At 42.5% G+C, this 113962-nt stretch overlaps 1 protein-coding gene across 1 annotated transcript; it reads left to right on the top strand.

Moving 5' to 3' along the window:
* The first annotated feature begins 17649 nt into the window (after window positions 1-17649).
* Window positions 17650-80561, top strand: NUP210 (nucleoporin 210). Its single transcript, XM_057380357.1, has 41 exons — window positions 17650-17886; window positions 27467-27603; window positions 28413-28544; window positions 31393-31489; window positions 34077-34227; window positions 35862-35994; window positions 36706-36864; window positions 37330-37398; window positions 37682-37788; window positions 38808-38948; window positions 40134-40271; window positions 43797-43952; window positions 46919-47117; window positions 48732-48877; window positions 49760-49768; window positions 50476-50688; window positions 51902-52075; window positions 54014-54206; window positions 54468-54574; window positions 56781-56885; window positions 57014-57115; window positions 59790-59918; window positions 60571-60698; window positions 61234-61369; window positions 61674-61736; window positions 62675-62854; window positions 64155-64235; window positions 64910-65041; window positions 65249-65407; window positions 65892-65983; window positions 67498-67672; window positions 71015-71190; window positions 72431-72648; window positions 73212-73345; window positions 74063-74186; window positions 75112-75258; window positions 76639-76889; window positions 77592-77811; window positions 78533-78628; window positions 78753-78836; window positions 79257-80561. The coding sequence occupies exons 1-41, from the start codon at window positions 17702-17704 to the stop codon at window positions 79355-79357; spliced, it is 5679 nt and encodes a 1892-aa protein (XP_057236340.1). The 5' UTR covers window positions 17650-17701; the 3' UTR covers window positions 79358-80561.
* The last annotated feature ends 33401 nt before the right edge of the window (window positions 80562-113962 follow it).

Here is a 113962-nt window from a genome sequence, read left to right as displayed (position 1 = left end):
AGCAGCCAGACTCCCTTCTCCTTTGGCAGTGCCATGCCCGGGTTAACGTTCCACTGGTCTGTCACCAAGAGGGACACTCTGGATGTCCGGACAAGGCACAGTGAGGTGAAGTGTTTGTGTGCAGTGCATGCATGTGGGACATAGAGTCCAGAGGAAAATGKGATTAGCTAGAACTGCACATTCCCTCACTATTTCCCTGTGAGCTGATGCAGGGGGCAAAGGGGACAGCGCTGTCTTCCCTGAGCACCAGGAGCAGTTTTGCTGCCAGAGGCTGCAGAACAGCAGGGAGTGTGTGTGAGCCTGCACACACAGCAGCTGCTGCTGCGGCCACACGGGCAGGGACGGTCCCTCCACTGGGACAGGGACATGGAGCCTGTCTTCTGTGCCAGGCTGTCCTCTGCATCCGGAGAATCCCTGCCTGCCAACAGCTGACCAACAGCCCTGTGCCAAGGAATCCTTCCATTAGATTAGCAAAGCTAGGTTAGTATTGGCTTCTACTCCAATCTGCTCCCTAACAGAACATCCCAAAATCAGCCTAATCTTTGTGTCCCCCTCTCCTCCCTTAAAAAACAAGGTGGAAGATGATTGAAACATTGCACACAGCATTTCAGGGAAGAGCTCTTTCTGATGAGCAGCCACAATTATGGTGTGGTGCTTCAGGGGAAGGTTTTCCTGGCATCATGTTAAAGGTGACTTTTGTACTCTGTATGAAGGATTAAAGTTTTACAGGTGTCAATCCATCCTCTTGGCTAATCCCTGCATTTACTTGCAGATAAAGGTGTTCTTACCTTCCCTATTTGGTTGTTGATTCTGGCTTTAATGAGGATGTGTCAGTCATTCATGAACATCCTCTGATGATTTCTTAGTGTGGGGCTCCCCACAAAACTTGGGGAGTTTCCCCATTCCAGCTTCCCCAGTTAGAGATAGAGTTGAAGGACAGCAAAGTCCAGTCCGAGTGTGTTTCTGTAATTCTTGCCTCTTGAGACCTCTTGTCTCGGGCAGAGGTTCTCCTTAAAGGAGATAATATAGGTAATACTCATGTAATATCYGCTGAAATTGTCTTTAGTACTGTAGGCAGAGTCAGGGTGTGCAGGTCACCTTTGGCAATTTCATAGCTGGTTCTGTTAATGTAAATAATTTTTTGTCATGCAGCTATGTGTGACACCTCTTAAGGGGTGAATTACTCTGTATTTCTGTGGAATAACCTATTTCTGACACCTGGCCTGGAAGATGGATATGTGCTCTGCTGTCTCAAGGAGTTTGTTTTGGGTCATTTTGTATATAATATATATAATAATATATAATTAATGGCATTCAAATTGTGTTCACAATGAGAACTGTACCTTGAGGATTCACCACCAGAGCTCAAGACTCAGGCTTTGTATTTGGTAGATAAGAGATTTATTAGTAATAGATTAAACATATATTGTAAATTTTAATTTTCTGATATGYGCACTGGCTTTATTTGCAACACACCTGATTGTTTGAAGCCAAGTGAAGTCACTTCACTGTTTCAGGGCAGGCAATGGGTCAGCCACTGCCCCTCTAAATGCATATCCCAAGTAAATTGTTCAGGTGCATTTTAAGGAAGCCCTTTGATKTCTGTTCAGCAGGAGTGGAAATCCTGCTGACACAACCCARCAAACCYGCAGGCYCTCCAYACAGCTGAAGGCTGCCAGCATTGAGCTGCTGGRGCAAGATGAACAGCCCCAAGGCAGGGTGAACATCGCCCTGAGGTGAAATGAGGTGAACATCAAAGTCCCTTCTAACCCAAACGTTTTTGTGATGCTCTGATGCTAAAATAGAATTCGAAACAAGATTACCTTCTGTTCCAGATTTCTGAAAATATAAGCCCTGCTGAAGCAGCATCCTTTAACCTGAAGAACAGCTCTCTCATCTTCATTCTGTTGCAGCAGAGACTTCCTTCCTCGGTTACACTCTCCAGTGTGTCTGTTCTATCCAGAACAACTGACACTATTTAAGTTATCTTTTAATAAGTCCATTTTGAAGACTCTCTATTTCCCTATTAGTTACTCATTCTGAAATGGCCAGTGATTCCAGCTCATTGAACCCAGGTGAATAAAGTGCCTTGAAGATTAAAAATAAAACCTTTAAAATCCATGGGGTGGTTGTTCGTAGAGCAAGTACCAAATGAGAAGGAATCAGAACTGACTTTTGACACGCTGGGGCTTGACTCTTCTCCCTGGTGCATCTTTGCAATATAAGCAACAACCAAACCATTTTCTTCATAAGGCACCCCATCTCTTGATCAGTCAATTTTAAGTTTAATTTTCTCTGCTTAGTGTTTGGTTTGCATGCTGAAATTGCCTAAGCAGGCTGGTTTCTCTCTCTCCAGATGCCAGTTTATGTCATGGGCATCACCAGCAGCCAGACTCCCTTCTCCTTTGGCAGTGCCATGCCCGGGTTAACGTTCCACTGGTCTGTCACCAAGAGGGACACTCTGGATGTGCGGACAAGGCACAGTGAGGTGAAGTGTTTGTGTGCGTGTGTGCAGTGTGTGTGTGTGTGTGCAGCAGGGAAAGGAAACAGCCACATCAGGGCAGTACAGAGAACATTGCTGCCTCCACTGCCTCAAAATCCAGGATCAGTGGTCAGCACCAGGTGTGGTGTTTCCTCTGTGCCACTGTCCAGGCTGTCCATGAGGCAAACTTTACTCCCTTTCTCCTATCCAAGGCTGCTTTTCACCTTCCTGCAAACTACAACTTTGCAGTGGATATGGCAGAGTTTGCTCTGTTTATGGCAGAGTAAAGGGAAGAACAGGCCTCAAAGTTGGAGTGAAGGTCCTGGACCCTGCAGCCGGCCAACAACATGGCGAGAGAACTCTCTGATGTATTGTTAAGAACTTTACGAATAGGAGATTAAATATATAGTGATAGTTCTAATTTTCTGATATGTGCCCTGGCTTTACTTGCAACACAGTTGATTGTTTAAGCATAGTGAATTTAGTCTGTTAGTTTGGGGCACACCATGGGGTCAGTGTCAGTTTTGAGTAGGCCATGCAGTCACTCCACCATTCTGGGGCAGACCATGTGGTCAGTCTCTTTACTTTTGGGCAGGCAATGGGTCACTCCACTCTTTTTGGGAAGGCCATAGGTCCGTTCACCATTCTGGCATAAGCCATGTGCTCACTTTGCCATTTTGGGGTAGRTCATGAGCTGGCTGCCACCTTTTTACTGTGGAGCAGAGTCTAAGGCTCAAGGGGTTGGGGTGTGGAGCAGTGGCCATCCCACATTTGCAGAGCTCACYCTGTTCTGCCCCACCACTTCCCACGGGATTGTTTTGGGGCAGTGTCGCAGTTTGAACTAATTTAATGGGGGCGAACACTCCCAAGTTCCAGCAAACCCTACTCCTTTCCCCACCCAGGTCCTAGAGACAAACTTTTCCACAGAGAGGAAAGTGAAAAGAAAATGTTAAAAAAACCTATTTATTTAACAAAACAACAACAACAACAACAAAATAATATGCCCACAAAGAAGAGAGGAAAAAAAAATGAAAATTATAAAATAAAAAAAAACAAAACTGTGGGACCAGCTGTTGGATCTTAAAGTCTTTCTCTTCCCTCCTGGGAATGGCTTCCCCCTCTGGGGCCCCCAGAGGGGTGGACAGAGTCGCTCTGGTGATTCACTGGAGGATCTTTCCCGCCTGTCATGCCATGGGAATCTTCTAATTCTCGGATTATGAAGAAAAAAAAATCGAGGAAAAAACAAGTCCAAAGAAAGAGGGAAAAAAGGAGCAATCCCAGAGAGTAGGCAGCTTCTTCCCTGCCGCTGAGCCCGAGACTCCTCCGGGAATGTGTGTAATTTGTACCTCTCCCTCCCACTGTCCTTGAAKGGAGGAACATCACAAAACAAACCAGAGCAGTCTCAACTAATGTATAGTTACACAAAGGTTGTTTATCTTTCCTCTAACATGAGCAGATGATAGGAATACAAATACTCAGCTACCCTAGGACAGGCCATCAATTGTTCCTCCAGTCTCCTCCACATACATCCTTGGGTTATATGGCTACTGTGAGAGAGACAAAATCTCCCTTTTGGAACTTGGCAGAGCCCCAGGAGTTTGCAACTTTACATCTATGTAAAAATCRTTCTAGCTGAATATGGTGAACCAAAATATGCAATCTTGTTTACTCTCTTTGGACTCTGCCCATTTGAGAGTACTGTTAACCTTTTCTCTGAAAATGAGCATAATTAGGACCAAARCTTTTCATCAAATTGCTCACTAATAGTGTTCTGTTTAGGGGTGCCTGAGGTTGGCACTCAGTGTATGCATGTCAGACATCCTCCAGTGTGCCCTAAACCAGGGTGCCTGGAATGAGCTGTTGTGAATTGTGCATCTCTGACACTGTTATGGTTAAACCRTCCTCTCTTTTGTACAGTCACTGTGTTTATTGTGATTTCTTCAGCATATTGTGATTCCAATTTACAATCTTAGTATTTCCTCCGCTGTTCAAGGTGGGTGGCTTGAATCGCCTTACTTTCCCTGCTGAGTTTTAAAACCAGCACAGGCTCCATTGTCCACTGGTACATTTAATAGCATTAACATCATTACTCCTAGAACTGTGACTACTACAACTTTTCTGGCTTGCAGAAATGTTGAGATCTGTTCATTAGTGGGGGGTCTTGGATGGGTGGATGTGACAGAAAAAGAAGTTAATTATTCTTCAACGACCATGCTTTGAATTACATGCAGTAGATAATGTTTCAGGGCACACTCTTGAATAATGAGGAGAAAACAAACTGTCTCTGTTTTCTAACAGCCTGTCTTCTGGCAAGCTATTACTGGTTTATTTGAATATTTGCATGACTGAACAGTGGCATTTGGTGAAAWAGAAAACAATCTATATAGGGTTTTGGTTTATTTTCTTTCTTCTGAATGGATTTATAAAGAGATAAAATCCAATATTTTCCTCTCCACAGTGCCAAATTAACCCAAATTGGAAGCCACCTTCACATGATCCCATCTGAACATTTGCAGTATCCTTCATTCTTTTAAATTGCCAAGACAACTRAGCCTTTGGGGAGGCACCTTCCTCACAGTTTCAAATGTGTTTCAGCTGAAGGCCAGAGGCACAACATCACTCATCACAGATTACTTTTATTCTGCTATAAATGTTCCATTCTTTTGGTGTGATGCCAATGTCYTCTGGAGAATTCCATAAAACCTCACTGCACACTTTGGACTCTAGGTGWGCTAACAGATAACTCAAGCTACAGATGATTAGAAACAAACTGCCTAGCAAATGCCTTGCTCCAGAAATGGAGGACTGTGAGTCACCCTGGCTGGGTTTGAAAGAAGCTGCAGGTAACATTTATAGATATTGATGCTATCTCCTGGCAGTGCAATATGCTTTGTGTTTCACTGCCTTTCCTCTCTCCCTCTTCCTGGAGTGCTTGGACAGAGCTGACTGCCTGCCAGTGATGCCTGTCAAGGATAGGGACTGTTTGGCCCTGGCAGCACTAATTTGACCTCTCCAGGGTATGTTCYTCCTTCCCGGTGCCTGAGTAGTTTACCCTCTTGGTTAATTATTAGACAATCACATTTGTCTCTTCTTTCCATAAACCAGGACACAAGCTATAAAAGGCAGAAAGGGAAGGAGGAAAAGAGGTGAAAGACAGTTCCATGTAAACACAAATCTTTGGGAACCTCCGTGTTTTTCAGTATCAGATATATAAACTGTTGGATTATTAATCAAAAAATAAAGCCTTACACACCCCAGGGTGCAGCAGGGGAATGATTCCTGTCCCTGAGCACAGGGAGAAACCACGGGGGATGAACTGACCATGGCCCCCACTCCCTGTCTCCTTGTGCTTCTGGGGGAGGAGGTGGAGCTGGGAAGGAGGGAAGCTGGGTAAGTGTCTTTTGAGGGGTTATTTTACTTCTCATTATCCTGCTCTGATTTTGTTAGCAATAAATTAATTTCATATCTCTTAATTTGATCCTGTTTTGCCTGTGACAGTATTGGGTGAGGGATCTCTCCTGGTCCTTATCTCAGACCATGAACCCTTTATTRTATTTTCTCTGCCCGGTCTGGCTGTGGATAGGAGTGAGAGAGTGGCTTTGGTGTGTGCCAGGAGTCCACACAGGGTCACTTACTACAATTACTGAGCCAAGTCTCTTACCACTTGTAATGCCATAAATGKAATTAGCATTGTTCATTCGTTATCGATGTAGGCTGCTGCTCTAGGGATCTCATCTGGTATCAGGCAAAAGCAACACAGATGAAGAGTAAATGATAAACTGCAGCAAGATAAAAATACATGATGTATGCAAGTACATGACTGGATACAATCAATAACAGATAAAAATTCAGGTCACCACCTAAACAAGTCCTGTCTAGCAGGGCAGGTAAGCTCTGTGTTGGAAATGAAATGCTGTCCCATTGTCTCCATGTGTTAAAAGACAGACTTTTAAAAACCAAAGAAACACTTTTCATTTAACTAGGAAAAAAAATTAAAAGCATCTGTTTTTTGCTTGTTGATATATTACAGTCCCCTCTGACAGAAAAGTAGACTTATCTGTTCAAAAGATACCTTGCTCAGCCTTCTAARGCATTCAAGTTTTTCTTTAACTTTGGTCTCTACTCACTGCAATCCAGTGCCAGTGCAAAGCAATGAGGAGTCTATGGCAGGATTCAGGACAGTATTTGCAAAATGCCAACACTTTACTGTTTAAAATGCAAGCTGAGGAAACTGATGTGAACTACAGGCAATGCATCCACTTCAGATATGCTCATCTTGCAAATCTGGATTAATTTACAGCAAAAGATGTAATTTAACTGTGACCATTCAGAGGGCATGCAGTGTCCAAGGATAAGGACATGTATAAATGTGCTGAGGGACAGAGCACCTGTAATCAGAAAGATGCATTTTTRAAAGGATTTAGAAAGTTAAAATTTTTAGATCGTTACAGTGGTCTTTTCACKGAAGGAGTATTTTATGCTCTACCTAATTGTTTTTTTAATTAAAATACATCCTTTACAAGAAGATGTAGGATTAAAAAAAAGCACAGTTAAGTGACTTGAGGTACTGCTTAACATTTGAATTCTAAAGCAAATATTTTTTCTTGCAAGTATTGTTCWTGCACACGTATAGTCCTGCAGTTTAACTCATCCGTTTTGTTCATTGCGTGAAGAAAATCAGGCATAAACTGGAAGGAAAAACACTTAATGGAGCTTTCAGCATTTTTTTTTAGTGGACTAGAATTRCAGACCCTAAAGCTAAGCATGTGCAACATCAGATCTGAAAGAGAACTCCAGGAAGGTCCAAGTTACAGAAAGGGTTCTGAGCTCACAAAAAAACTAGTTCAACTTATTGCAAAGCTATAGAATGGATAGTGTAGTGTGGAAGTTTTTTTCTTTGTTCATTTGTTTGTTTAATTTGGGGTTAAAATTTAAAAAACAGGGCTATTCATTATTTATGCAGAAAAATCTCATTTGTCTTCTGCTTTTCACCAAGTGCTTTCCAATTTAGAAAGGGTCATTTGATTGTWATTAAACCAAATGTTAGTGAATAATTCAGTGCCTTTTTCTTCATCCCATCCTATTCATTAGTTAGAGCCAAAAGGCTCCAACTTTCAAATAATAGCAAATCTTTAGTCAATAATTAGTAATAATTAAAGACTCAAAGCTGTTACAGCAGCTAGTTAGGAACAAAGAAGATTCTGTTTGTGAAATGAGAACTAATAAGGAAAAAGTTAATTTCTCATCAACTTAAATATTTCTAAAAATGTAAGCTTTCATACAGTGTACTCCTGGGAATCTCTTTGTAATTTCATTTGATAAACACAGGGCTAAAATTGGCATCCTTGTAATTAATTTACACTATTACATAAAAATATAGGGAGAATAATTCACAGAGGGAAACTGCATGCTGCAGAGTTGTTTTAAAGCTTTTCTCCTTTCTATGAATTATGTCAGATACCTAGTCACGTAAATCAGAATGGCACTTTGGGGGCTCTTACACTCTGAAGTGCTTAAAGGATTTACCGGTTTTAAGTAGAACTCAGTTATTACTAAATTAGCCAATACTGGGCTACATGGAGATTCTTCTCTTTTTATTCTTGTGTTTCACACATTYCTTCACAAACCTCTAACATCAAAAAAGTGAGAAAAAATTAACATTCAAAAGTAAAATGAGCAAAAAAAAAAATTACAAATTGCATGAAAACCTGTTGACAAACACTGTTCTGTGGTTTTGGGTGTGGGTTACTACTGCCAGAACTGTAAAGGACTATTTGGCAATTCTACTGGAGGAAAAGTTAAAATTGCAATTTGCTGCTGGAGTAGAGTTTGTCTGACAAGAGTCTTTAGTCTTGTAGGATTCCTGTGCTTCCAGTGTAACTGACTCTAGCTCCTGTCACAGCGTGTGTGATGGTGAATAACTTCTGAGTGGATCCTCCTTGTCTCTTTATCCCCTCCCTGATAGTACTATGCAGAGAGCTCATCTAAGATTGCGGGAACTTACTCAAAAGGACCTAAAACCATTGAGAAAGGCCAGTGGAGGAGAAAGGARAATACAAATATGTTCCCAGGATCCCAAGAGGAAACATTTCTAAATAACATAAGAGCTGGTGTGGCTAAGCTGTTGACTAGTGARGAGAAATAAAATGGCAGCTGGATGTTGATGTGCTCAGGAAGATCACAAATGAATAAAAACAGGCTGATGACATGTTGTGGGGAGCASCTCTTCTCTGGGTGAGTGGACAGAACAGTCACCCCAATACCACTGAAWGCACTGAGTTCAAGAATGGAAAGCCAAGGGAGGCAAATGACCTTCAMAGGTTCCACACAGGTTCCAGCATGAGTTCTAACAATGGGCTTCCAGACTCCTTCCACAGCAACAAAATACAACTGACAATTGATTTAGGGATTGTTGGAGACATGGCCCTCTCCTATGACAGATCACAGGGGAAATGGAATGACCCTGGCTTACTGTGAAGCTCAAAGTAAAACAGGAACRGTTGTTTTCCCTTTATACTTTGGGTCTTTCCTAGGCTATTTCTTTCTATATTCCACCACCTTATTTGGCTTTTGAGAGCTGCTGGGCATTGAGAAGAGTYTATAATTGTGCTGGGTGTTCTTTTTCCCTTAGCAGTTAGTGAGAAGTTAGAACAGGGCCCTGAGTACAAGCAGTTCAGATTTGTCATTCTCCTGTGCTCTCCCCTGCATTTGTCAATGTCTGAGTTTCATCAACCATTATGCTGCCAGTTTGTCTAGTTCTGTTCCCATGAAGTTCATCACAGCCTTTTCTTAGGAAGACAAATAATTTTGTCTGCAAATCCTGCTGACCTCATTTTTCTGTTCTACACCTCATTTCTGCCTTTCTGGATAATTAATGAGTGTATTAAATGCTAACTACAGTCCAGATCCTTGGGACATACTAATATTAACCTCCTACTGAATTGAAAACTGACAACCTAATGAATTAAACTCTTTGCATGAGAACAACAGTGTTGACTGTGAAAATCAGGATGACTTGTGATTTACTCCTGAACTGGAGAAAAAAAAAAACAAAACCCCACCCAAAACTTTGCAAGTACAAGTACCTGCAATTTCCACTGAATTTTATWATGGGTCTTGTGAAAAAACAGGCTGTATGAGAAAAAACCAAATCCAATTAAAAAAAAAGGGAAACACCACCTCTGTATTCCTGTTACCTTTGCTCTTTATGGAACTGTTGAACTCTCAGACAGTACCTGAAGCGTTTCCCCCCTTATGAAATTGCTAAAAGTACCTTGSCTAGAATATCTTTGGAGCATCAAAGCTTGTTTAGGTTTTTGATCCAGAGGGGACAAGAATTTATAGCTAATCAGGCTTGAAGTAAAAGATGAACAAAATGAGCCAAACTGATGACTACTATAGCTATAATCACCTTGGCAGGACATGCCGCTGTGTCAAAGTCTTTAGATTTTTCTAGATATCAGAAAAATTCCTAMATTTCTCTGACACTTTGGTCTAGTATCTGTAGTGGACATTTCTGAAAGCAAAAAATATATTCGGAACAAACATTACCAAGCCATATAAAAAAGGGCAGTTCTTAGTGTCCTGCCAATGTTATAAAAACTAATACATTAAAACCTAGATGTATTGTAAACATCAGGAGAATGTCTAGAGTTATTCCTGGAACTACTGTACATCAGCATCTAAAAAGTGTGTAATTTATACAGCAGCTGTAAAATACTCTAATAAGTGTATTCCAAGTACAAATCTTGTTTGAACTTTGTACCAAAGAAGAGGTAGACAACTACAAAAAATGCCAATGAATATTCACATGCTCTTGAAATGAACCTCCTTCATGCATGAACATTTTAAGAGATCAAATTTTCTTAGCACAAATCTTCACAGAAACTGAACAGGTGTAATAATGCATTGAATTAATACTTTCTGAAACTGAACCTGTATTACTGAGCTAATAGACTTTTCCACAGGAAGCCATAAATATCTTTATGGAAATATGCCTTGTTTTACTAAAGTTTTCAATYGGTTCTATTAAAGCAGATTCTGCTATGCAGGTTAGAAGAGTTTACAAAATGCCTGAAAGCAGATAGAGATTTCTAATGAGCAAATTCTGATAAAGTTTTTTGACAAATGGAGCATTCTGCCTTTTAAGTCCCATTGGATGCTGTCTGCAACATTGGTTACACACATTTAATCATCTGGATCACCAGCTTTAGAAACTAAGATGAATCAGGGKTCTAAAGCTAAGTGAGGGTCATTTTAACAGAACTGGTCTGTGCTTGCCGCGTTTTTCTTTCAGTGGAACAAAGATGTTCTCTGTGCTCACACCTGTACAGGACATTTCAGCACTTGTAGGACATTCATGGGCCAGCCAGAGCTGATGGCACTGTCCCGTGTGAGAACAGACCTGGGCAGCCTCTGTGTGTCCCAAAATCACATTTCCAGACAGGACACAAGGCACCTGGGAAAGCAAACACATGGGAGACTGGCAAGGTGCTKGTTATGTTACACAGGGATATTACATGCTAAGAATGGAATTTCTAGCATAATCTCAGGGTTTTTTTCATGGGTTTTGGTTGCATGTCTGCAAAATGGGAATAATGGGCAGTGGTACAAACACAGCAATGAAATCCTCCCCGAGGACACAGTACCTGCGATGAAGCAGCAGTGGAAGGTGCAGGGCAAAAAGGACAAAAGGAAATACAGGGTGTTCATCACAGAAAAAACCACCAAACCACGAAAGGAGATGTGTGCATGCAGAGATGGCCACAGGCAGCAACATCCACACCTTGGTTTCCCAGACCATGGAGTTTAGCTTGCTGTGCCAGACTTTGCTACCTTGGGCACAATTTTACTCAGACAAACTGTGTCTGTGTTTCTGGGACCCTGATTTGCCAAGATTCCAAAGTTATTTATTAAAAACAAGTGACTTTTAAAATCTCTGTCCTCCCTAGCAGCAATGAATTTGTCTTGGTGATTTTGTATTTGACCTTTTTATTTGTTACAAATCTGCAGTTGCAAATTCACGTCAAAGACAACTTTTCTGCTTCATAAATTAATATAATCTTGCGATGTTGAATATTCCATTCCCCATGGTAACTTGATTGGTAGGTAGCCTATGTAGAAAAGTGACCCTAAAAAGTGACCCTAAAAGGAATTTAGGAGACAAAACAGAAATCAGRTCACTTGAGTGCAATGTGAACATGATCTGTTATATTTTGTGGTGTACTGCAGCACCTCCTGCTTTTCCACTAACATTCTACTGCCAGGGAGTGATGCCTCCATTGAAGGACTCACTGTGCACATAACATAATTTATGTTGGGTTTCTTCATGGTTGGCAGGAGGGGTTGAATATTTTGTACTTATATATTAGAATGAAAAAAAATAGAATTTATTTCAAATGATGATGGAATTTACAGTTGAAAGGCCCACTTCAGATGGAGAAGTGTAGATGGAGAAGTATGAGAACCTTGTTGTGTAGGTAGAGAACCCTCTGKATCACTGCCAGTGCTGACATAAATAAAATTAGAAGACTTCTACGTGAGGAGAATGGAAAAAATAGAAAAGATGATGGGATTTTATCCTTTGTCCCATGTTGATGTTTAATGCATAAAAATAGGAAACCAATTCAGAAAACTGTTAATATTTAAAACAGACTCAGAATTATTGTGCTTGACTGCCCACTTAAGATTTGTGAGGTGTACATAGCATAATTTGCAACCAAGTAACCTTGAAAAGACCAAATTCACTTTTGTCAGTACTATTAACTAAGTCATTAAACATATTCACATGCCTACTCACAATTGTATTCATTATTTTCAAGATTTAAGRCTACTGTGTTCTCCTAAATTTCCCTGATGAATTTAAAGCAGAAACAAAGGTTGGGATTTTTGTTTGTTACTTGTCTCATCTTGTRAATTCTCCTCACTCCTGCATTCATTGAGTTGTTGGGTGAATAGCTCATTAATGTGATTTCTATCTGTGTCTAAAGGCACAGGGCAGAAGCACTGTTATGTAACAGCTTGAAAAGGYGCCTATAAATAACCTCCTTTAATAACCATAAATTTACATAAGAAAGGTAGATAAACTCTGAAGTGAAAACCGYTTATTTTTATCTGATGCATCTATTTCATAATCTCAGTGTTATCAGAYGCATCCTGAATAATTGGTCTTGGGGTTTTATACCATCTGGGAAAGTCTTGCATATCGAATGGATTTATCTGATAGGAACAGGGATCTAAAGAGCTGCGTTTCTCTTTGGTGACTCAATCGTACCTGCAAACTCCCAGCAGCATCACTGGCAGATGACGTTAGGCAAAGAATAGCAGGTTTGGCTCTTATTTTACCCATTTTCTAAACACAAGTGCTCTTGTTTTAGTAATCTGATGGAAGTCAACCTTCATCAATTTAAAATATTCCTTCTTTGATATCATTAACTGCCTGCCTTAATTTTGGAGATTTTCTGAATTTATCCCTTTCTTTGGCCTCATACCTTGGAAGGAAAATCGTGGCAGGCATAACCAAAATGTTCAGTTTTATAGTTGCTGTCCAATCATTACAATCTGTAGAAAGCTAAGAGCATGTTCTCATAAAAGCTTCAAAAGGTGTATGAAGATACAGAAAGTCCAATACAGTAAATTGAACATTATTACTGTTAGACAAAGTGATAAAGAAATCACTGAAAAAGGACTGTTGATGTACTCTGTTAAGTCTCCAATACCAATTGTGAAGTAAGGCAGTGTAATGCCTCCTCTTACGGTTCTATTTCTGTAGGCAGCAGGAGCAGCTGATCCAGAGGCAGAACCTCCCCCATGTGCTCCTGGTGGCCTGATCAAGGCCAACTTGGAAGATTCCAGGTTTGGAACAATCTGGGATASTGGGAGGTGTCCCTGCCCATGGCATGGGRTGGGATGAGATGGGCTTTAAGGTCCCTCCCAACCCAAATCATTCTGGGATTCTCTGAGCCTTTTGCTAGCACTAAGGGACACCAGTTGTAATGTTGTTCCTCTGATGTTTTGTAAGTACCTTTTCATATATTGGATATTTTAACTGCTTCTTTGACTGAAGTTCCTTTAGTGGGGATACTGTACAAGCCTCTGCAGCTATGGGGGTGGAGCCAGAAAACAAATTAAGCAGGAAATAAAGTCCAGCAGTGAAAGCCATTGAGCTGCTCAGTCAAGGAATACATGTAGTTTGAGCTCAGCGATGGGTGAGACAGACACAAGGGGAGCAGCAGCCTGATAGGAGAAAGGAAGCTGACTGTCTGTCCCAGTGATTTTCGCAGGACACTGTTCTGCACTGCAGCATAAACGCAGACAGCATCAATCAAAAAGGAGGCCCTGATATTCTCCTCTAAAGTTACTATTCTGTTATTCTCCTCACTATTATTCTCTAAAGTTACTATTCCCAGACCACCCTCTTTGTCAAGTGTATTGRCCTGCCCTTTTCATCTCCTCCTCAGCCTGGTGTAGGCAAGTCCCCATTCTCTTCCTAACCAGGTGTTTCTTGGTCAGATGGTCTTTCATCACTGTGCCGTTCAAATTCTTCCTTTTCTTGAACAAGGACTTAAAAGTATTTCACTGCCAACAGATCACATAATATATTGATTCAGGTTTTTTCTAGCTTATAAAAATATATATTTCCCCCAGAAAATGATAACCTTTAAAGATTTAATCCAAGTATATGTCTCTTTGTTCATTGGCAGTGTTTTCAGATCATCAGACCAACTGAGTTTGTAAAACCTCTCAGTAATTCTCCCCCTTTTATTTTCATATTTCAGCAGAAACATCAGCACCTGGTGTTTGTTATTTACTGCATGTATTTTGTTTGCCTCTTAAATGTTCTGAAATTCTTCCACAGAAGGCTCAGCTTCTTAGGGAACAACCACTTATTGTTTGCCTATCTCCCTCTTTAAGCAGCTCATTAAAGCACTCACTCTATCGTTCTGTAATCACATTCTTTGTGATCAACACATTTACATTTGTGTCCTTTATCAGAATTGCTCGGGTGTACATTTATATGTAAAATTACCTCATATTCCTGGTGTGTCTGTCCTGTTCCAATTCTCCACCACACCAGGTAACTGTGAGTGGAGGTGTTTGCACKGTCCTGTAGTGTGAGGAGGGATGTGCTGATTCCATGTGAATCTCATCACAGCAGTGTGGAAAAGCAGAGCAGAGCAGCAATGACATTAAGTCAGCCCCGATGTCTGTTAGTGACTCTTACCCCTGATGTTAGGGAGTCCTCACAGAGCACATGCTGCACTGTCTGCCTCCCAGCTCAGCCTCCTCTGACCAAAATAAATGCTAACGTGCTGTGATGCATGACTTCCAATTTAAATGAGCAGAAAATTCACTTTGTAATTTTACCAAATAATGAAAAATGCATATTTGCTCATCAATGTCTCCTGCCTTATTCTGCTCTTAAAATTGCTCAGTATGCTCTGAAAGATGTGTTGGATGTTTACTTGCAGTACTTCACTGTAACRTTTCATCAATAATCTTTAAGGTCCCAACTGCACCTGGCTGGTCCTTATGACAATAACACAAGTCTAGGAAGTATTTTTTACTGGAAAATTATTGTTGTTCTCACATTGAATGCTCATCACCACACACTGTTGATGGGAGAAAGGAAATAAGTTCTGAGATTGCTCACCCTATTTTTAAAGCTAGGAAGTACTGGGATAGACATTTCCTCACCTCATTCACAACACAGGATGCAAAGTACTCACTATCTACCTCCTATCTACTCAGTTGTGCTCACTGTAAACACATTGTGATGTTTAGTCCTGGCCTATTTTATCACATTCCTCCCTAATATCCCAGTCTTTACTGAACTTAACTTCCTGACATGCCTATGAGGAAAGGTTCCAGCTTGACTGAGAAAAAAATAAAGAAAATAAACAACCCTTAGTATTTTGGGGAGCAATTTAACGTGCAAGGGCTTGATTTGCCAGCACTTTTAACACCACACATCTTTCTAGGCTCAACTCCCACTAACTTAAATTGCAACTGCAAAGTTCAGCTCTTCTCTGAATCAGACCACACAATTTCAGGATGTGCAATCAGAAAATGAGTAATACRCAGACGGAAGCTGCAGGGAGAAGTGAACTGTCCAGCAGCACACATTCCTCTGGGATAGAATTGCTGAGGTACTGATAAATAAGACACTAGCTGARTAAATAGTGCAAAAAGTGCTCCTAGGTAAAGAAAAAGTCCTGTGTAAGTTTACTTGCTTAGAATAGACTAGTTAACTTCTGTAATACCACTAAGTTATATCTGGATGAACTCTTAGGTGGTRTCCCTGGACCACAGCTGATCTTCTGGCCAGATTTAAGTATCTTTACTCCAAGATGCTAGTCCCTTCCTGAAAGTTGGAATGTATGTATTACCATCCCTCTGTCATAGGTAAAGRCAGGCAGAGCCTCCACACAGTAACTTCATTCACTAAATAACTTCTATATTAATTCCAGGTGTGTGCACTTCACCGGAATGGTGAAAAGACCCTACCATTAAAATATCTGTTGACATGATAGAACAAGAACAAATTAATGTTGCCCTACCAGCCTGACTTTAGACTTACAAATTGTAAGTCTTTTGAGAATAGTTTCAGGTATGTTCAAAGTTTCTAAAAAACAAATTGTAAAATGCACAGAAAAGTCATCCTACATAGAGTCATGTTCATTCCTACATAAATCAACAGTTTTAAGTCTTTAGCAACAACATCTGTAACAAACTGACCTKTACAGTACATCTGTTCTGTACTGTACAGAACCATACACTACAAATTACAATCAACTACTAGAAAGTAAAATACACATTTTGCAACCAGATTTCAAAAACCAAGCTTAAAAATGAAGAGTTGTGATTCACAAAATTCCATTACAGGCTCTGAACACAGTTAAACATATGGATTTATCAGGGATGGTTAAAAACTTCCCTCCTTTTTTAACTTCTTCCTAATTGTCCTACTTCCCTTCTTCTACCACACTTTTGAGCAACACACAGGAAAAGGTCAAGTCCACATTAGTCTCATGAAATGTGGCTCCTTACTGTGCTACTTGGAGAAGCTCCAAGTGCCTCAGACCAAGATTGCTTGTGGTATCCACCTGGTTTGCAGAGTTCATGTACCACTAAAATTCTCATCTCAACATCTTCACCTTTTTCGGAACTTCGGTCTGACTACTAATTTTTTTTTTTCTCTAGGACAGAAATAGTACAAGAAAATAAGCCTTACTTGAAAGGTATAAGGATATAGAAAATTGGCATTTTTATAACCAAGAACCAAGGGCCACAAAGATGGTCAGAGGGCTGGAGCACCTCTCACACAAGGAAAGGCTGGGACAATTGGGATTACTCAGCCTGGAGAGGAGAAGCTTTGGGATGACCTAATTGTGGCCTAGTAYCTTAAGGGGCTGACAGAAAAGATGGGGAGAGACTATTTACAAGGGCCTGTGGGTGACAGGACAAGGGGGAATGACTCTAAACTGAGAGGTATTTGAGATTAGAAATTAAGAAGAAATTGTTCCCTGTGAGASTGGTGTGGCCCTGGCATAGGGCGCCCAGAGCAGCTGTGGCTGTGCCATCCCATGCAGTGTCCAAGGCCAGCTTGCACACTGGGGCTTGGAGCAACCTGGGATGCTCCAGTGGAAGRTGTCCCTGCCCATGGCAGAGGTGGGAGTGGGTGATTTAAGGTCCATTCCAATTGAAGCCATTCTGAGATGCTATGGTAACAAATGAACTGTTGCTTAGCTGTTAGCACCGGTGTGCCCAGGGAACACGGGCCCAGGTGAGCCCAGGTGAGCCCAGGGGTGCCCAGGTGGCCAGGAAGGCCCAATGGCACCTGGCTTGTTCCAGCACTGGGGTGGCAGAAGGACCAGGGCAGTGACTGTCCCCTGTGCTGGGCTCTGGTGAAGCCACACTTCGAATCCTGAGTTCAGTAATGGTTCACTCACGACAAGGCAGACATTTAGGAGCTGGAGCCTGCCGGGTAAGCGTCTGGAGCACCAGCCCTGTGAGGGGCTGGGGTGATGGCGCGGAGAAGGGAGGTTTTTCTGAAATGCAGCACCTCGCCGCTGGCGCCAGCGGAGCTCCCCTGAGGGAAGGCGGTGCGGCCCCGGGGGGCGGGGGGAGGCCCTGGGCCGCCCTCCCGGCCCCGTGACCCTCTCGGCGCGCAGATCCCGCCGCACTCCCGCGCCCCGCACGGTCCCGTTCGCGCGCGGAATGGCAATGGCTCCCCCCGCCCGCACCATGGCTTCCCCCGCTCCCCGGGCGCTGCCTCTCCTCCTCCTCCTCCTCCTGCACCTCGCCGCCTCCTCCAAGCTCAACACGCCCAAGGTGCTGCTCCCCTTCACCCGCGGCACCCGCGTCAACTTCACGCTAGAGGCCAGCGAGGGTTGCTACCGATGGTGAGTGCAGGTGCCGCCGCCCTTTGTCCGCTTGTGCTCTTCCCGCCGGCACCTGCGGCGGCTCCTCGGCCCGCGGCGGGGCCTGAGGGCTCCTCAGGCTGCTGGGCCCTCCCTCACCCCTTTCACCTCGCTAGGGGTGGGTTTGGGCGGCCCAGCAGTACGGGAGSAGACAGGATGATAATCCCTGAGGGGAAAGGTTGTTTGTTTTGTGCAGCGGGGGTTAAACCCGCTGRAGAGGGGCAGTGTCTGCGGGCCGGGCCCTGAGGGGAAGGTCCCTGCTTGTGAAAGAAGCTTCCCGCCATGGCGCCGTGCCCGACATGTGCCTCACATCCCGTGTGCACCCACCTACACACCCCACACATGTCCACTTGCTTCTCCCTGTACTGCACACACTCCCACCTGCTTCTGTTTGTTCCCCACACATACATCCACCTGCTCCTCCACCTGCTACCAGACCCACTGTGCCTCCACACAAACCTCATGTGGCCACCGTGCTGCCCCGGACAGCCACAGTGCCACCCCACACACACATCGCCGCAGTCCCACATGTGTGGGGATAGCACCCTGAACTTGTGCTGCTGGTGGGGAAATGCCCCTTCTTTTGCTGTAGTCGGTAATGAAATTCTTCACAACATTGAGCTCAGTGTATGGACATAAAGGAATCCTATCTAAGTTGGGAGCATCTCACTGCTGCTGTTAGTGTAGGTAACAGCACTCTTAATACATAATCTGGGGACAGTGAAGTCGAGTTTAAAAAGTGAAAGCTTTCCCGGTTTTCTCAGTGTTGAGCACGTGGGATGTACTCCAGGAACTTCTGGCYGGGAGCTCCCTTCTGCCTCACACAGGGGGATGACTGGGCAGTGCTGAGCACAGGGGCTGAAGGCAAATCCCACAGCGTATGTAAATTTAGAAAGCTCACAGTAGTCTTCATTTAAACAAATGTTGCCAACTCCTTATTTCTATAGCACTCCAGAATGGTAACTTAATCAGTAACGAGCAGGAGGTACCCACCTGAAAAATGGAGATATGTTTAGAATGAAAATTCCATGTGTGCCAGATGGGTGCGTGCAGCAGTTTTTTTTGTGTCTGGCAGTTATTGAAATACATTTTAAAGGGCTGTTTTCATTCTCTGTCAGTTTGCTTGGKGATTATATGTTTCTCATCTCTGGGCTGGGTACAAACCTTTGGTCTGTGACAGTTTACATGTTTGMGGGTGCTTATGGGGAAGAGCAGTAATTCTTTTTATTCAGAAGTCGACTAAAAACAAAAGTGACCAGATGAGCTGCTTGTGGTCATGTAATTAAATTTTTAATGGACCATTTTAGTGAAAATCTYACAAGCGTGCATTTTTTCTTCTTTYTTACTCWGATCTTCGAAGGCTATTGAGTCTTTGAAAGGATTTGGTTTGTGAGGTAAAGGATATTGCATAAAGCTAAAACCCAAAACTCATCAAAGCACTATTAAAATTTGGAAGTAGACTGTTTCCTGTTTTGCCAGAGAGCTGTTCAGTGATGCTGGGCTGGCTGCAGCTATTCCTGTATGTGCCAGGTGCTATCTAGCTGTCAGAAGCATGGAGACCTTTGCTAATCGCACTGAAATCTACAGATGAAACAATGTAAGATTGTGTTCCAGAGAAATGCCAGATATGATTTGTGTCTTTAATGGAGGTGATTTTTGTGCACTTCAGAGCATGTTCTTTTGGAGCTCTTTACCAGCAGTGACTCATCTCCYTCATGCAGACAGGCTTTAACATCCTTTTCCATCCTCTTGCTTTGGCCTTCGGAGATGAATTTTGGTTGAGAATTAAGGAAACTATACCTAATTCACCTTCCATGTGCTGTTATTTTTTGTGACAGGGTTGTTAACAATGGATATTTATTCACTTCTGCTTTGCAAGGCCTGGCAGGATGTGGGTGGTAAAAYTCACCGTGTACTTAGCAAACCCTCCGGAGGAAGCAGGAGCTGTGTGTGTGACTGAGCAGAAGCAGCAATTGCATCTGGGGCTCTCTCCTACATCYTCTCAGTCCTTGAACTGTGGGGGATTAGAAAGAAGTGTACCTGGAGGAGCAGCTCCACAGCTATTTGCTGACAGATGTCCTGTACTTTGCCATTTGAGCTGTCAAAAGGAGCTATTACTGGAGAGGGGTTGTTGAACTGAACAAGTTAAGAAATACCAAGTGCTTGASAAGGAGTGACTTCTCCTCATATTTGTGAAATGATGGATATGTTTGCATGCATGAAAACAGAGTTTTGAATGCAGGTGTGATTCAGGCCCTCTGTCTGCAGAGGGGACTGAGGGTGAGTAATATGGGAGATTGTGAAGTTAGGGGTAACCTATGAGAGCTGTGGTTGTACAGCAGTGTCTGATACCAAATGACATCTTTTGAAGGCCTGCATTCTCATACTCATCTCAAACATTCAGAATTCATACACAGGTGTCCAATTTCCTGAAAAAACAGTCTATAGCATGTTGTGACCTTATTTTTTTCCCAGTTTCCCTTTGAGCCTTCAAGTTTACTTCTGAAAGTAGGAGATTTTCAAAGTGATTGTAGCCATGTCTGAGAATTCCAGTGATTCAGAGGGAAAAGATCAAGTTCTATCATCATCCCAGCAGATCGGGAGCAATGGTAAAGTTATAATCATGGTTCTAAAATATTTYCTGATTTTCAAGATGCCCATGCCCTCTGGAGTTTGGGTTGCTTTTATGTTAGAATTATTTTTTGTGAAAACCTTCGTTTGCAAAGCATACGGTGTTTTCTTCTGTAAATATTGTACAGTATCTTCAGGGATAAAACACTGCCTGTGCAGATATATTTAGCATTTATATTACATCTGYATTTATCTTTTAATTACTTTAATGCAGAAATTACACTTGAAAGAATGAAAGCATTCAAGAAGTAGAATTCTCTCCTTGAAACCTGCCRTACCATAATAACATTTCAAAGGGGAGGAGGAGAACACACAAGCACCCCAAGGTACACAGTATGTCTGGGTATTTATAGCAGAAATTATCTGCAGTGTACAAATATGTTTACATATTTCATTTTTCCATACAGTATAGAATTGAGATGTATGGTAAGAGCTGGTGGAAATGGAGTTTATTGCCACCTTAAATAGAAAGTTTGTGTGTGCTAATGAAGCCCTCACTGAGGAGGTTATATCAAGCTAATTTCCATGGGAAAGGAGCTGGTGGTAGAGGGAGAGATCCAGTGGCCARGTGGTATTGAAGCTATGGGATGCACAGGTACTTCCAAAGAGCCCAAAGCCACCGCACAATGCTGCTGTCACAGTAATTGGCTAGAAAAGCTCATTTTTAGTTCCTTATCTTGTCATGCTTTTGTTATAAATTGATCTTTCTGCTCCATGGCATATATGTGATGGCTTATGTGTTTTTAGAAATGCATAYCAGTAGTGTTGATCATTAAGAGCTGTTGCTTTGCTGTAAGACCAACATTGTCATCTCTGGTAGTCTGGAAGTTGTGTTGTTTCCTGTTTTACCACAGGTCTAAAACGTCCTATCTGACTCTCCCTGAAAAATATTTTGTGTGAGATACCATTAACTTCCATATTATGAAGTGACAAATAATGTTTGTAGTCCCCTCTGCATTTCCCTCTTGTAWGGCACTGCAGTCAGCAGCAGGATGTCCTCCCTCTCCCTGACCTAACGTGGCTGTGCTTTCCCAGCAGGGCTTCAAGCTCTTCTCAGTGCAAGGACGAGCTTAGAACTGGGTTGAGCTATCCTTGTTGGTAAAGTGAGAGGGGCTGTGCTGCTGTGGCTCMGGTGTGTGTTACCTGAGCGTGTTGGCTCAGAACCAGAGTGGGGTGTGTGAGTCTGCAGCAAACATGTTCTTCCAGAGCCCAGGAGGCAGAGGAAATAAGTGTTTTTTCTCTTAGCTGATGTGTCAACATCAGTGCAGGTGTTGTTAAAAAAMCTTTTTCTCAATGTGAGCATCGCCAGCCTAAAAAAGGCAGACAAAAGGAATAGGAGGACTTGCTGATTTTGGGCAGCTTCCCATTGTTGAACACCCATGAAATAAATGTTTGATGACTTTTGGTCTTTTGGGGTGCAGTTCTTACCCTAGTAATTGAAGCTTTATGGGTTGTCTACAATGAGAAGTTTTAAGAGGGGTTAATTTGAAATAATGAAAAATGTGACATTTGTGTTTGACAGTAAGCTGCCATTTTTTTATTTTTTATTTTGTTACTTGCAGTCATGCTAAATTAATTTTAGAATAACTTGTGTAGGCCGAGCTTTACTTTTTGCATTCTCTTGGTTGGAAGGTGCCTCTCACCTAGTGTGCATATTGTTTTCCTTTGTGCATGTGGAAATGGGCCAAAAAGAAGCCCTTGGGATAAAATKATTTTGGGCCCTGGTTGATTTGACAAAATGTTCAAGTTACAGTTGGGCGTCTGTTGAATTTTGGGAACAATCAGCACTGGCTTAACTTGGCTTCCTTTGAAGTTACTGGGCATGCCAGCTGATCACCGATGTAAAATCTCTGGAGCAGAGGCTCTGTCCTTGGCTCACTCTGTGGTGTGTGATGTTTCCATTTGATTTTAAAGCAGAACTGGATGGAGGAATTTTTTTTGCTGCTTTTTGTTTTTCCAGTACAGTAAGAAACATCCTAGGAGAAGATTGAGTGAACAACAGAGACATTATCTGCCACTGGGTTGTTAAAAATCTTTAAGTATTGAGGGAAACTCTGCCAGGCTCCCTCTCTGCATTTTCTTTGGAATGGGTTCAGTTCCCATACTCTTGATTCCTTGGTAATCTACTATTTATCATACTGCAGTTGCCCAAATGCTGTTTTGGCTCTTGTGTCTYTTAATTTCTGTTTTAGTCCCAAGAGTGACTATATAAGGTCCYTGGTGTATTGGTCAATCCAATCTTCCCAAACTCTTGGAAACTTTAACTGTCCAGTTTCCCTCTGATCATGTATCTGCCCCAATGCCTGATAACATTCTAAAAGATCAGATCAACTGACAGTCACRGTGCAGCTCCATAAAGGTGGATTTTTGCTGATTCAGTCAATTYAGTTTGAAGAGCTGGCAGAGCAGTATAAAACACTGGAGCAGTAAGAATCAGCAGAGAATTGCTAGGGAGAGAAACAGTAATAGATTCCTGATCTTTGAATCAACTGGTACATAAGTATAATCTAATGAGGTATTGACATGTGGTATTACAGAACAGTCGATTAAAGAATGCAGGCCTCGATTTGGGTAGATCTATAGATACAATCTTGGCACATGCCTCTGTGTCTGGGGCTGTGGAGGGGGACGGAAATAATGAATGAAACAGAAATCAGCAAGAGGACTGGCAGCCTCTTGGCAAGTGCCATTCATTCCTTAGCAAGTCAGATTTTATTCTGAGGGAAGTAAGTATTGGGGACTTTTGTGAGCTTTTTTTCCCCCTTTCCTTCTCACTCTTTCTAGTGCTGCCTCCCTGCCTTGCTGTTTCTTTCAGGAGCTGGCATGAGATCTAGCGTTAGTGCCAGAAATGCTTCCCATTGCTGGCTTCTCAGGATCTAATTTTGCCCTCTGACAAACCCAGCTCTCAGTGTCACACACTGACACACTGCTGAAGAGCTGCTGCAATTGGCAGAGGATATAAACTGCAGTTTTTGTCACTTAAAGCTGAAGTTTCTTTTCCTTGCCCATCTTGTACTCAGCAGCGATCCCAGAGTAATGCCTCGGTAATTCCCAGCCTGGCTGAATAATGTCTTTGCCTCTCTGTGCTTGCCCCTGCATCTAGGTAGCTTTAAACAGAACGTGTCCTTGATACTTCTGAATGATGAAGGGGTCATCAAATACTTCATATGTTCTGCAGTAAAAAACACTAATCATGCAGGTTGTTTTTAAATACAAATCCATATGAAACYAAGCCTCAGAGAGGTCCCCTTGAGTAAAATTTATATTAAAAAGAGACATTCAGCTGATACTCTACCTCTTAAACTACTGCTAGAAACCAAATAGTGTCTAATGTCAGGTTCTCTACTGCAGTGACARCTAAGAGTTAACTGGCTTTCAGCGGTAAAAGTTTGAAAGTTCTTTTAAAATTGTGGAGTGTAGGTAAGTTTACAGTTAAAAATTAATTTTGTTGATCTTTGTTCTTCCCTTTTTCTAATCTGAAAASTGTCTGTAATTAGATTCAGTTTCACAACACTGCTATTAGTGCAAACTGCAGTGGTTTTGTATTACAAATCATAGCCAGATATTAAAGGAACAAATACAAACCACAGTGAAACCCCTGTTGTGTTGTAAACACAATCAATTCCAGACTGAAAGAATGCAAAACCCTCAATAACAAAAAAAAAATCTAATGGCAGGGAATATTAGCAGTGTAAAAACCTAAATAAAAGTCAATTTCATGCCTATACTACTTAAAAATACCTGCGTGCAGACTAAGTCAAATCCACATGCTCAGCTTCAAAAGCCAGCCAGCCAAGTACAGGAAAAGCCTCACTGGTTGTGAATGCTAATGTTGTTTAAAGAAACTTGCTAAAACTTGGAAAACTGTTTCATCGTTGCCTCAGAACAACAGAACAACAGGAAAATTACTAATGACTCACTTTTAATCTCTGTAGACTGTTAAGTGTGCTACTAATACAGAAAGTATTAATACAGAAAATAGTAGTATAGAAACAGTATAAATTCTGCTATTTAAATATGCGTATTTGTGTACATTGCTTAGGTATGTAGATTAGATAAACAGTTTTCAGGTTTAAGCTTCTAATTGGTGCTTAAATTGCCATTGTATACTGCTGTGGGCTGTTTTTTCCTTGATCAGATAAAATGCTTTGAAATTCTGGGTCAGCAGTTGGTACTGTTGTTTCAAGATCCTCTAAAACTACTCCTTATATAAGCAAAATAGTGTTGGGAGCTTAAGGTTAGAAACGGGATTTGCAATTTTATTGCAGGGGCTACAAGCAGAGGCGTGTGCTCACCTGGGCTGCAGCTGTTAACTCTTAGATAACTGAATGTGGTGTGATGTGGTTTTTTTTGAATAGATAAAATTTTAGTTAAGGAAAAATTTATTTTTTCAGTAGTGTGAATTTGTTGATTGTGCCAGTAAGAGAAGGAGGTAAAAGCTGTGTCTGGGGATTGAGGCATGTTTGGAGTTCCCATCCCACTCCTTGCTGGGTTAGAGAACTCTTCCCATTCATCACAAGTAGGCATTTTTGTATATCCTCCAGAAAAAAAGCCTAAACCAATCCAGCTTCCCCATTAAAACCCTTTGCCAGGAAGCRTCCAGGGCCCGGTTTAGATTGCATTTACCAGATAGCGCAGTGTTTTCATCAGAGCTGCTCTCCTCATGCGGAGAAGCAATTCCCAAGCAGCTTTGTCACCCATCAGTGCTTGCGTTCATTGTTTTAATCTTTCAAAGGGCCCTTGTGAGCGAGCCGTGCCCCCGGATCTCCGAGCACACAGCGGGGCTATTTCAGGCGCTGCAGTCCCGAGCGGCTCCCGGTACCGGCTCTCACCCTGCCCAGCTCCGGGCTCTGGGTGAGCACGGCTGGGGAGGAGCAGCTGTGACCCGCAGGGCTGGAGCACCTAGCAGGGGCTTCTGCAGTATTTCACTGCCTCTGCATTTAGCTATCGGATTAATATTGCTTCTATCTCATATGTAATTTCAAGAGGTTTGGGTTTTAATAATTTTTCAGCTTTTTGGTTTTGTTGTTTGATCTTGACGTTTTTGGCACACRGGAAGGGGGAGCTGGGCTCCACTCTGTAATTCCCTGGCCTGTTCTRTGGATTATGGGGAAGGTTGTTTGATTCACACTGGGTGCTGAGCGGGRGAAGCAGTAAACTTCTCAGGAGGGTCGATTTAAACTTTYACTTGTGTTAGGAAAATTAATCCACAAGCACCAGAGGTTTATTTCCAAAAAGGAGACAGAGGAGTCCCGCAACTTTATTCATGAATAAAGGGAGAGGTCATGGGCATTTCYCRTGGGGTCTCTCAAATTCMTAGAGRACGCAGCMTCCTTTTATCCCAATTTCYCGGCCGCAGTCCCCTCTCTCTTTCCCCATTGGCTGAGGTACTTGAGAGGTACAGGCTCCTTGAAACGCCTGATGAAACCCCCCCTTCTATCATACATTGCCCCCTTTCAAAATACATTTCTGTGTCTCTGCTCAGGTAGTCTATTAACATAGACTGGGGTAAGCCAATCACTAGAATTCCTATGCAAATTCTTCCTATTGATTCCTTCTATCTCCCAATATCAGCATTATCTCACCCCAGAGTCAGAGTCTGTTTGTAAAGACACTACCTCCTCATTCCTTTCACTTGCAAACGTCAGAACATTAAGGTAGAATAAGGTACTTGGCAAATTTTAAAACAACATCCAGACAAAGTAAGGCACTTCACAAACTTTTAATTCATCCAGGCACCRYAAGGCGCTTAACAAGGCATYGACTGGAATTTTTTAGTGTGGCTTACAACGTATTTYTAGAGGAAAAACTTAAGAGAAAGGTATGTAGTCACCCCGCAGCGATCCAGCGTGGCCTCAGCTCCGTGTCGGCCCCGGCCAGGGGGGCGGCTCCTCGGCACACATGTCACTGTCCTTTTCCCTGCTCGGCTCGCCTCCCCGGCCACGGCTGTTCTTTACAGTGGCCCGGGCCCACGCAGTCACATGGCGCCGTTTCGGGTTTCCCAGCCTGCCACGGGTCACTCGAACATTTCGGGTCTTGCCCACCTTGTCGGTGTGGAGCAGAGGCTGACCAAGGCTCAGGGGGTTGGGGGGTGGAGCAGTGACCGTCCCACCTGCAAAGAGGTCTCCTTGTCTGCCTCCTCCCCCTTCCCACCCGAGCCAGTCATTTTGGCGTTGTCCTGCCCACATCCATGATGAGCTTTCGATAAGCCCATTTCTGGAGAACTTGTGTGCAAAAAATTCCATGCAGGGTCAGAGCAGGAAGTAATAGACTCATCAGTTTTAGGTCAAAATTCTGTGTCGGCTTACATTGCACCAAACTTGACGATGCAACTTYGCATGTTTTACACAGTGTTACACACTACAGCTAACCAGACTAAATCTTTTTTGTTCTGAAATTTCTTGATTAAAACATGTTTCCTTTTGTTTTTCAGCACCCCTGCCATAGCAAGTGTACCTAATTGTGATGTTCTGCCAGGGGGGAAAGGTTCCAGTTTTTTTCAGAACTGTGTTTCAAACTTGTTTTGAAAATGCAATTACAAGTGGTGAATGGAACTTAAGCTAAAAGTGTTTCACCTTTATTTCAGTGTTCTGTATATGTTTTCACTCGGTTCACACCTCACAGCTAATCAATAGTCAGGCCAAAGGCTTTGCAGCTCTGTTAMGTAGCTGGGTACAGGTCTGGAGTGRCTCAATTGCCCTCAGCAGTGACCTTGCCATGGAGAGGCTGCTATGCTTGTCTGCCCTGGCTCTGGCCTGGGCTTTCCCCTTCCTGAGCCCACACTCGCCTTGGCTGGAGTCCTTGCGGAGCTGCTGCCATTCAGCTCTTAGCAAAGTCACCTGCTGACCGTGCAGCATGTCCCAAGTGCATTGTTTTGGTGGCTGTTGGAGCAGAGCTTTGATTGATGTGCTGACACAGCCCAACCCCACAGGTCATCCACGCGGCCGGAGGTGGCGAGCATCCAGCCGCTGGGGCGGGACGGCTGCCACTGCTCGCAGAGGGCTCTGGTCCAGGCGCGCTCCTCGCAGCCCATGCGCCTCACCACCGTCATCTCTGCCGAGGATACACGTAAGTTTGGGCTTGGGTGAGCCAACCTCTGCTTCTGATGGGCGTTCTGCTCTCCTCAGGAAACAAAGCAGAGACTTAGGAAGTGCACAGATAAATTTCAGTTCCTGTGTACAGTCATTTTAGGCTTTTCATGGATGGGGGTTTTAATTTCTGTTTGTCTCAGATAAGTGGTAATAATTTTAATGATGCATCCAGGAAAAAAGGTAATTCTTAAAAAAAAAAAAACCCAAAAAAACAAACAAAAAAAAAAGCCACAAATAAAGGGGGTGGCTGAAATATAAAAAAAATGTATTTAACAAAAATTACTAATGCAAATTCAGATACTTTGAATTTGAAAAAGCCAGAAGTTGCCTTTTTGTTTGTTGTGCAATATACCTGGTTATTTTTTATGGTGACAAAGGCAAAACTAGATGGACAACTAAATGCCTTGCAGTCACTAACTGRAGGAGTTTATGGGGGTTGATTGTCTGTGGGTAAAAGTCATAAATTTCTCATGAGCCAGCTCTGAGAGTGGCAATGYAGCAACTCTGCATAAGCACTCAGAGACAACGCCTRTAACAGTCAGTGTAGATGGAAATGAGAGTTTCTRCAGATCAGTTKTGGAGTTCAGTGAGGAAGGGAACTGTTTTTCTTGCTTTCTGAGGCACCATTTAACCCAAGAGTTTCTTCATTGAGGTGATGACCCAGTTTCAGTTCCTTCAATGTCAGTGTGTTGTGTCACTGGCTAAATTTGAGRTGTGTCAATGTTGCTGCTCTTGRAGAGCACATCCAGTGTTGTGATTTCTTGTGCTTTCTGATGTCTCTTCAAGTGACAGGACAAGTGCTTCGCTGTGATGCCATCGTTGATTTAATTCATGGCATTCAAGTTGTGTCCACAACAAGGGAGCTCTAYCTGGAGGATTCACCTCTGGAGCTCAAAATCCATGCTTTGGATTCAGAAGGTAAGAGATCTGCTTGTAGGAAATTAAATATATATAAATATGTCATCAGCACTAGCTGATGTATGCACTGGTTTTGTTTGTGACACAGTTGATCGTTTGAAACCAAGTGGAGAATTTTAAAGGCGTTCTCTGGATAATACATTGTGAAGTTGTCTGTTCTTTTTTTCTTTTTCTCCTTTGAGCAGAGGTAGACTAAAGAATTTTACAAAAGGACTTTTTTGTGAGACTAGTCAGGTATCACCAACAGCAAGTTCAGAAATTATGTTGGAGACCAATCACTTATCTGTTAATTACTAGAGAAACAATCACTTTTGGGAAGCACCATTTAGGCTCCTAAGAGTCACTGCCTTTGGACTGAATGCATCATTATTTAATTGGAGCAGAGAGCTTCTGTTTTTTGTGCTGTCTGTAGTAYCAGAAAAAGATTCATGATCTGGTAAGAGTCCTATGCTTTTGACAACCAAGTGAGTGCGCACATAACACACCAAGGAAGGAATTTTTTACTATAACTACTGAAAGGAGATAGTGTGTCAAGCAGCTGTAAAAGGTTAATTGTTTTGGATACTCACTGAGTCCATCCTATCTGTATTTGTAAACCATGAATGCCAGGTCTATGGTGATATGTTAATAATGAAAAGTAAATTTCTTTTTATCTTATGTGTGCTGCTGAATTCTTGGCTTGGTGTGTGTGCAAACTCAAGGGTGCTCCATCGGCACTTTGCCATGGAACCCACCCAGGCCAGAGTAGACAGGGACAGTGGTTCAAAACCCACAAGTAGTGTTTCACTGGTGTGACTGAAACAAGGTGTTAGTCAGAGGCTCTAAATTTCCTAATCTAGGTTTAGGGGCTCACGATACATTCAAAAGCTTTGAAAATCAGTTCCTTTGACCCAAATAACCTTGGAATCCATCCTTGGGAGAACTTTGGACACATTGGACTCTCAGTGGACTTTCTGGGCACACTTCAAAAAAAAAACCTATTCAGGAGYAGTGGTAATTTTATTGAAGGACTTAATTGTTCAGGAAAAATGAAACACTTGAATAAGGCACTCGCRAATGACTTTTTTTGATATTCAGAAGGTGAAAAAATCAATGTAATTATCCAGYTCAGTGAATATTGGCAGAAAATGTGCTTAGATTTGCTGCAAACTTGCACCAAGAACGGGTGTCAAGGCTGTTCTGCAGCCTGTGTGAGAGAAGAGTGGGTGCTGTGGATGAACTGTCCTGTGTATCCATGGTGCAGGGCCACAGCTTGTTCCCTGTTTAGTAAAAACATTAACTGGGCTCTAGGCTTGTACCAAGGAGCATTTTTTTGGGCCTGATGACAATTWTTGCATCTTATATTGCAGATTATTGCAGCTGGAATGGGTCAAACCATTCATTAATACTGATGATTCTACTCCTGCGTGTTTTGATAGATCTTCAGGAATAGTTACTTTCCTTATGCTTTTTAATATATCCAAACACTTATATATATTCCAGTTATTTTTACTTAAGCTGTATTTTTTTATCAGTTACGTTAACACAGATTGGTTTTGTACATGTTTTTAATAATCCACTCCAAATACAAACTYGATCCTCAAATGCTTCTTTTCAAAGAGTACTGATGCAAGAGACAAAATATGATGATGGAGAACTTGGGCCAAATTATGTATAGAATGTAGAGGGGAGAAAAGTCATACTGTTTTCTTTTGTTTGCTGAACTTTTGCTCAGGTTATTTTACTATGAGTTAACTAAAGGTAAGTCAAATGAAAGACTTAAAAATGTGCATTTGCATTTCTTTGGCTAAGAGTGCAAAGGTAAAACCTGCATCATTAGAGAGAGACTTAAATGCATGTTAAATTCTTGGGTGTYCATTTTTATTACAATGTCTCGTGTGTTTGGAGTTTTGTGTGTACATTCCTATCTGGGATTTGGAATTATCTACAGCAAGCTRTATAGAAATGAGATGAATAACACACACTGTGCATTGTGTTGACTTGTTTAAAATATTTTTGTGGCTTAAAAATGTCATCACCTTTAARCATGAGAATTCAATAATAGTTTTGCATTGATTCTTTATTAATACAGGTTTAAATGTCAAAGGGAGTAAGACAAGTTAAAATATACCTTAAGCTACTGGGATTTCTGTTCCATATTTGTTTGTGCCAGTGGAAACTGCAGTTTAGAGCAAGACTCAAGACTGAAAGATCCTTCAGATTAGCATCTCATTGCACTTAAAGCATTCAYGGCAATTTTTCGTTTTCAGTCTGTTTTTTACTTTCTGTTCCTATTTAAAGCTAACACTTTTTCATGTTCTCTTGGTTCACAGTTTATAGAAAGGAAGTGCTCAGCCTGAGTCATTTGAGTAAAAATTTCAGCTGTTATGGACAAATTATGGTTGTGCTCAAACCCAAAATTATGTGTATGGAAAGTGCAGTTCTTTGTTGCTGTGAACTCAAGTCACAGCAAATGGCATTTCAGATCTGTGTCAAAATCTGTATCAAGATTTCAGTTCTGTATCTGTTTCAAAATGGAGGGTTGTTTAGCAGAGTTGTTTTCATGTCTTGCTCATGTCCAAGAAGTAGTAAGGTGCTTGTGGTCAGAAGGGAAAGGAGATGGTGAGTGCCAAGGACATCTTGGGGGCTGAYAAGTGGAGGAGAGGTGGGGGCACCTGCACCCATCTCATGAGCTGTGGGAAACACCGTGGAATGAAAAGCAAGGTAGAGGGTGGGTTTTGAGTTAATACTACCAATGRTTCTTCTTGTAGGGATAAGAAAGAAATTTCCTAGGGAAGTAAGTCATGGTTTATGTTCCAGGAAGACACTGTGCTTGTTCTSTGTTTTAATCTGGTTGTTTGATTTTCAGGAAACACTTTCAGCACCTTGGCAGGGTTGGTGTTTGACTGGACAGTAGTRAAGGACCCAGAGGCCGATGGCTTCTCAGACTCCCACAATGCACTACGGTAAAGTCATTTCATTGGGTCTTWAAAGTTTCATGTCTGTTCAGTTGGATGGGTCAAAATATTTCCCCACATCTAGGCAGTTTACTGAACTGATGCCTGAAATAATAATGCTTAAGGGTCAGTTGTTTCAGACTGGCTTTTTTTAAGTGTCTACCTACTCAACAGCCTGGGCACTTCCATCTCTGTTTAACTGATAGGGTTAATGAACAGCTCTGGTAGGTAGCTCTAATGCAATAATTAGGAATAAATAGATGCAGTTATTGATCTTGCTGAAACTCATGCAAAAGGAAGATTTATCAGTAAGAYTGGTATCTCATGATTTCAACAGTTKTGTTTTCAGTGTTTTTTTGTRARGAGTAAAAGTCCCCTTCCATTTCAGAAAGGAGCTCTCGGAACCTGAAGAATTTCAGGTGTCAGTGGACACTTAGGTCTGGTGTTGAAATAGTTTTGAAAGTAGCTAAACTTTAAATTGGCATGTGTGTCCTGCATGTGAGCCAGATACAGCTCGTAGGGCCAGGTGAATTAATTGAATTAAAGATATTCAATATATTGTCTTTCAGACACAGCAGTGAGTGGAAGACACTTGCTTAAAACATAAGTCCTGGATTCATCATCTGTATTGRCTCACAGACTTTAGTTAACTGGAGTTTAGAATTGCTGTGTTTTGTGGAAAATTCTATCCGAAGATCTTGGAATTGCTTTTCAGCTCACTCATGTGATCATGTTTTTCAGCATTTCTGAATAATAAGGAAATATTTCCACCATTTATAAGGAAATATTTCCATTTAATTGAGGTGGGGTTCATGCCCAAAAGTCAGAAAGCTCACCTGTGGCAGGGATAAAATGCAGACTTTCATGATGTTAGGTTTTTTTTTAAGTTCATTTTCCTTCCTGTATTTGACACCAGACCATCTTTGGCCTGTGTTTTGATGATGGTGCTTTTACAGGTATTASTTTATTATACATATGCCCTGTGTAGTTTTACAGTGGTGACTTCATTGTTCTGTTCCCCAGTGGCTTCAGGCAGAAATGTGTGTTTCCACCCCTACCAAGGTAACCAGAATTGAAGGCTGCTTAGCARTGCCTTACTGGGATRTTKCTCWGTTTGGTTTCCAAGAGTTCCATCTKTGCACTGTCAACCATTTGGTGTCAGCACACCTGGATTCTGCTATTTAGCAGCAATATGTTAGTATTTATTGTATTTTATGTTGTGGTGAATCTTGACTTTGCTCAACATGAATGTTGGTAGAAAAAAATGTGTCCCTGATATAAATGATTTTGACCAGTCTGCAAACACAGAAAACATGGGTTTTTGGTYGCAAAACAGTTTACAGACACTTGTTAAGTAAGTACACTTCAGCCAAAAATTCTTGTACAAGAAACAGATTCAAACTCATGTAGCAGAGGTTTCAGTTCATACACTGAACAGATTCTGTAGGTAAGTTGAGAGGTGTAAAATAATCTGGGAAATGGTACTTACCTGTAAAGGACCTGGCTTTGTTCATATGATAATTCCCTGTGGGGAAACCAGTTCTTTTACAGAGCAGAAAGATTAACAACCAACTTCCATCCTCAAACCTAGATTCCAAATACACTGCAAGTAAATGGGGGGACCAAAGAAGACTTTGCTACGGGATAAACACAAATTCTGATTTTGYAGCCTTAGAGAAACAAGCCCCCAGCATTAGGTGGGGAAAGCCTGTTAAGTCCATAATACACCTGAASCTGCAGATACGAGTGAGAGCCAAAATGAATGGCTTAATGGGACTGGATAGCCAATTCCTAATCCATATGGAGSTTTTTCTTCCAGTATAAGTATTTGCTGATGTGATTTTAACCAAACTAATATTAATGTATGCTCTACTGTTAGCACAACTATAATAACATAAAAATGTTCTAATGGTGGTGCAGCTTTGCAAAATAAATTACAAATTGTCATAAATATGTTAATATGCATAGCTGTTCTCCACATGGCTTTACTAATAGTGTGCTGAGAATGCACATAAAGCCGAGCAGATGATGKGCATACCAGAAGGTGACACCCTGTAAAACACATGCTCCTCTCTGCATTTCCTGTCATTTACCCGTTCATGGCCAATTCCTTGCCTCTCTGTTGTCACTTTTCATTGAAATTTCTAACAGTTACTGCRAGTGTTGTGYTTGTAGGTTACTTTCATAGTCATTSATTAAATGCATCCTGGCTTCTTGAGAGTGGTCAAAGGTATGTTCCCAGTTTGTTAAGTTGTTGCTTTTRTAAACATAAGCTTTGGGTCTTGCACATCAGTTGTTCTACAATATAGAGAGTTTTTGCAGTCTCATCTACTGTACAAATTGGAGGGGTCATTGTAGACAACATGTGCAGTCTTCTGATAGCTCACAAGGAGGCTTCAAACAAACTTTTATCTGTCACAGAAATTAGCTGCAGATACCTCGAAGAATGAATAAAATTTGGATATCTGGTCCCAGGCAAACAACTTAAATTGGCTTAAAAATTGAAATGGGTGGGAATAGATGCTGRTGGTTTTTCTCAGTGGGTTTGCAAAGGTTAGGTAACAATTTTCTATGCACTTCTTGGTTCACCTTTCAGTATACTCAAGTTCTTAGAATCCACTTACATCCCACCTTCCTATATATTGGAGATGGAGAAAGTTGCCAAGCAAGGAGATACCATTCTGGTGTCTGGAATGAAAACAGGGAGTTCTAAATTAAAAGCAAGACTACAGGAAAGCATCTATAAGGTAAGAAACTTGCATTCATCCTGATGTTTTTACTATTTAATCTTACAGCCTTGTGTTGCAGGAGTTCTGTGTGTTTGCCTTGTGGATGTCAGTGCTGCATCTCTGTCATACTGGGTTGACTGTAGCCCACATCACAAGAGATGRTGCCCTGGGAGGGCTGGAGTTTGGTGCAGTGACTCAGGCCAGGCCAGGGCATGTGCCAGAGATCATTTCTAAGTCTCTGACAGAAGGTCCTGTGGCAGAGGAGTGCACTCCCAGTGCTTTGTGCAATTTAAGTTTTCCTGTTATTCATACTGTGCATACAACTAGAACCATTGCATTGGCCCTTCAGATCTTTTAAAACAGAACCAACTCGAACAGTTCTTTTTTTCAGTAAATATCTAGAACAAGGTTTGCTCTGTTGGAAATATTTTTATTTCCTGTTGTACTTGAAATGAGTGTGCAATGAATACTTTATTAGATTCGGTTCTACCTCATGATGTTCTGGTTTCCAAGGAAAGGCTTTGAGATCAGAATGTCAGAGCTACCGTAGTGTTCAGCTCCAGTGCTGGCTGTGGAGATCTGGGATTTATGTCTTGTAGCTTGGGCTCACTGAGATTTACATTTTGCTCTGTGAACAGAGTTGGTTTTTCTCTTAATAGAATTTACAAACACCTGTGAGAGTTTTTATTTATCATAGTCCTGGTATCAGCTTTATACTGCACCTTCAAAAACTCCCTCTACAAAATGGGATTTTTCTGAAGTTCATCTTGTCTCTGCGGTCTGGTTTTGCTGATTTGTGTTACTGTTTTGTATTTCATGTTTCTGCATAAAGCAGAATGGCATTGGGCTATCTGAACCCTAGCTGTGAAAAGTGTTCTACTGAAATATCAGCTGCATGTGTGTAACACTAGTAAGGTGGCACAAGTGGTAGAGCATGTTAAGAAAGTATTTTTATCATCAAATTTAATTTAGTTCTTCTTAATTGTACTGAATACATAGACATACTCTACATTTTATCAGACTTGACTTTCTTTGAATGCTTGTAGCTTGGTGAGTTTTCTGGTTTAATATTTATTTCTCAATTAGTTTTGAGTGGGTACTGTGAGAGAAATTGAAATAATATTGTTCTGTTTGCAGTTTTTTCTGGTTAGTAGTTCTTTCCAATCTTTCACTGCTACCAGACTGCACATTTTCAATGAACATCCCTCAAACAACTGTAAGAGAATTTATGTAATTACCTGTTGTATTCCTGATTTAACAGACCAGTGAGTTGGATGCAGATTCTTCAGTGAAGTTATAATAGAGATGGTGTTTGGAGTGCCATGTTTTACAGTGGGTGGGGAAGATGGATTTCTGAGTGTCTGAATGATCACTGAGCATCTGTCTCAAGTTTYTCCATATTCTCCAACATCATCTTCATACAGACATGATTTGTTTATTCTKTCTTGCAAGTCTCTGTACCATTCACTGTCTCTTGCATTGCCTTGTTGTGACAAAATTTGAGGTGAAAATAAAGAGCTAATTGCAGCAAGTAATGTTTTTCACTTCTACATTCTAAGTTCCTGCTGCATGGTCTGTTTCAAACAAATGAGCTGCTTTTAATGTGGTTTCTTTCTCTTTTTTTTTTTTTTTTTTTTTCCCTTCATCAACAGGATGTACAGCCTGCAGAAGTCAGATTGCTTATTTTGGAAAACATCCTTTTGAATCCAGTATATGACATTTATCTTCTAGTAGGAACATCAATTCATTACAGAGTTCAGAAATTGAGGCAAGGGAAGATCACAGGTTTGTTCTGTTCTCTCTCATTTTTATTTTTTAATGCTTTGTRTGAATTTTTAACTGCTGAGAAATTTTTAATTGTGTTTAAGCTACTTTGTTAATATTTAATATTGTTTTCCTAAGGCATACAATGATACAGCTGTTGAGTTCTTTCAGTCAAAAAATTGTGACTGTTAAGAATATACTCTTGCAGATTTCTCAAGGWTGTAAAGACAAGGGTAACTAAAAATAGGAGCTACACTGTCATTTTAGATGTTCACTGTCACTAAGGAGCTGACTTTCTTACTTAAATTTAGATAAGTAACCTTTCTAACAGAAAATGTTTTATTGGCAAATGGATTTGCTCCACAAAGTGAAGCCTTTATGAATGTGGGTTAGCTGGCTTTATGTCCATGTAGAAGGGCAGTGCCTTGAGTTTTCTGTCCTCCTTTTCTTTTTTCCCTTTTGTATTTTCTTTTGAAGCTGGAAATCAGTTGGATGTTAGGTCTAAATAGTGAGGTGATATTAGTTGGAAACTGCAGTTTCACAGACATTAGAGTTTGCCAAGAAGCTCATTTTGTGTGTGTGACAGAAGTGCTATTTTTACGAGACATTAAAAATACTGATTTATTGTACAATATGTGCACTAGCATGAATAAAAAATAATCAGCAATAATCAACAGCAGCCAAACACTGCCACATCTGCTTTTATTGTTTCATACATTGTTTTACCTGCAGAAATAGCCATGCCATCAGATCAGTATGAGCTGCAGCTCCAGAACAACATCCTTGATCCCAAGGGAGATTCTTCCCGGCCAGTTGCCAAGCTGGACCAGGAAACATCCGTTGTGACTGCATTGCAGCTGGGGCAAACCAACCTCGTCCTGATGCACAAGAGTATCCTTCCTAAGGAATTCTGTTCCATCCACRACGTGCTGGCAGGAGGCAAACTTTCTACCCTTCACAACACAAAAAGATAAAGCTATCCTTATTTGTACCAGGAGTTTGGAAATCAGGAGCAGTGSTAGAGCCATGGAAAGCATGTGAATTCAGTCTCAGCAGAGCTGGGTGATGCCGTGGAAGGTTTTAACAAATTAGGTTTGCAAAAGATCACTCAAATCATGTCTGTTCCCCTCAGTCACTGTAGAAATGTGATGGGGCTTTATTTAATTTTTATGTTTCAATCCYTATGTTCTCTAGCGAAATCCCTCCAAAGTACTCACTGTCTTGCAGTGAAGTGGAGATAATGTTTATTTGCAGTGTACCACTAGCTTTAAAACAGCCAAAGAGACACAAGGAGTCCTAGGAAAATGCTGATCTTCACTTGTATTAAACTTTCCTGTTCCTTTACTGAGACCWTAGATATCCGCATGCAGGGGGTGTCCAGGCTACCCAACAGCACTGTCTATGTGGTACCTCCTGCATATTTGGGTTGGTATTGCTGCAGTCTTCCTGATTGCTTAATGCAATTTTTTGCCTTGTTTCTGTGATTTTCGAGTTGTATAACCACGTTTCCGTTTCTTGTGTTAGTTTTCACAGAAAAGTAATATTATTCATGAAAGTAGCTCAATGTGAAATAGGTTTTATTTATTTTCTTTTACTCTGTAATAATGAAATGTTCATCTGCAGAGTGTGGGCACCAGAAGCAAAATGCTTTTCTCCATTAGATAAAGAGGCTCTTGGTTTGTGTTGTTCAAAATTTCCTGTTTTGCAGGATTTACAGTTCGTCCAGGTGACAGATGGGTCCTGGAAACGGGCAGACTTTATGAAATTATAATTGATGTGTATGATAAATCAAGCAATAAGGTGTATTTATCTGATGTAAGTTGAAATGTTTATATACTTTTCAGTGACTGTCTCCTAAATCCTGACTTGCTTTGAAATTATTCAAATAGTTRCTTATTTACATTGAGACAGGACATTGCAAAGCATTTTGTTTCTTCCCTTCTCCTTTTTTCTGTTTGTTTTATTGTTGTTACTTTTAAAAAGTAAAGCACTCTGGGTGAGTTGTGGGAAATTATTGGAGTCTTAAGCGCTGTAGAAAAAAAATGGAAGAAGTTGGACAATGACCTTCAGGTTGGATTGGGCTTGGAGCAACCTTAAGTCATCCACTCCCACTTCTTCCATGGGCAGGGACACCTCCCACTGTCCCAGGCTGCTCCAAACCCCAATGTCCAGCCTGGCCTTGGGCACTGCCAGGGATCCAGGGGCAGCCACAGCTTCTCTGGAAAACTGTGCCAGGGCCTCACCACCTCATGGGGAAGAGCTTCTTCCTAGGTTCTGTATAGTAGGTACCAAATGTACATAGTTCTTTGAAAAAACKATAAAGAAAACTAAATGTAAATAGTTCTTTTGCAGCAAGAAAAAATGTACTAAATTATTTCTGTTCAGAATATTAGAGATATGGGAATGTTAGTTTATTTGCTTATAATTGCCTTTTGGGATACAGATACAAGTTTGAGCTAGAGCTAAGCCGTGTGCTGTTGAGGCAATATATTTACATATTCTTTTGTGTTTAAGAAGGACAAAATTAAGAAATTCGTGTGAAATATGAACTATGTAGTGTTATGAATATTGGTACTTTCATGTTAAATTGCATGTTAGTGATAATTTTAAAAAGAAAACTTTCTGTGGAATTAATGCTGTGTCTGAAGGTAAAGTCTTACTGAATGACTGAAACTTTTCATAGGGAAAATTCTAGTCAGTTTCAACAATATGCATTTGTACTATGTTATTAAAAAATAGTTTGCTCATTGATTTGGTGTTGTATRTTTATGGCTTTTTGTCCAGTATTAGTGCCAGTTACCTGTGACAATTTCTATTTCACATTCTGGTTTTAGAACATCAGAATTGCTRCAGAGCTGTCCAAAGAATACTTTGAGGTGCTGCAGTCATCTCTGAATGGATCCTATCACTATGTGAAGGCARTAAAGGCGGGCCAGACCACAATTGATGCTGCACTGACGTCAGTAGTTGATCAGGTGTGTCTTTGTGAAAACTCTTCTGCTTCACTGGTAGGCCTAAAAATAAYGGAGTTGTGCAGTGGTGACTTTGTAGCAAAAGGAAACCTAAGAATTACATGGGTCTGAGCTGTCTTTGTTTGAAAAGATTAAGAACTAAATTCTGAAATCCTTTCTTCATGGAAACTGTCAATTGAGTCAACAGAGGATTTGCTTAAATAAAGGCAGTGGGATTCTGCTCCCGAGCATGTGGCAAACTCCTGTTAAGGCAGTGGTGCACAGCACTGATTTTTTTTCTCGTGGCAGATCCTTGTGCTTGGCAAGGGGCCTCTCACAGGCTGAGGGAATTTTACACTTTATTGTGGTAGGATCATCACTCTCATACCCTGGCCTTGTTCTGCAGTCAGTTACATTGGGGAAGTTTGCTATCTATTGGTAAGTGACCTTAAATGCTGGAATGACAATCTGCCAAATGTATCAGCCTGCACATCTCTCCAAATTAATATTCATTAACTTTCTGCTGGTTGGGCAGGCTGCTGAATGTGTGGCTAACTAGGACACGTGGTGTGGAAGTGAGGTGCTTTTGCTTGAAACTTCAATACTTCAACCCATTTTCTGTGAAATCATTTTAATGATTCCTTGAGTAGGATTCAGTGTATCCTTGAATGTGATAAGCCRTGGTCATTCTCTGTCAGAGAAATTCTCTTCAGTGGAAAGGGATCCACTGAAAACTGTTTTCCTTCAGAGCTGCAGTAACAGTGTGTTGTGCCATAGGGTTATAGCACTGCAGTGACAGCAGATCTGTAAAGGCCAGTGTTTGGAGGGGTTGAGGAATGGCTGAATTTTGCACTCACCTGCTGCAGAGTAGGATGAACAAAGACTAAATGCAGGTGTTCAGCCTCCAGATAGGTTCTCCACACAAGGTCTCAGAATAGGAGTAGTGAAAGGGTGTATTTCTTCTTTCTGTTTGCCTTTTAAACTAATGTGAGCTCCTGTATCTCCACAGCAATAGCACTCATTTAATACAGTAGCACACTGTGCTTCCAGGAGCTGTCTGCTYGCAAGTAACTCTGTTCCTAAGTGATCCTGAAGAGTTTTCCTTCCTCTCTGAGATGTTCTCAACAACTTGTCTCTACACAAGGACTAAAAATGAACTCAGGAAGCACTATGGTGCCATTTGTAACACTATGCTCTTGAATTTTGCAGGATGGAGGTGTTCATACCTTGTCAGTTCCAGTGCGAAACCAGCAGGATGTGGAAATCTATGTTCCTATCGTTCTTTCACCTGGCATTCTGATGTTTCCTTGGCAGCCAAAAGCAGGAGTGTACCAGTACCCCATCCAGGTATGCCCAASAAGTACCCAACTGCATGGAGTACTGCTCAGGCAGGCACAGTGAGGCCTGAAACCACTGAGTTAGGGTTGGCTTTGCATCCTTCAGACACAGTGGCATCCAAAATGTAATTTGGAGGATGTTAGTTACAGGAATGAATATGTAGTTTARAAATGCACCCAGGACTTTCTTTCTGCACTCTCTCATGCATGCACCGTGCACCTATGGCTGGAGTGGTTTGGAATTCTGGGAAGCATCCTATATGCAAAGCTTCACAGCAATCATTAGAGGCTACCCTTTGCTGCAGGGATTGGGAGTGTGAGGTGACTGCAAAAAGGYCATGACAAGATTAATTAGCACCACTCTGCCAGCCTTGGACATCAGTATTCTTCACGGGCCACACACCTCCTGTTCCTAATACAAAGCTCCAGGGAGGCAAAGGCCACCGCTGATTTACAGGAGCGTTTTCCATACGTTTCCTAGGTGTGGCAGCCCCCAAGATGTCAGTTATTCCATATGCTTCATGAAACAAATGGTTTGTCTTCCAGTATCCAGTGTCTCCAGTCTAACTAAGGAAAAGAAAGTTGTGCTTTCCTAGCCCAGACTCTTACCCCAGGCCAATGATACCCAGACTTTGCACTCAGGTGTTGGRTACAGAGCTCCTGCCTCTCCCTTTTAGCATAATGCAGTCCTCAGTTTTGGATCTGTCTCAAGTAGATCATATCCAAAGAGGCAGCAGGACACTTGGTGTCAGCCTCCTCTCCCAGGTGGCAAGGAACAGGACGAGAGGTAATGGCCTCACATTTAGTTTAGGTAGTAGAAAAGATTTCTTCACAGAAAGGGTTGTCAAGCTGCAACAGGCTGTCCAAGGCCGTGGTGGACTCATCATCCCTGGAAGTGCTGAAGAGACATGGGGTGTGACACTTGAGAATGTGGTTTAGTGGTGGACTTGTTGAGACTCAGAGGTCTTTTCCAGCCTTACTGATTCAGTGATTCCAGGAGGAGAATCAATCCCATAGGGATTAAGCTGCATTTTGCAGTGTTAATCTAAGGGTAACTGCAGTGAGTTACGCACTGCATCTCTACTTGTCTGTTCTGTGGGACTAGTTTGGTTTACTTCATGTTATTTCTGACCACACCAGCAGAGTGTGGTAAAAATTCTTAGTATCAGTCTGCATTTTCAGTACTTCATCATCATTTTGCAGGAGTTTTCCCAGTAAGGCAAAGTAAATGTGGTTTTGTTTMCTACTTCTTTCACAATTCTATTCTTCCCTCATCTTATCTTGCATATGTAATAAAGTATCTCATTGGAGAACATTCCTCATGATACTTCAATAATGGTGTCAGTATTTTTACTTTACTGTGGTTTTTTTTCCATAAAAACATAGAAACCTGTTTCTCCCAACATTTAAATTTTGCTGAAACCAAGACCTTTCTTCCAGTCTCTCCATTCCACACTACCACTGGTTGTTGTCAACAGCACACACACAGCTCAGCTGTTGTTCCTGCCTATACATCAGTGTTTGCCTCCCACTTCGTAGCTTCAGTCAGGCTATTTCAAATGGGTGAATAGACTTTTTCTGAAAATAAGTTGAAAGGGATTTTTGGATCTAGCCAAATTCTGTTTATMGCTAAAGTTACTCTCTCCAGATGGTATCAGAATGCCTGGTTTTACTTTGTCAGCTGTCTGGTCTGTTGGGGGTTGCTTTGTTCATATTGGTGCTAATGAGATGGTTTCTGTTGCCTTCCTTTAGTCCATGCCCGGGATGGGTGCAGTTCCAGCTGTGTGAAGTTGAGCACATGGAGGTTTTTGTTTTCTGGAGAGGGCATCACTATCACAGGTAGCAGAGTGTGGAGCTCCCCTGACAGGCTGTGGGTAATGATCAGCCTGCAGGGGAAGTTGGTTCACCCTCTCTCTCCTCAGTGCAGCCTGACTGCTAGAGAGAAAATGTTRTGAGGGTCTGGGGTTTATGACAAGGAGATATGACTTCATACARTTATTAAGAATTGGGTGTTTCTGTTTCATGTTTCCTGCTCTTCTCCCTGTTTTTACTAAAATACTWTTACAAATATCCTGAACTCTTGCATTCTTTTAGCTTTTCTCACCACATCCCATGCATCTCTTGTCATTCACTGTGATCACTACCTATTATTAGTTTGTCTGTGTCCTTATGTAATCAGTTTGTGCACGTGCTTAAAGAAAGGAAGAAGGGAAATGACCCTCTTTATTTTTTTATTCTTTTTGCCTGATAAAAATTACTAGCTAAGTTCCTGTATAATTTGGATTTGTTTGTTTTCCACACTACCCTTCTAGACAAGATTTATCACTTTGTTACTTTTTAATTATGAAACAGGTTAAAGGAAATCTGGGGAAGTTAAATTAAAACAATATATAAAAAAAATTGCTCCACTTTCACCCTTGTTTTACTCTGATGGAACTTTTAACGTTTATTTTGGACTGTTGAGTCATCTAATTTTTTCACTTACTTAAAAAATTTTCTCGGTAAACCTTTCTGCGCAGTGTTTGTCCCAACAGGCACTTCCTACAGCTCATAGTACTGATGTTTCAAACCTATAGATTTGCATCATTGTGATGACTCTGGTTCTGCAGTAARTGTGTTTGCCCATCATGGAGGACAGTGCTGTGCTGGCAAATGTTCATGGCCCTTCACTTTGTACAGTAGGAGCCTGCAGGAGATGCTGTCCTAGTCTGGGGCAGTGCTTGTACAGTGGGTGTGCTGATTTGTGTCTGATGGGGGCCATAATAGCAAGTAACCGGTTCTCACCCCTCTGGAGAAAAATCCCACTGTTAAGGCATGACATGATTATGAGAGCTTGACTGATCTGTTGCTTGAGCAGCAAGTTCCTTGGGTGGCTGCAGGTAGACCTGCTGATTTTCAGTGTAAAAATAAAGAAATAATGCSAAGAAGAAAGGGACTTTCGCCCCTCCACCCACTTTTCTTTTTCCCCCCTTCCCTCTTTCCCTCCCTGCATCCTGCCTCCTTTTCTCTCCCCTTTAAAATCCCTTAACAATTCCTATTGGAAGAAGCTGGTAGGTGCAGAGTGCCAGCTCTGAGAGCCCAGAGCAGCACTCTGGCTRTGAGCAGCATAGAATCAGTGGGAGTTTCAGGAATATGAAACTCCCCATGCCAAGCCTTCTGTGTGCTGGTCTGGGGRGTTCTRTGCTGATTGTGAGCACAGGCAGTCMCTGGCAGCTGCCAGTCTCCCAGCAGGCTCCTGTAGCTTGGGGAGAGATTGGGCTTGGCAGCACTGGTGAGCACAGAGGAGATGTATGTGAAGGAAGCTGAAATTAAAATGAATGAAGGGTAGTAATCTTCTCATATCTCTCTTATTTCACCTTGCTTATTTGAAAGTTCTGGGGTGTTATTTTATTCGTATTTTCCTATTCTCAGTGCATGCCTGGTTTTCATTCAAGATATTGAAAGGAATAATCTGAAGGCAAGATACCTGAAGCTAAGAAATGTGAGAACCATGTACTTGATTAAATGTTTGAGAGATTTGCCTTCTGTATTCCAGGCTCAGGGTGGAAGTGGCAACTTCAGCTGGTCATCTTCTAACCAGGCAGTAGCTACAGTGACAGTGAAAGGAGTGATGTCAACTGGAAGTGAGACTGGGGTCAGTCTTATTCAGGCAACTGATGTTCGGAATCCTTTGCATTATGGAGAAATGAAGGTAAGAGTTTTATTTTTCARTAATTGTTCTTGAATATGGCTTTTGGAAACAGTGAAGGAGCTGAGAATACCATGGGCATTCCCCTTCTAAAACATTCCCAGGAGGTTTCCCTACCTGCCCTGTAGTATCTTAAGTGATTAGTTTCAGTTCGTGCTTTAGGGAATTAAACTCTGTGCAGTGCATTAACTTTACCCCTTCCTGATCTCCTTGGCAAGTCTTCTTCCTTGTTGGAAGTTTCAAGTGCAAGAAGGAAATGGTAATTGATTCCTGGCCTGACCATCTAAGCAGACAAGCCAAACTACAAATTCATTCTGCAGCATGAGAGGTGGGTGTTCTCCCTTGATGTGAAAGGGTGACAGTTGTACAAAGATGTGCAGGGAAATTTCTGTCTGGAGAAGTAATTGAAGTGAGTGCAGTGCTGCAGAATGACTCCAGATACCTAAACTGGCCAAGAAAAAATGATGGTTTAGGAAGCTTGGGGGAAAGTGGCAATGAAAAACATCACGCCCAGGAGGGATTTTGTGGTCTCCCTGCAGACCATCCCCTGTTCTTMGGTCATGGTGATCAGTGTGGGGTGTGGAGTGAGGAAAATCCAGGAACTATTCATGTAATGGTGCCACAGGGAGGGGTGTGCAGAGGAAGGTGAAGAAGCTGCTCTGGTAAACACTGACAATCCACTTCCTAATATTTTTCTCCGGCATATTACTGATCTGGAGATTTCTTCTGTCGTTTGGACACAAATTACTTTAATGAAACTGTCAGTGCTGACTCTCTGTGTCAGGCTATTAAGTACACTTGGACTTGTACTGTGGTAGAATAGAATCTATAAGGARATACTGCTGTGGGGTGTTCATTTGCTACTGTGAAGTGGCACCACTCTGCTGCCTTTGCAAATGGAGGCATTTTAATTTCTGTTTGAACTCTGTGCCCTTTGCAAAGAGCTWCACATTGGACTGGAAACCTGATGGAGCAGAGGAAACCTGCTGCTGCCCTCAGAGAAACTGAGTGTGCTGAGCACATGTGAGTGCTGGGCTCCAGAGGCTGTGTTTGTGTGTTTGCATGGCCATAAACAAAATGGGTTTGTTATTGAAGGTGGCAAATAACATCCAGCTGCCCAATGCTTCCCAGAGGTGGTGGAGAGTGTGGAAGTGGGTTTAGGAAGCAAAGAGGCAGTGCACTTTCCTTGGCCATTCAGCAGCTGCTGGGGAGCAGGCTGGGTCCATCACACATGTACACACATGTACACACATGTACACACATGTACACACATGTTACATCAGCCATACAGAGCAGCTCCAGCTGGGAAACATTCCCATGTGCAGCACTCCTGGGGTTGTACTGCACTCCTTTTGGGATTGTACTACATTCCTCTTGAACCAAAGTCCCTTTGGACAGAGGTGTTAAAGACCTGTTTGGCCAAAACTGCCAAATCTGTCCCGAGATGGAGCTGTGGAAACAGAGATTTTTTGTATTTTATTTTTCTTCCTTTCTTTTTTTTCAGTGTTTTTAGTCTGTGTGTTTTGGGAAATATTTCTGGCCGAATTTCACTTGTAACAGCTGCATCTACTAATGCTGGGTTTTGAGGGACATGGGTTTTGCTCAGATTATTTATATCAGTTTTACAAAATGAATTTTAGAGGTACTAAACTTTATGCTTAAAATAACTACTGAAATTCTTAAAATAGTGACATAAATTAAAATCTGTTCAGAATTTAGCTTATACACTTGGTCTGAAATAATTCTGTGAACAACCCAGGATTCTACTTTTTAGCAGTGCAGCAGTTACTAGCAGGAGACACAGGAATGAAGATTTTTTTCAGCTAAAACTTCTTATCCTTTGACATAATCCTGAAGACAGAATGAAACCTTCTGTCCATGTGAACTTTCAGAGCAGTGTATTGCACAATTTGAATCGATTATTTTTGAATGCCTTTGTTCTTGTATTATGAACTGCTTTTCTTTATGGAATAGCTCTTCAAAGTTCTATTTACTGGCCTCAGTGAACAAGTTTTCAGTAGTTTTAGGGGTAGTTAATCCACAGAGATTACAGTTTTAACTCTGTACCATATGGCTTGGTATCCTGAAGCCAGTTGCAGAAGATTAAGTAATTAAGATATTGCAAATGAAGGCTTTGATTATAGTGATTGTTATGAAGTCTGTGGTGAATTCTTTAATGGAAAAAAAAAAGTCAGAATAAGAAACAATTAAGTTAGGGCTTGTATAGCAACATGCCAGCTATAGAATCRCAGAAGGGTTTGGGTTGGARAGAATCTTWAAAGTTCATCTKGTCCCTTACCATGGGCAGGGACACCTTCCACCRTCCCAGGGTGCTCCAAGCCCCATCCAGCCTGGCCTTGGGCACTGCCAGGGATCCAGRGGCAGCCACAGCTTCTCTGGGCACCCTGTGCCAGGGCCTCCCCACCCTCTGTAATAGCATGGAAGATTTGTTTCTGCCAGGCTTGTTTGTGCAAGTAATCACATAAAGATTACTTGKTGAAGCAGAAGGTTGTTAGATTAGGCAGTAGATGTTTATTAAGTTTTTAGATTTTACAAATTACTGTGTTAAGCCCTGGCCACCTATAAAAAGTTTTGCCAACAGAAATGCAAGGAAGAAGGTAAAAAATCCATTGAGGAAATATTTGGGTCGTTAGTTCCTTTAATTTATACCTCCCTGCTGCTGTGAGTAATGGAGGCTGGGGTGCCTTGCTAACCTTGCTGACTGTGTTAGGTCTAGCTCAGATATTTGCCCTGTGAAAGTCAAGGTAGGGTGCTAAATCTGTCCCAGCTAGTGATGGTACCCTCCTGGAGATACCACTCAGCTTAGTCCATGCATTGAGGTCTACGAAGCAGAAAAGAGAATTGCAGGAGTAGCAGTGAAAGGAAGGCTCACCAAGCTGCTGTGAGCTTGGGCTGGCCTGGGAAAAGAGCACTGAAATACATCTGTCCTTGTTCCTTCCCTCCTCCAGGTGTACGTGAGTGAACCCAGYGGGATGGAGTTCACACTGTGCCAAGTGGAAACACACGTTGGGCATATCCTGGAGCTGCCCCTGAGGATCAGTGGCCTCACGAGCGTGGAGAGGGGCGAGCTGGTCCAGCTGAGTGACTGCTCACACCTGGAACTCGCTGTGGAAGTGGAGAACCCGGGCGTGTTCAGCCCACTGGAAGGTCCTCTGACCCCCCTCCCTGCTTTGGAACTTGTATTAAGATGTTGCCAAGTCACACCTCCCCCTTCAGTCACTGTTTCATTCCTCTGTACAGAATCCCCACAGAAGTGCCTAACTTCAGAGGGGAGGGGATCAGAGTAGTTTTATTGTGAGAATGTATTTACATTTTAAATACAGAACTTTCTTTTGATATTTTTGATGTTTTGGGTTACTCTAAAAGCAYTTGGCAGTAATTTTATTGGATCATGTGTAGTCTCCCTTCTATCTTTTTACTGATTCAGTATTTTTGACCAGCTTTTGTAACAAAGCTGATGGGTTTTCTCATGAGAGGGGTCCACATGTGTTGTGCTTTGAGGTAGCATTAGAAGACTCACAAAAACATTGATTAATAACTGCTTTGCTCAAAGTGCCCATCAGTACTTTCAGTTCTGTAATCACACTGCTCATGGTTTGCTTACAAATGATGAAAACAATGAGCTGCTTGTCTTTGCTGAAGCTCTGTTGTTGTCAAGCTCATTTCCTAAGAAATGCCTTTTGTCAGGTATTATTTTTAAAGATTATTTTTAAAGATTGACATTAATGTTGTTGGGCCAGYTGCACACTGAGCGTTGTGCCTGTTCTTGTGACGACTGGATTCAGGATGTTGTTCAGGTTGACCATTAATTTTTGCCAAGTGACTTGTATGGAAGCTCTTTCCTGTGCTACTGAGCCAGCAAACCCAATGTGCAGAGTAGCATCTCTCTGCCTGAGAGGCAGCTGGTTCAGATGTCACTGTATCCTGTGCTGCTGTAGTGTTTGTTTCAACAAAACTAAAAATAGACCTTTCTCAAGCTTAGTGTCCTCCAAGTAGGCAGAGAGTTTTCATGAAAATTCCTTACCTTGAGCTAGAKAAATGATGTATTGCTTGCAGTTCAGGAGGTTCTGTTCTGGAGCTTTGTCTAAGCAGTGTGACTCGTTCTGTGCTGAGTTATGAGCCAGTTTCATGTTGAAAGAGTATGAGAATGTTCAGTAAGAGAGAGGAGCTGTATTAGTTTCTGCCATAAGTAAAGACTTGTGTCCTGACTAGGACTGAAACTGAAGACTTTAAAAGACCCAGACATTTGGGTAAGTGTTGGGTTTGATATGAAAGACAGTAGTGAACGTTTTTACCCATTTCATTGGAGGGCACATTGTATTTATTTCTGGTGGAACTGTTTTTGTTGAGAAAAATCATTGTAGAACCRTCAGTYACAGGACCCCAGARCRGTTTGMRTTGGAAGGACCTTAAAACCCATCCAGTTCCAMCCCCTACCATGGTCAGGGTCACCTTCCACTATCCCAGGGTGCTTCAAGCCCTGTCCARCCTGGCCTTGGRCACTCCCAGGGATGGGGCAGCCACAGCTTCTCTGAGCACACTGTGCCAGGTCCTCCCCACCCTCACAGCCAAGAATTCTTTCCCAATATCCCATCTAAACCTTCTGTCTTTCAGTTTGAAGCCATTCCRCCTTGTCCTGTCCCTTGTAAAAAATTCTCYCYRTCTTTCTTGTAGGCTCCCTTCAAATGGCTGTGTTAAATGTGATGAACATTCCTCAACATTTCTCTCCAGATAAGTTGTGTATTTTTAATTTATTGACAGGAAGACTTGAGCCAACAGCTGATTTCTGTAGTGGTGTCATAGTGAAGGCTGAAGCTCAGGGATACACCAGACTGGTTGTTGTGTACACCCATGGGCACGTGCGCCTCAGTGCCAGCATCACCATCGCTGCTTATCTGCCACTGAAAGTGAGTGTTTCCTCTGCTCCTGGAGCAATCCACCACTTACACACCTCTGCATGACAGACAGCAGGTTATGTGAGGAATGGGTTTGAAAACTCAAGTAGGTGGGTTTGTATTTCATTGCTGGCCGGTTCAGTGAGGAGAATAAATAAGAAAGAAGCTGAGTACAGAGTCAGYAGATAGAAATACAGAAGAGGCTGCTGTATTACCTCATCTGCAGAGGCCTGGCACTGACTCTGCACAGCCGAAGTCTGAGTGTTCAACCATAGCTTTTCACCCAAATCTGGAAACAGTGTTAGCACAAATCCTACAAATATGTGRCTATAATGATTTTACATTTTAAATACACATTTCTTTTAGATCTCTTCAAATAATTATGCTCAGTTATTTAGAATGCTGAGACATCTTAAGTGCAGTGTGTAAACTTACTGGCAGCAGAGTGAGAGAGCAGCATAATCCCCCTTATTAGGAGTTTTTCATGTTCATGGCATCTTTCACATTTAATAGCAAAGCCCCTACAGGTGTTGTAAAGCTGCTTTTCATGGATAAAGTTAAATGATTCTTGGGTACCTAAAAGGCAGATCATGGTGACAGGGAGGGTAGTTGAAAAAAATCTGTGCTGATACCTCAGTGAAGAACTTACCTTTCATTGAACGATTTCTACACTCTTTTCCCTCCCTTCTGAAGAATGAAATATTTATCTTGCCCAGAAAGGGAAAGCATTTTTCTGATGGACATAGCTTGGAAGAAAATGAATTACAGCATTAAAAAGTGGGAGAAAGGTAAACAGTCTGAGGGCTAGCAGAYACTTGGGGCTAAATCTCATAGTTTTCTAATAGGTTTTTAACTTTATATTAGAAATACAACCAGGCAGTAAACGAAAGGAAGACCATTGATGCCAACCTTTGCATTCACTCACTTCCACCAAAACACATGTATAGAAAGAATTGAACCCCATCCTTTATGCTGGCTGCCCTTCTTCCTTACTACACGCCCAAGTAATATCATTTTGTGAAACACAAACTACAATGATTTTTGTGTACTAAATGTCAGGTTAATTGCTGTGGTGATGAACTGCACAGGCTGTCTCAGCGGCATGCATCAGTGCAGAATTTGTTAGAGAGGTTTGAAGTAAAACTTGTGTAGGAGAATAATTACATACATAGAACAGTTCTGGAGAGAGCACTGTCAAGTTGAAGTACAATTTGACATTCTTTCATTCATTTAAAAATACTTCTTTTTTWWWAAAAAAAAAAGTGTAGCAGAATRCTATCTCTCTGTGCTCAAAAGAATATATTGAGGGTCTCCCTTTTGCTGTAATTCTTCATGAAAGAGATGTGATTAGAATGCAGCTAAAACATTTCTTTGGCTCCATGGCTTCCTTTGAATATAATCCAGCTGGACAGAATCCTTGTGGATTTTGGTGCAGTTCTGTTCTTACTAAGTGTKCTGACAACCACTGTGTGGGAGAAATCACAGCCTAATCCAAGGAACCAATGCAGCTGTTCCATTAAGGAGGAAGCTTATTTTGCAAAACAAAACCAAGCTATGTAAACAGAATTATTACTTGGTAATTAATTAATTAATTAATTGACTAATTACAGGCACCRTATGTCGCTTTAGTGACTCTGGGTTCCTCTAAGGATATGTTRTTTGAAGGAGGACCTAAGCCATGGGTCCAAGAACCTTCCAAGTTCTTCAGGAGCATCGCTGCTGAGGATGCAGAAAGCGTTGTCCTGTCCTTACTTGAACCTCCCACACCTCAAAATGACAACCAGCACTGGGTTAGRGCGCTGTGCAGGAGCCTGGGAGAGCAGGTAAGTGCCAGAAGGGATCTCTTGCCCTCCATCAGGCACTGAGAACTGGCTCCAGATGTATTTATGGTGCCATATGCCTGTTATGTAGCAAGATGTTTTTATTATAAGCTGGTAAAGAACTTGGATAAGTACATTGTTTATGCACTGTGATGCAGGTTTTAGAGTGAGCRTTTCACAACATTATGTTAAGACATGGTTTATGATGGGTTTATTGCAGTATAAACCCAAATTGTGGAAACCTTATGTTGTGGGATGCACTGAACATCCTGATCAGTGCAGGTTCAGTTTGCATGAGCAGAATCAGAGCAGAAGGTTACTGCAGCAGGCTGACTCCTCTGTCTGACCCACTCTTCCTAACCACGTTACGTTCCAGAGTAATTCTGTTTATTCTGACAAATGGCAGCCACAGGAATTGACTGCTTTGCTCTTTGTGCAGCCTTGGTGAGCATGGCTGTGCTCATTCTCCACCTGGTTTTGTTTTCTGCAGTATGCCAAAGGGATTTGTCCTGCTTTATTCACCCTCCCCAGACCATGAAGCTTTTAGCTTTGATTTAATGTTTTCCTCCTGCATTTCTGCAAGGCCTGAGCATTTTGGTGGGGCTGCCAAGTTCTACTGGTTGCCTCAGTGGACACTTTGCAAAGTGGAGCTGTTTCTGTTAAGTGCAGCATCAAAAGGAGCAGGCCTTGTTGATGTCCAGGATGTGCATGGCTATGCTGTCGCCAGCACATCACACTTGCATGGCTCTGCCCAGCACCAGTGCATGAGGGGRTGAGGCAGGTAACCAGAGCTGCCTCAGCCTTCTCTGGCTTTGTATCCACTTCGTTTTGCTAAGGCTAAAAAAGGAATGTGAAATAAAAGATGAAATGTTTTTAAACACACTGAAGTGACTATAAATGTTGCGTTTGGGCTCTTCTAGTCTCACTCTGCAAGAACTCCTGCTGTTCCCTTTTTCATTTACAAGAGATTTGTTGTTTGCATCAAGTTTGATTGTGATGAACATGAACACCTAGGAATAATACYTGCATAGTGATAAAGAGCTGTTCTTGAAGTATGCTGCCCCTTTTACATCTTCCTGGGTCTTAATAGTGCTGTATATCCCCAAGAATTGTATTTTTGCTTTTCATTCTGATGATCACGTGATTATAGCGTAACTGAGATCTGTGGAAATACAACACGCCTGAACTCAACTCTCTCCTCATTTGCTGTTTTCAGGTTATTACCCTAACAGTTGGGAACAGCCCCACAGTCACCAACCCTTTCCCAGCAGTTGAACCTGCWGTGGTGAAGTTCATCTGTGCTGTCCCTTCCCGACTGACTGTGATTCCTGTTTATGGCAGCCCTCAGCTTGATCTCTCCTGCCCTTTGCTCCAACAGAACAAGCAAGTGGTAAGCCTGGGAAATGACAGGAAAAGGAAGTGTTCTTAAAACTGAAAATCAGTGTTTGGAGCTGTAYGTGTGAAATAAAGTATCTGAGCTGCTGCAGGAAGAGCAGGAACTGGAGCTGTGGCCACACTGGTGCCCTTGGGAGCTCCTTCACAGAGCAGGCTCAGGTGGGGGGTCCTGCAGAACGTGGCAGCACGTCAGGGCAGGGGATTCTGCCCTTCTGTTCTGCWCTGGTAAGAGCCCAGCTGCAGCACAGCATCCAGCTCTGGGGTCCCAGCACAAGGAAGATGAGGAWCTGTTGGAGCAAGTCCAGAGGGAGGGACACGAAARTGCTCTGGAGCCAGGCTGGGAGAGCTGAGGGGTTCACTTGAAGAAGAGAGGATACAGGGAGACCTCAGAGCYCCTTGCAGGGCCTCAAGGGGCTCCAGGAGAGCTGGAGAGGGACTTTGGAAAGGACCAGGAGGGACAGGACACAGGGAATGGCTTCCTGCTGCCAGAAGGCAGGGTTAGATGGGATGCTRGGAAGAAATTCCTCCCTGTGAGGGTRGGGAGGCMYTGGCACAGGGTGCCCAGASAAGCTSTGKCTGAGCTTGGATCCCTGCCAGTGTCCAAGGCCAGGCTGGATGGGGYTTGGATCACCCTGGGATAGTGGGAGRTGTCYYTGCCCATGGCAGGGGRTGRAATGGGGTGAGCTTTGAGGTCCCTCTCAAACAATTCTGGGATTCTGCAGTGACCATTCAAACAGGTTTATAAAGGGAGCTATCAGAAAACAGGAATACACCTGAAAATGTTTGGATTGTGGCTTCTTACAGAAGTGTCACACTGAGGGAGCCATTCTGACTTGTGAGATATTTTTTTTTATATAAAAAAGAGGGAGGAGAGAAGTTTCAAGTAGTTCTTTCTGAAGAATGCTCTGTACCACTTCATTCTAATCTAACTGTTCTCTTGAATAATAGAAATATTTTACCATCCATGTATTATTATATGAGTGTGCATTTGTGTGTTGCCTTACCGRTGAAGGCACAAACTGTGGATCACATACTGTGAGTAGTGGTCAGGGACATCAGAGGTGACCAGCTGTACACCCTGAGTCACAGTAAATGGACAATGTTTATGTGTAGATTATCAAGCATAAAGAACTTTGCTGGTCTGTATTTATTCTGTATTCTCTAWCCTAATGAGTGTTGTCACGTGTTGGCTGCTGAGTAAACCATGTTTTGTTGTGTTAATATTTCCAGGCAATTGTAAAAGTCATCCTCCCCTAAAACTGCAGTGCCTGTTGAGTTGATGAATCATTGAAAATAGATTCATCAACTACTCTGTATAACCAGAGGAGAAGGAGATTTTTGTGTATTGTTAGCCACTCCAGAGCTCACTTGCTTTCCTGCCTCCATTATGTGTCAGTTAAGCCTGCCTTGGTGCACTGCTGTTGCTAATGCACTTCACAAGAACAACACCAGAATTTTGAGCTTCTGACAAACACCAGTGTTTATCATTCATTCTTTGAATTCTAAAAACAATTTTGTTGAGCTGTCGTTCAGTTTTGTTGTTGTTTTGGGGAGGGGCTCTTTTTGTTTTAAGATMATTTGTTTGTTTTAAGATAATTCACTGGCTAAAAAAATGCCCATCGTTCAGGAAAGCTCCTTTGGAGTTCACAAATTCACAGAATATTCTGAGTTGGAAGCGCCCCAGAAAGATCATCGAGTCCAGCTCTAAATGGCCCATTCAGGGAYTGAGCCCACATGGTGTTATCAGCCCCATGCTCTGACCATCTGAGATAATCTCAGGGTAGCTGGAGTACAGCTTAATGCCTTGCACTGATGCCTCATTTTAATGAACCTTTCTTATGTAATGATGTTACAAAAAATCTCACAGAACCGAGCGTATGTTTTCTTTAATGATTAAAAAATCCTTCAGTTCAAAATAGTCCTTCTTTTTCAGGTTCCYGTTTCCAATTACCGCAATCCAGTACTGGATTTGGCTGCCTATGACCTGCAAGGCCGGAAATTTGACAACTTCAGCTCTCTTAGTGTGATGTGGGAATCCACAGATAAGGCCATTGCTCGTATTGAGCCACATCTGCCAATGGAGCTGACTCTGAAGGAGGAGGGGAATGGTCGGATGAAAATGCATGGTATGAGAGGGTTTAAATGAGCGTTTCATGGTTTGAAGATTAGGATTAAATCTGTTTGTCTGAGCATGATTAAAGAAATGAATCCACAGTCATACTTAGCTTAACATCAATGTGTATTTTTGTAGCGTGCAGTACTAATGGGAGGAAAAAAAAGAACCAAATCAAATATCTAGAACCTGTCTTGAGAGAGAAAATKGTTGTGTGGTGAGAATGATCCTAGAAGAGCTAAGCAGTGTATCATTCATCTTTGTTGCATTCTAGGCTTACAGACTGTTGTAGTTGATCGTGAGTTTGGAACTGCTGCCATCTCTGCCACTGCCACTGGATACCAGCAGTCCCACCTGAAGGCAGCCAAAGCAACAGTACCGGTAACAGCACTCAGGGTTTTGGTGCCATTTCCCTGTGATTAATGCCCCRTGTTCCTGGGATGGATTTATTTCCTCCGTGCATAGCACTGTACAAATAAGGCAGCTCCATGGTGATGTCTGGACACAGGGTGAAACAGCAGTGGTTTTATACTGATTCATGGCTTTTCTGCTTTCCTCTGCACTAGGTGCTGCGATCCGTACCAAACATATCCAAGTCCTTGGGAGTTTTTTTAATCATGTGGGCAAAGTCATTGCAGAGAAAGTGTTTCAGTTGGTTTTGTTTCAATTTAAGGTTTTTAATGAATTGGTGAATCTCTGCTGCTTGTCCTTCACTAMGGCAGCCATGTGCTTTGTGCAGCTGTCACTGGGGAAAGCAAATGGATTATTGCCACTGCAAAGCTGGGTGGGAAAGTTCTGCATGAGCAAAGCAAAAGCTGACTGATTCCTCATATGGACCATATGTTAGTCTGGGCTCTGACTAATGCTCTCTCTTTTTTTTTCCTGAGAGACTTCTGCAGTTGTACAATGCCAGCCATAAGCCCAGGCTCTCATTTTACAAGTCATTAGCCACTCTCTGAAATACTTAGTTTGCAGRTACTCAGCATAGGGAAGAAAAATGGCAAAAGGTAGTGATGATGAACAAAGAGGGCAGGTGTAAACAGATGGCAGTTTTCTGTTTGTCACTTTTTTAAACTGAATATGAGGGCAGGTTTCAGCCTTTGGAATAACCTGACATGTGCACTAAGTGACTCTTAAAATATCCTGCTTCTTAAATGGAATTGGTGTGGAGCTTTGTTATGGAAGATTTCAGTGGGTTTGGATATGCAGTACCTTGAAAACAGAGTTGAGGCAAAGAGTGAAATATGCAGTGAGAGGTTACAGTATTTAACTGAAAGCAGGTAGCAGATGGGCACCACTAATGTGACCCTGTGGGCCAGGTTCCTCTCAGCGTGGCGAAGGTTTGGCATCTGCTTAGTAAATTCTTTGAGATGATCTGTTTTGCCACTTGGTTCTCGACTTCCCTGGGAGATTTCTACTCTTCTGTTGGGAAGCATGGTGTTGATGGATTTCCCTGGAGAATTTGACTACAGCTTAGTCAGAATTACTACAGTAGAGACACAATTACTTTGCTACTGAAGTTATTCAAGGACATTGGTTATGTTTCTTTTTTTTTTCTCCTTAAAAATTAAGTTGTAATATGGATACTTGATATTCTGCAATCATTTTGTAAGTCATTGTGCTCTGCTTTGGTAGACCAGTATTCAATATTCTTTCTTATTTTAGAAATAATTAGAGAAGTGAATGCTTTAAACTTTGCCTTGAATTCAGAGAGGAATGGAGTACATGTATGTAAAATGGCTCTGGAGCTCTCTTAAGTTCTGTTCTCCATGTTTAAGGCTGGGAGGACTCTTTGGTAGTTGTAGATGCCAGTTCTGCTACACTTTGTAGGCTCATGTGTTGTTTCTTTGAATGAGGTAACTTCGCTGCTCTTTTCAGGTAGCAATGGGCTGCTTTATTCTGCTTTCAAATGTGCCCATTCTCTTTTCTTGCAGCCAAAAACACAAACAAAAATCTAGTAGATGGGATATTAAGATGTCTTGATCGTTGTTCCATGTTTAAGTGGAACACCCTATTATGTCATTAGGGAAAGATGACATCCTTTCTACATCAAGGAAATAATTCTACTAATTAGGTGAACTGGGTACAGAATAGTAACTTCCTCAAAAAACCTTTTTCCTTTTCTCATCTAATGTTGTTATGAGTGAGTGATTAAACCTGCATCTGGTCCAGTGTTCATGTACTTACATTTAAGGAAGAATTTCTCTTGGTGGCCTGCCAAGAGTAAGCAYGAAAAGATGAGTTAGAAGTAGAAGAAAACTTTGTGCATTTGCCTCATCATTCTGTATGAATTTAGGCCATGTCTCAGAGTTCATACCCTGGCTGTGCTTGGCAGACATGATTCACTGATCCTGCAGTGCCTGGGCCCGTGTCCTCTGGCTCRGCCAGGGGTGCAGAAGAGACCATGCCCTGAGGGTGCCCTTCCCTGTGCAGGAGATCTGACTGAGCCATCTGGGTCTTGTGGGTATCTCATAACCTCCACTTGTGCTCTGGCCCTTTGGTCACCTGCTTTAAGCATCCTCCCTGCACACACAGGAGATGTGCAGTTTTCTGCCTCTGCTCTGACTACTAAAATGGTTCCTTGCAGTATGAAGCTGTGCTCCCAGGACCTGCCACCATTGAACTGATGCTCGTGGAAGATGTGAAAGTGAGCCCTACTGCAGTGTCCATTTACAACCACCCTGACGTGCAGGTAAAGAGTTACACTGCTGCTTTCCAGCTGCAGGGAGGAAAACATCACACATCATAGAAGATSTGTAAGAAGACCAGTTTTACTAGAAAGATAAAATCTTAATTTTGGATGCTTTTCTGGTTTTGCAGGCAGAACTTCTCATCCAACAAGGTTCTGGATATTTTTTCATTAATACCAGTGTGCCAAATATTGTAAGAGTGACACATGATGAGACTCGAAGTATTGCTTTGGTGAGTGCAGTGTTTTGTTACTGTTCTGCAGCTTCAGCACTCCTGGTCATTTTTTAGCACATATGGATAGAGAGGCAGTAGCTGCGTTTTGGGTGYGTTTCCTGTCACAGTCATGCTTCAGGCAAGAGATCTTTGCACTGGCACTTTCAAGTATAGTTTCAGGTACAGGAAATTGTTTCATTACAGTTGTGATGCACACATGTTCTCTGTACAATATAAAAGCCAGTACAAAGTACTTCACCCATTACAGCTTTGYAATAAAATGTTCCTGGTTTCGCAAATACAAAATGTAAAATAATGTGACAGAATTATTCAGAAGTATTATGCATAAGATTAATTGGTTTCCAAAGTAATACTGGAATATTTGCCATGGGCTACTACTGAAAGCTTTAAATTCTTCTATAGTGCTGTTTCAGGGTGTTTTTTAATCACAGTATTGCATTCTGATTTTGTGRAAGAGTATGTATTAAAGAGTTTATTTCTGATCTCCATATTAAGGTTCTAATGCACTTTTCCACTAGAAGATACARCTAAAGTGCGGGTGTGCTTGACTTCATCAGGCCCAGAATATGAAATGCATTCTGCAGTGAGCAACAGTAAAACTATGTTTGCATTGCTGCTTTCACCAGGCAAGAATTGGAAAAGAAACAAGTTGCTTTGAAGAGKAGTTTTTATAAATCTATAATTTACAGATTTGTTTTGTAAGAAATCATGCTGATAATGTTGTGAAATAATGATAATTAAGGTGGAAATTAGAATATCAAAAGAATTTGTGAAACATTTTGATTGTCTCTAACTGTTGCAAGTGTGAGGTGGGAATATCTTTTCCAACTAGGCACAGAGGTGAGGAAAAAGTAGAAGAGATGAGACGTTTTTTGTACACAGTACACTGTTTAAACTCTTGGGTTTTTTTAGTCAGCTCTCCCTGATGGGTTTAACTGATRTACATGAGATAAGTTCAGTGCTATCATCTGAAATTCAGGAGTGGAGCAGTGACAGCAAGATGGACTTTGTGAAGTGTAGAAAGAGATTTAACTGCCTGTCAGATTAGAGGAGAGAAAACCCTAATTTTAACACATTTTTAAAAAATGCAACCCCATGCACACGAATTTGGCATGTTTGTAAGCCCTGTGTGCTGTGTTTGGGTTAAATCCCAGTACCACCCGTGGATTTYTCCATGGAGGCAGCAGAATGGCCTGGGAAATCAGCAGGCTCTGTCAGGCTGCTGCTGTGGCAGGTGCTARTGCAGCCAGGTTGACAGAGGATGGGTTGATAGTAAACTCTTCAGAGAAACTAAATTCAAGTTATCTGGAGCAGTGATTCCCAGACTCTTCGCTGGGGCTGCCAGTGATAAATTCTGTACCTCTCCCTCTGGTTTTGATGCAGCAGCTTTTCTGGGCACGGGTGGTAGCAGGATAGGAGTGAAGAATGTTCACCAGTGCAGTAACTAACCCTGGATATTGGGAGCCACTGGACACCTAATGGGAGAGGAGAACTGCAGAGGTAGGGGAGACAGGAAGAGTTTTAAAAGTTGCAGTAGCTCTACTTGCCCTTTTCCCTCTCCTTATTTCCTCTCTTTGCTCTTCCAGCCCAGCTGASCAGCATTCCAGCTCCCTCCCCTGGCCACCTCCCCTGCTCTGCTGCCCAGCCCCTGTRTTAGCCCCCCTCCCTGGAACTGCTGCTGTTCTGGAAGCTGACCTTTATTAAAACTTCTCATCCTTTTCTATTTTGAGGCAGAAGTAAGAGTGGTGCCYGCAAAGAACAAAATGTCAGCTCTTCCCACTGCTCTGCCTGCTGACTCCCATAGTGCTGCTGAGCAGTGCTGAGAGTTCATTGAGTTCCTTTGCACTGGGGGGCCTGGCCATGTCCCCTTGTTCAGAGTTCAGAGCAGCCTGGTGAGTGCACAGAACAGGACACCCAACTTCAGTGCTGTCCCTGCCAAAGCTAAGAGAACAGCTGGGATTGTCCCTGAGGTCTGTGGCAAASTCAGGCACCTGCAAGAGAACTGCAGAGCTGATGTGAGCAAAGTGGGGGTGCTTGGCCTTGGGAGCAGTGACTTTGGGATAGGTGCTTAGTTCTGAGGGCTTGTGTTTGTGAGCAGAGGTCTCTTCATTGTTTTATTCTCTTTATCTGTTAAGAAGTGTAACATTCTTTTTCTTAAAAATTAATGGAATAGTAGTTATATTAAAGAAATAGCTGATCTGTCAATCATCCTCTTGTCAGGATCTGCCATGAGGTTTTGGCTGCTCAGACAAAAAGCAGTTACAGTAGAGTACAACTCTTGCAGGAAGCAGTACCAATGCTTTATAGGCATAATCTTTGTCCTGGATATTTTTTTTCCTTATCACTTTGCTTTTCACTCTGCTAAGAAAAATTTTGTTTCTCTAAGTGATTTGTGTGTTTTTTCTCCTTTAACAGGATGCCAGACTGTTCCAGATGGAGAGCTGTTAATTCACTTGGTGCCTGGGGCTGTTTGCACTAGCCCAGTAGCATGATATTTTTTACATATATTTTACAGTTTGATTTTTATTTTAGTGGAAGAATTCTCTGTGTCTATGTTTGGAGATTTCTGCATCCAACTACTTCTGCCATGAAAGCGATTTACAGATTTTACCCTGTGAACAACAGACAAAGAAAATAAGTGCTATAATGCAGTTTTCTTTTGGCATTGCAGGTGCAGCCCATGCTTCCAGGATCAGTGAGTGTAATGATTCATGACTTGTGTCTGGCTTTGCCTACCCCAGCTGAAGCTGAAATTTATGTATCTGATATCCAGGAACTGTATGTGCGAGTTGTTGACAAGGTCAGTGCCTTTGAACCAGCATTAGGAGCTGATCCAGCCAGCTCTGRCTCCCTGTGCTGATCCTGAACACAAAGCTGAGACAAGATACAATAGAGAAAACACTGATCTCCCTGTGTCTCTGTTTCTCCCTCCCAAATTTATCCCTTTAGGTTATAAGTGTCTCAGATTATCAGRTGTCTGTTCACATTCTGTGTGGCAGCAATCTCAACTTTTGCACTTACACAGCAGTGTTAATCCRTAATTTATATGGACATGCCCATTTACATTTCCTCCTGTTTGAAGTGCACGTGAGCAATTCTTTTAGGACTATGTTTTGCCCCAAGGTAATTTCCCATATGTCAGGTTTTAAAATGGAACAAAAAGAAGTCCAGCTCATTCCACTTGCTATCTTGGGTGCACTTTAAACAAAATAAGTGTTGATATTTCTGGATGTTTTAATTATGCCCTTGCCAGCTGAAGGACCTGAATTCATTCATTTCATTTGACACTAACTCTAGCTGGCAGGGATTAGTCTTTAAAATCAGTGCTAATCTAACCTTGGGGCTCTATCTCCACTACCCTACTACAAGTRTAATGCCAAATAAAATGAAGATGTTTATGGTAACAAACAGGAGTGGTTTGAATGCAAAATGACTGGATATGTCTGTTTCAGGTGGAGATTGGAAAAACAGTTAAGGCTTATGTCAGAGTTCTGGATGACTCAAAAAAACTTTTTCTGGCAAAATAYTTTCCTGTCATGGACCTGAGTCTAAAAGCAGCATCTCAGATTGTCTCACTTGTGTAAGTTAATGGATTTTTAAAATTAATCTGCAAATAAGGGTAAGCAAAAAGGAATAAAGATACTAGATTAGAGGCATGGTAATATACAATGACTGAAGATTTATTTGTTTTATTTTTGTGAAGTCTTAATTACCTGTTAAAAGGTAAAAATTACTACTTGTGAGGGAAATTGCCTGAACTAACAGCTTGAGTGTTCCTGGCTGATGAATGAGACTGCATTCCTACACTGTAATATCTGATGTAGCTTTGTGCTTCTTGGAAGCAGTGACTTGGCAAATATTGTCAGGTGAAGAGTGCTATGTGAAGGCATATCTGATCTGGCTGTCACTTGTTTAATTTTCATTTCAGGTATTTAATGTTATAATCAAACAGTTGCAAGGAGCCATGATGTGTAGAAGTGCGAKGGTTCCCTTAACTTTGCTTCAGACATAGCCCCTTAGCCTTGTAGTAGAGCTGCTGTGCACGAAATAAGTGCTTTGCTTTATTTGTAATGCACTCAGTGAATGTCTCTATTTAATGCATTGCTTTGCTGCAGCCCCCTCGGGGAGGCTCTGGATGACCACACTGCTGCKTTCCTGGTGCGTGGGATGGCCATTGGGCAGACGAGTCTTACAGCAACTGTGGCTGACAGAAGAGGACAGAGAATCAACTCTGCTCCACAGCAGATTGAAGTAAATCATTTTAGATAAAATATATGCATAAACAATGGCTGTGCTACAGTGGAACAGCAATTTGTAAATTATAATTACAGTATAGTAATCAATTTGCCAGAAAATTCATTCTGTCTGGAAATTGACCTAATGCCAGTCTGTTTCAGATATCAGCATTGTTTAACTGCAAATGAGTTAAATTTCTGCATGCTCAATTTACTGTAATTAGGCAACTAAAGACTCAGTTTTACACTTGTACTGTTTTGTGACATAATTTATCTCCTTGAAGGATCCTGAACACAGGTATTTATATTTCTGGTTTTAGGTGTTTCCCCCATTTAGACTACTGCCAAGGAAAGCGACCCTAATTATTGGAGCCATGATTCAGGTGAGGCATTTTCTTACATATTTTCTTTATTTTGTAATTTCTGTTGTAAAATGAATAATTATAATTGCATTTTCAAAAGTAGATTGTCAGCTTGACGTTTGTCTGCGTTCACACGGAATGGACTGACAGGATTGATGGACAGAGACTTMAGGCAAGGGCCTGGAGTGATAGGACTAGGGGGAATGGCTTCCAACCTGACACAGGGCAGGGTTAGGTGGGATATKGGGAAGGAATTCTTCCCTGTGAGGGTGGGSAGGCCCTGGCACAGGGAGCCCACAGAAGCTRTGGCTACCCCTGGATCCCTGGCAGTGCCCAAGGCCAGGTTGGATGGGRCTTGGAGCTGTCTGGGATAGTGRAARGTGTCCCTGCCCCTGGAACAAGATGATCTTTAAGGTCCCTTCCAAACYCAACCCATTCTGGAAGTCTGTCATGAATACTCTGAGCAAGGAAAGTGTCATTCTTGAGCCAGCTTCTGTTTTGCTGTGTTGCTGTATCAAAGGATTTGTGTTTCTTTTGTCAATGGAGTGTCAGCTTTTCTGGTGTTAAAGACCAGCACAGCATGAATAAATCTGTCAGCTCCGTGAGGTTAGGAACAGTGGGCTGGTTTCTGTTATACAAACACAAACACAAAACAGAGCTCTACACCAGGATGGTGAGGAGAAAGGGAGGTCAAGTTTTCTGAAGCTTTCTGAAGTGGAGATAGCATCAACCTGTGACACTCTGTGAGGCACAGGGTCCACTCCTGTGGTCACTCACATATTTCCCAGGCTGACATCCTGCAAGGACCAGTGTGCAGGAGGAATAGTCCTGGAGCTGCCCTGGGATGGTGCAGGCAGCACTGAAGTCACTGTGGTGTTGAGTTGGAAGGGTTGTGCCCTTTAATGTAACATGGAACTATCTGAAGGGTTAATGAATTGTTCTGTGTGCTGTTCTGGCAGATCACTGCTGAAGGAGGCCCCCAACCACTGTCCAACATCATTTTCTCCATTAACAAYGGGCACATTGCATCAGTGAACAGCTCTGGGCTGGTCAGAGCAGTGGCCATTGGCAAAGGGGTGGTGACAGGAGTGCTGCAGGCTGTTGATGCAGAGACAGAGAAACTTGTGGCCGTGTCTCAGGTAATGTTTATGCTACTGTTGGGGGCTGAAAGGGGCTCTCTGACTCATGGCTTTGGTTCTGAAAGGTGGGAGGCAGATAGTCTTTCTGCATTAACAGTGTTATGTTGTGCACTGCTCTGGTTTCCTGAAGATGAAAGCTCTATGTTTTTCTCTCCCTGGCCTGTGAACTTACACAAAGGTGGGACATTGAACAGGGTAGGTGAATCTTGCTGTGCCTTACACCAAAGCTTTACTGATGATTTTACCAGTCTGGTATCTCCAGGACTGATTTGTGCAGCTAGAAAAGCCCATCTAAAGAAGCCTTTTTAACACAGCAGAAGGATGTCCTTGCCTGTGTTCCCTCTTAGGATCCAGAAGGCAGCTGTTGCCCAAACCCACATTATCTCTTAAGCTCTAGCAGTTTGTATAGAACACTGTCATCCTGTATTGTGGTCTGAACCCATCTATGAGATGTAAGCAGTGAATCCCTGATATTCCATCAGAATCTGTAACCCTAGATTTTCCTGCAGCTGAGTGTGAGGGAGCTGAGCAGGCCTACAAGGGAGCACAAATCCCTGGGACTTGCCTGAGACTCATAACAACAGAACTTGGGCCAAGTCTTAAGACTTCTTCCATTGAGGTCAAGGCAGCACAGCTGCTGTGAACCACAAAGCTCTGCTGCTTGAAAGGTGTCAGCACAGGCCAAGAGTACACAAAGTAATTTTTTTTAAATTAAATATAAAGAAATCTGTGCTTTTCAATGCATGGGCAGCAGTCTGCACTAATCGTGTGACAGGAGGCACAGTGAACTTGAAAGGTGAGTCTGCTACCTGGTGAGGTCCAGGACCTCTTCCCCCCAGGATATAGCAGGAATAAAATCTATCAGGAATGTCTGTATATGAAGAGGAGATGTCAGTGTTACAGATCCTTTTATTCTCAGTTGTCCCATTTGGTACTCTACAATCCCCATTTCTTTCTAAYTCCCTCCATGTCTTCCTTCACCTCYTGGGTTTCTTCATCCCTCTTCTGATGGGGATACCTGTGATCACGTCCACTGCTGCCTCTGACTCTCAGCTCYGTCATTCATGTCATCAGTAATTTTGAGCAGAGATTTTTTCAATTTRGGGGCATTTTTAAATGCCTATCAATCAACAGTTAATGCTTCTTTAGTTTTTACAGTTCTACTGAATTTGTCCATCTGCATTTTCTCTGATAAGTCATGCAAATCAGGTAATGGCACAGCAGCGGCTATAGAGCCTGAAAGTGAAATCTTGTTCCTGTTTCTCAAGTGTTTATGGTGTCTTCCTTTCCTCCATCCCAGGACAAGGTGGAAGTTGAAGTGGTACAGCTGACAGCGGTCAGAATTCGTGCGCCCATTACACGAATGAAAACTGGTACTCAGGTGAGTTGGTTTGGGATTGCCTTCTGTTACCTTCACATGTTGAGCTGCAGGTTGTGACCATTCCTGTCAGACTRTCTGCTGACAGCACTGCATCTCTGGGAGGTGCCCCTGCTGCTGGTGCAGGGATTGTGCTCTCAGTGGAGGAGGTTCCCTGTGAGGGTGGGGAGGTCCTGGCACAGGTTGCCCAGAGCAKCTGGGGCTGCCCTTGGATCCCTGCARKTCTTCAAGACCAGKWTGGATGGGGCTTGGAGCAATCTGGGATAGTGGAAGGTGTTGCAAGGGGATGGAACAAGATGAACTTTAAGGTCCCTTCACACTCAAACCATTCTGGGATTCCCTGATATTAAAACAGAATTARTAACAAGTTTACCTTATGTACCAGGCTTTTGAAAATTCAAGCCCTGCTGATGCAGCAGCCCTTAATCTGGAGAATGGTTCTCTCATCTTCACTCTGCAGTGGAGACTTCCTTCATTTGTTGCTGACAGTCTCCACTGTGTCTGTTCTATCCAGAACAGATATTGCTTAAATTATCCTTCAATAATCCTGTTTTTTCAAGAGTCTCTGTTACCCTATTAGTTACTTATTTCGAACTGAGTTTTATTCTCTGTGCTCTGGGCAGGTGTTTGGTTTGCATGCTGAAATTGCCTAAGCAGGCTGGTTTCTCTCTCTCCAGATGCCAGTTTATGTCATGGGCATCACCAGCAGCCAGACTCCCTTCTCCTTTGGCAGTGCCATGCCCGGGTTAACGTTCCACTGGTCTGTCACCAAGAGGGACACTCTGGATGTGCGGACAAGGCACAGTGAGGTGAAGTGTGTGTGTGTGTGTGTGCAGTGTGTGTGTGTGTGTGCAGCAGGGGAAAGGAAACAGCCACATCAGCGCAGTACAGAGAACATTGCTGCCTCCACTGCCTCAAAATCCAGGATCAGTGGTCAGCACCAGGCGTGGTATTTCCTCTGTGCCACTGTTCAGGCTGTCCATGAGGCAAACTTTACTCCCTTTCTCCTGTCCAAGGCTGCTTTTCACCTTCCTGCAAACTACAACTTTGCAGTGGATGTTTATGGCAAAGTAAAGGGAAGAACAGGCCTCAAAGTTGTGGTGAAGGTCCTGGACCCTGCAGCTGGCCAGTTCTACAACATGGCGAGAGAACTGTCAGATGAAATCCAAATTCAGGTGAGATGRTTTTCTTCACGTGTTTAAATACCTATTTCAGAACTGGATTTGARGTGAGGAATTTGAAATGCAKAGGAGTAGCTCMAGCTTTGGTTTGTCWTTGAGCCCTTACTCTTGTTTGTGTAATGTTCCTCATTTGGGCTTATTCAGTTCATGGGCTAAGGAGGCAGGAGGAGTGTAAACTCAGGTGAATGTGGAGTTCCCAACACCATTCCCCTTGAAAAGTCTTCTGTTTTCATGCTGCTTTTTATTATAGCCATAATGCTGGAAATAAATGCTTTTCAGAATAATTTGTAGAAGATACTGGCTATTCCATTCTGAAATATTCATGTTCAGTTGTCTTTTTTTACCGTGTGTATTATACAAGGGCAAAAAAGAAAGTTACAGTTCTATTTGTTTTTTTTGTTTGTTTTGAAGATTAAATTAATAGAAGTAAACTACCTTCTGCACACAACAGTAAGCTRAAATGCCTCTTACTTTCCAGGTGTTTGAAAAACTTCATCTAGTCACTCCAGAGGTAGCAGCAGAGCAAATTTTAATGTCACCAAATTCCTTTATTAAACTTCAGACTAACAGGTCAGTGCTCAGTTTCCATACTGTGACTTGTGTCAACTCTTTATCCAAACCGTAGGGCAGGTCTGTTTGAAGGGAGCTGTTTCAGTCTTTTGGTATCACTGTACCTTCATTTAATACACTGCTTATCTGGTGGTTCACAGTATCTTACCTTTTCTCTCAAGCTTTGTCAAATCTTGTATTAGATTGTAGCTGGAAAATTCATTCACTGTTGGGAACTTTCAGATCCTTATTTTAAAAGCTGCTGAGCCAGTTAAAGCAGTATCCTGCTGCCTGCTTCCAGTAGAGGTTCTGATGGGTGATTGAGGCTTTGTGGAATSTATTCTATGTATTTCTTACACAGAGCCTGTAGCTGGATTTTCAGATTAAAATGTCATTTCCAAATGAGAAATTCTTTTTTCATAATCTGTTTTCAAAGACTGACATTTTAGATTCATACCAGGCTTGAAATGTAGTTCTCCCAGCATAGTAATGGGCAGATAGAGACAGTAGTACACTGAAGGCAAAGCTTTAAGAGACATGTACATTTTATGGGGAGGGACTTGAGTTTCATAGATTCACAGGATGCTTTTTGTTGGAAGAGACCCTAAAGCTGATGCAGTCCCACCCCCTGCCATGGCAGGGTCACCTTCCAACTGTCCCAGGTCACTCCAACCTGGCCTTGAGCYGGAGCTCCAGTGACTTTGGTCATTTGGCATCTGCTTTTGATACAGTGCACTCTCACTTGGAGCAACTGATGTTATTTTCTCTCTTCTGAGGAGTTTTTCTCACTAATTAGTCATTAAGGTGGTAGATACCAGTTTATATGTCTTTGTCCTAGTATCTTCATTATGCAGTGTTGGAGCCTCTGTCTGAGCTCCACCAAAACCAATTACACTGTTGCCAACGAAAGGGCAATTGAAGTCCTGCTTTAATGCTTTTCTCTCAGGATAGAGTATTTCCATCTGTCTTTTTCTATGTGGAGGAGCTTGAGAGGGAAAAAAAATCATTTACAGCTGTGTTAGAAGGTRTGGTAAATGGTACTTGAAAGCAGCCAGTGTCTCAGAATGCCCACKAATGGCATTAGATGTATTTGCTGTCTGTGCTAATATGCAAATACCATGGGAAGTGCTATTCCAAAAATTCACCTTGTCTACAGAACCACTTCCAGGCAGCTGAGGAGATCCACTTACTTCAGCTCCTGGCCTTACCTCAGACTGAGCTACCTGAGTATTGTTTTCACAAAATGATGGCAGATGGCAAAAATGCCTTGTGTGTTTTCTGATGTAAATATCTGGAGTCACATTTATCTCAGTGCATGGAAACCAAATTTTAGTAAATAGGTAAACCCCAGTGGGTCTTCCAAGGGAGCTTGAATCAGAACTTAAACTTTTTCTTAGACTAGCACACCTCATTTGCATTTTTTGTTGGGGAGACGTGATAAAAACACAATTTTAGTGTTCTAGATTGTTGTTATGTATTGGTGTAAATGCAGTTTTACACATTTTAAGGGTTCCCTACTTTCTGTTTTTCTTCAGGGACCGAGTGGCTTCCTTGAGTTACCGTGTCCTGGATGAACCAGATAAAGTCCCTGTTGTGAAAATCGATGAGAGAGGTTTTCTTATCTCTGGGTCTGTGATTGGATCATCAATGATTGAAGTGATTTCACAGGAGTTGTTTGGCATCAATCAGACCATCATAGCTGCTGTTCAGGTACTGTCAGCTCTCTTTCTTTCCAGTTTCCTCAAATACATTTTCACTACTGCAACAGTGATTGTTGGTGGCACTTCYTGATCTTCACTTCTGAAAAATGAGCAATGTAGGAATTAATAGTTCTGAGCTTTGAAAAAAGTTCAGTAGACTAAGTGTAGATGGATAAGCATTAAATCCCCGCAAATTCTTAAATCTGGTACATTTTGCAAAAAACCTTTTCATGCATGTGCTTAAAAATTTCTTTAAAAAAAAATTTCCTAAAAAATCTCTTAAGAGGCTGATAATTACAAAAGTTCAAATACAGAAAAAAAGGATGTCAGCTTCATAAATATTGCAATGGGCAAAAAAGGTAAATATCATCTGGAGGCACGAATATAAATGCAGCATCTGTTGCAAGGTACCTGAGTGATACCTAGATTTTCAAGATACCAGTGTTGCAACTGTAGACTACCCMAGAGTTTGATTTTCTCTGCTGTTCCCCAGCAGTTCAGCCTGTGCATGGAACGAGGGGCTCTGTATGAGGGTCTCTCTCACCAGAGGCTGCTGCTGCCTGTGTTTGATGAGCAGGCAAGGAGCATGTCCAAGGCTGCCCTGTTGGCCTGAGCCACCCTGAAAAGTGGGTACTTCAGGACATGGCAAACCTGCCACAAAACTCACACAGCTAATGAAACATTTTCCTCTCCAAAACTTCCTCTGTCATGTGAAGTCTGATGTGTCCTACTGGGCAAGCACTTGGGACACCAGGGAATGTATGCCCACCATCTCTATTAAAAAAATCTTTGAGCCAAGAACTTCCTGCATCTGCATGTGAGCCCTGAGGTAGCTGCTGCTCCCCTTCTTCCTATCCCTTTTTACTGTCAGCATCTTTATGGTGTCCCAGCTGAAGGAGAAAGGTGTACAATTGAGTGCTTTTAAATTATTTCTAAGTTTAAGTCATGTAATCACTGTGAAGTGGCTTGGTGGATTTTTTTTTAATTTGAATTTTGATGTTTCCCATAATGTTCAGCTTTGCCTGTAGGATGGGGGTAGGCCTGTCCTCCTGAGTAAGGAATGAAACAAGAAATGGGGGCCCAGTGTCAATAAAGCCACTCCTGCTATGAGGTGGTAGCAGTGAATTCTCCAGCTCTGTTACAGATGACCTTGTTTCTTCCCTCTGCTGCTGGATCTGGCAGTGAAAGACATCGAATGAGGTTGGGGGTGGCTCAAATGCCATTTAGTCAGCACACAGAGGGACTGAAGTCAAATGCCCTATGTGAGTTTGTCCTGTACACAGGWTATGGCAGAATGGTGATACAAAGCTCTTTGTAGTAGGACTCATCTCAGTTCAGCATCTTGTACAGCTCATTTGTTTTCCTGTACTTATTACACCTATAGTGCCTTTATGGAAATGATATTTTTAACCTCATGAAGTAACAGAGTGCTGCTGGTTCATTTTATGGCTTTAGAGCTGAGAGAGCTTGAAAGGTTTTGCTGAAGGTCATGTCAAAAAACTTGTGACAGAGCTGGAGATGAGCTTGAATGCATTGTGTCATTCTAAGGCAAAGCTCTCTCCTTCCCACTGTCCTTCTTTCATAAGGTCTCATGTTGTCTGTTTACAAGTGTACACAATTAAGAACCAAACTGCTGCAGCCACATCACTTCACACTTAGACCTTCAACTTGGCTCAAAGGAGGTTCTTACATAAGCCAGGGAGGATGGGGGAAAAAGGAGTCACAGTGTGTGTAGTGTGGGACCAAGCTCAGCGCTTGTCTGCATCAGCTGCACTCTGTATTTTTTTTTTTTAAGTTATAAAAAACATTTCAAAACCTGAGATGCTTTAACARTAAATGGCTGCTTTAATCAATATTAAATTTAGCAGTTGTCCCTTGTGGGACAGCTGCTGAGATTTTAAAGTAAAGCAAACTTGATAATCTGTCAGGGAAATGGGGTTTTTGTTGGCTTGTAACCACAGCTTGCTGGGCAGAGATCTGTATGCAGGGAGATTTTAACTGATGATACCGGCCTGTGGAGCAGACAGTGGCATATACTGATATTCTAGCCACTTTTTTTTTTTTTTTGATTCACCAAAGATGTATTTTGCTTGAGGCCAAATTTGTCCTTTCCTTTTTATGTTCTGACATGAACATTTTCAGATTGCAGAGTTTTACGTTTTAGCTGAGCCTCTTAGGTCAGGAAAAAAGGGATATTCCTACAWGAGAAGCTTGAGGGCTTCTTTTAAAATAGTTTTCTCAATATATGTGAGGGGTTTTGCCTCCTCTGTCCTTCCATTATTTCTTTTCCAACAGCTTTAACAAAAAGAGCAGATAGGGTTATTTTTGTTGGGTAATTTTGCTCATTGACCTAGGTAAGTTAATCAAGAATAGTAATATGCTATTTAAAAAACAAAAGAATAGGTTGTCAAGTCTTTGTCTTCAGAAAAACTGCCTTTCTTGGAGTGTTACTGCAGAAACACGGGGGTGTGCACATATGGTTAATGGAGCAGACTCTCCTAAGGAATTTGGAGCAGTTCCCAACTTCTGTCTTGGCTGAGGAGAGGCACTGAGGGAACAAAGCACAGGCTGCTGACCCCTTAGGGTTTGTCATCTGCCAGCTCTGCTTGGAACATCTTGGCTTTCTCACCTGGAGCTGGGGAACAGTGACCATTCCATCCCCTCACTCACATACATTGTGAGTTACTTGTCTCATAACTGGGGAACAAATTGCACCTTTTGTTTCAGGAATTATTAGGAGAGAGGTCATGGAGCCTCTTGTTCTCTTGCATATCCAGGGAATGTTAAGTTTGAATTTATAGGATAGTAATGTGTTCTMTAAAGTCTGTACATGATGTGTGATTCTACATCATTATTGCTTGTTTCAGTTCCCAGTGGTATTAGAAAAAAAGGATAAGAAATAGCATCTGTGAGGGTGTAAAGCAGATAGMGCCAGGCTTTTCTCAGCCATGACAGGGCAAGGGGAGCACGCAGCAATGGAACACAGGAAATGCTGTCTGAACATAGGAACTCCTTACTGGGGTGGGTGTTGAACACAGAGTCCAAGAGGTTGTGGAGTCTCCATCCCAGGAGATGCCCAAGAGCTGCCTGCACATGATCCTGGCCAGCTGGCTCAGGGTGACCCAGCCTGACCAGGGGCCWGGACTGGCCAGTGTACAGGGTCCCCTTTCAACCTGTGAAATGTGGATATTGATAGTAGCARCTCCTTGTGTTAGTCCTGCCATAAGGCTCAATGCAAATGGTTCATAAAGGAAACTGTGTATTTGCATAATGAGATCCCTTTTAGGTTATTTTTGTAGAGGCATCATAAAAAGCAATTTAATTTTCCCTCTCACTGCTGATGTTTTTCCAGGTCTGCCCGATCTCCTACCTCAGGATCTCCATGAGGCCTGTTGTGCTCACSCAGAACAAAGAGGGACTGCTGGCTCTGCCCCTGGGCGTGACACTGACCTTTACAGTCCATTTCCATGATAACTCTGGAGATACTTTCCATTCACATAATGGTGTGCTCAATTTTGCCACCAACAGGTGGGTATCAGTCACTGGTGGTAATTACAGAGAACAAAAAGGCCAAACACACATAGAACAAAGATTGTTCCAAAGATACCAGGTGAAGATACAGCTGGGCTGGGATTAGCAAAGCAAGGGTTTTGTCTCTTCAGCCTTCAGAGGCAGGAGCAGGAAGAGGAGTTCCAGTTAGCAATCGATATTCCCTTGCTGTRGAAAGCTGCCCAGATAAGCATGATCCCAGTGGGGCCTGCTGGAGTTGTGCTCTGCTTTAAGTGACTCTGAGTCATCCCCCTGCACGCAGCAGAGGCCTACAGAAACAGTTGATCCATCAGCATCTGCCTCCCGCAGTGCTGTGTTCCACTGACTCACTGGAGCCTTATGTAAGGTGGGGAATGTTCTGGAGCAGGGCTGTCTCTTCAGATGTGCATGTACAATCTTCTCACTGAGGAGACAAGCCTCAGAAGGCTTTTGGTCTCCGCCTCACAGAAAAAGAGTTGTAAACCAGTCTCCTGTGGTCTTTAGTAAAATTCCACTAATGCTGTTACTGTAGCATGGCTGGTTTTCTGTAGAGCACCTTGCATTTAAAGCACACTGAGCATGATGAAAAAGGAGTTGAGTCCAAGATCTTCTCTTACTTCAATGAAGAAATTTCTGTAGCATGCAGATACCCTGAGCTAAGCAGAGCTGTCCAGTACAAAGCTGATGGTGGCCTTAAGGAGGCACTGCTGCCAGSCTGGGGTGCAGCACTGTGGGGACCCAGCTGTGCTGCTGCCAGGACCTGCAGTGTCCCTGCCTCGTGTCAGTGTCTCTGCCGGGTGCTCCGAGTGTTGCTGTGTATGGGAGTGCTGAATTTGGGTAAATACCACAACTCACAATCCAGTAGGATTTGGCTTTGTAAAGTTGCATCTGAGATGTTGCATATTGGTGTTCAAATTCCTTGGCTTAACTCTCTTGAGAAGAGGAAAAGAGACAGATTATGTCATCCTAAAGCACTACAATTCCTAATTTTAAGAAGTGGTTCTTTTACTTAATTACGGCCTCAATATTTCCTCAGCATASTGATGAGCTGAGAATTGAAATTTGCCTCCCTGGCACCTAAATAATGTTTATAGTTTCCTCACTTTGTGGGGCTTCATTAGATGGCTGTTGCTGAAAACAAGCAGTCAGCCATCTGAAAGGAGTTTGCTAGGCTTCTTACTGGAGAGGTGATGACACAGCAARCTTGTCTTCACACAGCAGCATTTCTGTTTGTGTGCAGAGATGACTTTGTGCAGATCGCCAGGGGAGCCACCAACAACACCTTTGTGGTCCGGACTGTGAACGTGGGGCTGACCTTGCTCAGAGTGTGGGATTCAGAGCACAGTGGTGTTCCCGACTACATCCCTCTGCCAGTCCAAGATGCCATCTTCCCTGAGCTCCTCGATGTGGTGGTGGGGGACATCCTCTGCCTGAGGACCTCGCTGGCAGCCCAGGAGGGTGAGTGGCCTCTGGCTGTGTGGGTTAGCAGCTMTTCCACAGGACACCAGCGTGACTGGCTCATTCTCAGCAAAACCAAATGCATAATTTATCATGTTTGTTTGGAATCAAATGTCACTGTTCTTGTTTATGATAAAAATAGGTTTGATCAACTGCTCTTACTTTAATTGTACTGTGCAATATGTCTCTTGTGTTGAATTCCTGAGTATCACGCTTGAGACATTTCTGTTGCATCAGGTGGAAAGGTTTGTTTTTATGGGACTCCTGCAGAGTCAGGACTGCCTTTACTCACTGTGTTTGATTGGTGGTAGTAATGAGATCATGTCAGAATAACTGCAGGTCAGTTTGGTGTTGGGCTGCCAGCCTTCCACCACGAGCCCCTCGAGAGGGGTTTCTGTGCATTCCCTGTGCTGCCTGGGCAGTGGCACACAGACACCAATGTGGGGTCTGTGACTGGGAAGTACAAGCACTCTGGGCACAGTGGCACCCAGACACCAGAGTGCCCAGGAGATGTTGCAGTTGGCAAGCAGGGTGTTTGTCAGTGCTCCCATGGTGTCTTCCAGGCCTGCTGGGCGTGTGGAGCTCTTCCTCAGGTGCTCTTCTCGTGGACTCCAAGACTGGCGTGGCCCTGGCAAAGGAATCTGGGGTGGTCACTGTGTACTACGAGATCCCTGGGCTGCTGAAAACCTACAGAGAGGTGAGGCACTATTCAGTTCCAGCTGAGATTGGTTTGTTTTGCGTGAACCCTCACCAAACTCTATTCTGTGGGGGTTTTTSTGTTATATTTAGAAGTGTTCTTTTAGAAATCTGAATGGTTGGAAAGTATTTTCTATGTGTATAAAAAYGTTGCTGGGATTTTTTTAATCATCTATGCTCAGGAGGAAAGTGGAGCATAGCAACTTTGATTTTTCACCTATACTGTTGTTCTTCTATTGTACATTTTGATTCCTTTGTTGGCTAAGTTGTTTCCAAGTGCTAACCAATTTGTGAGTATGGCTGCTTTTATGAATGAAGCTTCACTGCAGGATGCAATGCCAGCAAGAACTTCCACCAGTGTTGTGCCATGCATCACAGATCAGAAGTACTCCATTAAATTATGTTGTTTAGCTACAATGCAATCGCACTGTTGACACAATTCACTGCATCAGCCAGCATAAGCACTAGACATTCTTTTTAAATTAAATTTAGTCATAGAACTTTATGCATATTAACWTCTGGGGGTTGGGAAGGAAGACAAAATGTTTTTGCTAGATTAAATTGCTTGGAAACTCAGTTTCTAATATTAGAGAAATGTGGGATTTCAAAGAAAAACATGACCTCGTGGAGTCTTTCAAAACCAATCCAGTCTGGTTTGGCCTTAATTTTTATGTGTTTAAACGAGTTTTGGTAAAAATGTGCTTTATCCTTTTTGCAGATCTTGATTAATGCACCTCAGAGGACCACAGCAATGCATGCCAGTGGCATGCAAACAGGTTCACAGGGAGTGGCAGCCTCAAAAGTCATAGTTTCAATTGGGGAAACAAATAAAAATCTAAAAGGTATGAGGAAAAAAATATGTTGATGGCTTATTGTGTGTTTATGTATTCATGATACAGCTTTGGTTTGTGTAATGGGGTATTTATTGTTTAAGGGTCTATGAAACTGGGGTAGCAAGATCCCCAGGAACCTCCAGTGTGACTTTCCAGAGTTCCAGGAGCTCTGGAAGAAACTTGGGCCATGGGACAGAATTTGGAGTTCTAGGGCATTATTGATATTTCACAATTAATAAAATACAGTAGATTTCAACGGAAGTACCATTTTTGATCATAYAAAAAAAGTTAATGGGTAAACAGCTAATTGCTTATATATTTAATTGCAGTTACCTTCTTGAAGTTGTTGTATTTTCTTACTGAACATGTTTAAAGTGGTTACTATTCCTTAAGTCTTTTACAGAACTTATCACCAGTTACAATCAATGCAAGATTAAGCATCATATTGTGTCCTCTATTTAATAAGCTGTATTTTGTGTGATTATAGATATTTTTAGCTTCTAGCTTAATAATTAGCACTTGTTCCAATGGTATTTTATTTTGCCGCATGTACATTATTAGCCTACCAAAAAATCATCTTGCCAGATCCTAAAATATAAATCGAGGCTCCCAGGATCATATAAGTTATTAAAGAAACATCTGAGCTGAAAAATTCTCTCCAACTTATTCTTTCCTGTAAATAAATTATTCCTGTCAAGAAAACCCCACAACATATAAAATTTTCATTGCTGTCTCTTTAGGATTAGACCTGAACAAGGACAGCTGTTTGTGATTTCCAACTATTTTAAGATCTTATAACCTTGTGAAACTATTTCAGAAGGTGGTAGAATAACCCAGTACTGCAAACCATGATTTTGCTTTTAATCAATTAAAATTAATTAATTACAATTTTATTTTGTAATTAATTAGAGATAAATTTTTTCCTTGCCCCTAGGGGAGTGCTCGCCTGCTCAGACTGAAGCCATTGCTGAGTTACAGCCCCAGTCCATTATCAGTTGCCAYCTCGATTTCAGCAGTGATGCCTTTGACTTCCCAGCACAAGATATTTTTATAGCAGAACCTGGATATGATGCAGTTTCAGGTAAGGTGTGACAAGMTGCCACACTGCAGACAAACACAAGCTCTTTGATCCAGCAGATTTCACGGAATCCCAAAATGGATTGGGTTGGAGAGATCTTAAAGCTCATCCAGTTCCAATCCCAGTCATGGGCAGGGACARCTTYCACTATCACAGAGTGCTCCAAGCCTCATCCAGCCKGRCCTTGGRCACTGCCAGGGATCCAGGGGCAGCCACAGCTKCTCTGGGCAYCCTGTGCCAGGAACTCCCCACCCTCACAGGGAGGAATTTCTTCCTAACATCCRATATAAACCTCCTGTGTTTCCTTCTGAAGCCTCTGAGCTTTGCTCTGTAGGACMTCAGGCCTCAGTGAGTTGTGAACATGGACACTTCTTGTTTCAGTTGGGTTTTCTGCTTGTGACTAAAACATGTGTTGGTTTTCAGWGAGAGCCAGAAGTCAGTAGCAGCCCATTGCATGCTTTTCAGAGTTTTTGTACTAAGTCAAAGAAAAAAAGGAGCACTCGGGTGACAAGTATTCCAAAAGCAGAATATGTCCCAAAGACATGATGATGAACTGTGTCTTGAAAGGGAAAAAATTGCCAGACACTGTGGAGGTGAAAATAAAATTGTGGAAGTCTGTAAAATGTGTTAATGTTTTGAAAGTATAAYGTGATTTGAAACAGAACCAAACCACCATGCACTGTATGTAAAGAACATTAATTATCTGTTAGATTCATCCCTGCACCCAGGGTTGTGTAAACCCCTATTCTACCCTGCATGTGCCTCTCTTACTTCAAATGGGAGTGAAAATARGGGAAAACATGCACCTGGCAAGTTCTGCTTGTTACTGGCACTTTTTATATACCATTATCAGGGGATTTTTTACTACCTTTACTGCTAATAACAGAATAATTGGTTCCATATGAGACTAGAAACTCYGTGAATATAAAACTTTTAAAGGAGCTTTTATAAATAAACTACACCTTCACAGATTTGATGACAGTGATAGTAGCTGGCTAAAATTTTAACACTAGTTGAAAAGAATATGAAATAGGATGTTAAATCTTGTTTTCAGTAAAGCCTTTCAATATTAGCATAAATGTTATGTTCAAAGGGGAACTGAGACTTACTGGTGAATTAAAATGTTAGTGTAAGTTACCAGCTTAGTGTTTGTTTCATGATGTTCAGTTTGGGACAAGGAATCGTTCTATAGTTGTAGTGCTGGGATTGTGATGTTTGACCCAATAGACACACTGTCCAGTTCATCTCCGCACTCCTGATTTTGCTGCTGGTTGAGTTTTGCCACCATTTTTAGCTTTTCTCATCTAAAGATGTCCCAGAAATCTCCCACATGGAGAAAAAAAAGCTGAGCAATGAACAGCCCAAGCTGTCTTGTTCCTGYAGGACACTACACATGCTCCATCAGGATGCACAGCCTCACGGACAAGCAGCTGAAGCACCTGAGCAGGAGCAAGGCCACGCTGAGGGTCACAGCGTCTGTGCGGGGCAGCAGCCTGCCCGGGGAGCAGCTGGCTGCTGAGCTGCCCTTCAATCGCTGGTTCTACGCTGACCAGCCTGAGATGCTGCTCAGCAACCAGGACACAAGCTCCATCCTGAAAATATTTGGTGCTGCTGAAATTTTGGATTCCCTGGAGGTGAGTGCAYTGCCAGAAGGTATTGCAGCATGGCTGAAACGTTTTGAGCTGTTACATGTAGCTTTGTAATGCAAGGCACTCTGTGTCACCTTCACCATGTCAAGATTTGTTCCTGAGGTGATTTGGAARTACTTGTCCTGGAATGTGTTCTTCCCCAGTTTTCASTTCCCAGAGAATCCCAGAATGGGTTGGRTTGGAAGGGACCCTAWAGTTTGTCCTGTTCCAATGCCCTGCCATGGCCAGGGACACCACTAACTGGKTCAGGTTGCTCAGGGSCCCATCCAACCTGGYTTTGGGCCAGTACAGRTGTGTCAGGCTCACCTGGATACGCAGCCTGGGATGAGTTAACCAGCTCATGGCTCAGGAAGCAGAAACCTGCCTGACCCCTGTGGCAGGGAAAGATTCTTGCCCAAACGTGTGTGAGTGACTGCTCATGGTTCACACAGCCCAGTGAGGGCCCTTGGATTTTGGCTGTGGGGGGTTAGCCCAGATCTTTGGAAAGGGCAGGTAAGAGGGGCACCCTTGGCAATCACCAGAGGGAAATGCTGCAGGTGTCACTGTGACGGTACACCTGACCCCTCTTGAGGGGTGAATTGCTCTGTGTTTCTGTGGAATCACCCATTTCTGACAGCTGGCCTGGAGAATGCAGATGTGCTGTGCTGTCCCGAGCAGTCTGTTTCATGTTGGTTGTTCCCTCTGCAGGTGAAATGTGAGTCCCCAGCAGTGAAGGTGCTGGAGAAGGAGAAATCCTATGGGCTGCCTAGTTATGTGGTGTACACTGTGAGCCTGGCTGATCCCAGAGTTCCCAGCCAGGGCTCCCTGTCCACCTCTCTGACKGTGTCCAGTCCCATGACAGACCAGTCCACCACTATCCCAGTGACAGTGATCTACCTAGCTGACAGAACCACTGCACCAATGAGATGTGAGTTTGTCTCTGCACTCCACATGCCTGAATAAACCTGTAACTTCCACTGATGCTCATGAGGTTATGAACTTCAGCGTGTTAAAATGGGAGCTGGCAGCTGGCATTGTCAGTGACATGTGAGCTGCTCTCTGTGGCCGGAAGCCTGGAATACAGTTGCTCATTATGACTGAAGTTGAACATATTTTTTCTTGGGGTCAGCCTAGAGTACTCCAAGGTGACACAATTACACYAGTGCTGTAGTGCTGAAAGGATTTTGTTGTTGTTTATTCCCAGCCACAACTTGCTATTTTGCAAACAGGTCAGCATTTTGGGGCTGAGAAAGTGAAGAACACACTTAAGACATTAATTGCAGAATTTGAGAAGGGTCCAGGTTGGGAGGGACCTTAAAGCTCACCCTGTTTCACCCTCTGCCATGGGCAGGGAMACCTCCCACTATCCCAGGTTGGTCCAAGCCTCATCCAGCCTGACCTTGGACAGTTCCAGGGATGAAACAGCTACAGCCTCACTCAACATCTTAAGCTGTTACTGGCCAATTTTGAAGACTCTACTGGAAATAGTCGCTAGAATCAAAGTTGTATTGTTTAAGTTGATTACACTTRTTTGCTATAAATTAAACTTGGTTTTGCCTGTTTTGGTTTAGGAGCTGTAAACTCTTAAACCAGATTGGAGAAGATGCTCTTTTTAACTCAATATTGYCTTTTCTTAATCAATTCTACAGATGAAGCCAGTCTCTTCCAGCAGTTTGTTGAGTCCTACCAAGTGATGATCTTCACATTTTTTGCACTCCTGGCAGGAACAGCTGTTATGATCATAGGTAACAGAAGGAAAGATTGCACAAGTATTTTTTTCTGTGGCTTCTTACAATGTGTTAGTTGTAAGATAAAAAGGAATAATTGCCACATGAAATGATTTTGGTTTGTTTTTCAACTCTCTTGCAGCCTACCATGCATTCTTCTCACCAAATGAACAGCACAATCAGCCRGTATTTCACACAAGGATAACTCCTCAGCACACCCCTAACAGTAAGTAGCTGTCACCCAGTTAGAATTAATTGATTAGTYTGGCCATTGCACTGGAATTGAATGTAGGAAGGTCTGTAATCAAAACAGGCTATTAAAAATAATTCACATTCTTAGAGAAGTGTTTAAGTTCCGTTAAACTGCAGGCCTGGTTGTGAACAGGCCTGGTGCTTCAGATAAAATCAAATTCAAATGAATGTCACTTGCTGAGGCATCCCCCTCAGACTTAAACAGTCCTGAACAGGAAGACCTACAAACATTTGATACTTGTAAAGTACTTTTTCAAGAAGCAGTAAGATAAAGGCATTATTTCACTTTGAATGGATCATTAGACTTGTGCCAGCTCTCAGCAGCAGTTACTTGTTTCTTCCTTCTCCCACCATCCCCGAGGCTGATTTTTGTTCTCTCCTTCCCGTGTTTTAGGTTCCCTTGTGTCACCTACACATTCCTTCAGTTCCCAATCCTCGAGCAGGCAGCCAAGCCCCTCGACCACGCTCTGGAGCACGGGTTATGCCTCTCGGTGAAGCAGCAGGGCCCATCCTCATGCTGGGATATAAAACAACACAGTGCCTTTCAAGTTCAGCAAGTTCAACAACTTAAGCAGCTGTAATGTAATTCAAGTTTTCTCTTGAATATGGCAGTTTCTTAATTTATTTTTTTTTAATATTTAGGGCTCTTTATTTTTTTATGTTAGTGCTTCRGTTCTCAAAACCTTGTTTATCTGTTGTTTTTTGCTGCCTGCACAAAAAGCAATGTTTATGCTAATCTGGCTTWCTTGCACTCTTCAAGCAAATAGAAGTTATATCTAAGTTAGAGTGATAACAATTTTTTRTTTACTTTTTGTAAAAATTAGGTTTCTTTTCAATGAACATTTWAAAAAAGGGAAATTATAAAAACAGGTGAAATATGAGCCAAAAATTTAAAGGATTGTATATTTCAAAGAACTAGTTTTTATTTTGCGTTCCAAATACTCAGGAATGTATTGCACTGATAAGTGTTCTTATATTTAGCCTTACACTGGGATTCATCAGCACAATGTGCTGGTTTAGCACTAGGAATGCTGGAATAGCTGTGAATAATTCGGAGGGTTTTTTACAGCAACAATTAAAAAAAAATCAAACTTAGTGTGGCTTCCTTTGGGTACAACTGCAGTATTCCTTGGTACTGTAAGCACTTTCTTGAACTGGGAATGTGAAAGCATGTGCCTTCTAAATGAACCTTTCTTCTGGTAGGCATCTTTTATTTTGTGAATATAATCACCATCCCAATCACTTTTATCTGTAAGCAGGGTTTTGCAGCTATCAGAAAAAGGCTTTGTTTACATATAAAAAGAATCCCAATTTTCACTGTGAATATTCTGGCTGTCTGAACTCTGCTAAGGACCATAAGGAATGTGAAATAACAAAATACTTAATCCAGAATACTTTGTACAGAATTATGCAGGCAAATATGTGAATGGAATGCAGACCCAGTGCATGGCATTGAGTTTTGGTTTCACACAGTATTACAAAAAAAAGGACTGTTACATGTAAWTGTATGGAGTCTTGTTTAACTTACTGGCTAGTTTTGGACAAGTTGTGCCTTAAGTGCTAGTACCACTTAAAATGGTCAGTTTGGATGTAGATAATTATTTGAATCTGTATTAAAGTTTTCTAAGATTCCTTTATTTTGCCATTGATGAATATTTTTGTGGTTTGGCTGTTCAGAATCTACCACTGGGCTATATTATTTCAATCTGTATTATTTAATAAAGTTTTTTAAGATTCCTTTATTTTGCTGTTGATTAATTTTTTTGTGGTTTGGCTGTTCAGAATTTCGCACTGGGCTGTTGTTTGTACTTCACTTGCTACAGCCCCTCAGTGTTTTCAATCATGATTTTCCAATCTTAATTATCACTTTTTTGACAGTATAATGTTTTTAGATATTTTGAAAATTTTTCAACTATTATTTGTTGTCTGGGATTTCTCCCAGTTTTCACTAAGCATCTTCAATTCCTGCTGAAGTCAGKGATGGTTGTAGAAGAAGCTCATCAATTTGTAGGGTTGTTCAAACTTCCCATTTTGTTCATTTGGGTTTTTAAGGAAATATGTGATACTTTTCCATTTCCATTCAGCAAGAAACGAAAGGGTTGTGAATATCTGARTGCTACTGTGATAAGCACTTCAGAAATGTTTAAAGGAGAGGTTTTACTCTTCCTGTTGCTTCTCTTTCCCCTTCAGTGGTCTGGCAATGAATGTTCTGAAAAACAAACTGCTCCAAGTGGTGGGAATACATTGGCAAATGCTCGCTGTTTATTTCATTTCTTTAGGCAAGTAGTTGCAGTCTGCTGGCAAGAAAAAAGTAAAAAGTATGAAGTAGGGAGCTGGTATGACTCAGGAACCAACCTCTCCAGCAAGGAACAACCAGGCTTTTGCCTTGAGGAGCTCATGTGATCTGTGGGACCATTGCTCGGGGCTAGAGGGCTTTGGGGATATAAATTTTTCTGAGCATGTTGCTGCCAATGTAAAGATAATTTTTGTAGTAGAATAAAATGAGATGGGGGGGGGGGAGGGGTTTGCATTGTAGTGCTGAGTCCTTCCCCTGTTCACTTAAGGCTTGTTCTGAGTGTTTGCTCCCCTGAGAGGGAAAAGGGCTGCAGGGCAGTGTCTATTCCAAGGTCCAGGTCTTTCATGAGCTGAAATGTCTTTCTGAGTTTCTCAGGTAATCAAACAGTGCCAGCTCAGACCCAAACCCCAGTCCCTTCCCATCCACCAGGAAATTTGGCACCTGAGCAGGAGTAGGATTTGGTATGTGCCAGCAACAGCAGGTTCATCACAACATGCTGGTACATGGATAAAAATGTCAGGTTTTGAAAAAGAAAAAAAGGAAACCCACTCATTGAGTAGTGAAATCACTGGGCTAATGGCCTGGGCTGGCTTTGCTGTCCCTGAGTGTCGCTGTTGGCTGGACAGGGACATGAAATAATAGATACACATGTACACACGAAACTACAACCTACTTTATTACGGGGCAAGCCCCTTTTATCCACTTAGCAACACGTGTATACATTTGTGGYAAACATACATTGGTTAGTGAGGAAGCTATTTAGCTATTCATCAGCATATGATTGGTGGGTTTGCAGAAGCTGCAGTGTTGTTTAGCATTCCATTCTCCTTTTCCCATATGCAGCCAAGGTCTGGTGTTTCTCCTCTGTTAACACTCCCTTCTGTTTCCAGGTTTCAGTCATACACTTTTATTAGCGGGGTCTCGGAACCAGCAGGGGCCAAGTGCCGGCTTTCGGCGTCCACATCTGAGCGCCCGCCCCTCAGCGCTCCGCGGCAGATCCGCGTTCCTGGAAGTGCCCGTGTTGGACCCTGCGGGATGTGCTCAGGGCAGAGGCTTCCCCTGGGCAGTTGCGATACGCGGCAGAGAAGGCGCTCGCCGGGAGTTTTCCCTCAGGAGCTGAAGCAAAGCCCGGCCCCGAGGTGCGGGCTCGGCACAGCCGCTGCCGCTGCCCAGGGCGGGAGCTCGGGGGGATCGCGGCGGCGCTGAGCTCTTCCCTCCGAGCGGCGCTGCTTGGCCTCGGCTCACCGAACCATTACCGCTGCAGTTTCTAACACACTCCGGGCTTTATCTTTGATGTGCTCCTGCACGAGTGTGTTTTCTGTCCCGGCACAGATTGTCTGCTGTAAATCGCCGGTGTTGCGCGAAGCGCCCTCAGAGCGGCTGAGGGGAGGCGGCGCCATGGCCGCAATTCAGCGCGGCAGGGCCCGGACAATGTGCGCTGTACAGAACCTTCCCCACCTCCCTCTTGTTAGGAAAATTAATCCACAAGTACCAGAGGTTTATTTCCAAAAAGGAGACAGAGGAGTCCCGCAACTTTATTCATGAATAAAGGGAGAGGTCACGGGCATTTCCCATGGGGTCTCTCAAATTTATAGAGAACGCAGCCTCCTTTTATCCCAATTTCCCGGCCGCAGTCCCCTCTCTCTTTCCCCATTGGCTGAGGTACTTGAAAGTTACAGGCTCCCCGAAACGCCTGATGAAACTCCCCTTCTATCATAAATTCCCCCTTTCAATATACATCTCTGTGTCTCTGCTCAGGTAGTCTATTAACATAGACTGGGGTAAGCCAATCAGTAGAATTCCTATGCAAATCCTTCCTATTGTTTCCTTCTATCTCCCAATATCAGCCTTATCTCATCCCAGAGTCAGAGTCTGTTTGTAAAGACACTGCCTTCTCATTCCTTTCACTCTGACTCCTTATTTCTCTTTAAAATATTTAGTACATGATGGAGAAACCCCAAAATGTCTTACTCTGTCCTTCTTTTTTTAAAAATCTATCAGACTTGAAGTGTGGCAAACAAAAATGAGAAGTCATATAGAAGGTTCAGCTGTGATCAGCAATGGGTGTCTGTGAGGGTTAAGAATGAAGAGGAAACTTCATACTTAAAAAAAAATAGTTGAAATTCTGAGCAAGTTGTGTAATCTGTGTGGAGGGAGGGCCCTCATCCCTGAGGTGGCAGGAGATGTCACCTCTCAGAGGTACTGCTGGCTGGGCTGTGGTGGGAGACCTTCAGGGGGTTGGGAAGGAGGGAAACATCAAGGAAACATTTAATAACAACAACTTWATTATACTRAGCCRTAYTAAATATTGTTATCCTGAAATGTARTAGAAAAAAAACATGGAAACTRAGTACTYAGTAGAATTGGAGAGTGCTATTGCTGTTGTTGAAATGTCTCTGCTCGTTAAAGTGCGCCCCGAGCCTGCCATAGGCAGAGCTATGGAAGGACAATCTCTGCCCATCTCATGCTTTTTGGTCAGGTGGCTCAGATTTCTCTCCTGATTCCTGTACCTGATCACAGTTACCAGGAGGATGCTCTCCTGTGGCAGAGGACAGAGTCCAGAGGAAAATGGGATTAGCTAGAACTGCACATTCCCTCACTATTTCCCTGTGAGCTGATGCAGGGGGCAAAGGGGACAGCGCTRTATTCCCTGAGCACCAGGAGCAGTTTTGTTGCCRGAGGCTGCAGAACAGCAGGGAGTGTGTGTGAGCCTGCACACACAGCRGCTGCTGCTGCAGCCACACGGGCAGGGACGGTCCCTCCACTGGGACAGGGACATGGAGCCTGTCTTCTGTGCCAGGCTGTCCTCTGCATCCGGAGAATCCCTGCCTGCCAACAGCTGACCAACAGCCCTGTGCCAAGGAATCGTTCCATTAGATTAGCAAAGCTAGCTTAGTATTGGCTTCTACTCCAATCTGCTCCCTAACAGAACATCCCAAAATCAGCCTAATCTTTAYGTCCCCATCTCCTCCCTTAAAAAACAAGGCAGAAGATGATTGAAACATTGCACACAGCATTTCAGGGAAGAGCTCTTTCTGGTGAGCAGCCACAATTATGGTGTGGTGCGTCAGGGGAAGGTTTTCCTGGCAACATGTTATACTTGACTTTTGTACTCTKTATGAAGGATTAAAGTTTTASAGGTGTCARTCCATCCTCTTRGCTAATCSCTRCATTTACTTGCAGATAAAGGTGTTCTTACCTTCCCTATTTGGTTGTTGATTTTGGCTTTAATGAGGAYGTKTCAGTCATTCATGAACATCCTCTGATGATTTCTTAGTGTGGGGCTCMCCACAAAGCTTGGGGAGTTTCCCCATTCCAGCTTCCCCAGTTAGAGATAGAGTTGAAGGACAGCAAGGTCCAGTCCGAGTGTGTTGCTGTAACCCTTGTTTCWGGCAGAGGTTCTCCTGAAASAAAGCAGCCAAGTAATATCCRCTGAAATTGTCTTTAGTGMTGTAGGCAGGGTGTAYAGGTCAGCTTTTTGGCAATTTCTTAGCCAATTCTGTTAATGTCCATAGATTTTTGTCAGAAAACTCATGTTTGTCAGAAATTTCTGGCTGAACATTGTGTTTGTTACAACCCGAGCACAACTGAGGTTTTGGAAYRAGYGCCAGGGGAAYGCTCTTGAGGAAAAATAATTTTTTKAATGTAAATTCTGAAGGTAAGATGCTTTTTGTGTTTGTTTTGAGGAAGCCGTAATACTAGAGAAGCACAGAGTACCTTCCACTAYAGTAGTGCAAGGACTAGGTGTTTCTAGCTACTCATAGGTACTTAMAAGTCCTGGAGGCTTCATTGTTAGTGTAATAGTGAGTGAGCTGGTGGCACAAATAAACCCTGGGATGTTGTATGGAGATTTATGTCCTTGAGTTAGTTATTGGTAATAGACTTGTTTGTAAACCACTGCCCCCTGAGTTGAGGCTGCTGTTTAGACCCAGGACACAGGTASAGCACTGGGACACGGATGCAGAGGTACATTGGTGTGACACTGGTGCACTGGTACAGCACTGGGACGGATTCACAGGTATAGCCAGCAGTCTGCAGTGCCACAGGGCACTGGGCAGTTCCTTCCAACAGAATCAGGGAAGTTTGTATGTGTGTGTGTGTGTGTGTGTGTTTAACTTTATTTTTTCCTAACCATCTTGGCTTTTCCTTGCAGGATGTCCCTGCAGATCCTGTGCCTGTTCAAGAGATTTTTGTACCTGTGTCCCACAGCACCTTTCCTGGCTGTTCCTGTGGTGTGCTGTCTGTCACCATGTCTTGGGAATTGCAGTGACACTTCCTGATACAGGAGTTCTCCTTGGAGAAGCCCTGGAGGTAGTGTTTGGTTAACAGGCAAGGTGTTCTTGCTCTCCAATGAATTCCTCTTCTTTTAAATTTTTTTTTTTTTTTTTTTGGTAAGGCAACTAGAGGTTTTGCTCATCTATTTAGCTTTATGATTCTGTGTTAGTCTGTGTAGTATTGATGATTTGATTAAAACCATTCGTTTTCAGTTATTTCTTCCTTGTCAGTTTCAAGTTTAAGGTTATAGCTGGCCTTAAACTCCAGCCTGTCTTCTCCACAACACAGCACCCCTGCTATCATAGGGAATGCATCAGCTTCTAAGCTGGAAAATAAGGCRTTTAGCAAGTGACAACTATCTGACATAAGGTCTTCAGGTGACATTAGATATTCAATTTTTTATTTGTTTTACTGGCAAAATTAAAAAACCTCTGCTTTATTTTTAGTTTGAATGAAGCTGGGTTCACTTTTTATTTACTAACTTCTTATTTACTTACAACTTCTCTGTGTAAATTAGGCACACAGTTTCTTAGGACTATCTCTTGAAACTTGCAAAATTAATACAAGAATGGGAAACTCAYTTTTCTCCTTGATTCATATTTATCACTGTTGCACTGAGCTGTACCAATAGAAAACTTTTCCATATTTTCCCTCATATTCCCTCAGAGCTATTTTTATCCCAGGTACTGTGTTTACCTCTGCAGRTGGCTGGCTCCAGAGCTTTGTGTTTAACTATTTCCTACAATTAATACCATCTTCACCCCTCAATACAACCTCATATTGCTCTGCTCTGTGTGCTACCTCTCTTTCAGTGCYTGGGCTCTGCTTTGCCATAATTCCTAAACAGATTGGGAGCTGCAGTTGCTGTTTTCCATGAAGCAGACGTTGTGTACATGTTTATAATTCACCCAGTCATTCATTTTTCCCAGTTCTAACTTCTTACTTGCCATATGATGTTTTAAAGTGCTGTTTCTATTCTGCTCAGTTCAAAGCTTCATCTTAGGCCTTACTTTTCCACTTAGCATAAATAAATTTATTTCAAGCTGTTGTACTTAGGGATATGTCAAAGTCTCTTCTGTGACCTTTTATTCATTTTTTAATTCCATTTCCCATAAGGGAGTGGTCTCTTACAGAAAACATAGGAGACAATGTGAAGCTGTAGTAACATTCACCTTTTGTGTTACAACTCTGTCACTTCTAAGAGTTTTTCTCATTGCTGACAACATCTTCCAGTGCAGACAGGGCACAAATCCTTAAGCCTATTAATGTGACAGCTTTATTTCTAAAATACAGGCTTCACCAATCCAGGTGTTGTAGTGGGTGCAGCAGTTGCATGGTACCTGTAGGTAGCTCTGTATCAAGAATCCTCTAATAACAAACTTGGATATCAAATGAGAGGCTGGTTTATTTCTGGTGGTTGTCTTTTCATGGCAAGCCTCAAGTAGGTGGCTGCTTCCCATTCACCAAATATCATCCCAAAGAAGGATCTGGATGTTTTGAATTATTTCTGTTTCCATCAAGGCTTGAGTTTTGTCCTAAGAACAGGAGAAAAAGAGAAGATAAAAGCAATTAAAACACATTKAGAGGAAATGTAATGAACAATCAAATGAAGACATTTATTCTCTGTGAACGTAAAAATAGGCCAGAAGGAATAAACTTGATGGGATTAAAGAAGAAAAGGCTTTTAAACCTGGATTATGATGGGTCTGGCATGAAGAACAGTTCTCTGTATGTTGCTTTTGGTGGAGAGTCCATGTCAGAAAAGGCAGTGTGTGGCCTAGACCAAGAACTCAGTGATTCATCCCTGAACTGCAACACTTTCCAAAGGAATTTACCACTGTGGAAGATGTTTAAGCCAAGGAGCAGCTCATTTGCTTTCTAAACCTCCTRATCCATGTCTGGAAGGCATTGTAGGGTCAGCTGGCAATGCCTGGAACATACAGGGCAAAGGKTCCTTCTAGGATCTGCCTTCCCCCTTTACCCAGGAAAGATCAGGATGGCTCCACCTGCATTTCCAAACACCGGAGAGTAAAGGTGACACTGACTAGTGTTTTTTCTGACCTCAGAAGAAATGTGCCTCCCCTAGGAAATGGTATTTGTAAGAGATATGGACAGAGGCAGAATCTTTTAGGAACAGGAGATATTAACCTTAGTTACAAATGTTCTTCCTTAGGGAGTCCATGTATAGACATCCTTTGGATCTTGCCATCATGAATCTTACAGACAAAGATGGATAAGAAACAGCTTCYAGAGAGACTTTCTCTTGCAACTTTAACCACTCCTAACAGCAGATAATTAGTGAGGATGTTCCCCAGTGACYCACCAGGGAGGAGGGAAGGAGGCAATGGGAGATGGGCAGGAGGAAACAGCAATTAAAAAAGGGACGCTCCACTGATGATCTCCACACTGAAGTGAAAYAGGCACAAGCCAGACAATACTGGGCCTAATCTGGGAGAGTAATTGGAGGAAATCATCAGGATGCAACAGCTTCCTCACACAAAAGTGAGTCAGTTGGGTTTTCAGGGCCTGGCCCTTCAGGACTACTACAATCAMTAGGCAGAGCTGCAGTGGCAAAATGGTGAGGCACTACAGAATGGACAGGAGTGCAGGAATTAAATATTTTTCTGTGTGGAAGGTTCTGCTTTCATCATGGAGAAACATGAGTGCTAGAGTGAATCTGTGTATGTGGAAAGAAGGTGGCTGGAGGGACCATCTAAGCTCTCCGGGAGCAAGCAGATTCACAGTGTTCTCTGACCCAGGAAATATTCCCTTCCCAGCTGTGCAAGCTAATTCCCACCTATGGGCATCCTTTCACATTCTGGATGGGAAAGCACCAGGTAACTTCAGTGGAAATTCAGACCAGAAATTCCTGCAAAGGAGTACTTGAGGCTGCCTGTGACAGGGGTATCCCTACTAAGTAACTTCAGGCTAACATGTGCTAATGGCTTACAGTGACCATCTTTAAATAAAATAAAAGCAGTATTGTTTAGATAAAATCTGKTGACTGAAATTCAGTTTACTGATCAACAAGCTCTGAAGTTCTGGAACTAGTTTTAAATAATTGTTCCATTTCACATGTATTCATCTGTGAGAGGCACAAGAGGTGGAGATGCTTTTGTCTTTTGTGTCATATGCTTTACTTAGAAAATAAAGTTCTGAGAATCTGTTAAGTAGTAAGAAGCTGCCCTTAGTAACAAAATAGTGAAAATTGTCATATTTTACCCAAAAGGAAGGGGAAAAAATAATTTTCTAAAGTAATAGCTTGTAATTTGACAGCATGAGTCACTTGTGTTATTATGAGTGAGTCATAAATAGAAGAGGCATCAAAAGAGTTATTTTTCAAAATGTATTAAGATAACAAAGAAACGACTCTCCCAAAATGTTGCTAATAAGGCACCGGGCCACGGAACAGGCTACACTTGCTCAAAATACTAACTCACTAAAAGTGCTTTTCTTTGGGAAAAAAAAAAAGAAAAAAAAAAGAGTAAAAATAAAGGAAAGAGCTGTTTTCAATTATCTTTTTCTATAAAAGCCACTTAGCCTGTCTTTGGTGGAAGCTGGGTCAAACATCTCATTAGAAGGATATTAAGAAGCCTGGAGTTTCAGTGTTATGATCCACTCCTGAACTCTCCTGCCACACAGAGTTTGGTCAAGTCACCAAACAGCCAACACAACTGATTTGGCCTCAGTACTGTGTCATTGTTCCTATGCATATTTATCTTTTCCCTCATGTGGGGATACATTAAATCTGGGGGGAACTTCAGAATAATGGCAGTGGAATTTTCCAGCCTAATGCTCTTAGGAGAGGAGGCRCTGTCAGCCTCACTGTCCCTTCGTGTGTGTGCCTCCCTTTCCTGTTCTAACTTTGAGCCTGATCCCAACCAATTTAGGTAATAGAATAAGTGTCCAAAGCATAGTTAAGTTGACCTGTGTTTWGCAAAACTTGATCCCTGTATTAAGCAGGAATTGAAAACCACTTCTTTGTTAGTGTTGTGTCCTTTGCCAGCTTGCAGATAACACCCAAAGACACAGACTTTTACAAATGCCCCATTTGGATGAAAACTTCAGCGAGAGCTTGCAAGCCCCCATGAGGATCAAATGGGGGCAGCAGGCGCCAATAGAGCTTCTCTTCTGCCGAGCAGTGAAGGTGAGATTTCATTCTAATGTCGTTTGTGAACAGAAAGACAGCAGAATAAGTAGCTTTACAYAGTGCAAAGCTACAATGGAGCCTATAAACAGAGCCAGTTGTGGAAAACTGGAGAGTTAATGAGACAAAGTGTCATGAAAGGTACGAGTTAAATCAGTAACACCAATGTCAGGAATTTACATCTTACAGTTGTTCTGCATCACCAAATGAATRTCATTGTTACTCAGAGTGTTTGCTCTTTAGTAACAATAAAACCTGCAACAATGGCAGGCACAATACCACTATCAAGTGGAAAAGAGAGAACTTGAACAAAAGAAGGAGAACAAAAAGGAAYGAAGAAAATTGAAAGCATGTTTGAGCTAGAGGAAAAAAAGAGCAATTCTCTGTGGAAGCACACATGATGTTAGTGAAAAAGCATTTGAGTTGGTCCTTCTGTTTAGCCATGACTAACACAGGGCAGCACTCATCCTGCAGTGCTGAACTGGGGGCTTTGAGCTCCTCACCCTCCCTGTATTCTCACACACGTTTATTCAGTGAAAATTCCTTGGTTTTTCCTGRTGGAGCAGCAAGCCAGTCCATCCCCTGGCACTGCACTTGGAGAGCAGTTACTGCCAGATCAGTTTGCAGAGGCTCTGGCAGGGTGGCAGCAGCACGACTGTGATTGAGGAGCTGATTACAGCACCAGAGACTGGAGCGCTGTGTCAGCCCTCCCTGGTTGCAGATTTCCAGGCTGCAGCACATGCCAACACCCAATTGTTGGTTCTCCTTTAGYGATTCCAGCCCTTGCCTGGTGCTCTCCCCGTTCCTGTGTCTGCACAGCACTGGGCTGTGTGGGGTGAGGGAGGAGTGGGCTGGTCCTTGGCTCTGTGTGTGTGCTCTCGTGGCCCCTGCATCCTCACACTGCCTGTGGGTGCCTCTGGGACTCTCAGTAGCCTTCAGAACTCACACACAAGGCTCATCTAGCTTACATTTGGTTGTGAACAGGACCTTCTGATTTTCTCCTGAAGAATGTTTCAATATAAATGCACTGAGTTACATTCTGATTCTTTATTCAGGGGCACCTCTCATGGCATTTCATAGGAGAATTGTCAGAAGGACTGGGGAAGCTCTGAGTTTTTCTTTGTTGTTCTTCACTGGGCAGCAACAGCAGGGTGGCTGTAACATGTGAAATACTGATCTCCGTTCTATGTGACTTAAGTTGTGCTCAGAAGAGCTTTAGATCACAGAATTCCAGAATGCTTTGGATCAAGAGGGAACCTGAAAACCCATCAAATTCCAACTCCCTACCATAGGCAGGGGCACCTTCCACTGTCCTAGGGTGCTCCAAGCCCTGTCCAGCCTGGCCGTGAGCACTGCCACGGATGGGGCAGCCACAGCTGCTCTGGGCACCCTGTKCCAGGGTCTGACCACCCTCAGGGTGAACAATTTCTTCCTAACATACAAGCCTTCTCTCTTTCAGTTTAAAGCAATTCCCCCTTGTCCTATCAATCCCTTGTAAATCCAGGTTCTTTGGCTGAGCCAGGGGAATTATTGCAAACAAGGTGACATTTTTCTTTCTTTGCATTCTGGAGAATAGTACAAGATTTGGGAACTGCTGTCAGCTCTTACATACCAAGGAGCAAAGGTGTGAATCTGAACACAGTGAGATTCAAGTGAACAGTCAAAGTTGTGACAGATTACATGAGTTCCCTAAACAATCCTGACAATTGCATTATAGATAGCTATGTGTGCAAACCTCCTCACCTTTCAGCCACAAACAAAGGCTGCAGTATTAGAGTTCCAATTGTGAGGGAACGTTATTCCCATATAACATTATTAAAAAATATTCCACATAATTTTCTCTTCAAAACTTTCCTCATGCTTCACTAATCATCTTTGGATCTGAAGCTCTGGCCATGTCCTGGTGGATATTTGGGGCTTGTTCATTTGCTGGATTAATATTTTATTTCATCTGGGTTAAGATGGGCCAATAGAAATAAATAGCCTTTGATTCTAGCACAATTAAGTATCTCTTGTAAAGAAAAAAGAACTCTCTTGTCCTGAGCATCTGACCCCAGCTGGTGGATTCTCTCTGCCAGCTGGTTCTTGCATGGGAGGRAAATTAATAAAACTGCCAAACAAAGAAGTATTTTCAGCAAGTACCCAAACATTCAAGGCTAAACATCCTCCTTGGAATGCCAGGAGTGGATTCCAAATAAGCAGCTGAACTGAAGGATTATTTTGATAGTGTCATAGAAATATTGGTCTACTGGAGATGTTTAAAGGTCAGCTAAAGTGTYTTGTGGGGGTTTTGTTGGTGTTACTGGGGTTTTTGGTGCCTTTGATTCCTTAGTTCTGGGCATGCTCCTTTCACAGAGCATCACTGACACGCTGGGGCTCTCAGGCTCTGTGCTATAGAGATTATCACCATTGCTGTAGTTTCCATATTCTTCCTGTACTACAAAAATGTGACTTTTGTGTGATTTTTTTTTTTGCCTCTCTGAGGAGATTCCACCTCCTTCAGCAGGAAGAGATTGATGAATTGAGATAATTGCAGAAGTAGATAGTAGTTGCTACCACTCRCAAATTATTTCATTAAATTATTAACAATTTGCCCAGAGCTATCATGGTGGTGCTAGGAAAGCAGAATGCGTTTAGGTATAAAACATGATAGAGCAATTTCATTTGAGTTCCATCTTAACTGAATGTGCTTTTAAAAGMAGGCAGGTGACAGATCATACTTCAGTCTGATTTTTAGATTTAGGGTTACAGTGACAGTGCAGAATGCCAGAACTGTGAGTAAGTTAAAGCAGTGCTGAGTTGTAAGGTCAGAGAACCCTGTTAGTACTCTCTCCAGACTAAACTGAACAGTCCTTGTGACCTCCACTGTGATTAACAATGCCTTGGATATCAAAGCTYTTTCCTCACATTCTTTCCTCATTTATTTTTGTGAACCAGTGGCAGTAACAATACTGTTCAAAGGGGAAAATAGCCATGCAAACACTAGGACTTTTGGTCTGCTAGGTTCGTGTATTCTCTCTGTATCACAAACCACAAAGATCTCTATCTGAACATAGATTTTAAATTTTCTCCAGGGAGGTRCTGTAATTCTGTGCCCATAAATCTCATACTTTTTTGTCTCAGCAACAGTTCYACAGATGAGTAGAGGAACTCCACCATCTAAACCACTGCTTTGYTTGTGCCTCTGCAAGCAGTGCAGCATTTGGCCATGTGCAGAATTGGTGGGGTTTTGTAAATACTGACAATTGAAATAATGATTTCTGTTTTCAGAAACAAATTTCGCAGAATCTAAACGTGGCATTTATGAATTCTATTTGTTTGTTGATCTATTGATGGACAACTTCATGTGGAGAGGATTCCCTCCAAGGCAAATTGGTAACATTCCCAGAGGGGTCCATCCATTCAGAGGAGCACTTGTCCTAGCCCATGAGATAACACACCTCCCATTTGCTTCTGAAAATCTCAGTAAGTGCAAAACTGTAAAAAAATCAAGTTCTTTGCCTGACTTTTCATTAGGTCAGGAGAATGGTAAAAGATAAATGTGGAACATCAGTTTCCAAATTCAGAGTCCCAAAAAGAGCCTGTGTTCTGGTGATTCCTGTGAGAGAACTACATTCCCTCTTGGGCACAGGAAGTAGAGTGCACTGATATCTTCCCTCTAGCTTTTGTTAAACAGGCAGATGTTTAAAGTAGATTTTGGTATAGCATCAGCCCTTCCCTGTGATCAACATGTCTCATTCATGCTGAGAATCTGAATCCCACTTTGCACTGATTGTTTATCATCAACTTCCTGACACAGAAACTTTGGCTTCCCACCCCAGAGTGCCTTTCACCACACATACACAGCATGTTCTGCAAGAGGAATTGTTTCATTTGCTTCTTGCCAGGTTATTGTGTAGCAGGGGSTTGGTGCTGCCCTGATGAAATTCCATGATTTCTCGCCCAAAGTTGTTCTGTGTGATGGGCTCTGAGTGTTTTTCAAAGGAGTAGCACTTTGCAATCCTCAGTGGATCACAAAGAGGAACTGGCCTGTGCAACTTGCTTGAGTTTCTCAGTGCTTTTCTTTTTGTTTTTTTTTTTAATGTGAGGATGGAACTGGAAGTCGAGGTTTGTCAAAAGAAGCAGCTTCCCCCAGTTGTTCTCCATCCATGTCCCTTACACAGTGTCTATCTATTGCTTAAGGACAAAGACTAGAGAAGGTACAATATCAGAAAATGGTAATTCAGCCACTTTGCTTTGCTGAAATCTAATGTCCCAAATGTACCACGGTGTGTGTAAATTAGCCTTCTGTTCCTGACATACTCTGTTCCATGTTTCTAAGAAGTTCTGTGTCCATTAAWAAAAATACAACCAACACTCAACAAAACCATAATGGAAGTAAAGGTGAATTATTACTGAGCTTTCTTTTAAAAAAAAATTGGATTCAATTTTTTAAGTAGCAATACTCATAATCTGAAATCCTCATATGCCGTAAGTACTGTAGCAAATGCATTAAGCTTGGGTAAGAAAATACAGATGATAGTCTTGGCCTGAGATTTAAAGTTCATACTCTTTTCAGCTGGTGGGTTCTTTTTCCCATATTTTTAATGTGCTTATTTTATAGTCCATCTATTTGTGAAGTAAATGTGTTTACTTGGAAGTTTATTAAGAACCATGTTAAAGAGTTTGTGGTTCAAGTGTAGGTAACAGTTCTGTTAATGGTGTAGGAAATGGTATCTAAGAGCACTGGCTTTACTGTATCTGTGGGGGCTCCAGAAGTTGGTTGACTATTAAATTAAATACCCTCTATAGTAAAATAAACAGAAATGCCAGTTTAGTATGAAAATTGTTGTCTTACCTTTTTAATAGTCACTAAATGTATCTTACCTGCTTGGAATTGTGTGTTCTCATGTTTTAAAATCCAGAATTTTTGTAATTTTAGGTAAGTTATCTCCACCTTAAGATTTTTGCTTCCTATATAGACTTCCTGAAATTCTTTCCAGGATTCTTTCCTGCACTTTATTTTTTTGGTTGAACATATGGCTACAAGTAACATTCATATGAAAAGAACACAGTGCATTCAGTTCTCCTGAACACAGGAGCCCAGGAAGAAGCTTTAATTTTATTTCTTATGCCTGCTGAGGTAATTAAGAGTAAGAGCCATGTTGAGCTGGGGAAATGAGAGGCTTGGATAGAGACACAGCACCCAAGGGTCTCTGGTGGCTGGTGGCTGAGGTGTGTCATGGACACATGGGAAGGTACTTGCATAGCTGGAACACTGTGATTAAAACAGGGAAGGAAACGACAATGAGAAACATGTGAAAACAGTAATTCTGCCTCTTGGCACAGCTTCTGCCTGTTCTTATCAAAGGTCCTGTTTCCCATGGGATTTGTGTCAGTCAATCAGTTTTGAATCATAATTTTAGACAAATAAAATGTGTATTTCCATGGTCCTTACTTGGAATTAAAACAAATTTAAAAWTTCTCAACAATGTGCCTTTTCTCTTGCCATTGCAGTCAGGCCCTCTGAAAGAACTGCTCTCTCTCATGTGACAGTGATGGGCAAGGAGCTTTGCTGCTGGGCTTTTATTTTGTAATATCAGTTTATATGTTATTATAATAGTGGTTTGATGTTTTCCWGCAAATCAGTCCTTCAATTTTAATGTGAAAGTTTTGCATTGTAAAACAGAAGGCTGCTTCTTTTTTCCTCCTTTCTTTTTTTCAGCTGTCATAATGCTGAATGTTTCTCGGAACAATTGTTAGTTCTAAACACATTTCAAGGCAATGCTCAGGCTCATGGCTCATCTGTAATTAGAGCTTGTRTGAGCCATACTTAGGTACCTAATCAGTAAGGTGAGTTTACAGCACATAATTTGAAGTGCAACCTTCTCCTGAATTTCTTAAATTTTATTTACAACATTGTTAAAAACAACAATCCTAGGACATTAAGGGTAATTTCATGAACTGTGTCATTTAATCCTATTTCTTCCATCAAGCAAGAGAGGACCCTCCTATAACACTGCCACACACTTACTTTRCTTTGCCATAAAATTGTCAAAGCCTTACAAAATTGTCAAAATTGTTAAGGCAATTATTGCCATGCAGTGAAGTCTGTGATAATGTTTCTGTCATGTGTTCAAGTGAAAGCCCACGTGCCAGGAAGGAATTTATTCTCCCTTAATGGGGTCAGAGGTGGTTAAACAAGCGGCTTCCTGTTATTAAAGTAAGTTTTACACCTTGATTTTGAAATCAGTGTGTTACCTCTTTCATATTATTAAAGAATAAAAMAGAATGCYCTGAGTKGGAAGGGACCCACAAGGATCAAAATGTTCAACTCTTGGCTGTCTACAGGACAGCCCTAAAAATCACACCATGTGCCTTGTACATCTTGGTACAAGATGTACATCTTGACTATTACATTGCTCTTATCTAATATATTCTTTTGGTTTTGTTTCCTTTTTTTTTTCTCCCCCCCACATGATCTGACTTCTTAGAAAATCACAGCTTCATATTCTCAGTAGTGATGGCATAAATCACTCCCTCTGGTTTGTAATAATCTCTTTTTTTTTAATCCTGACTCTTTCAGCTGCTGTTTAGGAAAGGTCTGAAGGGCTTTGTGTCCTTGACCCAGCTGACTTAGCCAGCCTGCAGGGTTGGGAGAGCTGGGTACAAGTGTAAATAYACCTTCAATGCAGTGACTTACCAAGGAGTAGGATTGACATAAGAGAAACTGTTGTTCCATGAAACACAGTGAAAGTAGGGTGGAAATACATCGGGTATCTTCAAAGTAGTAATTCCCCAAGGGAATCCTGGTTGAATCACAGAAGTAGGTGGTGTAGAAAGGACGGGACAGGGAAAATTCTAAATGGAGGAGAGCAGGGAAAGAAAGCGTGTTTGTGCATTTGGAAGTTATGCTAAGCCACACTTTTGAATGTAACTGTGGAATATTTTATATCTGTGAACTTTTGATACATGACTTAGAYAAAAATTATAGTCACACAATCATGGAGTCTCCTGAGCTGGTAGGGATCCCTAAGGATCACCCAGTCCATCYCCTRTCCCTGCCCAGACCCCMAACAATCCCCCCTGTGCATCCCTGGSAGTKCTGTCCAAACGCTCCTGGAGCTCTGGGACCATTCCCTGGGGAGCCTGGGCAGTGCCAGCACCCTCTGGGGAAGAGGGGAGAACCTTTCCCTCATATCCAGCCCAACCCTCTCCTGACACAGCTCCAGCTGTTCCCACAGGTCCTGTGCCTGGTCAGAAAGCAGAGATCASTCCCTACCCCCATCTGCTATTTCAGGAAACTCTTAGAGTGAGCTATTTTCCTTCCAAACCATGCAGGATTTTTGTATCTGTTATACCTGTGTGTGGCCTCCTGCCTGAACTCAGCATCYTTGTGTACACAAATACCCATCCTCTGGGCATTGCTCCTAATGCACCTGCCAGTAGCACTCTTCCCTCTGCCTTAGCAGATGAACTGATCTAATGATACAGGAGCACCTGCTTCCCAACCCTGCAAATTCAGGGCTTTCTGGCAAATAGCACTTAATTCGGGTAATAACACTCTTATGGCCCAACAATGATGGCTTCACATCCTTCAGACTTATTCAAATATCTCTGCAACCTTATTCAACAACTACACCTTGTCATTCAGCCCCCAACAAAGGAGTTGAACATTTGCCAAAGGAAGCTTTCTCTGTGCTTTGGTTGATTTGCCCAGGAGGTGTAAGAGCAGCTATTTTGATAGAGTTTGACCGTGTACTGGGATGAACACATATTTTCATGAAACCTGTCAAATGTCATTTTAAAAGTCATTGAATGTGCTCTWCAACAAAGCAGGCAGAATTACAGAGCAGAATGCCTTTTGTGAGTGCTATTGTAAATGTGTCATGGCTCATTTTGGCTTTTGCATGTGGGCTTATCTTCAAATAGCATCCTGCTGTTATGATTAGTGATTGCTATCATGACTAAAATCTCTTTGGTTTCAGCAACAAAATAAACGACTTTATATATAGAACCCACTGTTGAATAGGACCTTAAATATTTATTTTCCCACTCTTCTTGCCAAATAATCTTCAAGGTGAAGTCTTTCTTCTACTGAAACAATGTCAGCAGTAAAACCAGCTCTTGAGACAGTCATGGTTTTAGAAAGGGGACTCAACAGCAGAAAGCAAGCTATTAATGTTACTTGTCTAAACGAAACAGCCTTGGAAACCTGTGAGCTTGGAATTAGGTAACTGTGTGTTACAGTGGTGAGCTTTKTGGTGATCCCAGTGTCCACCAGCATTAACCATGTTCCAGGCAATTGGTAACCCCATGGTAAATACCTTACTCCATGTGTTATGCGTGTCACCTGCTGTGTTTCCACAGAACTTCCAGYCTTGCCACTTTTAAAATTAGTAATGTCAACTTTGAGATTCCTTTAATACATTCTTCATATGATTTGGCAACCCATTGCATGATATAAACTATTATACTATATTATATTATTATATATTRTATGCAATATGGCAGGGATTTGGATTCSATGACCTTTAAAGGTCCTTTCCAACCCAAACTCTTYTCTGTTTCTATGATTCTACAAAATGTGAATAWCTAGTTGTACAGTTCACATTTTTCCAAATTAAATTCTGTGAGAGAAAGCAAAGCTTTTTGCCTCTTAGGCTCATTATATGAAGACTTTTAGGCTTGTGGAGAATTGGAACAGTTCCAGTTAGAGACTAACAACCCAAAATTTAGAAATAGTTGGAACTAATSTTTGATAAGAGAGGGAAGAAAGAGTCTCCTAAAGCAAGTTCCAAAAGAAATCTCATTTAGGCTAAAAGTACATGAGAAGGCAAAAATCTTTGAAAGTAAAATAAATTCATGGCTTCTGAGAAGCCCCAGAAGCACAGCACTGAAGGCATTGGGCAATGCATGAAAATGAGATACAGAGAAGCAGAAGACAACTTTCACTACATCAGTAGGTTTGCATAACACAGTGAGACTGGCAAAGGAAATAATGTCTTCATCTCCCAGTTTTATGAGAGCCTGGATKTGTGGAATAAAGCTCTGGGAGAAGACAGCAAGGAGGGAGAGGAAGGTTTCCTGTGAGTAATCCAACTTAAAAATTGGAAGTTGTCTTATATTCTGCATCATTTTTCTTTCAGGTTAAATGGTGAATCTTTGTGTGAGCTGGTTTGTTTTGCTGCTGGAATCTGACCATAAAGTTCTTTGACACMAAGTCTGAAGTACTGCGTGTTCAGTTGTGCTTCAGGAGCTCTCTTATCATTATAAATGTCTCTCATTCCATCTGCATGAACAGATAGGGCTGAGCTAAGTCTGCTATTAATTTTTTAGGTTGTTTCATTCCAGATAAATAAAATATTTAAAGTGAATATTTTTCCCAGCACCTGCAGCTGCTCAAAACYACAGCACATTATGCAGCTGAATTCAAGCAGTAAAGACTACTAACTTAAAATATTTCCAATACCAATGAGCTTTAGAAATTTTGTCTCTGAGAACAGGTGATTGTTAAGTCACTGCTCTTTGAATACTTCAGATACACAGATAGATCAGTGTACTAAATGTGACTAAATGATCTATTTATGAAGTTGTTTATAATCTTGATTAGCCCGTTGTTCAAGCTTCTAACWGAGCAGACTTTCCATTGGTTTAATRTYTGCWCTTTCAGATAAGCTCTCAGCATGTGTTGCTTGGTCACTACAGCCATCCTCAGCCTGGGCTAGGGGAAGTGTCCCTGCCCATGGAACAGGACGAGCTTTGAGGTCTCTTCCAACCCAAACCATTCTGGTTTTCCAYGATTCTATGATTCCACTTGCTAATTGAAAACTTTAGCAGCAGGAATTCAAGTGTTACAGTCCCAAACTAACAAAGGCAATGCAGAAACCTGTACTGGATTTTCAGGGCAGGATTTATGGGAAGCTCCAACTCTGGAGTAGCTGTTAGACTTGTGGCTCCAAGARGAGGTGTATGCTCTCCTCAGAGCCTGCAACCTGGAATTTTCCAACTCTACAACTGCTTGTATGCAAACTGTCCTGAATAACAGCTTTAGTCTTTTTATATTTTAATCAGCACATCTTGATTAGTATGACTGTKCAAATCTGTGGGTACATTTGGTGACTCAGTGTCATTATATGGATTTACATGTGCAAAAAGACAAGTTTGCTGCTGGTATTATGGTGCATTGATTGCCTGCAGCTGTGGAATTTGCATGTGTCTTGGATCCTGGTCACTGGTAACAACGCACAAGCATTTATTCAAAGTTCACAAATAGCTTCTAATTCTTAACTCAATGAAAATTTAAACATGAAASTATGAGCATTCATTTCACGAGCGTTCAAAAAGAGCTAAGAGCCTTGTCTTGGGCATTAAAGGAGGTTTTGTTTAGTCCTGGCATACTTTCATTTGGTTTACCAAGCTTGTAACACAGTTTATGTTGCAGCACTGCATTTGATTACGTTTGCAGAAATGTATCCCCCAGAAGAACAATTATATTTGACTCATGATTCCTCCTGGAACTAGTTCTTTGTCCCTCCTTTTTCATTATATTTTACTTTACAGGCCATCATCTCCCAACTTTTTTGTACCATCATTTGCCCTTCCTATAAAGTAAACATTAACATTTTCATATTCTGTAGATTACATGTTATGAAATATTAAAACCTATAAAACTTAACAACTGAGGACCTACTTGCTTGGATTTTTGTGTGGAGCAGAAAGTAGAAGAAAGGAGAAAAGGAGTGGTTGTTTTGGACCCCACAGCACTTTTTCAGTGCTTGATATAGAACAATAAAGTTTTTTGAGCTCTATTGTTGAGAATCCACGTGTGATATAAATCAGAATTATTATCCTTATCTCATCATTGGGAAGGTTGCAGCACACAGAGGGATGATTTGTCCAAGGCCCCTGTCAAAGCAGTGGCAGAGCTGAAAATAGAACCTGAGTTTGAGCAGGGTTCAGTGCCAGGCCTGTGACACGATCACACCGAGGAGAAGGAGTGCAAATGGAAAATGCTGGCAGAGGTGGGGGTCACACAGGGATACAGCTCTTATCAGCTCCCTGGGGTGCATTGCTAGCTTTCCACGGAAAATATTTCACCTACAGTGTTAAAAGGCTAAAGCTATTGAGCAAACCTGCTGCAACTCAGTGGYCAACAAACCACTTTTAAACCATAATAATGATACTACCTACTTCTGCTTTCCAGCCCATCTGAGCACTTGAGTGCACTTTTAGGAGTCAGGCAAAATTCCCCTTTCCTAATGATGAGTGGTACAGAAGAAGAGCAATGCCAGGCTGAGGAAGAGGAGAAGCTGCAGGGTTTGGACAGAACTCCCTGAGCTGTGTCAGCCCAGCCCTGCTGAGGACCTGGCACACTGAGRCATTTGTGTTTGCTGCAGCTCAGCCAGGCACACGAGCAGGGCACTGCCAGAGCTCCTGTGCTGCTACTGAAACTGAACTCTGCGAGTTCCATGTGGAAGTTGGTGTTTTATCTGTTCTTATTTCTATTGCATTTACAAGTGTGTTACTGTGAGTACAGAATAGTACATTGCTCATRGAAATGGGAATCTGATTCCACTGGGTATACTGGAGCAGCAACAGCAGCATTATTTTCAAGTGAAAATATGTTTGTGAATCTGATGTTTGACAGCCTTTCACAATGATATTTAAGTATTGAGCCATTTAATCATCAAAACTTGTTATCTGAGATAAACTGGTACATGTGTTTACTTTCTGCTGGCTTCTTCTCTATTTATTTAGATTTAGAAATGAAAAATGTTGTGCCTGATTCATCCAAGAACAAAAATATGTATCTAAAATTATGCCTAGTTAATTAGCTCCATTTAAAGTTTTTCTGCTCAAATGCATAAACTTTTCAGCACACTGCTGTTATATACTAGATCAGGGCTATGGGAAGAGAAGGAGATCCATAAAAAATATTTAATTGCCTAAAATTTTAGTCTGTAATTCAAAAGCCTCCTGCTGTGTTCAAAGCCCAARCAACAAATATTTTTTTCTAATAATTAGTTGATGTGTACATATTCCTGAAGGTTATTGAGATGTTTAATCCAGCAGAAAATTGCTTTCTGCTGGACTACAGGGAAAAAGCAGGACCAAATTTTCCTATTATTATTTTAAAGAATGTAGGCAATTATAATTAGACAAGAATAAAGCAATACAGTTAAGTAATGAGAGGAGCAGAGCTACACAAAGCTTAGTGTGTATCTAGTACTGAAGTCATCATTGAAAAYAGAGTATTTCTCCTGTTGGCAGTAAAATAATTAATTGAAATGGCAGTTGTTATGATTTTATTCCTGCTGTAAGCAGTGAAAAGTGGCATTTCTTGGTTGTGTGGTGGTGAGCAGGTTCTTCAGGTTGGCAGGGATCTGCACAGGGTTCTGAGGAAATTCCTGAGCAGTGGAGCTGGGATGGGGTGAGATGAGCTTTRAGGCCCCTCCCAGCCCAAAGCAGGRTGGATTCTGTGACCTGAGCAGTGTGGGGAGAGCTTCCTGCAGGATGAAATCCAGAAGGGAGGGATTGCTCCCTGGTGAGCGTGTTCCGATTCCCAGGGTGCAGTGTCTGCTCAGCCCGCAGTGTGCCCAGGTTTGTGGTGTGTCTGTCACACAGGGACAGGGGGAGCAGGAGGTGCCTTCCAGATGGAGATCACTGCAGGCCACGGCTCGGCCCAGAAAATCACAAGCACCCCTTACATAACAGCTCTGTGACCTAACATCGTTTGCGCTGCTGCAGGGAGCTGGGGACGAGGAGGGGGTGGAGTTTGTGTTTGGTCTGTGCATTTTTCCCCCATTTGGATGAGAGGACAGCACTAGAGCAATAAAATAATTAAAAAAAAAAACAAAAACAAAAAACCAAACATAAATAAGTCCTGGAATGGAAACAATACACAGATTTCAGAAGCCTAGCCTGCAGGATAAAGTGTCTGCCTAGAGGGGAGAGAAGGAAATKAAGAGGATCCCCAGTGAGTGATGGACTAGGGTTAATGTTTGTAATAAATCTAATGAGGATGTAATTGGAGTGTTTTCCCCAGTTTGGCTTATTTAAAAAGGGAGATACAGGTGAACTCTTTACTGCTGTTTAGGGTTTGGTGCTCAGACTGTGTGTACAGCCTGTTTCTCATCACTGCCTGATGCTGCAAGTGCCCAGCTCTCCCAACAGAATGAGGGTGACCATGGCAGTGAGGAGGAGGAAAGGTTACACAAGTCTGATTTTACTGCTCTGAACAACAGTGTTTCCTATCAGACAACAAACCCACTTTACCTGTCCTTTGGTAAAATTCTTGTGGAGTTTAATCTGACTGGAAGTGCAGGTTCCTTCCAGAGCAGGGCAAAAGTGTTTGCATTATTCAAGGTTGGTTATTGAAGTCCCACCTGAACTCCCTGCCAAAAGGTAAAGGGCTGGTGGCTTAGCTGTCCCTCAGAGAGAGAGCAGTGTCCCCTGCCCGTGCTGCTTCCATGGATGTGATCCTGTATTGGACCCTGTGAATTCCTCAGCTTGGTGCTTGGCTGCCAGCTCTGGTGCTTGGGTCACCCTGTCTGTGGGACACCTGCACTGACCCAACGTGACACCAAATGACATCCTTGGAGCTCTTGTGATTCTTGCTGACAAATCCCCAGCAGAGGTGTGTGTGTGTGTCTGGTTGTGCAGACACGGTGTGACACTGTGTGACCTGRCAAACTTCTCATCATCTCACACACCAATCCGTGTCACACGGAGCAGTCTGCAAGCAGCAGAGGACACGGTGCAAACACAGGAGCAAAACCCAGCTCTACAGCCTGACTTTGCCAGCAGTTCCAGCCCRGGCTGTTATTGTTACACTGTGAGCTCTTATCTCTGCTGACCTTGGGAATAATTCCAGCAGTGGGGAGAGCAGCTGAAAAGGACCCTGACAGAAAATATTTGCTTCCCACATGGATGTTGTAAACACACATGCACAGATAAAGTAACCTTAAGTGAAGGGTAAAAGTCTGGCTCATTGTAAGTCAGTGATAAAAAACCTTCAGGTTGGAATCGCACAAAATAAATTTTAGAGCATTCCACAGAAATGATAATATGAAGAGAAAATAAATTTAAAAAAAAAATAAAGTAGAATTTTGGAGCAGTTGATGAAAACTGTGGCAAAATATATGCTGTGACCTTGAGACATGAAATAGTTAAATATTCCATTTCCAGAAATACTCTYCGAGGTCAGTCTTAGGCTGTAGGGATATGAGCCATGTCCTCTGTTCTGGAAGGCATGGCACAACTGTATACTGAATTTGGCAAACTGGGGAGGTGCAAAATGACATCACAGTGAGCAAAGAGTTGAATTCATGTGGATGGAGGTCTTGTACCCAGTCTCTGGCAGTGATGCAGAGGAAGCTGAGGAGCCCATCCTGTTCCCCCCTGTGGAGAGAAGGCAGTTGGGATCCCTCTTGGAAAGAGAGAAGAGCTGGTGTTGTCCAGCTTTGCTCACAGCAGCATCTGAGTGGCTGGAGAGAGCTTTTGCTGAGGGGGCACAGCCTGGWGTGATCTGGAGGAAGATGTGCTTTGGTGCCCCATCCAGCCAGGCTCAGCAGGACAGGGCACAGTGTCTGGTTTGTCAACACCATCACCTGACAGTGCTGAGCTCCAGCTTAACTCTGGGGATTGCTTTGCTCTGCTGGCAAATGTACCTGCCCTTGGGGAGAGCTTGCTTTAGCATTCTGCTGGGTGATTGGCACTGAGGACATTTCCCTGCGTGCCACTCAAGCCCACAGTGACAATGCCACTGCCAGGAATGTTCATTATTGCTGTGGTGTGGCCTGTGCCAGCACAACCTGTGCTGTGTTCATCAGCCCCAAATGTTACAGGGGAAGTGTCCCCTGCCTGTCCTGATCCTGCTCAGAGCTGCTCTGTAAGCACGCAAGGAACAAATAATCTTAATTACAAGGTATTTAGAAAGCTATTAGGATGAATTGSTATTTGTTGTTCTTTGAACTTTGGAATTATTCTGCTAATAAGTGTATTGAACCTTTTCAAAGGTTAGAGAAGGTTCACACTGTGCAGATGCATCTGGAGTGCCAATCYCCAGCCCACAGAGTGCCAGCACCCTCAGAAAGACTTCATGTACCCTGCAGAATGCTTTCAGACCTGGGGAAGAGCTCTGCAGAAGAACCAGGTGGTGTTTATTGCATGAACACTCTATTTATATGAAAGCTTTTCATCACAGTGGAGGAGGGTCTGTGTCYTCTCCAGGATGTTAAAGCCAAAGGACGTGTCAGCACTCCCTGGTCTCCATCCTGCTGCTGCACCCAGTTCTTCTTTCAATGGCCTTTTCTTTCCTTATTTAGAATAAGTGTATRCAACCTTCATTAGTTTTCCTGGTTGATTGGCATTTTTCTTCCTTTTCAATAAAGAAGAATTTCTGCTGGGGTTTCTGGAATCATCATTTTGGTCAATCTAGGTTGGGCTATATCTGGAGSTGGCAGTGCTGGGCTAATGGGCTGGACTCAGTGGGGGCTTTTCCAACCTTAAAAATGCTATGGTTCTGTAAAAACTAGGACTATAGAGACCATGGATGAACAATTATTTCTTCTTGCCACGCAGAGGAGGGGAAGGTGCAGCTAGACWGCTCTCGATAGTTGCTTTATTTAAGCTCACTCTTAAAAGCTGTGCAGAAGGAGGGTCTGCAGCCCCCATGGTTCCCCATTTGCTGGAGCACTCTGGGGCTCTGGCACTTTGGGACTCTGGCACTYTGGCACTCTGGAGCACTCTGGGGCAGCCCAGCCCCTTTGGGTGCTGCAGTTGTCAACATCCTAAACCAGAGCCTTTGGCTTGAAGGGTGATCCCAGGCAGCAGCACCTATGATGGRTGTCCCAGATTTCCTGGAACTTTGAAATGTCCTCATCTCTCTTGGGTTATGGCTAAACAGGTGGAGAAGAGTGGTGGTTTTCTGGTTTTGGAAGGGAGGAGTTGGCCTGGAATTYACTTTGTATTTTATTCTACTATTTAAAACTGTCATGTAGAAMAATCAATATTGCCTTTACTCCAGTGCTTGGAAAACTCGACTTTCCTGTTCTTCTCTTTTCCAGCARAACCCAACCTCTTTCCTCTGGTTAAGGCTCCAAGCAGTTCATGTTTTCTGCTACAGCCAAATCTGAGATGCAGCACTCCAAATGATGCCCTACCTCCACAAATAAACATGGAATAATTGCTTTCTATTTCTTTTGTACAATGTCCTCTTAACACAGTCTTCCATCAGATGCTTTACTCCAAGCTGCCAGAAACTCCAGATCTATTTTTCCCCACAGTGTTCAGTGAATTCAGTGAACACTTACTCATAATTTGGTATTTCCCATTTGCAGTATTTTTTTTTTTGAGACTTTTATTTTAGCAACATTAAAACATCTATAATGAATGAAATAAAATGTGGTGTTCTCATTAGCATCTCAGTAAAAAGGGCTAGAAAGGGAAGTGATGAGGGTAGTTGACTAGAAATCAAGGTGTTTCTCAGACAGAGAGTGTTTATTTTGGGCATCAGTGAGGGAATTCCTCAGCAATGTGTAACTGCCAATCCACGAGCTTTGTTCCTCTGCTCCTGTCCTACCACTGTGCCCACACAGCTCAGGCAGAGCCCCAAAAGAGCAGGATTTTTGTTCAGTGGAGCTGCCTCACTCACAGAATCACAGAATGGGTTGGGTTGGGAGGCACCTCAAAGCTCCTCCAGTGCCTCCCTCTGTCCCAGGGTGATCCCAGCCCCAATGTCCAGCCTGGCCTTGGGCACTGCCAGGGATCCAGGGGCAGCCACAGCTGCTCTGGGCACCCTGTGCCAGGGTCTCACCACCCTCACAGGGAAGGATTTCTCCCCAAAATCCCATCTAACCCTGCCCTCTGGCAGTGGGAAGCCATTACCTCTCGTCCTGGCATTCCATCCCTTGTCCCCAGTCCCTCCAGCCTATTCTCCAGCAGTTCTTTGCTCTCCATTTGTTAATTAAACAGCAGCACATTTATTAACTGGACCTAGCAGCTGCTTTGATTGGCAAACTRAGCTGTGGTTTTGTCTCTGTGAATTCTCCTTTTCCCATAGACTGCAGTTCAAAGGGCTGCAGTGAAGACAAACCTCTGCCACATCCCAGTTSTTGCAGGATGTGTCCCCTGCCACCTCAGAGAAAAGGGAGAAGGAAATGAATGTATTTACTGAGAGCCAGTCTCACTAACAGTGTGTGTGTCTGYTGTTCCTTTTTGTTCTGAGCACTGAGAGCTGCCATGGATTGGAAACAAAGCCATCAGTAGGGCTGGAGTGGGATCCTTTAACCCTCTGCTTTTGGAGTGACCTGGAAACACAGAATAATTTACTTTCTTTATAGAATTATAACTCTGGAGTYACAGCTCCAAAATGCAAGCTCCGAATCTAGGAATTTTTTTCCACTTTGTATCTGAGAACAAAGTTGAGAAAACATAACACAAACCAATCCCATGACAGGGGTGGAACGGGATGAACTCTAAGGTTCCATCCAACCCAAACTGTTCTGGGATTCTGTACCCAAAATCAAACCTTTAAGGCACACAGAAAGGCCCAAAGGCTTCGAAAAGCTGCAGGGAGGTGGGGACTGAGGGAAGAATGGCAAACATGGCCCAAAATGATGAGACATCAGTTCCCCATGCCTGATTTGCAGCACAGATGGACAATATATTTGTAATATCTGAGTGCAGAGAGACTGCAATATGTCCATATTTGTCCCATCTTTTGTGATGTTAGGAATAGCAGGTGCCACTGGGGTCACTGTTCCAGCAATACTTCATGGAATTCCTTTCCAGMAGGGAACAGAACTGTAAGGATGGTTACAAAGGAATTACCAGTTATCACAACAAAAATGTATGATTTCAATASCTTAGTTGTAAAAGAGTACTTAGGATTGGACTATTTCTTCACATCAAATAATCAAAAGTCATAGTTCTCCGTAATAAGTTTTACCCCATGCATATATATATTTTTCTTCCTTTAAATTTCTCTGATCATCTATGTCAATAAATCCTAGCATGTCTAGAAACAAATATTACTCCTGAGGGCTAGTTCTGGGGATAGAAAAACTTTGAAACGCAACTCAGGGCTACAGATACTGTATTTATTTTCATATAAAAAAATGACATTGCTTGGGTGCTTAAAGCCATCAGCAGGCTAWTGGATGACTCTTGTTTCCACAGGCTTAACTACATGATTTATRGCATATAAATTTTAAGTTATTTGAGGAGGAGACATTTATGGAGGGATCCAGCAGAAGAGATGTTTATATACTGAATAYGGAGCTGAGGGTTAAATCCTGGTCCTGCTCCTCTCTTCAATGGATTAAGAATGGTATGTGGGCAGCTGGAAAATGGCTTTTTGCCAGTAATAAACTAGGAATTAAATTTCCTGTCACATTCTMTTTATTCTTTCTCTCTGCCTCTCTTTTCCTTTTGTAAAAGGAATCTTCTTAACAGTAAGAAAATCACAGAGAGCTGAGTTCTGATTGTTTCTTTTAATGTCCAGTTATTCATGTTAGTGCCTTCTCAGAATTTCCATTGTGTGGGGTTTTCTTTGCCCCTCTCTGTGGATCCCTACTGGTTTTAGTTGCCACTGGAGCATTTTGTTCAATAGTTAAAACTTCCATCCTTCAGGAAACTCCCTTCCCATTTTAATTTTATTGTGGTTAACAGCACATCACTGACATTTCCAGAACAGCAATGTCTGGACCTGTCACATAAAACCCCAGTGGCTGTGAGAAGGTCGTGGGTGCCTCCTTCCTTCAGGTACCATAAGCACAAATCCTGCTCATGAACTGAAACATTTCCCATMAATTATTGACCTTTCATGGCTCTCACCTTTGTGCTCTCAGAGAAGAGTGTTTCTGAGCTTTGGAACCAAGAGCCTGGAATTTCTCTCTACGGTTAAGGTTTGGGGAATGAGAGAGCCACACTCTCCTGCCCACTGTGAAGAAGTGAACAGAACAGAATGAACAGTTTTGCTGAAGTAGATGTAGGTTTTGTGTTCTGAACTGCACCCTGATATTGATTATGTCATTATGTATAAAAATCTATATTTCACATGATATAATAGTAATAATTATATATTTGTAACTCATAATTGTATATGGGTCAGCACACAACATCAACCTCTTGACCTGAGTTCGCTGTAGTCCTGTCCAAAGCTGCTGGAATTAATTAGTTTCTCGCTGAAATCAATGGAAATGTTTTCATTGATTCAGATTGAACTGTTTCAAATGAAAGCATCATCCTGTCCATGCTCGTTTGCAGATGTTTATCCAGACRTTTCCTTAACGTAGTTTTGTGGGGTCCAATATTTCCTATGTTTTGATTTTGGGTGTAAATGTTGTGTGCTTTGGCTTTGATTAATTTTTTGGTGTGTGTCAGAATTGGGGAAGTTTCTTCTTAACCTCACTTTCCTAACGATAAACGCTGGAAGGAGATCAAACCAGCCCTGTATCTTCAGAAATGCGTGGTCTGCCTTGATAGCAGCCTATCACAGAATGTCAAGAACATAAAAAATTACAGCACTGCTGTCCTGCACRTCAAGCAGCTTGGGGAAAAAACTGGGGAATGGAGAGCCAGGAGGAATGAAATCCAATCCCTCACTGCAGAGACACAGAGTGCTGGGAGAGGGAGGGAAATGCACTGTGCCTGGGAGAATCCTCCTGAATGAAAATTGCTGATTCACACGCAGGGAGCAGCCAGCTGCCAGGGGTTGAGGCTCTMACTCTGCCCAGCTGTTGATGCCTGCCCAGCTGGCACTGCCTGGGGATTCTCTGGAGCTGCCAAAACWCAGTCTGGGCTGAGCATTGAGCACCCCCTGAGCCTGTCTGCCCCTCTGCTGGGGGAACCAGCACAGCCAAAGAGCAGCAGGGMCTGGCAGCATTGAAATCCTGCAGAAAGGAAAACTTGATGCCTTAGGATTTTCAGTTTCCATGTTTTCAGGTATCTGTGTTCTTGTACTTCTGCAGTGCACAGCACTGAGCTCCTGCTCTCCCATCTTCAGACAAAACAATTCCTCTCTGAGCCTGAAATTCAAGGACACCTCACTGTCCCAGAGCCCTAAAGTACATAAACAACAGAGATTTGGGGGGAGCAAGCCTGGGGGATTGACATCACCTGAAAATATCATTAGGGAATTGAGGCCCGATGTGTTCATGAGACAGAACTGATAAAAGGGGAAGATCTCGTGACTCGGGGTCCATTTTGGGTGCAGCCTCAGGAGGAGGCTTTGTCTGCCCTCAATGAACCAGCAGGCCCGGATTAAATTTGTCTGCTTTATTCTCTTCACTTTGCCTGGCCTCTGTTTCAGGTGAGCCTTGTTTTAGGCATCAAACTAATTTCTGGACTGTGGCCTTGTGTTGGGTTTTTTTAGATAATCATGACTGCATGGAAATTGGGGAGTCAGGGGCTGCAGTTTGGGACCAGTGGTGCTCTCCTGCCCTCCCCACTCCAGTGCTGGGGAGAGCACCCAAAGCATGTTCTTTTTCACTTCCACTCTTGCTACAAAAAGGTAGAAAAATCAATGCTGGATGGCAGAAGGGACCTTCTGTGCTCCTTAGGTGTTTCATTTTTTTGTGGAGTTTAACATTTAACACAAACTCTCCACTTTTGCTTGCTATATTTTTATTTGATTCCATAGCTCTTAATTTTATTTAGAAGCAGAGCTAGGGAGAAAAGGCAACCACCCCCTCAAAAGAGGGTAAATTTAAATATTGGGTCTCAAATGAGAGTCAGTCATACCCTGAGAAAAGGCAAAAAGGTGTCAGTAGCATTTCACAAACAAGCACCAAATCCACAGCAGTTGCAAACCTCAGTTGATTCAAACTCTCTCAGTGAGGCTGTGCCTCTTGCTGCCTGGTCATCTGCTTCCCTGTACAGCTGACTGACTCCATGTGCAGAGTGAGATTAATGTTAACTATCATTACTAATTAACAAATTGTGCTAGGAAATGCCTGTAATATTTTGGCTTGCATCCTCCCAAAGTTCAGGGAGGCTTTTAATGTAACCCTGCAGCGTGGAAGAGCAAAAGAGACACTTCCCAAAAATAGGACCTCGAGCCAAAGGTCAGGTTTTCAAATGATGGGCTCATACCAAAAATATCCCATCCCAAAAGCATCAGTGAGTGTAAGGCCATGACAGTGACATCCAGRTGACAGCCAGGATTGTTTCAAATGWAATAGAATAACAGAGAAATGTGGTAAAGTGCTCTGCCTTCAGATGGGAATTTTGGCAGAAGTTTTAATAAAACAAGTTTACCATGARACATTCAAGCTCTTCTTTAGGCATTGAGTCTCAAGGAGCAAATTGAAGAGAAGATTTCTGTGTCAAAGGAGAATATTCAGGGTGAATGAAAGGGAAACAGGGAGTACAGCCTTCCTGACCTGCTCTGCAGTCCTGTTAACATCAGAAGGGCCAGGGACACCAGGAAATGATGGTAAAAGCTATAAATATTCCACCTGCTCCCCTGAGTCTTCTAAAACTGTAATTCCTGTCTTGAGCTGGTAGTCTGCTTCAGCAAACAGGAGTCACTAAAGAGGAGTCAGTAGTAAACACCAGGCACTTGCCAAAAAGCATCTTGACTGCAGGAGGAACAAATGAGACTCAGATTTCAGCAGCTATTGTCCCTGGGGTTTTGTGTCTGCCACTATGACACTTGATTTGCAGTTTGGGAACTCTGCTGCAGTGACAAAAGTCTGCCTGTAATGAGGAGGAGTTGGGAGTTTTTCCTCTGTTCTCTGGCAGCTGGTCCTTGTGCAGAGCCAAGGCAGGGATGGAACGGTGCCAGCTCCTCCTTTGCTTTGTGGTGCCTCTCCTTCCCTGCAGGTGCTGAGCYCATTCCAAACCAGCTTTTGTATTGTATTCAAAACACGCTGGAGGTGTGGAGGTTCTTCCAAACAGCATCTTCTGAGTGCCACGGTTCAATAGAGTAGTGATTTATGTAGAAATGATCCAAAGCAGACTCAGAAACAAACTGGGAARTTGTTCCCAAGCCCTCAGTCCCACGAGCATTCCATGTGGAATCCCCTTCCCTGGATCCCTCAGTGGGGCTGAGATTTCTGTTTGTCCTGAGAGCAAACATGTGTTGATGTAGGGTGTGCCTGTGCCCTATGACAGAATGAATTTGTATTTAAAACATGCCACCTTTCTGGTTCTTGGTTTGCAACCACAGAATGAGGCAGCACCTGCAAATAATTGTGGGCCTGGTAGAAAACTCTCACTTTGGGAGGATTTTCCTCTGGTTTTTTTTATGCTCCTCTGCTGGGATCCTGTGGTTTGAAGTAAATATTTAAGTATTATATACATTTTATGGATGCTGTGTGTATTGGCCCTTCGTGGAGGTTGTGACAGGGCAGATAGACAGCATTTTGAGGGTCAAACTGCAGGAACAGCTTTTCAGAACTTGGTTGATGATGGAATCACAGATTGGTTTGGGCTGGGAGGGACCTCAATGATCACCTCATTCCCATCCCCCTGCCATGGACAGGGATAATTGCTTCCCCAACCCCTGCTGCCTTGAGAAGTTCCCAAGAGTGTTCATCCTTTACTTAGAGCACTCTGTAGAGAGKCTGTAGGAGTGGAAGGAATGAAACAGGGATTTCAGATAATGTCACCTTCTCTTCCCAGTCTGGTTTCTTGCAGGGATTCCACTGCCTGTAACCTGYGGGCATTGCACTGCTGGGATTGACAGCTTTGATAGAGCACTGTCAGGGAGGATTGTTTTTAAAAAAATACTGAGAATAACAACTGGAGCTAAAAATGGCACTGTGATCCTGAGGGCTTCACTGCCAGGCTCCTCCTGGGCTCCACAAACCAAGGTTGTTGTCAGGTACAGGGACAGCTGTGCCTCCGTCAGTGGTGACAGAAAGGTGGACATCAGGGCATGGCAGTGATGTCAAATCCTGCCTCTCACTCAATGTCAGCRTTTTCAGTGCCCATCCAGGTTTCCCTCAAAGAGAAAGGGGCCAGGTTCTAACCCAGGAGGCAGCAGACAGACAGGGAATGGATGGGAAAATTCCCTCTGCAAGGCTGTCCTGTCAGGGAGACACAGCACAACCTTTCTGGAGCTCCTCATCCATCCYGAGTGTCCTGGAGTGACAAAGCTGTTTCTGAGCTCTCCTGAGCTGATGCCCATCACCTCTTACCTTCCCCCACGAATGGCTGTGAGATCTGGCTCCCCTTTTCAGTGACCTCCTCACAATTACTGCAAAGATGCTCTTCAGTCCTCCAAATTCCATCTCCATTGGCCAAGTCCTGTTCCCTCATCCYGTTACCATGGGATGTGCTTCAGTTCCCGACCACCTTGGCTGGCCCTTCCTTCACTCCTTCTCATTGGGAATGTCAGTTCTGTGCAGGATCAGCTGCCCTTGGTCACATCAGCAGGTTTGTCCCACTAGAGTCCTGCAATGCCCCATCACAGCTCATTGTCTCACTGAGGATGTGGAACAGGACAGCTGCTGGCTCAGACCCTGAGCATCTCCACTGCCATTACCTCCAGATGGAACCTGGCCCCAATTTCACCCTCTCAGCCTCATCAGCAGGCAGGGTTTATTCATCCATGTGTCCAGCCAGCCAGTCCTGGCTGTCCCAGCTCAGAAACACGGCTGGGATTGTGCTGGATGATGTGCTGGATGATGTGCTGGATGATGTGCTGGATGATGTGCTGAAAGCCTTGCTCAAGTGAGGAAATGGCACCTGGTGCTCTGCTCTGTCTGCTGGATATTCAGTGACTGAACAGGAACACCACGGTGGTACAGATCAGCAGGGTGGTGTTGGTAACTCCAGATATTAGAGTCAATCACTGGCAGCTCCAGCRATGCTGGCCAGGTGGGGACGAGCCCAGCAAAAGGTAAAATGGGTCAAGCTGCAAGATAATCTATAAAAGGCACTCATTTCATAGGGGATTGTCTGTTATGAACCACAGCAGGAGAATTCTGGCACAAAGCTCACACTTAGGACTGGATTTAAGACAGYCTGAGAGGCAGGAAGGTCTGCTTTGAGAAAATGGAGGGGTTTGCTCTGTCACCTGTTCTTACAAACGCTGCTTTTCTGTGGAGGAACTCAGGTTCCATGGGCTGAGGGAGACGGTGATGCTGAGTCACGGGGTAGGAATTCGAGCAGAGATTTGGGCTCTGCTCCCTGCTCCCAGGACTGACTGAACGACTGGGGAATGAAATGCAATGTTCAGATTTTAGAGTCAGCAGGCATTAGTGTTRCACAGCACTGTCCAATTAGGATATTTCTGGAGCTGCAGTGGAGGCAGACTTTTGAGAGAATGTTACTGTCAAGAAGCAAAAGAACAGTTGTCTGGGTGAGAGAAAGTTTGAGGATATGTTCTTGGAATTATGCATTTAAATTAAGCCTAAAGTCTTTTTTTTTTTTTTTTTTTTTTTTTTTT

Source organism: Malurus melanocephalus, unplaced genomic scaffold (assembly GCF_030028575.1).
Source record: "Malurus melanocephalus ecotype Western Australia unplaced genomic scaffold, MMel_1.1 scaffold_449, whole genome shotgun sequence".
NCBI lineage: Eukaryota > Metazoa > Chordata > Aves > Passeriformes > Maluridae > Malurus > Malurus melanocephalus.
Note: the sequence above shows the minus strand (reverse complement) of the source record. Positions and strands in the feature narration are given on the sequence as shown.